Genomic DNA, 144,179 nt, shown 5'->3' with positions numbered 1-144,179 from the left:
GTTCAACAGCTGAGCAGATGAAATTGCTCGCAGAATCTTTATAAACCAGTTATCCAGACTGACTCACCCCTGGATAACTGACTGTCCACAAACCAAGTATCTTCACTCAGCACTTCACTTTTGAGCTCACACATTGTATCAACCAAAAACCTTCTAAGCTGAAAAGCTTAGGGGTTATGTTTACCCAGGGCCAGTCTCTGTTCTGCAGGAAGCAAGTTGAAGGACTTAAACAAGGAACTATCTGCTTGGGGTGACCTTTTCTCATCCTGCCTGAAGGGACCAGTATCTGACTCAAACACTCTTAAGACCAAGTTCTCAGCATAAAGATTTACTTGTCCCAGAGGGACAAATGGCAGGAAATAAGAGACAAAGACAGGAGACAGAGGATGAGGGAGAAGGGGAAGAGAACAAGGGAGAGAGGAAGAAGGGAGGAGGGAGAGGCTAGAAGGGGTATTTGTCCTGAAGGGACAAAGGATAGAGAGGAGACAGATAAGGCCCAGGCACAAGTGGCAGTCTATGAAGGTAAAAGGGGAACCGCCATGGAAGGATGAGGTGTTTATCTTTGATTGGAGAGGTTAATTAGGGTAGCCACAGGGAAAGGAGGTGGGGGTGTTGATTGCTAGACTTCAATACTTTGATAGCTGGACCTTAATAATCAGCCTCAGGAGGAGGAAGTGGTCAAATAAGGGAATAGACCTTGGTAGCTAACTTTAGGAATGTAATCTAATGGCTTTTAGCAAAGCAGATGGAATGGGGGGAGAAGGGCAAGGCCTGCCAGAGCCAAGCTCAAGCTGGCTAGAGCTTCTTCACTGTCTCTTTCTTCTCCTTTAAAACAACCATGTACACAGATGCCAGGCTGATCTCTCCACAGTCGCTTTTCTACATCTTACAGATTTAAATGATTATAGAGTCTCAAGAAGTTGCAAAAATAATTCAGAAATTTTTTTATGCACCATATTCCTTCTTCACATAATAACTATGCTATATGAGCAAAACCAGGCTCATTAGCTCATTACAATAAACTAGATTATAGATATTTTCAAAGTTCTACAGTGAGAGGTGTACCTGCCTAGAACACACAAAGCTCTTCAAACTATATACTTTCATCAGGTTCCCGCTGCCTTGTTTTCTTGTTTTTTTTTTTTTTTTTTTTTTTTTTTAATAATATGTATACTTCTTTTGGGGGAGAGGGTTTTCATCAATCTCTGCAACATTCATGCACTCTGTATCTTGAAGCCTTTTCTTCTTTTTTATTAAATTTACTTTTTAGTGATTCATTTTACATCCAGCTCACTGCCCCCTCCTGGTCACCCCCTCCCACAACTCTTCCCCTTCCCCCTCCTCCTCCCCTTCTCCTCTGAGCAGGTGGGGCTCCCCTGGGTATCCCCCCACCCTGGCTCTTCAAGTCTCTGTGAAGCTAGGCATATCCTCTCCCACTGAGGACAGACAAGGCAGCCCAGCTAGAAGAACATATTCCACATTCAGGCAACAGACTTTGGGATCACACCCCACTCCCCACTCCAGTTGTTGGGGACCCACATGAAGGCCAAGCTGCACATCTTCATCATATGCCCTGAGATGCCTAGGCCCAGCCTTTGGTTGGTGGTTCAGACTCTGAAAGCCCCAAGGGTCCAGATTAGTTGACTCTGTTGGTCTTCCTGTGGAGTTTCTATCCCCTTCAGGGCCTACAATCCTTCCTCCTATTCTTCCATAAGAGTCCCCAAGCCCCATCCATTGTTTGGCTGAGGACATCTCCATTCAGGCTGCCTTTTTAAAATTTTTAATGTTGCTTAAAGGCTAATACTGTCTGCACTGAGAATATAGTTGACTATTATGCCCAAAGCTCTGGCTTCAATCTCAGGCACCATAAGGAATCAAACAAAAACCCAAATACCCTAAATGTTTCTCAATTAGTCTTATTGAGAATTCATTATTTTGACTTCATTATGAATGAATTTACCTTAGGCTATGCTGAATAATTTACTACATGGGGATTTAAAAAAAAAATCCTTATATTTGCAAAATTGCTGTTAAAAAAAACAAAATTTACTGCTACTCTAATTCCTGTATCTATGAATTTGGCTATTATAATTTAATACTAGGTATAACATGGAAGTGAACAAATATGTATGTTTGTCTTTTTGTTGTATTATTTGAAAATTGTTTCAAAGCTTGTGCTACCTTATAACTAAACTGTTCAAAAGCTAGTGCTTCGTTTCATAAGATATAAACACATTCTTTTCCTTCACACAACCTAACAACTCTAGGTGATTAGTAGATAAATATTGTTATGACCTTGTCAGGAGACCAAGCGCCCTTGTTTTATTTTACAAACAACAAAGTCCCACAAGATTGCCTTGTAGCTATCTCTCAGATCTTTTGTTGTTGCTTGCCCAGATGGGGGCTAAAGCACATTCTAGGGGTTGGCTCTGCACCTGCTCAGATGTACTAGGTCTGTGCTACACGCTAATGACTTCTGTATGCTGCTAGAGCTGTTTCCCTTTTGATGCATCTTGCCAGGTGGACAACTGGGGTTTCTCTCTGTCTCTCTGTCTCTCTCTCTCTCTCTCTCTCTCTCTCTCTCTCTCTCTCTCTCTCTCTCTCTCCTCTCAGTATGTGTGTGCATACCTGCGCACGTGTGTGCTCCTTTACAGCACTGATGGCTATACGTCCATGTGTCCTCTCTAAAAACTCTTGAGCAATGTTGTCAAGATGCTCTGAGTTTGGTTGCTAAAGAAATGAAGGCTGATAAACCGTTGAAGATATGGAAGAGGTTGGCAGGTGCTCAGAGGTCAAACCAGAGCAGACAGGGCAAGATGGCTCAGCTCTTAGTGTCCCTGATGGGAGGAAGAAATAGAAGTAAGGGCCAGTATTAGTTACATTCTTGAGTAGAAGCCAGATTATTGCTCTAGGAACTTGATAAACTATCCCTAACTATGAAGCTCCTCAGCTTCATACCCACGCCCGGTGCATTCTAACACCGATCTGCATTTCTAGCCCTCTACGACTCCTATGAACAGCATTCTCATTTTGCAGATGAAGGAACTGAGGCATAGAAGGGCTAAGCAATGAACGAAGAAGAGTTCAGATATTTGAATTCTGACTCAAGAGTCCACAGTTCCAGCAGTATGTGATGAATCGATATTAAAACCCTGCGGATACAAACACCTTTAAGGTGGTTTAGTTGTGGTTAGAGGCCATGGCCAGGGAATGGGCATTGTGTATCAGTTAGCTCTGCTCCCTTTCAAAGAGGGCCCAGTCTCGGCTGGAAAATGGCTACTGTTGGCCACAAGAAGCCTAAGTGAGAGACTGAAGCTTTAATGTAGTCCCATGCCTGCTTCTGGCAAAACATCTCCAGCTCTGCCAGATATCATATCTCCTCCTGCTCTTGGATGATTGATGTCATATTCACATCAAACACAGTAAGGACAGCGTGTTTTGATACTAAGCAATGGTAAAGGCCAAGGGCATGGTTTACCAGGCAAAGTCACTGGCTGCCAAGCCTGGCAAACTGAATTTGAGCCAGGAAGCCTACAAGGTAGAAGAAGAGAACCAACTTCCACCATTTTCCCTTTCGACCCCCACAAGTTACTGTGGCATGTATACCCCTTCACACACACAAACAATGAGCAAGTCAATGTAATAAATTTTTTAAAAGCATAATGAGCTTGTTAGAAGATAACATCTATATAGAGTCTGGGTTTTACAGTTGTTATTCAAGGTGGATCCTATGAAAAGGCCCTTGTTTTTAAAGGGCCCCCTGCTACCACCCTAGAGGGCTTATTTATTTTGCTGTAGGAAATGAATAATGTTCACAGATTTCTTAACTCAACTGTGAGGTTCTAGTGCAGTAGTACCTTGGGCACCCAGCCCAATTTATGTATACAGGAAGAGGCTCCCAGGTGGCTGGCTCGGTTTTAGAACAATATATATCCTGCTGGAATGCTTCCTGCCACAGAACTTCACTGAGCTCCTGAAGTAATAGAGAAAACAGCTTTGGTTCAAGTGAGGAAAAAAAAAATCAGATGAAGCAACAAGGGTGAGTATTTGGCCTAACAGAAAGGCCTTCTGAGGTTTTATGCTAGGGCTGGGAGATCAGAACAAGAAAGAAAAGCCAGCAGGGGATGGGGGATGGGAGGTGGGGGTTAGGGGATGGGGGTGGGGAAGTGTCCCGCAGAGGCACAGGTCTTTAATCCCAGCGCTCACTCCTGCACTCACTGGAGAGGCAGAGACAAGTGCTTCTCTGAGTTCCAGGCTAGCCTGGCCTACAGAGTGAGTTCCAGGGCTACACAGAGAAAATAAAAATAAAATCTTGTGTTCCCTCCACCATTGTACCAAGACTCCTGTCAGTTCCCCGCGGCATCCCGCGGCATCCCGCGGCATCCCGCGGCATCCCCCCCTCCCCCCGTTACCCTTAATTATTACAAAAATAATCCTCATTCAGTTAGGAGCTTTTTTTAAAAAAAAATCCATCTTGACTTTCTTACTTTGGTAAGCTGAGTTGGCCAGTGAAGATATTTTACACTGTCTTTATCCTTCCTTTTAGCCTCAGACTTGGAGTAGACTGAGAACTGGGCAACCATCTCTCTCTGCCTCCTTTCCCCTCAGCTTGCCATTGCTTAGCTTAGTTCTCTTACATGGAATTTGCCACTGGCATAGACGCTGAGTTAGGAAAACAGAGAAAGCACTCTGTTGGTGGTTCTCGTCTCAGAAAGCTCAAGGAGACTCAAGGAGAGGTCTTTTGCTCCTCTTATCTATCGTAACCATGATTTTTATCAGAAAGCCCTCAATGACGTTTAGAATGGGGTACAGAGTGGTGCTTTCCAGCCATCCTCCAACCTGCTCTTTCCTCTGCTTAAGTTGCTACCTTTAAAAGCAAGGCTTCTGGCTAACGTCAAGTACTGTAGTTCCCTTTGAAGTAGATGAGTTTGCAGCTAGATCCCTCAGGCCAGGAAATGAATAGACGTTAGGAACATCCTGCCTGAACTTTGGTGTTTTTGATTCTCCAGATTATCCCCAAAGCTCTAGCTAAGGCATCTAGGGCACGTACAAGGGACATTTTAACCCACTCAGAGCCTCCCATGATCGTCTGAACCTTTGATGCAGCCAGGGAAGGTGTCATGGCAATTTCAAGCTAAGTTGACCCCAAAGCCAGGCTACTAAAATAATCAAAACAAGTCCCCCCTGAAATTCAAGGAATCTCCAGCTATGTCCAGCTACATTACCCATTCATACTTTATGAATAAACTTCCAACAAACTGAGCATGGTGAAGCAGCAACATAGGATAGCATAAGCTCTGCAAATGCAGCCCTAGGGTTTGTCCCAGAAAAAGTACAGTCCTTACCACTCTCTTAATGCCGTGGGACATTTGAGCAATGTGAAGTCCTCCTCTTCCTTCTCAGGCCCTCATTCTTTTTTTTTTTAATTTTTTATTGGATATTTTATTTACATTTCAGATGTAATCCCTTTCCCCATTCCCCCCCCCACCCAGGAACCCCCTATCTCATCCCCCCTCCTCCTGCTTCTATGAGGATGTGCCCCCACCCACCCTCCCACTCTCACCTCTCCACCCATAATTTCCCCCACACTGTGGCATCCAGCCTTCACTAGACCAAGGATCTCCTCACCCACCTATGCCTGACAATGTCATCCTCCCCTATACAGCTGGGGCCATGGGTCCCTCCCTATGTGCTCCCAGGCTTGTGGTTTAGACCCTGGGAGCTCTGGTTGGTTGGTATTGTTGCTCTCCCCATGGGGCCACAAACCCTTTTAGTCTTCTCTCTCACTCCTCCATTGGGAACCCCAATCAGCTCAATGGTTAGCTGTGAGCATCCGCCTCTGTACATTTCAGGCTCTGGCAGACCTCTAAGAAGACAGCTGTATCAGGCTCCTGTCAGCATGCACTTCCTGTCTACCTTTGGTGACTGCACATGGGATGGATACCCAGGTGGAGCAGTCTCTGGACAGCCCCTCCTTCAGTTTCTGCCCCACACTTTGTCTCCATATTTGTACCCATGAGTATTTTGTTACCCCTTCCAAGAAGGGCCAAAGCACCCACACTTTGGTCTTCCTTGTTCATGAGCTTCAGGTGGTCTGTGAGTTGTATCTTGGATATTGCAAGCTTTTGGGCTAATATCCAATTATCAATTAGTGCATACAATGTGTGTTCTTTTATGATTGGGTTACCTCACTCAGGATGACATTTTCTAGTTCCATCCATTTACCTAAGAATTTCTCAAATTAATTATTTTTAACAGCTGAGTAATACTCCATTGTGTAAATGTACCATATTTTCTGTATCCATTCCTTTGTTGAAGGACATCGGGGTTCTTTCCAGCTTCTGCCTATTATAAATAAGGCTGCTATGAACATAGTGGAGCATATGTCCTTGTTATATGTTGGACCATCTTCTGGGTATATGCCCAGGAGTGGTATAGCTGGGTCCTCAGGTAATGCTATTTCCAATTTTCTGAGGAACCATCAGGCCCTCATTGTTGATCCTCAAGCAATGTACTGATGATGTCACCTCCCCCATCCCTACCTCTAAGAATCTTGTTAGCACAATCCAAAAAGAGGTATCATGTTCCCTTTTAAGTGTGCATTTCTATTTGTATGACTTTTACAATACATAATACACAGTGCCAGCTCTTCCATGAAACCTAATGCTTTGTGTGAAGCTAATGATGTATAATTTTGTTTGCTGGCTTCTTATATGCTAAAGGTACCATTCTGTTTCCTTGTTATTAATTAACCTGCTTACTCATCCACAAGTCTATAGAAACTGAGGCCTAGGAGAGATAGGTGGCCTGTTCAGAGGAATGCATGTAGTGAGTGGCAAAGCTGAGTTTTGGAACTAGGCATGACTGTGGAGTCTGCACACTGGTCAGCGCAAAAATGAAACCCAATCATTGAAACAGCCTACACTCTAACATACAATTTTCCAGTCAAGAAAACAGTGCCCTTAAGATCAAATATACATTCTACTACTGGTTTATCTAGACTTTTAGTGCCATTTACCAACCATAAACCACACACCTTTCCTAATAGTGTTAGAGAAAGGGGATAGACAAAATAATAGCTTTTTGTTTATTTGTTTGTATTTTCTAATAAACTTCAAATTTGACTAGGAAAGAAATTGACCATCAAGAATACAATTGTGATATTACTATTAAATATTGGGAAATTTGCCACTTGTATACTAATCCTCTCTCCAAATAGCATTCAAAGTACTTCCTTCTCCATCCAAATGTAGATGGTTGTACAACTGAGGGCAAGAACTCTAGTTTTCTTTCACTTCTCTTTAATATCTTAAAAGCCCCCCCCCCCTTCCCATACAGAGTGTCTGAAATGTGGTTTTATCATCCTCTGCTTCCTGCCTCCCTATCTCGGCCTCGGAAACACTGGTGTAGGCATCACTTCCAGTGAAGATGGAAGCCTCGGGTCCCTCTTGTGAGAAGAGATGCCCATGGTAACAATCAGCTTGAGTAGCCAAATCTAAAATGCTGTATTCCCAGTCATCTCCATCCTGACCTCTTTGGGCTTTCTCTGCATTTCCCCAGCTTTGATAGGGTTCCAGGTCAAGTGCCTTACTGCCCTGTAGTTGTTCCTCTCCAGTATCTCCAGGAATCTTAGCTTCAGTTGTCTTGGATTGCCCTGCTTTTCACAGCAGAAACACCCTTTAGTGAGATCTGCAAGGGAGCTATTGCTGAGAAGGACCCCTCTTCTGTGCCCTCAGACCAAGGAACAAAACACTTGCTTTTTTCACTCTCCAGTGGAGGCCAGCATTCCCACTGTAGAGACATGTCCTCTCTTAGAGTCTGGACTGGGTCTTCAGCTGCTGCTGCTGCTTGAAATGGTACCCACGCCTGTATCTCCAGAGGCCAGGTATGATCCAGGGCATTGTCCTTATTTCCTTCCCATTCTTTATGTTTTTTCTTCTTCTTTATTTTTCTCTTAGCATTGGCATCAAATGCCATCTCCTCCCAGGAAGCCTGCACTAGAGGTACAGGTGAACCTAGGATGTTAACCTGTGTACCCTTAGACAAAGTAAGAACAGACACATCATCCTTGATCCCATCATTGGCAACTGGCAAAGATTCTGCAAAACCAGTCTGTACTGGATCTGGGTTTACAAAAGAAACCCATGCCTGAACTGTCACAGGCCAAGGACTAGACTCAATCCTTTGGTTCTTCTTGGCTCTCTTTTTACAGTGATGTCTCTTCTGTGCATTTCTTTCCTTTTTGGCTGCCACAGAGATCCCTTCTAGAGAAGGCTGAACTGGACTTGCTTCAGGCAGCAAAGTGCCTACTGATTTCTGCCAGAACTGAGCAAGAAGCACTGCCTTCTCCTTCTCCTCCTTCTCCTTCTCCTTCTTCTTTCTTCTTTGCTCCTTGTTAGAGAAAAAAGCCCCCATACCAGAAGCCTGACAAGGAAAAAGGTTTGTAGATGATGCTTGGATCTGCAGAGTCACAGGTGAAGAAAGAAACACCTTACATTTCTTTCTATTCCTCCTTTTACGGCTGATTTGTTTCTCTCCATCACCCCCACCATTGGTACTGGATGAAGCTTCTGTAGCCACATCTGTCCATGGGCGTGGGACTTCTGCACTCCAACAAGAACTAAAATGGAACATTTCCCTTGTCTCCTCAGTCTTTTTCTTATGTACACTTTTCTGTCCCACTTTTACCTCATGGTATGCAGTATACAGAGCATCTCCAAGAGGGGGTGTGTGGCTGGGAAGTGCCACTCCTGCCGAGGCTGCAGCTACAGGATCTGGATCTGTGTCATTTGGCTGGGTGGTCAGAGCCTCCATGAGAGTTAAAATGTCTTTGTCCATAGTTCTCCACGGGTCAACTTTGCTGTCACTTCTGCAGTAAGTGAATCGTTTACTTGGAATAGAAAAGCTAGAAGGCAATCAAAGAGGGAAAGATGAGTAGAGCTCCAGGTTGTCTAAAATGGTATTAGGCACAGGTCTCATGAGTAAACTCCAGATTAAGTCCCCCATGGCTACCTGAAATGAATTAGGAAAAGGAAAACAAGGCAGACTAAGGAGGCTGTAAACTGGGTACGAGCTGCGGTCAGCCTCTTCAGTCAAAGTGCTCTGCTTCAGCTGCCTTGAGTCAACTGGAGACTGTGGATGCCCCCCAGAGTTGAGTGTCCCGAAGAGCTGCACAATTTCAGTTTTTCATCAGCATGTAATATCAATGCTATCTTCCTTGAAAGAAGCTGGCAATGCTGAAAGAAAAAACAAACCATAAAAATGTTAGAAAAAGATTCCACTTTTACATTAGGGATGCACAACTTAATGGTCAGGAGAAAGGCTGGAGTACCAAAAGGTACTGCTGGTACCTTTTGGTGCTTCAGAGTTCTACCTGCAGAGACTATTTTGTAGGGAGGAAGACTGTGGTTAAATCTACACAAATCAGAGGGAAAAACAAACAACAGCAACATCAACAACAAAAAAACATGTCAGTGAGCCTCAAGGGCCATCAAGTTGACTCAGCCACCAAGCTTAATGCTCTGTTTCCTGGATCTCTCATAGTGGGAGGAGAGAACTGAGTCCCTTAAATTGATCCTGACTTCAGTGCTTTTGATGTGGCCCTTGAAAACACACACACAGACACACACACACACACACACAGAGAGAGAGAGAGAGAGAGCGAGAGAGAGAGAGAGAGAGAGAGAGAGAAAGCGAGCGCAATAAGCCTCAGTAGGTATTGTATTCCTAGTTAGCAATCTGAATGGTCTCCAATATGAGTTACCATAGAAATGTGCTGTCTGTTTTCTCAAGTTCTCTCTGCTCACTGGTGTGTGTCTGGTGACTGAGAATCTGCCTGTTAGCATTTAGATCTTCTTCATTGATGTTTAATTCCTCTAAAGCTGAGATGCTCCATTTAGATGAGGGGGGCCATCTATTCACAATATGCTCTGCATAAGAAGACCTAATGAAACACGTCCTATGTCTTTCTAATGCTTCCTTTCTTACATACAACCAGTAGACTTTTTTTTTTGGTTTTTCAAGCCAGGGTTTCTCTGTGTAGCCCTGGAACTCATTCTCTCATTCTGTAGACCAGGCTGACCTCAAACTCAGAAATCTGCCTGTCTCTGCCTCCTAAGTGCTGGGATTAAAGATGTGCACCACCACCGCCCGGCATCAGTAGACTTTTTGAATGGGCCTTTTACATGTATCTTTTCTTCTGAGCATATAGTTTTGTTGACCTTTGGACAAAAAAAAAAAAAAAAAAAAAAAAAAAAAAAAAAAAAAAAAAAAAAAAAAAAAAAACCCAAAACAAAAGAGAAATGAATAAAGAAATGAATCAAGAAGGTTTCGGGCCTGGAGAGATGGCTTAGCAGTTAAGAGCACTGACTGCTCTTCCAGAGGTCCTGAGTTCAATTCCTAGCCTCTACATGGTGGTTTACAAGCATCTATTTGTAATGGGATCCTATTCTCTCTTCTGGTGTGTCTGAAGACAGCAACAGTATACTCACATACATAAGATAAATAAGTAAATCTTTAAAAAAAGAGAAGGGATCGAACTCCCTTTGTCTAGACATGACTGACACATAATGTTCAATGAGGCTACTGTGTTTTCCTGGGCCTGGTGTTAATCTAGTTAGGAAAAAAGGAAAGTTGCTGTGTCTTATTTACCTGGAACCTGTTACTTTTTAAATCTAGAGCAAGAGTTGTAGCCATATCTCTATGAATGTTATAACCTCAATGGACATAGCGGAAGGCCCCATGCACACCTCCTGTCCCGACACCACAAATGGCCTATGGCAACTTCTGTGTAGCTAATAGTCCTCTTTCTAGTCAGCCAATCTTCTTTCTAGTACTTCCAATGTAAGACTGTAAAAAGAAAACTTACATAGCAAAAATCAAACATTTTATACTTATCACCAAAAAGCTGGAAATGAATGTGTGATGTCATAATACTAGAGGGTAGTATGGAAGTTAAGGACTCTCCTCTTTCAACCTAAAAGCCAGAGAGGTTGATCACCAGTACCAGGTGGTACCAAACAGCACAGTATTGCACCAATTATTTAGCATGATTTGTACTTTTCAAACATCTTCTCTGATGCTACGTATGTTCTTTCACTGGCTTTATGAGTATATTCAAGAAGACAAACTGCTAAACTCCTTACTCTGCATGGTCTCACAAAGGCAGATTGCTAACTGCAGGAGGCCACAAAAGGCCAGATTTACCCTGTTCCGTGCAGTGGAATCCAACTTCTTACCCTCATACTGAGAATTTGTCTTATCACTCAGTGATAAATTCATATCAACCAACCATACAAAAGCAAGTCTCAGTCCAGGTCTCTTCCTATTGCCTTCCACATCTGTTTGAAATCGTGTGTGTGTGTATCTTCATGAGGTACTTTTCCCCTTGCATAGATTTTCCTCCTGATTCCCCATTTGTTCGTACAGATTCATTCATTTGTTCAACAAACGCTTATCAATGCTGCCATATGCCAAGCATGAGATTAGTTCAGGCATCTGCTCTAGTAATGAAAAGATGAGCCGGGCGTTGGTGGCGCACGCCTTTAATCCCAGCACTTGGGAGGCAGAGGCAGGCGGATTTCTGAGTTCGAGGCCAGCCTGGTCTACAGAGTGAGTTCCAGGACAGCCAGGGCTACACAGAGAAACCCTGTCTCGAAAAAACAAAAGAAAAAACACACAAAAAAAACCAAAAAAAAAAAAAAAAAAAACCAAAGTACTTCAACAGGAGCTGTGACAGCACTTCTAGGCTGGTTTTAATTGTCATGCTCTTATTAGAAATACCTGGCATAGTTAAAGATAGTTGATATATCTAGGTTGGGTATTAGGTTACACTTCTGATTGATATTGAAATTAAATTGATATAATTGATATAAATTGATATTAAATTTATAGAGCCATTGGTTAACATTAAAAAAAATTGTATAAAAGCAAAAAGGAGAAGGGGGTATGGGATAGGGGTTTTCTAGGGAGGGGAAATGGGAAAAGGGGATGGCATCTGAAATGTAAATAAAGTATCCAATAAAAAAAGTGGCAAAAAAAGAAATACCTGGCATTTTTCTGTCCTACAATGTCCTATCAAGCAGCAGAATTCACTTCCTTTGTGGAACAACTGATCTTCCCTAAATTAAGGTTTTTTTTATTAATTGGCCTATCATAGGCCGTGTGTTTATCACTGAACCAATTATAATCTTGTGGAAAGATAGATGGAGTAGACAACACTGGGTCTCTTCAAACCCACTAGGAAATCTGGAAAACAAGATTGAAAGTACACAATGAGAAATTTTTGAGAGGGATGGAGAGGCAAAGTAGGAAGACTATATAGAAGTAACAAAAGACCCAGAGTGATTTCTGCAAGGAAATGGAGGCATTAAAATAATGGTAATTATACTGAAATGTCATTTGCATAATGTAATGTTGACTCATTGAAATATTGTTGATGTGGGTGTACGCACATACGTGTGTGTGTGTGTGTGTGTGTGTGTGTGTGTGTGTGTGTGTGTTATTTTTGCTTGTATTTTGAAATAGGATCTCATTGTGTATCCCAGACTGGCCTCAAACTAATGATGCTCTGGCCCTAAGTACCCAAACCCTGGGAGTTACAGTCATTCACCCTCACACCTGTCTCCAAATGTTTTTTGATTGTTTTTTTAAGTATACTTAGATTTGTACATCAATCACCACTACCCAATTCCCACATATATTTGTCATCTAAAAGAAACCCTATCTCTGTAAGCATTCACTCCCCTCCATCCATCCCCTATTAACTACTAGTCTAATTTCTATTGGCATAAACTTGCCCATTCTGAGCATTTCATATTAGAGTCATAGATGACATTTTTTTACCTGGCTTATTTGCCAGACATGCTGGCTTCAAGGCTCACTCATGCTGTGGAATATTACATTACTTCGTTCCCCTTTATTATAGCCATTAAGTATTGCACTGGGTATGGGCAGATATATCACAGTGTTGACCATTCACCAGTTAATAGAGATCTTAATTGCTCTGCTTTTTTTTTTTTTTTTTTTTTTTTTGGCTATTATGAGTGATGACGGCACCCACATTTGTGAACAGGTTTTAGGATAATTCTCTGACATATAGCACCTAAGAAAGGCACTGCTGGATTATATAGTAATTTGATGTTAAACAATTTGAGTACTACCTATGCAGTATTCTTCAAGTGCAGAACTGTGTTATATTCCTATCAGTAATACACAAGGGTTCTTTATACTTCTATCAGTACCCCTTACTACCTGTCTTTTTAATTAATGTCTTCTTAGTGGGTGTGAAGTGGTATCTCATTGTAGTTTTCTTTGTTTATTTGGGGTGTGAGAAGTATTAAACCTAGGTCCTTGGACCTGGCGGGTAGGTGACTTACTGCTGAGTTTGAACACCAGCTCTCTCTCTCTCTCTCTCTCTCTCTCTCTCTCTCTCTCTATCTATCTATCTATCTATCTATCTCTCTGTATAATTGAAGTTTGAGACAGAGTCTCACTAAATTGTACACAATGGCCTTGAGCTTGCTCTATAGTTCAGGTGTACTTTGACTTTGCTTAATTCCTGCCTCAGCCTTCTAAATAACTAGGGCTATAGGTCTGCACCTAAAGGTCTAACTTCTTGTCATAGTTGTGATTTACATTTCCTTGCCTAATGATGTGGAGTATCTTTTCATGTGTTTATTAACTACATCTGTTTCTTCTTAGAAAAAAAAGTGCATTCAAATCCCCTTTTCAAATGCTGGGAATTAAATATGTCATATGTACATGCTAGGCTCTACCAATATGCTGTTTTCCAGCTTTCTATTTGGCTATTTTAAAGTTAAAAAATTAAATAGTGATACCTATAAAGTCATGTTATTGCATTCATTCCCAAGAGTCATTTGAGGTGTAGCACAGGCATAAGGAGACGCCAAACAATCAAGGTGATTATAACTATGTTACTATTGAGCTGGCCTTCTTTGTTTTTGGCAAAATACCTCAGGAGTTCTATCATTGGGGTGCCATATCAAGAGGTATGATGTAACAGATTGTACCACTATTGAGAGTCCTCAGGAACACAGGAAATACTGTATTTCTGAACTACATGATATCTTAGACCAAGACAAAACAGATAAAACAAAAACCAAACAAAACAAGAAGAAGAAGAAGAAGAAGAAGAAGAAGAAGAAGAAGAAGAAGAAGAAGAAGAAGAAGAAGAAGAAGAAGAAGAAGAAGAAGAAGAAACCTCTTCTGGCCTTGTGGCTTAGGGATCCTAGCTTGTTTCCTGAACTACTGGCTGATCATAAGGCCCTTAAGATGGGTGACAAAATTTAACTTTATGTCCTTTCTTAAAGCCACCTTTACTTTTCACCATGTTGCATCCCTAGAAACCGTATCAAAGCAGGATCACTACGAGAACCTTTATAATTGGATGATATGGTCCTGATTAAGCTTTAAGTAAACCATATCTATAGTGATCGAAGCAAATACTCAGTGTAATCATGAGTTCAAGATCAGCCTGGGCTGCACAAAAAGACCCTGTCTCTAGAAGTCAAAAGAATAACAAAAATGTAAAAAGTAATATAAATGGAATCCTCCAGTATGTAATCCTGGGGGAGGTTAAATTTTTTATTCAGAATAGTTCTCTGGAGATTCATTCCATGTCTTTTTTCTTTTTTTTGTATGAATGGCCCTTTTGCCTGAGTAGTATTGCATGGTATGAATGTGCCACAGAGTGTTTAAACATTCACACACCAAGCATTATTTCCAGCGGGGTGCTTTTGTGAATAGGGTTGCTAGAAACATTCATCTTCATGTTTTTCTGTAAATGTAAGACTTCATTTTTCTGAAATAAATGCCTAGGTATGGAATTGTTCAATCACATGATAGCTGTAATTTTCCTTTATAAGAAACTGCTACACTGCTTCCCTGAATGTCAACATTTTACATTTCCACTAGTAATGTACCAGTGACCCATTTCACCACCTTCTTGTCAACATTTGATCCTATTTTTAAAAATTTAACAATCCTGATAGCCGCAATATCTCACTGTGGCTTAATTTGCATTTCTGTGACGGCTAATGGGTATTACACACCTTTCTTGGCTTTATTTATTATCTGCATACTATTCAATGAAGCATCTGTTCACGTATTTGGCCATGTAAAAATTTTATATCCCATCATTTTATGTGCATGTGTGTTTTACCTGCATGCATGTCTGAGCACTATGTGTGTGCCTAGTGCCATCAGAGGCAAGAAGGAGAGAATTGGGTGACCCAAAACTGGCATTACAGACTGTTGTGAGGCACTATGTGGGTACTGGCAATCGAATCTGGATACTCTGAAAGAGAAGTAGCCAGTGCTCTTAATGTATTTCTTCAGACCCCCTTTTTACACTTGCATTTTTAGAGTTCTTCATACAATTTACATACTAGTCATTGTCAACTATATAGTTCACAACTAGTTTCCCTCTTACATAACTTAATGTTTTATCCTCTACAAGGAATTTATTGTTTTTAAAAAAGCTTGGGCTGCCCTGGAATTCACCACCTAGATGGTCTTGAATTTACAGAGAGACACTTACATCTGCCTCCTGAGTGTTAAGATTAAAAACATGTGCCACCATGCCTGGCTGAAACGCTTTTCACACACACCCCCCCCCTCCCCTGAGCAGATATTTTTAGTTTTGTTGAAGCTTTCTTAATTTTTCATTTTACGAAGCATGCTTTGATAGCAAGTTTAAGAGAGCCTTGCTTAATTTTGAGTCCCAATGATCTTCCACTAGTTTTCTAAAAGCTTTATAGATTTACACTTTCAGTTTAATCTTATTGTCTACTTTTATTTATTTTATATAAGGTGTTGGGGTTCAACTGGGATTTCTTTTCAATATCTATTACTCTGATATCATTTATTGGAAAACAAAATAAAATAGTACCTTTCCTTCATTGAATTGCTGCTATTCTATAGCCAAGTTAAGTTGGGCATATTTTGGGAGGGGGTGGGTGCTTTGCTCTGTTCTGTTGATCTTTGTATCCATTTTTTTTTTTTTACCAATACCATATATTCTCTGAGCTTTTTGTTTGTTTTCTTTCTTTGTGTTGAGATAGTCTCACAGTGGACAATAGACTAGCCAGGAAATCTCAACCTTATTTCTTTAGCTTCTCAAGTGTTGGGATTATACACGAATATCATCATATCTGGCAAGTCTTATATATTAATTTTAATTATTTATTTTATGTGTATGGGTATTTTGCCTGCATGTATGCCTGTGCGTGGTGCCCATGGAGGTTACAACAAAGTGTCACATCCCATGACAGTAGAGTTGCAGTTGCTTGTGACCCAACATATGGGTGTTAGGATTCAAACCAGGCTCTTCTGAGAGAGCAGCAAGTGCTCTTAGCTGCAATACTATCTCTCCAGCACCAAATCCTATGCATGCTTGAAAACTTTAATATGACAGGCTGAAAAATGATGCTTCATAGATGTTTATACCATTACTTGGGAATATGTTACTTAACATGGTAAAGAAGACTTGGCAAGTTTGAATAAGCTAAGTACCCTGAGATAGGATGATATTTCTGGATTAGCCAAGAGGTGTGACATTCAGTCAGAAAGAAGACAATAATTCCATGATGCAATTGGAGATGAGAGAGACAATACTGTGAGCACAAGCCAAGGAACACAGCTGGCTGAACAAAAAAAAAGGAACTTCCCCAAGAGCCTCCAAAGCAAATACAGCCTTGCTAACACCTTTACTCCAGTGACATTGGTTTAAGACTTCTGGCCTTCTGAACTGTACATAACACACATGGTTGTTGTCTAAAATCATTAATTATGGTAATTTGTTCCAGAACTTTCCAATTAGACAGAGTTCTTTTTTTTTCAAAATTATTCTACAATTCCAAGTCTTTTTTAAATTTTAACCATGTTTATGTTGTTTATATATGTTCTACAAAAATGCCTTGTTTGATTAAAAGAAAAACCAGTGTCTTACATATTCAAATATGTCTGTTAGGCTACCCCCTACACTCCTCGTTTGTTATTGATAAAGCTACAATTTATGTCTTTTCTTCATCTTCTGGACAAGCACCTCAAATAATATATTGGTTTTGTGTAAATCAGAAACCTACCAACCTTAGAGCCACACCAGGGAGAGCCAGAATCACTGGAGCACAGCAGGTGATCTGGGAAGTTTCCAGAACTTTCAGTTCAATAGGTTTTTGTGATTCAAAGAGAGGACATTTTGACCAGTGGGTAGCACATTCATAAAGCATAACAAATGCAACAGATAAATATAATAGGTATTAGAATGATGTTGTTGGGCCTAGCAGCTCTGGCTAGTTCACTCATAGAAGTATTGGGCTATAACCAAAGCACTTGTCAGGGTTTGTGTATTATGTAGCAAATAAAAGAGATTGAAATTTAAGTAGACACAATATAGAGAGAAGGTAGAAATTAGGGATCAACTCTTCCAATTCTACTGTAACAGGAAAGAATATGTTAACTGTGACAATTGATGGAGTTTTAAAACTTTAAGAACTTTAGAGAAAAAAAATAAATGCCATAGAACATTACTTTTTTACTTTTATAGGCTCCTTTTGATCTTAAGAGTGTTGTAATATTTCTCTAAATTATAAGAACTCAGCAAACTATCAGCTTGAGCTCTTTTCTTCCTTTATGTAGTTGAACATTTCAGAATACAATTGTGCTAAATGTGAATGGGTGTATTTCTTTGATATAAAAATGACATTGTTAAGTCCATGCAGTGATAGATATGAACTTGATATAGCCTTTCTACATGTGTTGTAGCTGAATTGAAATAGAAAAAGAAATGTTTTCTAAGAGGGAATATTATAAATAAACAAAATTATCTTCACACTCATTAAAGAAAATAATAGTTTAAAGAGGACTCAGGGAAAGTTTGCCTGATCAGAGGTTTTGACTTTTGAACCATTAATACCGTGCAGGAAGCATTGACTTACCTGCATGTTTCACAAACTCAAAGGAACATTAGCTATCCCTCAGCCAGAGAAGGTTTTTAGCTAAGAACTGACCAACACTTCTACTAGCTCATAGGATAATCAGAGAAACAAAACAAAATTTATTCTAATTAATGTAGAAAAGTCAATGCCTCAGGGCCAAGATATTGTTAAAATACTGCTCCAGGATTCACAAAATTAATGCCTTTAAAAATATACATCTGGGCCGGGCGGTGGTGGCGCACGCCTTTAATCCCAGCACTTGGGAGGCAGAGGCAGGCAGATTTTTGAGTTCGAGGCCAGCCTGGTCTACAGAGTGAGTTCCAGGACAGCCAGGACTACACAGAGAAACCCTGTCTCGAAAAACCAAATATATATATATATATATATATATATATATATATATATATATATTCCAAAAAGAGACTCAAAATACCTATATTCAGAAGAAAACAAAAGAGACAAGCCACACGCATTTGGAGACAGTGAGAAGGCTGAGGTAAAACAGGAAGCAAGCAAACAGAAAGCAGACAGCAGTTAAAAAGAGGAAATGAGATGATGTAAGAGAATAGTCTTCTTGTCCCTGGAATCTTTATGTAATTCCTCAAAAGAACAAATTCAGTGTTTGAAATAAGATATAGCATAGGAAACATATGGATATAAAAAAGGAAATAGGGGTTGGAGAGATGGCTCAGTGGTTAAGAGCACTGACTGCTCTTCCAGAAGTCCCGAGTTCAATTCCCAGCAACCACATGGTGGCTCACAACCATCTGTAATGGGGTCTGATGCCCTCTTCTGGTGTGTCTGGAGACAGCTACAGTGTACTCATATACATAAAATAAATAAATGAGCTTTTAAAAAGGGAAAATAGATGAATACTTTTTTATTCCAGTTTATAATACCAGTTAATAATTATAATTATTTACTTAATAATTATAATTATTTAGATATACCCTGCCATGGTCTCTGAATATCCCTCCATACTTTTAATGAATGCAAAGCCTTCGCTTATCTTTAGCTGAGACTTTTCTCAGAGATTTGTTAGGAGGCATACTGTCAGGGCTGGAGAGGTGGCTTGGAGGTTAATTAGCACTTGTTGCTCTTGCAAAGGACTCAGGTTTGGCTTTGTCCTAGTTGGGGTTTCTATTGCTATGACCAAAATGCAAGTTGGAGAGGAAAGAGTTTATGCAGCTTACATTTCCACATCACAAAAAGAAGCCAGGACAGGAACTCAAACAGGACAGAATCCTGGAGGCAGGAGTTGACGCAGAGCACATGGAGGGGTGCTGCTTACTGGCTTGCTGCTCATGGCTTGCTCAGCCTGCCTTCTTATGGAACCCAGGACCACCATCCCAGAGATGGCATCATCCACCATGGGCTGGGCCCTCCCACATTGGTCACTAATTTAACAAATGCCTTCTATGCTGGATCTCCTGGAGGCATTTTTTTCAATTGTGGCTCTTTCCTCTCTGTTGCCTCTAGGTTGTGTCAAGTTGATGTACAACTAACCAGTACAGGTTCCAAGCACCCACATGGCAGCACACAACCATCCATAAACTCCAGTTTCAGGGAATTCAATCTATACAATATAAATAAATAAATAAATAAATAAATAAATAAATCTTTAAAAATCATGTAAACTTGAAAGAGTAGGCAACATGTCTTTCTAGACAAATAAGTAGATTGTTCACTACTTACTATGTAGGCTATACATTTCTCAAAGCCCTGTGTTCCTTGATATGGTTGTAAATTCACTGTATGCTCAGCATCTATTTGGCTTCCCACATATCCTTTGTATGCCACTGGAGGACAAGGGAACCAAAACAAAATGCTTTTCTTCCTTCCTTCCTTCCTTCCTTCCTTCCTTCCTTCCTTCCTTCCTTCCTTCCTTCCCTCCCTCCCTCCCTCTCCCCTTTTTTTCCTTTATGGCTTCCTGCCTTTCTGCCTTCCTTCTTATTTATTTATTTATTTATTTATTTATTTATTTATTTATTGACAGGGTCAAACTGTCATTCTAACTGGGCTGGAACTCACTATGTAGACCAGGCTGGACTTAAACGCACAAAGATCCATGTGCTTCTGTCTGCTGAGTGCTGACATTAAAAGTGTGTGCCATGCAGGGCGGTGGTGGCACATGCCTTTAATCCCAGCACTTGGGAGGCAGAGGCAGGCGGATCTCTGAGTTTGAGGCCAGCCTGGTCTACAGAGTGAGTTCCAGGACAGCCAGGGCTACACAGGGAAACCCTGTCTCGAAAAACAAAAACAAAAACAAAAACAAAAAAGTGTGTGCCACAAGACCCACAAACTTCTTTTTTTTTTGTTTTTTTTTTTTTTTTTTTTTTCTTTTTTTTTTATTAGATATTTTATTTACACTTCAGATGCCATCCCCTTTCCCCATTCCCCCCCCCTTAGAAAACCCCTATCCCATGCCCCCTTTTCCTTTTTGCATTTATACATTTTTTTTAAACAATGTTAATCATAGGCTTTATAAGTTTGGAATTGTTCAATCAGAGGTGTAACCCACTGACCAACCTAGATATAACAACTATCTTTGACTGGTGGAGATACATGAATATCTGCCTCCCTGTCTCCCCCCCCCATCTCTCTTTCATCACCTAGCTTCTCCTCTCCTTCTTCTTCTCCTCTTCTTACTCCTTTTCTTCCTCTCAATACTCCTCCCACCTTAGCTCCTCCTACCTATCACCCTTCCTGTTAAAATAAAACTTTTCTCTCAAAATACAATTAGAGCATAATTATGCCAATTTGTACCAGTGAGGTACAAGATAGTCCTAATACCCAGTCCATCATTTTGTTGACTAACCAGCACCTCTGTCATCTATCCTAACTAAAACATTTAGTTCTGAACCTGGCTTTAGGATGAATGTCAGCTGACGACCATCCACTCAAATCTTTTCTCTCAAGGTAAATAGCTATAAGTTTTCAACCCCGTCAGAAATCCAGAATGACTGAGTTAACTATAATTGGACCCACAAACTTCTAAGAAACTAAATGGGTTTCCAAAGGTCACATACTCTCAAGGTGACCATTATCATGACAGTCACTGTTTGATTACTGAGAAGAAACACTATAACCATAGCAACTTTTACAAGAGAAGGTGTTTAATTGTGGGCTTGCTTACAGTTTTAGAGGCTTAGCCTATTATCATTGTGGCAGGGAGCCTGGCTGCATGGCCATGGTACTAGAGAAGTAGTTGAGAGCTACATCCTGATCTGTAGAAAGGGAAGGAGGGAGGGAGGGGAGGAAAGACACACACACACACACAGAGAGAGAGAGAGAGAGAGAGAGAGAGAGAGAGAGAGAGAGAGAGAGAGAGAGAGAGGAGAGACTGGGTCTGGCATGCGGTTTTTAACCCTCAAAGCACCCCCCCTCCTCAGTGACACACCTCCTAAACCTTCTAATGCTATCAAAGAGTTTCATTGCCTGGTGACTAAGCATTCAAATACGTTAGTATTCCACCTCCTGCCCCCATGGGCTTGTAGCTATATCATAATGTAAAAATGTCTTCAGTACAACCTCAAAAGTCCCCATAGTCAGTGTATCACTATCTCAATACTGTTTAAAAGTCCAAGTCCAAAGTTTCTTCTGAGATTTGTGGCAATCTCTTAATAGCAAGCCGCGTAAAATATACAAAAGCAGATCACATATTTCCAACACACAATGGCACAAAATATACCATTCTAAAAGGATGGTAAAAGAACATAGTGAAGAAATACTGGACTAAAGCAACTCCGAAATTCATCAGGGTATCTCCATGTCTGATGTCAGTCCTCTTCAGATCTCTAATTCCTTTAAACTTTGTTGACTGCAATCTCTCTCTCTCTCTCTCTCTCTCTCTCTCTCTCTCTCTCTCTCTCTCTCCTTCCCTCCCTCCCTCCCTCTCCCTCTCCTTCCCTTCCACCCCCCTCTCTGTCAGGCTGATTCTAGACCTGGTCACCATCTTTCCTAGGTATGGATCCCATGACTCTGACATCTCCAAAATCTTGAGGTTTCCAAGGAAATCCATGCTTTACCTTTACAGCTTCACGCAATGGGTTCTCTGGGTCTCTTTGCAGGGACAGCCTGCAAATATCACAAGAATGATCTGCAAGAGCCCCATTATCTATCTATCTATCTATCTATCTACCTATCTTTTTAATATTTATTTTATTTATATGAGTACACTATAGCTGTCTTCAGACACACCAGAAGAGAGCATTGGATCCCATTACAGATGGTTGTGAGCCACCATGTGGTTGCTGGGAATTGAACTCAGGACCTCTGGAAGAGCAGTCAGTGCTCTTAACTGCTGCACCATCTCTCCAGCCCTATCTTTTTATTAGGCAAGTTACTAATATTCTTCCCTGTGAAACATCTTGAGCTGGGCCTCTACAGTTCAAATCACCCTCAGTACTGTCTTCCATGCTTCTACTAGGATGGCCCCGTAAGCTCTGCGTAAAGTGTCCAACTGTTTTTCTAGTCCAAAGTCCTAAAGTCTTCCATATTCCTCCAACAAACAGCATGATCAGGCCTGTCATGGCAATCCCCCAGTCATTGACACCAACTTCTGTCTTAGTCAACTTCTGTCTTCTGTTGCTGTGAAGAGACACATGACCACAGCTACTCTTATAAAAGAAAGCATTTAATTGGGGGCTGGCTTACAGTTTCCATTACAATTATCATTATGGCAAGGAGCATGGCAAGAAGAGAAACTGGGCCAGAATGGGCTCTAGAAACTTCAATGAGCAACCTCAGAGACATGCCTCCTTCGACAAGGCTACACCTCCAAAGCCTTCTCAAGTAGTGATGACTAAGCATTCAAATATATGGGCCTATGGGGGCCATCTTATTCAAATCACCGCAATTACTATTCCTTCTTCCTTGACAAATCCTCCATTAGGCTTTACTTATACCTTCTTAATGTCATTCCTTATTCTTACCATAAAAAAGACCACTATTTTAAAGATGTGAAACAAAAATAGAAAAAAAAAAAAGAAAGAAAATGACAACTGTAAAACCTACCTGACACTCACGTCACATTTTCCCTTTCAGCATAAGTAGTTAATAGCCCAAACTCTAGAGCCAGCTTTCAGTCGCTAGCTGAGTAATCTAAGGAAAAATTATTTAATTGTCTCAATTTATATTTTTGTACAATGAGCTTTAATAATAACAAGGACCTCCTAGAATTGTTATGAGGCTCAAGTGAGTTAATAAAATATACAGAATTTACAACAGTGCCAAACATACAGTAATAGTCCAATAAGAATTAACTATTAATCTCATGTTTCTGAAAGCAGAATAATCCTGAAACTAGGCTTCCTGTCATATACTTTCCCATTTGATGATGATTTGCTAACCACCCTCAATCTCATTATCATCTTCAATTAAATATATATTATTCAAAAGTAGATACTGTGCTTATAACAGAAGAATATTTCATTTCAGTTGAAGAATCTACCCTATTAGAATCCTACCTTTGGTAGGTGTAACAAGGAATCCAAAGAAAGTTTAAGCACTGCTCAGACCAGTAAAAAACATCACCATTGGAATAAATAAATAAATAAATAAATGAAAATGTTATAGATGGAATTAATGAATAAAGCATTAAATAACTTCTTTATTTTTTTCAACCCACTTTTAATAACCTGGAAAGAAGAATTCATGAAAACTATACTTTGAACTAACCACAAGGTTAGCTTATGTCATCCAACAATTCCAGCTAAGACTAAACAAACTTAACTGGCAAATTTAGCTCATTGAAATCTCTTTTCCGCCGGGCGTTGGTGGCGCACACCTTTAATCCCAGCACTTGGGAGGCAGAGGCAGGCGGATTTCTGGTTCGAGGCCAGCCTGGTCTACCTGGTCTACCGAGTGAGTTCCAGGACAGCCAGGGCTACACAGAGAAACCCTGTCTCGAAAAACCAAAAAAAAAAAAAAAAAAATCTCTTTCCCTTCCACCATCCTGTGCCCCTGAGTAGAGACCAACATCACCATGAATTAAATGCACATCTTGATATGATGGACTCTACTTCAAGATCACAGCTACTATTGCCTGTGAAACACAGTTTGGCAAAGCATAGTTTTTTTTCCCACTATAGTTTTGCATCAACTCTGTGCTTAGGAAACTCCACTCCTCTTTAAGTAGATTACATATCAGCAAAAGTTGTCTGTTTATTCCCAACATTGTTTTAAAATAAGTAAACCTCATGGGCTGAGGGTAAGGAAATGAAGGTCTTTCTATAGACCACAAGTTCTTATCAGTATAGTGTCAGTTCAGAGAAGGGTGGGAGTTGTGGAACTATTGAAGCAACATTTTATATAGTAGAAGTAAGAGTCAGGTCTTAAAGCATAGGCAACATTTTCTTAGGAAGAGGAAGAAAGCTTGAAAACTATAATTACTTAACACTTTCTACTTTCTACAATTCCTTTTCATTGACTGGTTTTGTTTTATGGCAAGCCTTTGAGACACACAAAATTTCTTATTATCTTATCCCATAGGTGAATACTGAGAGAGTGGTTCTAGAGCCAGTGGCAGAAGCTATTAACTACTCAAAACCCCTAAAAATTCTCTCCCTGAAAGAAGCTTATACATGGTAATCATAATTTACATGCAAGCATATAAAATAAATAGGTGTTTAAATTTACTTTTAGGGGCTAAGGATATACAGGTGGGTGATAGAGAACTTACCTCACATGTGCGAGACTCTGAATTCAATGCCCAGTAATGCAAACAAGAAAGAAGATATTTACTTCTTTTTAAATGAGAGAACCAGTAAAATGTCACAGCCATTTCATATGAGTAGTAACAATGCGTATGTATATATGGAGTACAGGAAGGTTAAAATGAATTTATAAATGAGAAAAAAAGTGTCTTTCTCCATGGCGGAGGAGGGAAAAGTCCCAGAAGACTGTTTTCTTTCAACTTCAAGAGTGGTAAAGTTGTTCAAGTTAAATGAAAGACTGGAATTAGATAGACCGGAAGTGTCTACTCTGATCAGCTCTTGTTTATTCTTTGGCACAGTCTCTTTCACCAAATTATGCCCTTCGCTACATTATGATGCTGCAAGGACTTCCCCTTCCCCTGCCCCACTGCCCCGTGTGGCCCTTTGATCTTCAACTTCCCATTCTCCACAGCCGTTGGTCAAATAAATGCCCCTTTGTTTGTAATTTACCCAGAATGCTTTCCTGTGGTATTTTGTAACAGCATCATAATATAAATGAGAAGCATTATGCCCTGAGCTACAGACAGAACCACATACAAGGTGACACAACAAACAGTACAAGGCCATAGCTTTGACGGTGGGGTTAGACATAGCTGGCAGCATCCTCTGCAGTTGACACACTACTCTAGAGCTCCTCAAGATCAGTTTTATGTAATAAAGTCATTCAGGGAAGGCTGTTCTAAGCCAGGGTAATTTTGTGTTTAAGAGGGATCAAATGTCGGGGTTTGGAAGTTGTTAAGTATTAGATGGTGGTAAGCACATTTCAGCCTGAGCAATTTCATGAGGCACAAACCCAGAGATTTCAGTCATTATTTGTTTACACTTATACCTAACACAGACTTTAAAATCAAACAGGAACTAGTAATTAATCTTTCTGAGATCAACATGAATACTGTTTTTTTTTTTTTACTCCCAGAAACTAGGGGTCCTGTGTGAACAGACACGACATATTATTGAGGTCCTGACGGAGGGATTTGTGCAGTCATGCATTTATGAGTGCCACATGTACATCCAAATATAGAAATATGTGGCTTGGCCTTTAAACTGTAATTACTTACACGACGTGATACTCATATTAATACATAGAATAGGCCCCCCACAGATGCAGCCACCTACACAATATGGTCTGAGAAGAGATCTAAAGCTTTCCTGCTTCCAGATGCCCCCGGTGTGCTCTATTCTTTGTGACACCCCCATCATTATACTGCTGCTCTTGGGAAAGAACTCCAGAATATTCTCAAAATGCAGCAGACTCTTTGAAAGAGGACTAACAAAAGCAGTATAGAAGGTCTAGAATGCAGAGATAACAGACTCAAGAAGGATGCCCTATAGGCAGTTCTCGAAAGCTCTGGAAATGCCATGGGAGCTAAAGCCACTGGACAGGAGGATTAGGAACAAGAAGGGCAGGGAAGTAAGTTTAGAAGCATAAGAAGAAAACGTTGACTATTGCACAAATGTGTGCTGACTTTATGGCAGTATGCAATGATACAATTACATTAAGAATTACCCAGAGCAGATGGTTGCAGTACACACCCGTAGTCCATGTTACTTGGAAGGGCTGAGGCAGGAGGATAACTTGAGTCCAGAAGTTAAAGGCAAGTCAAGGTAAAAGACCAAGAGACTATGTCAGGAAAACAAAAACAAAAACAAAGAAAAAAAAACATACATACTCTGTAGAAGAACTGAGGCTCAAAACGTCAAGTCCCATATTGTATAATCTTGGTATCTGGTAGAAGAGTATTTGGTTGAGAATTGATACTCTGAAACCAGAGCTACAAATCAGGTGTTAGCTGTGGAAAACCCAGTTAACCATCCAAGATTGAAAACGTAAATGCAAATAACCAAGAAAGTCATCCATAATGCCAATTGAATCTTCTTCATCATTGGGGTCAAGGTCGTCATCAAATACCTCTTGGTGCACTGGGTGGAGCAAACGAGCAGGCTTTGCCCACATGCCATTTATAATGTCAAGGTGGAAGTAGAGAAGGCAGAGCTAGAAAAATGGATAACTTATGCTAATTCAGTAAGTTACATTTTTTTCATTGAGTACAAACAAGAAGATAAGTGCATTTACCAGAGTTGAGGGAAGAATCTAGAATGTGTAGTCATTGCCCCTTTTCAGGCCGTATCTGGGGGGGGGGGGATGGGTGACAGACATCGTACAACTATGTAAGTGATGGGGATGAGTTGATAGTATCAACTTTTAACAGAATATTCACAGGTGGGATTTAAGTGAATGGAAAGGTTATTCATCTTAGGCAAATCTTTATTCCAAGTGTACCCACCCAGATCCAGAAATTCCGATCATGGGTTAGTTAAGCATAATAAACATATCCAGCATAACTTAAAAAAAAGAACCAGAAACTCATAATTAATTTTATTTACTGGCAGAAACTTGAGCCACTAGAAGAGCAGAAGAGATATTTTATTAAAGTCTTAATGAAGGGTTTGTACTGACATGTACTTCTGAAAGTTCCACTTATATTCAAATGTGCGAATACGTGGGTCATCCTTTAAAATATAATTATATACGTACGGGAGGTCATACAAATAATAACGCACAGACCTGGCCTTCCATGTAAGCAGCCACCTACACATTGTCCCTCCTATTTCCTTGAGGACGCATACTCTGAAGCATAAACTAAAGATACACTGTATCTCTGTGGCCTTGCCCCTCGTTCATTGCCTAATCAAGTCAAGGGAGACATCTGAATAATGGATTTGAGAGGAAGAGAGAGCGCTCTGCTCTCGCCTGCAGTTTGCAGGTGTTGTTCCTAAGGTCTTTATTGTGGTCTGCTCTTTGCTTGTGGGGCAGGCTTAAGCTTGTTCCTTAGGTGGGTGAGACTTCTGGTGCGGCCAGGTATCGAGAGAGAGAGAGAGAGAGAGAGAGAGAGAGAGAGAGAGAGAGAGAGAGAGAGAGAGAGAGAGAGAGAGAGAGAGAGGCAGTCATAACTCTGAGCCGTGTCCTCCAGTCCTGATTTGTTAATTGATGGTTTCCACTGCCTTATGTGACTGTGGAATCCACGTCTCAGGTGCTTTTCAGATTAGAAAGAGGAAAAGAAATGTTGCTGATTGTTTTCTTAAAACTCAGTAGAGTAATGAGAAGGCTTATCAGAAGTGGAGAGGGCTGAGAATAGGGACAGGCAGAAAATTCCCACAAACCTCACTGCTCCATTTGCTTACTATAGTGTTTATATCACTAGGATATGCTACTTTGCCCATGGCTTCTCAAACTATTATGAAGGAACAGCAAAGCTACTATGAAGTGATACTTTTTTTTTCCACCAACAGTGTGAATCTTTTTATTTCTGGAGATTGTTACAACTGTGAAAATATTGTAGTAGTCAGGAAACCATAGAATAATAAATATAAGAATGGTCCAAGGTGTTTAAAGGAAGAGCAAAAGGAACTTTCTAGATCACTTACCACAGGGTAATACACAAAAAATGTTTATATTTACTCACCATTTGCCATATTTAGACATTTGGCTTAGTAGAAACTACTCTTCTTTAAATCTTCCTGATGATAAGACTCTGTTTATTAACATTTATAAGGTCCTTGAGCACAACTAATAATAAGATTATCGTTTTTTCCTCTGATTGTCCGTGTCAATTTCAGAGAGGTCAGCTATTTAGATGTTCCTTAGTAGGACAAAACCTTTCTTTTCTTTTTTTGTTGTTGGTTTTATTTTTATTTTGTTTTTATTAGATCTTTTATTTACACTTCAGATGCCATCTCCTTTCCCCATTCCCCCCCTTAGAAAAACCCTATCCCATGCCCCCTTTTCCTTTTTGCATTTATACATTTTTTAAAAAATGTTAATCATAAGCGTTATAAGTTTTCATAGGCTTTATAAGTTTGGTATTGTTCAATCAGAGGTGTAACCCACTGACCAACCTAGATATAACAACTATCTTTGACTGGTGGAGATACATGAACATCTGCCTCCCTGTCTCCCCCCTCTTTCTCTCTTTCATCACCTAGCTTCTCCTCTCCTTCTTCTTCTCCTCTTCTTACTCCTTTTCTTCCTCTCAGTACTCCTCCTACCTTAGCTCCTCCTACACATCACCCTTCTTGTTAAAATGAAACTTTTCTCTCAAAATACAATTAGAGTATAATTATGCCAATTTGTACCAGTGAGGTACAAGATAGTCCTAATACCCAGTCCATCCTTTTGTTGACTAACCAGCACCTCTGTCATCTATCCTAACTAAAACATTTAGTTCTGGACATGGCTTTAGGATGAATGTCAGCTGACGACCATCCACTCAAATCTTTTCTCTCAAGGTAAATAGCTATAAGTTTTCAACCCCATCAGAAATCCAGAATGACTGAGTTAACTGTAATTGTGGGAAGCACAAAGCATGGCTTCTAAAACTTAGCCAATTTATAGAGACCTCTGAACACCTGGACACTCGCTCTACTTCAAAACGTTGGAGCATCTGTTCTTCTGCCTTCTGGCCCAGGATCATCTGACAGACCTTAGAGCTGCAGAATTATTAAGGGCTGATTACTCTGTCTAGGCAGATATAATCAGTTGACTATTCTGCAAGTGTGTCCTTTTCTGGACAGTAATTTGTCTGTAGAAGGAAAGAGGCAATTCTTGCCTAGTGGCTGTCTCACCGCAACTGGAGTAACTCCAAGGATGCTCAATTTCTTCTTAGAATTCAATATAGGAAGCTGTCCGGAGCATGAAGAAGAAAGAACAAGTGAGGATGCCTAGGTCTTTCTTAGAAGGAGTAACTAAATACCCAAGGGAGCAAATATGGAGACAAAGTATGGGACAGAATCTGAAGGGGGGGTTGTATGGAGACCATTCCACCTGGGTATTCATTCCATGGGCAGTCACCAAAAATAGACACTGATATGGATGTCAGGAGGGGAAAGCTGACAGCAGCCTGATAAGGCTGTCTCATTAGGGGTCCCCCAGAGTCTGACATACCCAGAGACAGATACTCACAGCTATCCATTAATCTGATCAAAGGTTCCCAATGGAGGAGTTAGAGAGTAAACTGAAGGAGCCTTAAGGGCTGGTGGCCCCATGAGGAGAGCAAGAATACTAACCAGCCAGAGCTCCCCAGGGTCTAAACCACCAGCCTAGGAGCACCTATGGAGAAACACATGACTCCAGCTGTATATGTAGGGGAGGATGGCCTGGTTGGGCATAGGTGGGAGATAAGGTCATTGGTACCTTGAAGGCTGAGCACTGGGGGGGGGGGGGGGGTAATCTGAGGGTGGGGAGGGAGGCTGGGGGTAGGTGGGTAAACACCCTCATAGAAGCAGGAAGAGGGGGGATGGGATACGGGGTTCCTGGGTGGTGGGGGAAATGCGGTAAGGGGATAAAATTTGAAATGTAAATATTATATCCAATAAAAGAGGGGAAAAAAGAAAAGCGGTTAGAACCAACATTCTTAATAAAATGTCAGCCCTCTTAAAAAAAAAAGCTATCTTGATACTAAAATTTGTTTTGAGAATTGTATATTGCAGAATGATCAGCCTTGGTGTATCTACTCATCAAGCAAGCTGGGCAGACCTGCTCAAACCTCTGAGGTCCAGGAATTCCATCTGGAGGCAGCGAAGACACAGCATCAGAGGATTGTCAATTTGCTCTTCCCCCCCCCCCCCCCACTCCTCTTCTAATATCTCAACGCCCATAATCAGCTCGAGGAAGCTAATGAAGTGATACTTTTAAAAATATTTATATTTACTGGGGTTCACTCTGACATTTCAAACATAGCCACACTGTAGTTTTGTCATACTCACCCTCCCTTTGACCTCTCCGTAGCATCCTGCCTCTCATTCCTCCTCCTGTATCTTTACTCTTCCCTAGCACTTCCTCTATTAATTTCATGTCACTCTTTATTTTTCATTCTACTTCCCACACCTGAAAGAAAACATGGAATACCCTTTCTATCTCTGGTTTGTTTTAACACAACTTTCCATCCAATTTCTTGCAAAACAAACAGAGAAACAAACAAAACAAGACAAAACAATGATTTCCTCATTTTGTTCAGAGATACCATGATATTCGTCCCCGTGATTGGATTTGGCCACTGTAAACAGTGCAGCAATAAACTCAAATGTGATGGTCAATTTTGATTGTCAACTGTTAAGATTTACAGAGATCTATGGATTGTGTTCGTGAGGGCATTCTCAGAGAACATTTTTTTTTGGCCTAAATTTGATTTTATTTTTTTTATTGATTTATTTATTCACTCCACTTAGGCATCCCTCTTCCTATTCCTCCTTATATCCTTCCTTTCCTTGCTCCCCCTCCACTCCTCTGAGAATGGGGAGCCCCCACCATCACCACCTAACTCTGGCATATCAAATCACTGCAGGACCAGGTGCACCCTCCTGCAGAGACCTTTAACTGAGGAGGAAAGACCCATCCTGAATATGAATAGTACTATTACACGGATTAGGGTCCAGGACTTAATTAAAAGGAATACAAACTTCTCCCTGTTCTGACTGCAGGTGCAATGTGACCAGGCATCTATCCCACTGCTAAGCCTTCCAAGCCATGATGGGACTACAGCTTATCAGTGAGTCAAGAAATCTTTCCTTCTGTAACTCGCTTTTTGGTCAGGTATTTTAGCACAACAAAACCAAGACATAATTACTACAGAGAAATTGGTACCAGTGAGTAGGCATATTGGTGTGACTACCAGACCCTATGATTTGTAGCCTTTGGAACTGGTTTGTAGAAAGAATTTGCAATTGTTTAGATGGGAAACTCTAGAGCTTCATAAGCAAAGTCTCATGGCTCATTTGAGTGGCATTGTGGAACAGCAGGATGCTGATAGAAAGACAGTCACTAAAGACTGCTTACAGGGTTTCCAAGGAGAACCAGGACTCTATTAGGAATTGAACTAGAGGCCTTAAAAAAAAACAAAACAAACAAACAAAAAGACCCCAAACATTTTGACTGCCTTCTGACCACATTCTGATAATTTGAGTGAGGCTGAATTCAAAGTAAAGCACCAAGCCATTGGTTGAAAGAAATTGCAAACCAGCACAACATTCAGGCTTTGATAGTTACGGATTGCTACTCTTATTAGCTTGACAAGGAGAGGGCTTAGGTTTGTAAGGCCCCCACGAATGGAGGACCTCACCCAAGCCTCGGGAATTCGAGGCCACCCATTTAACTTACAAGACACCGAATTTGATGCAATCAGCAAGAGGTATATTTTAATTAGTATACTGAGGTTAAGACCCATGACCCACGCAGGGGCAGTGGGGTCTGACCCCGGGGCTTTGGAGACAGAATTTAAAGCCCGAAATCATAACTGGGGGAGGGGACCACAACCTAGGGGGAGTAAAGGAGGGCTATTGGAGAGCACCTGTGGAAAGTCCTAGCCCATTATTTAGTTTGTGACAGGGTCCAAGTTACATTTTGTATAGGCTATTTTTTAAGAGCCTGTACGTAATCAGCCATCTATTTTGTGGTTAGCCAAGTTCCTGAAACACAGAGCTCACGACCAGGCTGACCTGCACTTTTGGTTCTGCTTGCCTGTTAGGAGTTTTTCAAAATTTTTAACCCTTTCAGGTTCAATTCCCAGCATCCACATGGCAACTCATAACATTCTGCAATTCCTAGGCTATGTTACATCCTCTTCTGGTCTCCTCATGATGCACATTTAGGCAAACATTCATTCATACACACACACACACACACACACACACACACACACACACACACACACACACACCAGAAAGGCAACTGATACATGTGATAAGCAATTTAACCTTCAAACCATTTCCCCAGCCCTCTTTTTTTATTCTGTTGTATTCTGATAAGACCCCAAAAATGACTATTTTTGCTTTTATCAAGTCTATTTATGGATTAAAATAAGATCTCTTTTGGAAACGATTCTATCCTTTTGCTGTCGGATGTGATATTCTTCAGCTGCTGGGTCTCTAGTCTTCGGTCTATGGTATAATTTAACTATGATAGCTCTTTAGTATTTTTGACCTGGATTATCTCCTTTGTGTTTTCATGATATACTCAGTATGGGACATACACAGCCATGCACACATATCTAGAGGCCAGAGATTGACATTGGATGTCTGCCTCTACTGTTTGTCACCTTTTGTTTGATTGGTTGTTTTTTCATGACAGGGTCTCACTATGTAGCCCTGGCTGTCCTGGAACTATATACATAGACTAGGGTGGCCTCAAACCCACAGAAATGTGTCTGCCTCCCAACGCTGGGATTACCAGCTTGCACTGCTACCCCTGACTCCACCTTGTTTTTTGAGACAAGGTCTTTCACTAAACCTTGAGCTTATTGATTTGCTGTATTAGCTGGCCAGTATACTCCTGTGATCCTTCTGCCTCTGCCTCCCAGTGCTCAGAATTGCAAGTATAAACCAGCATGCTTTGCTATTTACAAAGATGCTAGGGACCAATTTCAGGTCTGCATGGTTGTGTGGTAAGTACACTTTATTCACTGAGCTATTTCAGCCCAACTGATCTATCTCTTGATGAGTCAAGTTTTGAATATCTATGTATAATATCATCCAGTATTACCATATTAGTGTCTATATGTCCCTTTAGGTTATGTTTATTTTATAAAATTAGACTATAATATTCAGGGCACATACTGTACCTCTCTCTCTCATTCTCTCTTTCCTCCTTCCCCTCTCTCTAAATTATTATGTCTTCTTGATTTTTTTTTACCAATAAGTCAATAACTTCTCTTCTGGTTGATTTTTTTTTTTTTTTTTTTTTTTTTTTTTTTTTTTTTTTTTTTTTTTTTTTTTTGGCTAGAAATCTGATTTGTAACATCTCTGTTTAGTTAGCCTAGATTGTTTTTCGATTTTGGACATCATTTTCACACTTTCACTTTCAGTCTGGGAATGTCTCTGTGGGTGAGGTGACTTGTTTTTTCTTTTTTCGAATGCAGCAAATTATTGAGTGTTATTTTTTATCCAAATCTTCAGTCATCATTTTTTTGACATTTTAAAAATATTTATTTCAAGATTCCAAATAAATGCAATGCCAATAGTATATGTCCAGCAGTATTTTATGAAGCAAATAATATCTTTTCAGCGTCACTTTGCCTTTTTCTTCCCTCAATTATTAGAATCAAATATTCTCAAACTGATAAGTAATTTGAATAAGTCAGGCTGCATTATCTTCTAGTAATTGGAATAATTGAGTATTTGTGTTTTCTCTCATCCAGAGGCTGAAAGAGATCTATGGAAATAACTAAGGGCCTTGAAAACTTTGAATCTCCAGGTAACATTGAGTCATCCTTGAGAAACAGATGTGTAGGGCACACATGAGCTAAATAGCCATAGCGAAAGGTCTAGCCTTCATTAATTAATGGGCAGGTTTCTGTGAACATCTGCAATGTTCCTTTGTAAAAGAAGTCTTAGAATTCATTCAAAGTCCTAGATTGACTTGGAGTTGAGAAGGTAGGGGAAAGTAGGGGATGCCCTGGAGCTAAGAGTGTACTGAAGACTGGGAAGTAAAGCAAGCCAGATGGTCTTGCAACAGGGTTAAGCAAAGATTTCTAATTGTCAGGGAAATAGCTAACTATTCCAGTTTCTGCCCCTCTTGGCATTCCTTATTGTGTAATGTTCTGCTTCCAGCTAAATCCATGTCTTTTAATTATAAAAAGAAAAGGTCATATTAAAATGATTGAGCAGTTCCTGAATGACATAGAACTTTAACTAATTGTTCCCCAGTGTCTAGTTAACCTGTTTCTCAGCAAGGCAAAGTTAATAAAAATTTTGTTGTCTCTTTTCTGGCCTGTTCCATTTTTAGGATCAAAATGGAGGCAGTTTGGATCATAGGGGCAGTTTACCCTTTGCCTCTGGACTCACTGAGGCATGAGACCTCCATTCTGTTGTGAAACTATTAGTATTTCCAGCTTGGTCTGCTAAAACTCCAAGATTCATGTTCCATATTTACTTGAAGATATTACCAAGTCAGTGCTAGTTATCTCTGGACATGGAGGAACTAAAATTCCTCAAATATGAAACTGGTTTCATTTCTAGTAAACGGTTAAGTTGATCCTTTTGAAAATGCAATATAATTATATCACTTTCCCCCTTTAAGCCTTCCCTGCTCTCTCTCTCACTTATGACCTCGATTTCTTAATTGCTGTTTACGTATATAAATATGTATTTACCTAAATATATACATATAACTTGCTTAGTTTGTTTAGCATTTCTTGTAGGTATTATTTCAAAGCTGACCACTGGTATTGGATAAACAAGGGATTTCCTGTGGAAGACTATGTCTCCTGCTTTCAGTATTTCTTAGTTACCTATAATTTTACATTGTTTCTGGGGGGGGTGGTCTTTATTTTTTGGACAGGATCTCACTTTGTAGACCAGGCAGGCCAACAACCTACAGAGATCTCCTGCCTCTGTCTCCCCAGTGCTGTGATTAACAGCATGCCACCACACCTGACTAAAATTAGCTTTTTATTAGGGAGTGGGCTTAGTGGCATTTAGGGGAAGAGGAGGGTGTCAATACATAGTCTATTTTGTTCACTTGCAATTTTAATAATTATGAGACACCATGGTTTTTCATCAATGGTGAATGGAGGGGACAGAAAATGGGGCATAAGAAATAAGAAGACGAGATTTATTACATTGTTATATTAAAGCTGAGTGATGAATAAGGTATTTCCCACCAAACCCAAGGCCATCTGGCAGGTCCTTGGCAGAACTGAGCATGAAACAAAGAATATTAAGTATAAAGTTCTCCTTCTACATTAAAAATCATTTTTGTTCTTCAGTGATGAATAAAATTCATAGCTACTTACCTAGTATAAGCCGATTGTCCTTGAGTGTTCTGAAATGAGTGGAGAGGGTTTTTATTTTAACAATTGAAATAAAATGATTTTCTTGCTATTATCAGTCTCTTGCTGTGTGCCTTATTCTGCATTTGCATGCAAATGATCCATTTCCCAGTAGGGAGCCTCACCTGGAAACTCTGGCTTTCCCTAGCCACATATTCAAATATAACTCCAGAGATGGGAAATGGTAGAACAGTCATTCAAGGGGAAGTTGGCCTTTTCATAAGATGGTAGTAAAGGGTTTCTATTCTATCTGGAGGCATCATGTTGCCTTGTTCAGTTTCTAAAGTGTACAGCCTTAATTCTGCTTCAGCAGAGCCCTTCCACAGCTTTGGCCACAGTGAGAATGTGTGGGCAAAATAGCTTTGAAACCCAGAGCCACCATGCATACCCTAGAAGCAGCTGACGCTCTTGGGGTATTTATTCCCTACCTACATCCCTAATACCATATGCTACAGATGAATAATTTGACTTTCTTATTTGAGCCTTTTTCCCTCTGGGTATTGGATGTGTGTGAAGAGTTTGGTCACATATGCGTTCTACCTAGGGCAGTGTACTAGTTACTCATCATGTCATTGTGACCAAATACATAACTTAAAAGACAAAAGAGTTACCGTGTCCAGGGTTTCAGAGTTTTCATACTGTTGTGAAGAGAAGTGTGGGTTGAGTGACAAGAAGCAGAGAAAAGAGAAGACCAATGCAATATTTGGCCTGGAAGGACTTGCCCTCACTGGCTTATTAATTCAAATTAGCTCCCACCCCATCTTACTGTTTAGCACCTCCCAATAATGTCACCATATTTGGAAGCTATAAAGGGATTGTCCATCATTAGTTCAGAGCCCTCATGACCTAATCAGTTCTGGAAAGCCCTTCACAATCCTATCCAGAGTTTTGCTTTTCTAATAGTCAAATCATTTCACAAGCCAGCTGAATTAGCCATTGCAGAACATTTGGTTGTGTGGGAGTCCTTTTTGCTTAATATGTGGTAACTGCCTGAAGCCTTGCTAGCTTTTGCTCTAGTCTAGGAGAAGTCTGTGACTTACAAAAATCAATCAAATCTCTCTCTCTTTCTCTCTCTCCCTCCCTCCCTCTCTCTCTTCCTCCTCTTCTTCCCCCTCCTTCTCTTCCTCTTCCTTTTCTTTCCTTCCTCCCCATCTCTTTCACCTCTTTCAGCCTGGACATTTTCAGTTTCTCTAAGTCTAATCCCACACAGCCAAACAGGTCTTTAGAATACACACTGCTTTCCTGTATGCTCAAGTTTCTTCAGTTAGCTCTATTGAAGGGTGAATTCTCTAGATAGAAAAGCCATGGTAGAAAAGCTCCCTTAACTTCGTCAGATTTCTAGAGGAAATTTAACGTTGTCTCAAGTGATTCTTGCATCCAAGGATTTGGGATGGGAGCATTAAATTCAAGGCAATAGAGGCAATCTAGCTTGTTATTTGGGTATAGAAAGAAAATATTGATTGTATTCAATACTTTATAATATATAATACCTTGTGAATTGCCTCTTTCCATCTACAGACAAATGTCCAGAAAAGGACACACTTGCAGAATAGTCAACTGATTATATCTGCCAAGACAGAGTAATCAGCCCTTAATAATTCTGCATCACTAGGTCTGTCAGATGATCCTGGGCCAGAAGGCTGAAGATCGGATGCTCCAACGTTCTGTAGTATAGGGACTGTCCAGGTGTTCAGAGGTCTCTATAAATTGGCTATGATTTAGAAGCTATGCTTTGTGCTTCCCATAATTTCAGTTAACTCAGTCATTCTGGATTTCTGATGGGGTTGAAAACTTATAGTCTCATAACCAATCCTTGCTATTTATTTTGAGAGAAAAGATTTGAGAGGATGGTTTTCAGCTGACATTAATTCTATTTTTTTTTTTTTTGGTTTTTTTTGTTTGTTTTTGTTTGTTTGTTTGTTTGTTTTGTTTTTTTGAGACAGGGTTTCTCTGTGTAGCCCTGGCTGTCCTGGAACTCACTCTGTAGACCAGGCTGGCCTCGAACTCAGAAATCCGCCTGCCTCTGCCTCCCAAGGGCTGGGATTAAAGGGGTGCGCCACCACCGCCCTGCGACATTCATTCTAAAGCCAAGAAAAAAAAAAAGAAAAAGCCAGGTTCAGAACTAAGTCTTTTATTTAGGAGAGATGACAGAGGTTCTGCTTAGTCAACAAAATGATGAACTGGGTATTAGGTCTATCTTGCACCTTACTGACATAAATTGGTATAGTTATGCTCTAACTGTATTTTGAGAGAAAAGTTTTAACAGGAAGGGTGATATGTAGGAGGAGCTAAGGTGGGAGGAGTAAGGAGAGGAGGAGGAGAAGGAGAGGAGGAGCTAGGTGATGAGAGAGAAAGAGAGAGGGGGCCAGACATGGAGGCAGATGTTCTCATGTCTCTGCCAGTCAAAGATAGTTGATATATCTAGGTTGGGTATTAGGTTACACTTCTGATTGATATTGAGCATTACCAAATTTATAAAGCCATTGGTTAACATTAAAAAAATTGTATAAAAGCAAAAAGGAGAAGGGGGTATGGGATAGGGGTTTTCTAGGGAGGGGAAATGGGGAAAGGGGATGGCATCTGAAATGTAAATAAAATATCCAATAAGAAAAAATTCGATTTGTTAAAAATAAAAAAAAATAGCTTGTGTGTTGCAGTGTATGGCTTTCAATTTTTATTAGCATATATTAATTATACATAGTGATGAATTTCATTGTGACATTTTAATACATGTACATAATGTATTTTGACTTCATTTCCCACCCTCTTTACCCTCTTGAGCCCCTCTTGCTCCTGCTGTTTGCCTTACTCGTCCCAACTAGTTCCATTCCAACTTTCCTGTGTATGTGTGTCTATGTGTGTGAATGTGTGTGAGTGTGTTATGTGCATTAGTGTATATGTGCGAGTGTATGTTTGAACACATGTGTGTGAGTGTATGTGTGCAAGTGTGTGGTATGAGTGTATTTGTGTGTGAAATGTGTGTGAGTGTATATAAGTGTGTGTGTGTGTGTGTGTGTGTGTGTGTGTGTGTGACTGACTTTAATTAGGGTTGCTTGCCTGAGTGTGGGTGAAGGGCTATTTACAGAAGCATAGACAAATTTTCAGTGATCACATCACTGAAGAAAATGTCTTTCCTCACCCAGTAACCTCTAAGTCCCTTAGAGCCTCAGGGAGGGGTATCCATTTATAGCTGAGTATTTAGGTCTCTTAGTTTTTGCATTTTTACCAGTTATGAGTCTCCCACCATTGCCCATTACAAAAAGAAGCTTCTCTGATGATAGGATTGTTCTGTAAGCATCCATGCGTTTTAACTTATCATACTAAATCTTCCTAACCTGGGAGGTGAGGGGGTTATTAATATTGGCATGAGGAAACAAAAATCAAAAGAATAAACAATTTCCTTAGCATACTGTCCCAAACTTTCCCAACTGGAAGGGTAACTTTAGTTCAAAGGAGGTTTTACTGTTCATGTAACTGAGTGGTTCCTGGCAGAATGGAGAGAAATAATTTCTAGGTACTACAGCCTTAGAATACAGACTAGATATTGTCAGGATTTTCTTTATACCCAGTTATTTTTATCTCTTGTTGATGTTTCTCTTATGTGTTCTGTAGACAAGCTCTCTCTGGAATGGAGAATGCCCCCACTCCTATGTTGTTACAGTTCATGATCAAAGTGAAGGCTGTCTTTACTTAAGACACTTTGGTAAGGGCTCCAAGATGCTTAGCTTTAAGCCAGGTGTGATATTCTTTGGGCTGATATGCTTTTCTTAGAAAATGCAACATTTTGGTTGGAACACAGGATTCTCTGCTCTCACCTTTGTAGCCAGTTGGGATGGTACAACCTAATTCTCAGCTTACCAAGAAGACAAGGAAGCAATAAAAAGCAGGGATAATGTTAATAAAATAACACTAGGAATATGGTGGGGGTGTAGAAAAATATCCATTACATGCTACTAGACAAAAAAAATGTGAAAACTTCAGTTTGTTATTTCAAAACATCATACTAAGAAAACATGAGGAGAAACAAACTGGTTGATCATACAGAGATATTTTAGTATTTTTAAGATTTATGTATTTTATTTGTATGTGTATTTGTGTTTTGCCTACATATACTTCCTGGTACTCGTGGATGCTAGAAAAGCATGTCAGATCCCCTGGAACTAGAGTTATAAACAGTTTTACACAAAAACAGTAAATTCTCTTAAATGCTGAGCCATCTCTCCAGCCCCTACTTTAAGAAATTTTAGAAGTATTTAGAGGAATTTAAAAATTCTTAGCTATTTTAGAAACCACAAAAAAAGATATAGAACTGGAAAAATAAAACGTTGCGTATAACGCATGATTTTGAAATGTAAAATTGTTTTGATAAGAGTGATATTGAAGAAGCTAAGAGAGCAGCATTTCTCAGCCACTGTGTTCTGATGAATACTTTACACCCCTACAAATGATTTTGCTATGTGAGTTATACATAGTCATGAAGACGAGAGTTAACACTAAGATGCAAACATTTTGTGGTTTACTTAAAGATGAAAATAACCCACTGGGGTATTTAAATAACACTTTTTTGGGGGGAGGTGTAGATGTATGCGAACATATGTGTGTAAGGGTGAGCACAGTTGTATACATGCATATGTAATCCAGAAAGGGATGTTGGGTATCTTCTCTCACCCCAAATCTCTCAATGAACCCATATGTATGTATGTTTATACACACACACACACACACACACACACACACACAGGCCTCCATCTTGCTTTGGTGATATCTTACCAACTTTTCTCAATCTCTCTCCACCTGGACCTCTTTCTCCTCTCCCTAATGCCTTTACTCTTCTGTAATTATACATTTTATGTTTCTAAGTCTGCATTGTTGTTGTTTTTAAGTTCCCACATGAGAGAAAAAGATTAAGAAAGAGATGCAAAGTTTGTGTTTTCCAATTTTGGTTATTTGGCTTAGCATGATGACCTTCAGTTTTATACAAATGATACAGTGTTTACCTTTTATTTTTTTCTGTATCACTGAATAAAACTCCACTTTGTGTGCATATGTGTTTGTGTGTGTAACATTTTATTTTTTTAATTTATTTTTTGATGGGCATATAGGCTAGTTCTGTATTTTATCTAGTGAATAGTGTGATACAAAAAAAAATGGGGGTACAGGTATCTTTGTGGACTTAGAACAAAATCAGGCCTGGGTTTCAATTAAAGATTTGCATCTGTTTGTACGATTATTTGACCAATGTTTGTTCCTATCATCACCTGATGGGATTGCAGATTACATGAGGGAAACTAGATCTGTTTTCAGTGGACATTACAGATCATAGCCCAGCACCTGACCGGAAGTGTGTTCTAATTATGTGTTAAAGGAAGAAGAGACTAAATGGTCTTCTTGTAATATTCTCTCTTGTTATTGCAAGGATATGACTCACTTATCCTTACATTTCTTACATTCTTCTCACTCCCCATATATCCTCTGCAATTCATTTATTCTCTGTGATATAAACCATTAGATCCCTGACAGGCTAGAATAATTATTTAAAACATGATTAAACTGATTAAACTCCTGTACCCGTTTCCAGTTTGTTTTTGCAAAGAAAGTTTTACTGGAAGAAGCTCTTCTGAGAAAATGTTTGCTAATCCCTTCTTTCCGCAAACAAACATATTTGTTAGGACAGCATGTTGTGTATTGCGTGCCTGTCTTGAACTCACGAGGCAGCCAAGGTGACCTGGAGCTATTGTTTCTCCTTCTTCTACCTCTCAAATTCTTACCGGAAATGCATTTTTAAAGCCCTAGATTTTTGTTCATCTTCCCACATATTCCTGGTCTTTCTAGTTAGTTAAGCAAATAAAATGGTCATTGTGTCTGAGAGCTTGACACAAGAGTGATGTTAGACAACTGACAATCTTTCCATGCCATGTTCACAAAAGTCTCTGGTTTGTACTCAGACCCTACCCATACACAGCTGATTTTTTAATCTTTTGCACAATAACAGCTAACCAAACTTTTTTTTCATGCTTTCTTTCTTTTTATTCTTTCTCTCTCTTTCACTCTGTCTTCTCCTCTCCCCTTTCTCTTCCTTTCCTTTCACTTCTTTTTCCTCTTCTTTCCTTGTTTTTTTTTTTTTAAACAGTACTTGACGGTACTCCTCCTTCATACATGTGGGGCATGCATTCTGTCAGTGAGCTTTGGCATCTACTCAGCATTTCTTAGCACCTTGCACAGATTATGTCATTTATTCCTCACAACTTTGTATTGTACAGAACATTCTTGTTATTATTATTATTATTTTGCTTAAACAGATTAAGATAGAAAGACACAAAGTTGTGCTATAATACTGTTGTCACCTTGGTTATTGGGAAGGAATTTGACCTGAGATCTTGCTCAAGACAAAAACTCTATGCCCTTAACCACTGTGCATTCTAATCTACCTGATGCTTTTTCTCTAAAAGAGCCATCTTATTCATGATTTCTAAGTTAAAAGACACTTAACCATGGTATAGTTTTAAAACAGGATCACTCAATTTGAGGCTAGGATAAAGAAGGGTTTTCAAATCTAATGCTCTGTAGAGTGTCCCACGTATACCATTCAGTTAATGAATGTCTTTATTATTGTTGGAAGTAAAATGACAATGAGGAAGAAGAGGAAGAAGACAAAGAAATCTTTACCAAGAGTGTGATTTCATCCCCGCCCATTGTCAGAGCAAGGAACTGCTTCTGGGTATTGGTTTCAGTCTGGGGATCTGGTTACCTCTTTCCAATTAAGCAAAAGTATAAATATATTGAAACTTTTATCATTGCTTCTTTAAAACAGAATGGAAGCAAACAGTAATAAAGTAATGCTAAACATAAGTCAATAAGCCATTTCTATATATCTTAAAACCAAAAAAAAAAAAAAAAAAAAAAAAAAAAAAAAACCACATTTCATTGAATTAAGAATGACTACGGCTTCCAACCTGTTTTATTCAGTTTTCTGATAGGATTTAACAGATCTTTTCAAAACAGCTCTGTCACGACTTTATCCAAAACTAATGGTTGCCTTCTTTCTACATTTTAACCACAGTTATTATGGGCTTTAGATAGTTCAATGGTATATTTTGACAGATCGTCTCTTCTTCTGATAAACTATTCCTATGAGCTGAAGATACAGGAACAGAAGCAAAAACAACCTAATTATCTAAACTTTAACAAAAGCAAGATCTCCTCTCCTAACAGATGAGCTATCTTATTTTATGGTCAAACATAGTTCCCATTCGATTTTCTGTGATAATAACTGTACCGTTTGGAGTCGGCACTGACACCACTGAGTCCCCATGTTCTTTGTACTCTGCTTTGTGTTTCAATGGACACACTTTGTTTTTATACTTGTAGTTCATCATGAGACTTGGTTCTTGGAAAATCTATTCTAATGATACTGGTAATGGTACTTACCAAATACTCGATTTGGTAAGGTTATTGGTTTAAGGAACATACAGATGATTTGTCCATAAACAGCCTCATGTTGTTTTAATAACAGAGAAACTTGTAAAACTACAGCAATTTTCAACATAGCTGGATTAACTCAAGAGTTCCATTGCTCTTTTGTATTGATGGGTTTTGCTATAGAAAATATATAAAAACTCCAGTGTTACTCTCCATAATTTTGCAAATTATTACACATTAGAGACATACCTTATTTAGGGACCATTCTGTTACATGCTTATTTAATTTATCGTGTATGTGTACTTTATGAGGTCATTTGTTTCCTTCTACAATATCTTGGATATCAAACTCAGGTCAGTCTTGGGGGTAGGTGCCTTTATGTACTGACCTGTCTTGCTAACTCCTTAATGGCCTATTTGAATTATCTTTGATTCCTGGTAATCAGGTATTGTATAAAGTGGGACCTTTTTGTTTCAGGCAAAGAAACAGTAAAAATAGGATTTATTCACTCAACAACTGTTTATGTTGTTGAATTTAATTTAATTGATATAAGCATGGCTACTGTGTGCCAGCCTGTGGTGTATGTACTAAGTACAATATAGTGGAACAATTAAGTGGGGGAAGCTCTGCTCTCGTGAAGCTTACAGTCTTTTGTTTTTTTCAATAGTTTCTTAATTCACTTTACATCCAGATCAAAGCCCCACCTCCACCCCTGTCCTGTCCTTATAAATCCCTCCCCAGGAGCTTTCATGTTTGTTAGGGGGACTACAGAAAAATAAAGGGCATACTCAGTAGTAGAATGTGTCGAGAAGACACAGGCTACAGATACACACACACACACACACACACACACACACACACACATACAGAAGACAGACAAGCTTTATATTTAGCATTGCAAAACAGCAACAACAACAAAATGTTAGCTATAAGGAGGGTATCTAGGGATTGCCTCATGATAGTGTATAGCGTATAGCATTTGCTGAGATTAGTGAAGAGAGAGATGTCAGGGAATTGAATTCAAAGCAAACAGCAGCAGTCAAAACCGAGGTTTTGAAGGAAAAGCTCAGAAGCTGAAAGGGATGAAGCAGACTGAAGGAAGAGGTGACTGAGATGAGACTAAGAGACAGCTGACAACTAGAAACACTGTGCGACCCTCCAGCTGGGTCAAAGTTTTTGAGTTTATAACATGATAAATATTACTCTCTGTTTTATACGTTTTGTTGTTGAGTTTCCCTTTGTGCACTGGATGATAAATTAGGAATGTTTTATTTCGATATCCTGATATATAATTGTGGTGCTTGAAACAGCTTGCATGTATCTGCATAGCTCAGAAGTCTTCACTTTCACAGCAGATATGATTCAGAAATTAAAAAAATGAACAGGAATGGATGTGTGGATCAGTTGATCATTGCAACAGGCTAGCTCGCAGAAGATGGCTTGGTCTTTGGCATGATAATGTCTGACATTTAAACAACTGTCAGATCTCTGATCTCACTGAACTCTAATAACAACCCCCAAGACATGGGAGGACAGGTTGCATGCTGATATGTAAATAGAGGGAATTTGTATAGTTTGCCCTGCAATCATTCAGCAAGGCCCAGACTCCTGACTCTAAATACACTCATTTTTCCCCCAAATCATTGAGTAATATTTGGATTCAGAGGGCAACATTCTGAATCAACCAATTATTAATTTGTTTCTCTTACATCCGAAGTGCATAAACATGTGAGCTAACAAAGAAGGAGGAGCCCCTGTTTTTTCCCCTGTTTAGATTGGTTTTCCCCTCAGAGCAGAGTCATAGACAGGATGCCTGAATAACACTCTAAAGCATGGCTCTATTCTCAAAGAAGAGCTGGCTGGGTAGGACACTAACCAACTTGAAAAAAATCACAAGAGTTGGCTCTTCACGCCTAGCAAACACCACTCTGAAAAATGGCAGCAGCTCAGCTCACTTTGAATCCTAGTTTGGTTTGTTTGCTTTGCTCAATATTTTGACAACCTTAATCTCCAAATGTTAGCATTTTTCCTAGATAGTTGATAAAAAGTGAACGTATCCATACTGGCACAGTCCCCTTCCACAAATGAAATGCTGATTTGCACAGGAGACAGTTGTTTTTTGGACATTGCCAAAAATTTTGACTAACCAAGGAGAACAAAGAATTCCAGATTTCTAGGCTCCATAAATGGAGAAATACTGCATGAGTCAGGAAACTTCTTTAATGACAAAGCCTGAGGTCTGATTCTCAGTTATTTTCAATTTCATCTACATTTTCTCCTATTATCTACAGCTGAATTACATGGTTTACTAATGTGTGCTCTCCAGCCTCTATTTCCAAATCAAACGTCTCAGCTGCTCTTAAGAATACTATATCCGGTTACACTCTTGACCTCTGCTGTGGGATGTCACCAAGCACTCTCAGACTCAAATGGCTTCCTTCTCAGAGGAAGCATTCTGTACAGTTGTACTTAGGGATCCTTGCATATCTACCTCTTCTTCTCCCTAGCCCCAAACTGTGGTTTGTTAAAGCCTTTTACTTCCTAAAAATACTTAGAAACCATTTCTTTCTTTCTTTCTGTCTCCATAGATGACACTGGGCCATCACTTGTCACCTAGACTACTGCAACATTCCATAATCCTCTCACATCTTCGTCCACTCCCTTTCAATCTCTTCTCACTCTGATGGATGCTAGAGCACCCTCGTGTTAAAACTGTCATAGCTTTTTTTTAACCATGCTCTGACCATAGACCCAAAACTTTTGAATGTGGCTTACCAGGCCCTGCATGATCTGACATCTTTGTTTTGTGGCCTCATCTTGAGCTTGATCCTTCTATCACCACACAATCTTTAATTAAGAACAAACCAAAACTTGAGTTGCATTACATACACCAAGCCTGCCTCACAGTTACAGCATCCCTCCTCAGTCTTCAGAGATGACAGGTATGGGTCACCATAGCCACTTGATCTTTTCAGTCATAGCCATTTTGCTCCCTTTGGATGTAGAGCTTTTGTGTAATTTGATGTCTCTATTAGAATTGAATGCTTATTTTATGTCCCAGCTCTCTCTTAATTATCTTCCAGATTCAAGTTTAAGAAACTTAAATAAGATAGTTAAGATAGCTTCCCTTGGTTCCATGACTAAGCCAACTGACCTGTTATAAGGTGTCACAGCACTGTGTGGTATGGCTACTTGATAACTTTTTTATTATTATTCAACAGGATTTATAATCTCAGTGGTGGTGCACACATCTTTAATCCCAGCATTTAGGAGGCAGAGGCAGAGGCAGAGGCAGAGGCAGAGGGATCCCTGTGAGGTTGAGGCCAGGCTGGTCTACGGAGTATGGTTCAGGACAGCCAGGGCTATACAGAGAAACCGTGCCTCTGGAAAACAACAATAATAGCAACAACAAAAACAAAACAAAACAAAACAAAAGAATACATGGATCACTATTGGGGAGTGGCAGTCAGCTGAAAAGAGCAGTAGTCCTTGCCTTCCTTGTCAAAGGCAACATCACTAACCCTTTAGCAACCTTTTTCCAATCTCTTTCATCCACTCTCTACTTCAATTTCTTTTCTTCTCTTTCCTTCCATTTACCTTCCATGTTTTCTATTATGCCGTTGTAGTTTCTGAAACAATTATGCTATGTACTGCAGGCTGGGCTGGAATTCACTACATAGTCGAGGCTGGCCTTAACCTCGAGATCTTCCTGCCTTTACCTTCCAGGAGCTGAGATGACAATCACACCCCAGCCCCAGCCCTTCTTTCTATGAGACTTTGTGGATCTTGCCTCTAAAAACAGCCAAACCACTTCCTGCTCTGTCAAGTCACACAGTAATGGGGTCTGTCTGTCTAAAAATTGCCCTTCCAAATTGCCTACAAACTAAGGGGCCTCAACTTTGGACAGCCTTCCTTCAGGCAGAAGTAGATGACCCTGCAGGCTGGTGTTCTGGGTCTTCATACTTTACTATATGACTGCACTCACTGGATGCAAGTTCCTTGAGGTCAAGATTTTACCATTGGTTCTCAGTACTTACCACAAAGCACACAGCATTACTGGATATGTTCCAGTAAAATGGGCTAGTGCTTTTCCCCCAGAGTACTAAGTAATGGATGTTTTAAGCTTTTAATCCTTCCATAAGCCATTCAGACTGAATTGCATATCCATGCTCAAGTTCAGATAGCTTCCCAGGTTTTATAATGGTATCTCCTATGATTGAAACTGAATGTTCCTGCCAATTTAAATACCAGTGTAATGAGATGAATAAACACAATTGTGTAACTGGAATTTCTAATATAAATCATTGAAAATATTGTCATCTAATTGTGCCATTGGACTAATTAACTTTTTCATTGTGCTTTCCTTTTTTATAGATAAATAGTAGACATTCAACAAACAGAACATACTGAGTTCTTATATGCACCCTGACCCTGAACATGCACAGTCTCCCACCACGAACACCATGCTCCAAACTAGCTTCATGACAACTGCTGAATCTACACTGATGCATCATTATAGCCCAAAGCCAACAGTTGACTTTCGGGTTCACTCATATTGTTAACAGTCTCCTTACACAAAGGATACTGCAAGTGTTTATTGCAAATGGGGTCATATTTACTGAATTACTTTCTCAGTACCCATTGATGACTGATATGATTAACTCATTTTCCTCTCTTTTTAAGCTTCTTGCGGGAATGTATTACATTCATTGATTTTTCTAATATTGAACAAGGCGTATAGTTCTAGTATAGATACACTGGCTATGGTGTATAATTTTTGATACTATTTGCTAACAATTTATTGAAGAGTTTTATATCTGTCCATATGAGATATTGGTCTGTAGTGTTATTTTCACTTGATGTTTGTCTGATTTGGATATTGGGATAAAGCTAGCCTATGAAGGAGAGTATAGAAATTTATTTTAATTATTTCCTTAATTAGTTGGTACAGTCTATCAATGAAACCATTTGACCCTGCTGCTATCTTGGAAAAGTGTTGATTACTTATTCAATTTTAGTAGGTTTTAAAAATTGTCCGTTTCTCTTTGTGTGCTGGTTTTACATCTTTCTTTATACTTTCACTTTATACTTTCACTTTATACTTTCACTTTATATTGATAGTAGGCTTCATAAATATGACATATGTATGTAATCTCATATATATATATATATATTTCAAGACAGGATTTCTCTGTGTAGCCTGGACTGCCTAGACCTAGCTCTGTAGACCAGACTAGCCTTGATCTCTGAGATTCACCTGCCTTTGCCTCCCAAGTGCTAGCATTAAAGGTGTGTGCCACCATGCCTAGCCCCCTTTATGTTTTTTAAATTAATTGTTAAAGTTAGCATGCATAGTAGCAGATTTCATTATGATAGCTTCATATATACCAAGGTATATGTGTAACTTAGGCTAAATTTGAACTGGTTCTTTGTCAACTCAAATGCTGGGATTATAGGAAGCCACCACTACCACCTTGGCTCAAGCCACTTTCGAATAATCCTCCACTGTTTCATATATAGAATACATACTTTGTATCTTTTTTTATTACTGTTATGTGTTATACATAGATATTACCATATATTATATATACCGATATAATTTAATGCATTGTCACTATTTTTTTTGAATAAGTGTTTTTGAATAAGTGTTGTATCTAGTAGATCAATTAAAATTAAGAACAGTTTTTATTTAGTTTCACTTATTCCTTTTTTCAAAATAATATTTTTATTGATTCGTTGGGAATTTCACATAATGCATCCCGATTACACTCACTTTCTAGTCCTTCCATGTCTGCCATCCCCACCCTTGTGACCTCCCTTCCGCCAACAAAATAAAAAGAAAACAAAACAAAAAACGAGTCCAATTTATGTTGTCTATATTCTCACTGGAGCGTGGTCAAACGCCCATTGACCCACCCCATAAAGAAAACTGAGTGTTTCTCCACCTGCACCACCACCAGAAGCCAATAATTGTAGGAGCTACACTTCAGCATCCTTATCACAATTTTTAAGAGTTCTCTTTGATGGCTTCCTTTCTAGGTTGTTACTTTGGGAGAAGTGGGCTAGGGAGATAGGAGTTGTCACCGAAGCCTTGCATGTTCCTCTTTCTCAGCTGTGTACTTGCAGTCATCAATATTACTGCCAAAGCAGCTTCCTTGCTCTTGACAGTCAACAGGAGCATGGATCACAGGCTTCTACATAGTTTCTGTTGACCACCCCTGCTGTGAACATGGCCCCCAGTTGTAGTAGGACTATGGTGCCAGACAAGGCTCTTAGAGGCAGCCGGGACCATGGACATCACTATAACCTCAGATCACTCACATCAATTTGGCTCCTAGCATCATTATGGCACACGGATATCGATATGGATTCAGGTTGCAGCATAGACCATAGACATCTGCATGGACTTCTGTGCTTAATATGGGCCATGGACATCAACCTGGACCCCAGCTGCATCAGGACTACTGATCCAGATATGACCCTTGGTGGCAGCATGGACCACTGTAATCCTTCGAGGAGGTCCAATCCAAAAAGTGAACCATTCCTCATTTTGAGTCTCCATAATGTTGATAGGGAGATCCTGCAGCAGGGTGTAGTGTTTGGGGACTGAGTATGCATCTGTGGAAGCTCCAGGCTGCTACATACCACCCCGAGGACCCCATTGAGCATTGACTTGATCCACTGTCAAACTCAGCTCTCTCTAACACCTGTCACTGCTGTCTTGTCTTTAGTTCTGCCTCCCTCCACATAGCACACACTGCTCTTCCATCTTTCTCACCCCTCCATCACACATTTGTTTGCTATTGTGGAGATACTTGCTTGAGAGTTGGGGCAGAGAGTTGTCTGCAGGGATGGACATCACTTATACCTTTTTAATGTTATTTATTTTTAATGCAGATCAAATATTATATATATTATTCCTATCTATATATAACTTTCATGTATGTATAATCTTCTTTCCTTCTAAAGAACTTATTTTAATTTTATTTGTTTATTTATTTGTTTGTTTATTTATTTAGTGTATTAGTGTTTTTTCCTGAATGTATGTCTGTATACCATATGTACATGTAGTATCTAAGGACGCCAGAATAGGCATTGGGTCAACAAGACCCAATTGTAGATGGTTATGAGTTTCCATGTGGGAGATGGGAATCAAACCTGGGTCTTCTGCAAAAGTAGTCAGTCGTCTTAGCAACAAAATCATCTTTTCATCCACCCGAAGAGCTTAACTTAGCATTTTTTTCTTTGCAAAGCATGTCACTTTTAACAAACTTCCTTAATGTTTTATGTCCTGAGAAGCTATAAAGTTACCTTTTGATTTGATAGAAATTTTCACATGGTAAATAATTCTAGGTTGCTGTTTTTATTTTCTTGCAACGTTTGCAACATTTAAATATTTTTGTGCTCACTTCTTATTGACACAATATCTTAGACAATCAAATGCAATTCTAATCTCTATATAATATATATATATATATATTTTTTGCTGAAAGTGGCAGTAGACAGCCAAATCCTAGGACTTGGGAGGATGAAAGAGGAGGCTCATGACTTTGAGGCCAGCCTGAGCTGCTGGGTGAGTCTCAGGATAGCTGGGTTGGTTATGTAGAACTTCTTTTTCTCTTTTCTCTTGTATTCTTTCAGATATTTCTTTCTTCCTTTGATTTTTGTAATATCTTACACATAGATGCAGTGGTTTTGATTGTTTATTTGATATTCATTCTCCCTGAGGTTTGCTAAACTTTCTGAGTGTATGGTTTGATGTCTCACACTAATCTTGTTTTTTTTTAAGTCATTTTGAGATAACTTCATTCTCCTTCAACTTGAGACCCTGCTACTTCAGCACACTAAGAGTTAAGATCACTGGGAAATACCACACACACTTGACACTATTTAATTCTTTACTGTTCTGTTCTCTTTCATACCGTTATGTTATGTCCTTTATAGTTAACTCAAAGTTCTTAAACATTGTGTTTTATGTTTTCTGTGGGGTATTTTTCACTTCATGTTTCAGTTTTGGGATGTGTCTGTTGACTTATCTTTAAGCACAGCGATTCTTGCCATAGCTGTGTCCAGTCTACTAAGAACACTGTGATGGCTAATCTTGATTATTAATTTGACTATATCTGGAATTAACTAATACACCAAAATGGAGGGGTACACCTCTGAGGGATTTTTGCTTAACTTGAAGTGGGAAGATCCACTTCTAATCTGAATCTTTGAGATGAGAAAACATACCTTTAATCTGAATCTTCAAGTTTGGGAAGACACACCTTTAACTCAGATCTTTTGAAGCAGAAAGACCTACCTATAACCTGGGCCACACTTTCAGTTGGAAGCCTATATAAGAACATGGGAGAAGGAAGTTTTTCCTCTTTGCCTGCTTTTTCTCACTTTGCTGTCAAGTCCATTACTTCATTGGCATTAGAGCCTACTTCTGTGGTGTACACTGAAGATCAACTGAAACATCCAGTCTTGTAGACTGAACAACTACTGGATTCTTATACAACCATTGACGGATTAGCTGGATCACAGCCTATAAATTGTTCTAATAAACCCCTTTGTGTGTGTGTGTGTGTGTGTGTGTGTGTGCACTCTATAAATTCTGTTACTCTAGGGAACCTTTATCTCTTTCTTGTATTGTCCATCTATTCGAGTTTTTGTTTAGTCATTTGTCTTGGTTCCAGAGATAGGACCTTGCTTCCCACATGACATCTATGCTTATTACCAATGAGCATTTCCAGCCCTGCTCATTTGTTTTTACTTTTGTGGTGGTTTAAATGAGAATGGCCCGATGGGATCATTTGAATGCTTATTCATCAGGGAGCAGAACTGTTTAAGAAGAATTCAGAGACAGGGCTATATTAGAGTAAGTGAGTCCTTCATGGTGGAGGTGTGTTGTAGGCATAAATTTTTCAACAAAAGTTCAGCCTCCCCTCTAGCCCACTGCTCACCAGAGGTAGTGGAAAAGAAAGGATATTAGGATACAGGGAAAGTGGTCCAGTTTAGAAATAGTTCTTCGGGGAGATTCCAATCTTTGTTGATCTCAGTTCAGTCCACTAGCAAACACCAAACACAAATAAGCAGCTGCAGTCCAGTCCACTTGGCAGACACCACACACAAACCAGCAGCTGTAGTCTAACTCACTCAACATATACCTCACAGGAATCATCAAGGGTAGTTCAATCCAGAAGAAACTGTAAGGCTTTCCAACTGGCCTGAGTTCGAGGAATCGGCAAGAAGCTGCAGTTCTTTGATGCAATTCTCTTTATGAAGTTACCACAAATGAAGCTCAGCAATGCAAAGTAAGGCAAACCAATACAGTCACCTGGTCAGCAAAGACTAGAGAGGCAGAGCAAAGCAAACCAATGATTGCACTCCCACTGTTTGTGAGGTCATATTTATGTTTGTTCTAAACATCACACATCATTTCACCTGTATGCTTTAGCAAAACATCCTTTCACCTGTGTGCCCCAGAAAAACATCATTTGACATAACTGACTTTCCAAAGTGTGTCAATAGGAGTCAATAGGAGTGTCAATAGGAGTGGGCTTTGAGGTTTCAAAAGTCCAAGACAGGCTCAGTGTTTATCTTCTCTCATTGCCTTCTGCCTGCAGATCAGGATGTAAAGCTCTCAGTTACTGCTCCAGCACCATGCCTGTCAGCTAACCATGACAATAATCATGAACCAATGCTCTAAAACTGTAAGCATGCCCTCAATTAAATGCTTTCTTTAATAAGAGTTGCGTTCATCATGGTGTCCTTTCACAACAATAGAGCAGTAACTATGACACTGGTTATGTACTCTTTCTTCTAGATTCATTAACTTATGAATCATAGTTACTTTAAATTAACAGAGGTGGGGAGGTAGGGGGCATCTTGAGGAAGAGATAAAGACCTGGGACAAGGGAGGTAGCCAAGAATCAATGGGGGTGACCTCAGCTGTGACTCACAGCACTGGAGATATGGAACCTGAAGAGGCCACGTCCTGTAGCCAGTCAGGAACCCCAATGGAACAATAGGAATACCAACCCACCCACAAAACTTCTGACCCAAAATTTATACTGTCCACAAGAAATTCAGGCACAGGGGATAGAGCAGAGATGGAGAGAATGGCCAACCAATAACTGGCCCAACTTAAGACCCATTCCATGGGCCTTAACACTATTAATAATATTCTGTTATGCCTACAGACAGGAGCTTGTTGTACTCTGAGAGGCTCCACCCAGCAGCTGACTAAGACAGGTATAGGCACCCACAGCCAAATAGTGGATGGAGCCTGGGGGCACTTATGGAAGAACAGGATGAAGGATTGTGGCCTATACTAACGCCACAGGAAGACCAACAGAGTCAACTAACCTGGACCTTTGGAGCTGTCAGAGACTGAACCACCCACCAACCAAAGAACATACACAGGCTGGAACTAGGTCACCATGCACACATGAGGCAGATGTACAGCTTGGTCTTTATGTGAGTCCCAAACAACTGGAGAAGGGGCTATCTGAAAAGCTGTTGCCTGTATATGGGATATGTTCTTCTACCTAGTCTGGGCTCAGGAGGAGAGGAAGTGTTTAGCCTTGCAGAGACTTGAAGTGCAAGGGTGGGGGGATACCCAGTGGGCCACACACACTCAGAGGAGAAGGGAGGTGGGGAAAGGATTGTTGGAGGGGATGACTGGGAGGGGGCAGTGAGCAGAATATAAAGTGAATAGTAAAATAAATAATAAATATATAATTTGAGTGCTTGGTTTTCTGCATTAGGTAAACAAGCCAAAAAAATGAGATGCAAAGATATTGTTATCTAAAAGTAGCAAACGTCTGGGTTCTCAGATATCAACCCTCACAAAAGAAATACTATGAACTGAGAGACGAGACTGAGCTCTCTGCACAATGTGTGTTTGTAGAAGGATACTCAGCTTATGAAGAGGGACAAAGGAAATATAAGATAGAGGACTTTTCTGAAGTCATAATATCCCTATTGACTTGGGAGACTATGTGGCAAACACTAATGGAGGGGTATTTACAGAGGATCAGAGTGATAGCCAGTTATGCTGTTAGACAAGATAGTGTGAAGGCCCTTTAGAGAGGGTAATGGCTCAGGAGTCACATGATATTTCTTTCCTTTTTTCCCTCCTCTTCCTCCTCCTCTTCTTCCTCCTCCCCCTTTTCCACCTTCTTTTCCTTCTTTCAAAGGAAGGGTCTCACTATATAACTTTGGCTGGCCTAGAATTATGTAGACTGGACTGGCCTCAAACTTATAGGGATCCACCTTTGTCTCTCAAGTGCTAGGATTATAAATGTGCACTACCATGCCTGACCAGTATTTTTCTAAGATCAAGCCAGATTGTAGAATTCTCTGTTGTTTTTAAGATTGCAGTCTAGAAAATAAGACTCCTATGACCCAAATATCCTAGATTTTTCTAGATGGCGAAATGGGATCATATGAAACCCAGATTATATCAGTTGCAAATTTCCATCTATTCACAAGAGAAGTAGAGCCCCATCCAAACAGACTCCAGTTGTAATTTTTTTTTTCTGGATCTCTTTAGCTGGATGGTTTAACATGTGTTGCAACAGGCTTGCTTAGATATTCACATTAGAGTTTGCTAGCTGTCACTGATGCCTCTTGTGTAAACAGTATTGTCTGTGTCCAGGGCACAAATTCCACACAGTTTCTAGCTCCTGAGGTACTGGAATCTGGGGCTCATCCAACTGTGTCATAATTTTTTTCTATTATGAACATGATTATTAGATGCCAGCGTCATGGAAAGTTCCTCATAAAAATGGTTTGTAGTGAGAATTCTGGAATTTTGGTTTCTTTTTAAAAACTCAGAAATATTATAAGAAGCTGCACAGTGATGGCACATGCCTTTAATACTAGCACTTAGGAGGCAGAGGCAAGCGGATTTCTGAGTTCAAGGCCAGCCTGGTCTACAGAATAAGTTCCAGGACAGCCAGACCTATACAGAGAAACCCTGTCTCAAAAAACAAAAACAAAAACAAACAAACAAAAAAAAAAACAAAACAAAAAAGGAAATATAAGAATATGTTTTCTTTTCATTCCCTGGTGTGGGTATATGATGCTGCTTCAGACTGTCCATAGCAGGTAACTATGGTTTGCCTTATGTTCTAGCAGAGGTGTGATTTTGCCAACTGTAGATAGTTTGTGTGATCATTTGGAATTCTGAGAACTTTTCAGAAAGTTAGGGCCCCAAGAGATAGGGTGGGTGGTTGTTGGTCATTGGTGATGTTGGTGGGATGGTTTCGGTTTGTTAGTAGTTGTGCTCAAAGAACTGAGAACAATTAGATTCATAGATCTCTATCTCTCTCCCCTTTATTCTTCTTCCTTTCCTATCTAGTGACAAGGTGAAACTGTGAGGATAAAGGGTAAGGAAAACGAGGAACTCACAAAGAAGAAAGACCAGCTACAATGGTCCCCTTAGCATTTGGCTATATGAAGTTCTTTTGGGGACTCAAGATCAAAGAATCAGCCAAAAATGCCAACCTCTTGCTCTCCCCAGTTTTCTTTCTAATTTTCTTTCTCTCATTCTGCATAGTCAGCAAAGAGAAACACTAAGCAAAATCCCTCTTATCAGTCTTTCTCTAGGCTAGGCCCCAAAGTCTTGTTTTACAGTCTTATAAGTAAAGAAAGGCATAAAAGAAGTGTCACTGATTTAAGACAAGCTTTCAGCACTGACTTCAGCTTAACAGATACTGTACTACACAGAAGAATGAATAGGCTGTTTGTACTGGGGGAAGAGGAAGAACAAATGCAAGAGGGAACTATAATATAAAAGGAAAAGTCACTCCACAAAGATCATCAAGCCTTGAGTTAAGTTAAACCTTAACTACTAGTTAAGATGGCTTTCTCTGCCCAAATACTATAGAAATGGACTGAAAATTGCTGGGTTTGGCAGACATCACTGATTTGAAAGAATCCTATTTCATTCCTGTAGTTGAAGCATTATTATCCATAAATGAGTGAACTGTCTTTCTGCAACAAAGAAGCATTAACAGAAAAACAGCATCATTCTTAAATTGCACTTACGGCAATGTCAATGGAAGATAGAAAGTTCTTTGTAGTTAGTCATATAAGTATGCAGATTCCCCAAATGAAAAAAAAGTTGAACTATTAATTTACACCTTAAGGTAAAGCAATTTAGAGACTTGTTTTTGTTAGATAGTGTTCTGGTTAGTTTTTGTTAAGCTGACACAAACTAGAGTCACCTGGGAAGAAGTAGCATCAATTGAAGAATTGTCCCTATCAGATTGATCTGTGGGGCCTGTCCGAGGGACATTTTAGTGTTTCCTGATTGATAATGGAGTACCCAGCTCACTGTAGGTAGAATCATTCCTGGCCAGGTTGGCCTGGCCTATATAAGAATGGTAGCCATGCAAGCCATTGAGAACAAGTGTTCCCCTATGGTCTCTGCTTCAGTTCTTGACTCCAAGTTCCTGCCAGGAGTTTCTGGTTTAGATTCCCTGATGATGGGCTGTAACTTGTACGGCTTTCCTCCTCACGCTGCAACAGAGAGTGAACTAAGACAGATAATATTACCCAGGATGGAAATAACATCCAATCACTGGCTTTAATTATTATGAAGGGCTAGACAAAATTGAAAACTGAGAATTATCTTGAAGCTGTTAGTGAAAGAGTCACAGAGGGTTGGAAGAATAATTCTTAAACATTGAACATCAAAGAGGTTTTTTTGACAAAAGGGAAAAGTTGAAGTTAGTAAAAATAATATTAAGGTTACTATAATAAAAAAGATAATGATGTAATATAGTGAGTCTAAACAGAGGGAGATTTTTTTTTCACCCCCAGGGACATGTGGCATTATTTGAAATGTTTTTATACTCTCTGTCTCTGTCTCTGTCTCTGTTTCTGCCTCTCTCTCTCTCTCTCTCTCTCTCTCTCTCTCTCTCTCTCTCTGTGTGTGTGTGTTGGGGGGGTGTTTGTATTGTCAAAGGGCAGGGCAACTTGCAGAACTCAGTTCTCTCCTTTCATCATGTAAGTCCTAGGGGATCAATGGAACTCACGTCATCAGGCTTGCTGGAAATTGAAACAAAAGATTTGTAAATAAATTTGATTAGCTTTTAAAAATAAATTATAGAGGTAAATAATTTAAGAGCATGACATGTAATGTGCAATTTATGTTACATCACAAAATGGTTGTGTTTGATATTATATATGAATTAAGAACTCACTGAAGTGTTTATAAATGCAGTGTCGTGGGGCTGCAGGGATGGATCAGTGTAACCACAAGGCTGCTTGCTGCCCCCACTGTTCCCTGTCTCCACTTGCTGCAGCTATGAACCCCATCATGTTCTTCAACATCACTACTGATGGTGACCCCTTGGGCAGAGTCCACTATGAGCTGTTTGCAGAAAAAATTCCAAAGACAGCAGAAAACTTTCGTACTCTGAGCACTGGGGAGAAAGGATTTGGTTATAAAAGTTCCTCCTTTCACACCATTATTCCAGAATTCATGCACTAGGGTAGCAATGTCACATACCATAATGGCATTGGCAGCAGATCCATCTACAGAGAGAAATTTGAGGCTGAGGACTTCATTCTGTTTTATACTGGTCCTGGCATCTTGTCCACAGCAAATGCTGAACCATTCCATGATTTTGTTTTGTTTTTGGTTTGCTGTTGTTATTGTTGCTGTTGTTTTCCAAATCTGCACTGTGAAGTAGATGGATGGCAAACACGTAGACACTGGGAAGGTGAATAAAGGCATGAGCATTCTGGAAGCATTTTAGGTTTAGGAATGGCAAGACCAGTAAGAAGATCACCATTTTCACCTGTGGACAGCTCCAATTCTTTTGATTAGCCGGTATCTTACCCACCAGATCATTCCTTCTGTAGCTCAGAAGAGCTCCCCCAACCCATCTGCTCCTAATACTCTGTAATCTCTGTTCACACTGATCTTCTTTAGGTTCCACATTTTCCTCATTCCTCTCCAAGTCTAGTTGGATTGCAGAGTTAAGTTATAATTATAAATAAAAACAAAATAAGAAGTGATACACATATACACACACATGCATACATATACATATGAAAATATAAATGACATACAAGCCAGATAATCATTCTAAATCTTGTTGAAGATAATTTCATCCCAAGAAAGTTGCTCTTCTACGTTTTGTTTTCTGAAGGATTATTATCCACAATGTCTTCATGGATATCTTTCAGTAACTATTTGTTTTTTGAGACAAGGGTTTCACTTTGTAGACAGCACTGGCTTGGAACATTTTTTTTTTTTTTCAAGACAGGGTTTCTCTGTGTAGCCCTGGCTGTCCTGGAACTCACTCTGTAGACCAGGCTGGCCTTGAACTCAGAAATCTGCCTGCCTCTGCCTCCCAAGTGCTGGGATTAAAGGCGTGCGCCACCACCGCCCGGCCAAATCCCCCCCCCCCCCCCGCCCCCAAGAGACTCGGGTAGAGTCACAAGGAGAAATCAGGGATTCGAACGGGGGGGGGGGGGGGAGGGGGCAAGGGCTTGCTCTCTGCAGGCCGCTGCCTAAGCTGCTGCTGGCTTTGAACTTTCTATGTAATCAGGCTGGCCTTAAGCTCACAGCAATGCTCCTGCCTGAGCCTCTTATATGCTGGGATTATAGGCCATGTGCCACATATTCACGTTTTTGAGAGCTTTTGGAAAATAAAAGTTATAAATCTTTGGCTTCAAGATTCCAATGCAGATTCTTTTCAAAACTCATACACATACAGGTGAAGTTCAAATAATATAAAATTAAGTATTTTTTTAGAGTTAAACAGTATCAGGACTTTGTAAGTCACCAAACCTCTCATTCTACAACCTTCCCCAAGGCCCAAAGAAAAAATCCTTGCCTATTACGCCTAGCATCTACCATTTTCCATTCTGTGATTATGAATGTATTTTAGATGTTCTACAAATGGAATCATACTACGTGACCTTTTGTTCCTGGCTTCTTCCACTTAGTTTAATACTTTCAAGGCTCATCTATTTCATAGCATAGATCAGTATTTCATTTTATTTCATTTCTATGGATGAAAATATTCCACTGAATAAGTACAACACATCTGGTTGTTCAGTTACCTGTTGATAGATATTTGAGTTCAAAAATACTTGATTTGGTTTCACATTTTTGCCTTTGTAAATAGTGTTGCATGTGTACGTTTGTTTTCATATTCATTTTCAGTTATTTTGGGTAAACATTTGGAAATGAGATTGTTGGGTTATTCAGTAATTCTAGGTTTAACTTTTTGAGGAACGGATGAACTACTTTCCCAAGCAGCTGTATCATTTTGCTTTTCTGGCAGCAATGTAGGAAGATTCCATTTTAAAAATATCCTTGCCAATCCTTGTTGTTTTTTCAGGTAATACTTTTCAATTTTTTTTAGCATCCATGTGTATATGAAATGATATCTTCCCCTGTTATCTTCTTGATGTATTTTTTTCTGATGACTAATGATGTAGAATATCCTTTTTGGCATGATTTCTTTCTTTTTTTTTTTTTTTCATTTCAATGTAGATAACTTCCTATTTTGGAATGTTTTTGAAATTTCACAAGTTCTTTTATATAGTTCAGAAGATGAAAAGATGAATAGCGAATAAGAATGAGAAAGCTTGTGCTGGGAGATTATATTTACAGAAGCACAAATGTCTTCCTGTCCCTAACTCCCAAAAAGTCTATTTTTTAATCAACATTTAAAAAGTTCCCACTTGATATTAAGCATAAAGGCTTGGACTATTTGCTGGCACAGCTAAACTAACACCAAGAATAAAATGGCACATATGACATAATAGAAGCAATAGCATCTGGGACAAACTGACTATGACTATGAAGCAGATAAGTCCATTGCGTATAAAGGATTTTGAAACATAGAATGAAACTTTGTTGAGCATATGCAGATAAAAGATGAATAAACTGGGAAATTGCAGGAGATTCCTAAAATTATATCAAGGAGAAAAAAAAATTTATGTTTACTTGATTTCAGGTGGGTATGGTGGCCCAAGCCTTTAATCTCAGCACTCTGGAGGCAGAGGTAGTTAGATCATTGTGAGTTCAAGGCTGGTTTGGTCTACATAGGGAGTTCTAAGGAAAACTAAGGTTACAAAATAAAGAGATCCCGTGTCAAAACAAACAAACATACAATCAACAACAAAAAAACCCAAAATTTTATTTGCTTCTTTAGACACATTTCACATAAAGTGAAAAGATTGTATTTTCCTTAGTTATTACCGATATCTTAAAATCTAAACAAGCTTAATATAACAAATGATCTTGTAAGAAATTTTGCTCATTGTTAAATTGTGAACCCTCTGGGACACTAGTAGGAGGTAGGCAATGTCGTCCAGTATGTTGAACGTTGGGCCTAGAGTGCAGAGATGAGTGTTTCTCCTTCCTGTTCTGAAATATGTTCGTACATTACATACTTTTGTGAAGTCTCTTTGTAAAGAAATAAAGAATTTGGACTGTAGACAATCTTTAAAAGTATTTTTCAGCCCTAAAATTCCACTTGAGAGGTTTACTGTTAGTGACTTCACATTTCAAAGGCAAATGAGTATTGCTTCTTATACGTAATTGTAGTAAGTGAAAACTTGTTTCAGTCAAACCTGTATCAACAAAGCACAAGCCTAGAAATCCAGACTTTGAAGTACCAAGAGCTTCTTTTGTTTTGTATACTAGCAGAGTGACTTGATATAATTGTATCAGTGATGATCTGCCCTTTGCCTTGAGGTTCTTAATCTGTGTTTTGCAATATGTGTCATATATGTTTGTTTATCAAACATAGGGCAACCAGTTCTGACAGGACATATTTCTATATTCTAGTCAGTGGATAAAATATTTTGCCCTGTCTAGAACTTTCCCAGTCTTTTAATTCTATAACTTCTATGACATAAAGTGATGTCACTTTTACTTTCATATGATCTGATGGTGTGGTTTTTTTTTTTTTTTTTTTTTTTTTTTTTTTTTTTTTTTTTTTTTTTTTTTACGGGGAGGTACTGGGTTTTTAAATGCTTTCCTCCCATCCCTTCTTGCTTGTAGGAAAAATCATAAAGATGCTATTATGATTCCCCCTACACACCAAGGACCACCACCAGTGAGGTCTCTCTCCAGACTTTCTAATGTAAGTCTCACAGATTGTGGTCAACTCATTACCATTAACTCTTTGTTACAATGCCAAGACTATAGAGAAGCTTTTGCTCTGCTGTACCTAAATGTAATACAATCCTTCCTACATAGATCACATCTTCTGGACTGCCTGCTCAATAGAGGCTCAAGTTGCCAATGGAAAAGATCCATCTCAGTTGAGTGTAATTGACATGGTCGTCACATTAGGTAGGGTGGATTCCCAGTTTTTAAGGTTTCTGTATTTTTGTTTTGAAATTAAAAATATTTTTCATACACTATATTTTGATCATGTTATTTCCCCTACCCCAACTCCCACTGTATCAGATAAAGGAGCTATTAAAGCCACAATCAGGTAAGTGTATGGGGGAATTGATTTCATTTACATCATTTGCAGACTGTATCAGTTCTCAATATTTTTATTACTTCTTGGCTATTCTTCCATGTTCATTTCCAGACATACTTTCTAACAGCACGTTTCTTGTGTTTCTGCAAAGTCTTTTCTTCAGCTTTTGGTTGGTCTGCTTATGCCCCCAAACAGTAGAAGCTCTGAAGGATGAAAATCAGGGTGTAGGAGAGGAAAGCAAAATTGTAGCTGACCTATCATTTAAGGACAGTGATTTCTGTTTAACTATGATCTCTCTCCTCACAGTTTCCCTAATATAATGTTAAACTATATTGTACCCCTAGGAGGGAAGGAACTACCTCCCAAACTCAGATTTAAACAAGAATACTTCTCTTTGCTCTGAAACAAATAGTATTTTTGGCTGCTGATTGTTTTTTTTTTTTTTTTTGAGACAAGGTTTCTCTATGCAGCCCTGGTTGTCCTGGAACTTGCTATGGTAGACCAAGCTAGCTTTGAATTGATAGAGATCTGCCTGCCTCTGCCTCCCAAGTGCTGAGATCAAAGGCATGCACCACCAGGCTGGCTGATGGAGGTTTTTTGTTTGTTTGTTCTTGTTTTTATTCTTTAATCTTTTTTTTACAGTCCAGACTTCATCCCTTTCCAGGTCTGCACCCCTGGGGCCTCAAGTCTCTAGAGGGTTAGGCGTGTCTACTCTCTCTGAGGCCAGACCAGGCAGTCCCCTGCTGTATTGTTGGGGGCCTCATATCAACTGGTGTGTGCTGCCTGGTTGGTGGTTCAGTCAGTGTCTGAGGGATCTCTGGGGTCCAGGTCAGTTGACACTGCTGGTCTTCCTATGGGCTGATGGAATTTTTAAAAATTGCACATGAGACTTTAAAGCATCAGCTTGTAAATTTTTCTTATTGGCCATTTACTTATTAAGATTGAAGAGTATTGGCTCAGGATCCCCTAGACCAATTTCTCAGCAAAATGGAGATTTATTTGCCCCAGATGGGACAAAGGGCATGGAATAAGAGACAAAGTTAGGAGTTAGAAGTGGAGGGAGAAGGAGAAAGGGACAAGGGAGAGGGGTGAAAAGGGTAAAGGAGAGGGTCAGGGCTATTTGTCCCAGAGTGAGACAAAAGATTGCCTTTGGATAGAGAGGAGACAAGCGTGGCACCTACGAAAATGGTGGTTTATAAAGGTACAAGGTTAACCCTGTGTTAAGATGAGATGTTTGATTTTAGTTGGGCATGTTAATTAGGTGATACAAAAGGGATTTTTGATTGCTGGGCTGCAATACTTTGATAATTGAATCTTCGTAGTTAGCCTCAGGAAGAGGAAATGGCCAAATATGGCACCAGACCTTGGGGGCTAGCTTCAGGAATGTAATCTAATATTTTTTAAGCAAGGCAGAGGGAATGTTGGAGAAGGGCAAGGCCTGCCAGAGCCACGCTTGCCACCTCAAGCTAGCCAGAGTCCCTTCAAAAAACAATTACAAATTCTTTTTCAATTTCTTTAGAAAATTAGAGGAAGAGGGCTAGAGAAATGGCTCAGTGGTTAAGAGCACTGACTGCCCTTCCAGGGGTCCTGAGTTCAATTCCCAGCAACCACATGGTGGCTCACAAACATCTGTAATAGGAGTCTAATGCCCTCTTTCTGGTGTGTCTGAAGGCAGTTACAGTGTGCTCAAATACATAAAATAATTTTAAAAAAAAAAAAGAAAATTAGAGGAAGAGTTTTTATTTTTGTTGTTGTGGTGGTTTTTTTTAAGTCGGGATTCACTGTGAAGCTTTGGCTGTCCTGGAACTCTTGTAGATGAGGCTTACCTCTGCCTCCAGAGTGCTGAGATTAAAGGCAGGCACCATTGAATCCAGACAGGTGTTCTGATAAAATGTATCAATTACCTTAAATGCTTTTATTTCATTCCGTGAGTTGTTTTTTTTTTTTTGTTTGTTTGTTTGTTTTTTGTTTTTCGAGACAGGGTTTCTCTGTATAGCCTTGGCTGACCTGGAACTCACTCGGTAGACCAGGCTGGCCTCAAACTCAGAAATCCACCTGCCTCTGCCTCCCAAGTGCTGGGATTAAAGGCGTGCGCCACCACCGCCCGGCTCATTCCGTGAGTTTTAAATGTTCCAAAAGTGAAGAGAATCACAAGCTTATGAACAAAGATAGTCACGATTTATAGTTTATAAGTTATGGAAAATTTTAAAGACAAACTCAAATATCCCACAAAGTGGTATGGGAATAAACAGATTATGTGGGACATGCGTGTTGGAGAATTATGAGATACTAATGTTACATAAGAAGAAAATTTCAGCACTATTTGAAGAACACCTTAAGCTTAGTTTAGTGGCACATGCCTTTAATCCCAGCACTTGGGAAGCAGAGGCAGGCAGACCTCTATGAGTTTGCATCCTCTATGAGCTTGGTCTACATACTGCGTTCCAGAGTTGGGAAAAAGCAAAAGAAACTTATTCTTAGTACTACCATTTGTTTTCAGACTCCATTTAATCATAAGGAGAAACTAAATTCAAGGTCCCAGGCCCTAGGGCTCCTGGGGATTTCCCTAGAGCTGAACAGCTTCTGTTGTAAGAGTTGTCTGAGTCCCACCGTCTCAAGGATGTCTCCATCTTGCTGGCAGGGTCAAACAAGTTCATGTTCTCAGGCCTAGAAAAGAACACCTATCCCATTTCTCCAAATGTTTTCTTGATTGTCTGTTAACTGGCAAAGAATATAGAAATTGCTGTTAGCTAATCCAAGGTGCATAAGTTATAAAAATATATAACCAAGTGCCTGCTATGCCCTAATTAACTACTTGTAGCTGACCCGCTCTTTTGTTTCCTTATCACGCTGAGCTACTACCCCTTATCACTCTAAGCTCCGGACTTAAAGTCTGGGAGAATGAATTGTGGACCTTGAAGCCAGGTCTCCAACTGGTACTCCCTTGGATAACTTTGTAGCTCACGGAAATTCTCCCATCTCTTTTTGTTACCAACTTTAAAAAATGTTGCACAATCTCCTTTCTGGGACTAGGTTCAGTTCCGGGGCCGGCCGCCTCCCTGAGCACTCAGAAAATAAAGCTTTCATTTTTAAGCTTCTGTATCTAAAGTGAGTGTTTTTCTGGGTCATTTTGACTTCTACCCAGAACTCAACACCAGGATAGCCAGAGCTACACAGTGGGACTATGTCTTGAAACAAAAAAACAAACAAAATAAACAAACATGACAATTATTTGCAGAGTGGTGGTGCCCCATCCCTTTTCTTTTGCATGCCTTTAATCCCAGCACTTGGGAGGCAGAGGCAGGTGGTTCTCTGAGCTCAAGGCCAGCCTGGGCCTTCAGAACAGCCAGGGCTACACAAAGAAACCCTGTCTTGAAAAATCAAAAAAGAAAAGAAAAATCCTTCTTCCTCTGCCTCCAGACTTCTAGTATAGGCATGTGAAAGCTTATTAGACAAGAAGGAACATTCTTCTATCAGATGAGCAAATCTTTCTGATAGATATCTTTCAATTTTGTAAAGGATATGAAGAAACTGGCAGTCACACACTCTGGCTAAGGCTCTTTCTCCAGACAGTTTGACAAGATCTTTAAATGTAGCATGCATTTCCTCTCTGACATCATTTCCACTTACTGAGGTCTCCTTACAGAGAGGTTTTGTTTTCTGACTTTGCAGTGGCGATGATTAAATCTTGGGGTATTGTGCAGGCTGGACAAGCATTACCATTAAGCTATATCCAAAGCATACATAAAGAAGCTTAGCCAGATACCAAAAAGATACATGTGCAAGGATATTATTTCTAAGAGTGAAAAACTAAGCAAAAATATTTTTATTGGATTTTTTAATTTATTTTTTTAATTTTTGGGTGACTATTTTGTCTGCATGTATATGTGTACCACATGCATACTTAGTGTCTGTACAGGTAAGAAGGCAGCATCAGACCTCCCAGAACTGAAGTTATGGATGGTTAAATCTGGGTTCTCTGCAAGACCAATGCATTATTATAAATGACTGAACTATGTTTTCAGGCCTCAGGCAAAAGTCTTAATATTTTTTTAATTAAAATGAGCTCTCAGGTTGAAGTTATCCACAGAGTCTGAAGCTACCTGCCTAGACAGCCTGGATTAGAAATGATTCTACAATGTATAGGTTCACCTTTAAAAGACTTGTTTTAAATGTCTCCTCATGAAAAAGATCTAATAGAGATGTAGGATGTTCGGGGCTGGAGAGATGTCTTAGCTATTAAGATTGCTTCTGCTCCTGCAGATGACCTAGGCTCAGTTCCTGGAAGCAGGCTGTTTGAAAAGAGGTCTTCCTTCTCTTTTAGGTGGGTTTATGTGATAGTGATCTTTTAAAACATACTTAATCATTCACATTCATGTTTTCTTAAATTGATGAGTATCCAAGATTTTTGGCCAATTTTTTACTTTTAGAAATAAATGTGTCCTTCTTTGCTTTCTGCTGCTATGACAAAACATTGAAGGCAGCTTAGGGGATGCAAGGGTTCCTTTCAGCTCACATCGTAAAGGGAAGCCAAGGAGTTCACCTGGAGACAGGCGCTGAAGTAGAGGCCATAGAGGAATATTATGTGTTGGCTTATTTCCCATGGCTTACTCAGCCTGCTTTCTTATACCACCCAGAACCACCTGCACATCGGTGGCACCATCCAAAGTGAGCTGGGCCCTCCCAAACCAATCATTAATCATGAGGATGGGGGTGAAGAGATAGCTCTGTGGGTAGAGGCTATCAAGTCTGACAACCTGAATTTAAACCCCGGGTCCACATGATGGAAGGTTGTCCTTTGACTTGTATACCCATACATGTAAATAAATGAATGAATGAATGAATACATAAATAAATATTGTTCCACAGACTTGCCTACAAGCTTTGCATGGAGGTATTTCCTCAGTTAAGGTTCCCTCTTCTCAGATAACCCTAGCTTGTGTCAAGTTTACAACAACGACAAGCCATAAAGCAATCTAACCAGTAGAATACTATCTACCTTATAGACCTGTGTGTTATAGGAACTACTGTGTGTAATGTGTTTGCTTCTGTGACTGGCACATAGTAAACATTCAATAAATGGAAGTGTTTATGATTTAAACATATTGCTAAATGTTTTCTATCTGAATAATGGACACTTTCATTATGTCATGTGTCTTACAGGGCCAAAGTGAAGAAGACAGGTTTTTTTAAATCATAGTGTTTTAATTTGAAGGATTGCACACTGACAGTTTAGACATATTTTATTTTATATAATTCATAAACTAAGGGAATATTTGGAAATTGTAGGGTACAGGGGGCTTCATGGTCAGAAAAATTTTGTGAAGAAAGTAGCTCAAGGATTTTAGACTTCAGATTTAAGAAAAGGCCAGCTGGTAATTAAGAGCCTGAAGAATGACTGATGTTGGTGTAGCATCTTTCATTTGTTTCTCTTTAAATTCCCCTGTGTAAATGAGGCAGTTGCCCCTGATAATTGTCTTGGACTTTTTCTCACTGTGAAAAAGTACCTGACAAACAAGTTGAGAGAAAGGATTTGTTTTTGTTCATGGTTTCCGTTTATAGTCCTAGGCTTTTGTTGATTCTATGCGGAGAGATAGAACGTCACTGAGGTGAGAGCATGTGGGATCATCTCACAGCTGCCAGAAATCAGAGAAAGAAAGAAAAAGCTCAAGGACCTGGAGGACCAATGGCAAACCCTCTAGCTAGATCCTGTGGCCTAAAGTTCCTACTGCTTCCCTAAATAATGGCATCAGCAAGAGACATAGTTGGACACTTGACCCGGATGGTACATTTCATATTAAAATCACACAAGTAATCCATAGCTGCCATTTCTACACAAATGCTACAAGTAGATATTTTCTGAGTACATTTTCATTTCATTTTCCTTCCGATAGATCTTCTTATCACCTCCACTTTGTAGGTGAAGAGGCTGAGATTGTGAAACGGGTCACATGACTTTCTGTAGGATGGTTGGCCCAAGTCCACATCCCAGGTGCTTTCCCTCCTACTCCATTGCCTCTGTCATTGATCTACCAGCTATAACAGTGGGTGATTCTGAGGAAAACACAATTAAAGGTGTTATTTTGCTAGCCATTTAAGAATATGACTTACTGGGATCTTTTTGTATGTTAGAGGGAAAGGATAGTGGGTTTGAGTGAGTTACAAGATTGGTCATCTTTTTATCTAATATGGTCAGACTAGAAGCACAAAGTAACTTTCTTACAGATTTGATGATTTCTAGCATCTCTCTGTCTCTGTCCCTCTCCCTCCCTCCCTCCCTCCACTCTTCTCTTCCTCCTTCCCTTCTTCCCTCCCTTCCTCTCTCCCTTCTTTCCTCTCTTCTCTTTTCTCTCCTCCCTCCCTCCCTCCCTCCCTCCCTCCCTCCCTCCCTCCCTCCCCCTCCCTCCTGGCTTTATGAACAATATATTTTTTTCCTTCTTTGGAAAGTTGCTAAAGCATTTTTTTCCAAGGAACACTGCCAATATTTATTTAGGGAACTTAGGAGTTAGCTTTTAAAAGGACATTGAAGGAGTCTTAAAGAGAAACTGAAATGAAGTTTCATTAAAACTTTGGGGCCAGGAGCTCTGGGTGCCTGTACAAGTTCCAGCTAGTCAATGTGGCCTTGGGGTTGGTGGGGTAGGGTGTTGAGAATTGATAGATTCTGGAGAAAAGAGAGCTAGTTGTTTGTAAGGATTTGGCCTCTAGTTAACTGATCAAGTCCCAGGGCGTGGTCCCACCACATCCACGAGTGGCACCAATAGGAATTGGTGGGTTATAAAAACAAGAGATAAAGTTGGGAGAAAGGACAGGGAGTAGATCCAGGAGGGGTTATGGGGAAGTGTGTGTGTGTGTGTGTGTGTGTGTGTGTACGTGGTGGGTGAATATGATCAAACTCTCCATGTGTTTGAAATGCTCCAGAAATTAGTTACAATATTATATTTTTAAAAACCTAGTGTCTTTATAAATTAACTTGGGAATACCCAAGTCATTGTACAAATTAACATCATTAAAATTCCTATTTTAAGGCATTAGATGTCTTTTCTTTTGCTTAGGTTTGTTCAATGAGTCTGAAGACCAATGAAATACATAGGGATAGCTGGGCAGTGGTGGTGCACACCTTTAATCCCAGTACTTGGGAGGCAGAGGCAGGCAGATTTCTGAGTTCGAGGCCAGCCTGGTCTACAGAGTGAGTTCCAGGACAGCCAGGACTACACAGAGAAACCCTGTCTTGAAAAACAAAAACAAAAAAAACAAAAAACAAAAAACAAAACAAAAAAAACAAAAAAAAAAAAAAACAAAGAAAGAAAAGGAAAAGAAATATATCAGGATAAAAATAAATGACTGTAAGAAAAGATAAAACAATGTTCAAAATAATACTTGTATTTAACCAGTATACCTGTGACCATTTTGTGGTTTTCATTTGATAGAGGGGACCAAACCCAGTGACTTAGACCTACTACTCAACTGCAGTATCACTGGACTGTGCCTTCAGCCTTGATTTTGAGCACTATTGAAAAGTCACTTAGTTTATTATTTCGTTCACAGTGAGATCATCTCCTGAGGTCTCTGGTTTCACTAGTTGCTTCATACACACCGCTAAAGAAAACATTTTGCCTGGTTATCAGGTCTGTAAAAATAAAGTTTGTTAATGGCAAACTCTAACATAATTTGTATATTCAAATATTATTACAAAGTCCTGCTGCTTGTATTTGGGCTCCAGGAGGAAATTATTATTCTAGTAACTCAAGAAGTAAGTTTAAGATGCAGACTTGTTACATAGTCAGTGAAGAACAGTTGTTTTCTGTCCTTCCATAAATAACTAATGCCAAGAGCAGCCTGGCTATCTATTTCAGCTTCTTATTACAGGAGAGCAAAGCTAGCAGGCACTAAATATCCATGTCTGCTAACAGAGAGGCCTTGTTCAATTCCATTTAGCTTCTAGAAGCTTTATTTTCCTATACTTTTTAAAAAAGGGCTTTGAAATGAATTTTTAACATTAGCATACTTAGAAGTAGGTTTCATTATGACTTTTTATACATATTTGAATATGTATAAAAATGTGTATGCACTTATTTGTCCATCTGTCCTACTGCTCTCATTCCTTCTCACTGGTGTCCCCCCAGTACCTCTTCTGTTTTTTTTTTTTAATCATATGTATGCCTTTTTTGTGCTGTATTTTAAATCTTGACATTTGCATCTTATATTTTCCTAACTCTTCCTTCCTCTCTAACTTGATTTTGGTGGGATATCACTGAGTGTACTTCACAGCAAGCCCCTGCGGGTGGTAGGAATTCCAAGCTCTATTACTAGTTAGCTTTGTGACTGGACACATGTTTCATTTTCATCTGTTTCTTCATCTTTCAATGACAGTAATAGTCCATCCTCAAAAGGTATAAAAAAGTTGTAACCGTTCTAAAATGTCAGACAGCTGCTTGGGGAGGGAGAAATGTTTTCCTTCAGGGTCATAGGTCTTAGATGTCTTTTCTTGCTTTCCTCCCTTCCCTCCCTCCCTCCCTCCAGTCTTTCCTTCCTTCCTTTCAATATATATAGTGATCCTGATATATATATCTCGTGTGATCCTGAGATACGCTTTCCTTTTGTAGTTCAGGCTGGCCTCAAACTGCCTTAGTCTAGAGAGCTGGGATCACAGGCTTGTGCCACTACTCCCTGCTCTTGAAAAAAAAGAAAGCAGATCTAGAACTACTATGGAAATGTGGGGTGGTGGGCCATGAGAAGAAACTGGGTGCTTGGTTGAGCATAAGCCTGGAATCCTGGAGCCTTATTGGACTGCAGGAGTTCGGCTCTGCTCCCAGGTCCTGGTTCTTTTCATTTAGCTTCAGCCCTCCACAGCCTCTCCTACAGAGAGGTCTATGACCATCAGTCACGAGGAACAGGCCTCAGGCCCTAGGGAGATTTACATACCAATGTAATACCTGAAGGCCAGAGGGTGGAGCCAATTAAGCATTCTTCCCTAGTCCCTCCCCCCTCTCTCCCTCCTTATTTAACTCAGGTCTGCCCTGGGTTTTATGGGGGTGCACATCCAGATCCAATCACCATCAGCCATGATATTAAAGCCTGTGAAAACCCATGGACTTTCTTGTGTCATTGGGGCCGAGCTGTGAGGAACCGTGGAGAAGGCCTTTAATGAGTGCCTAATTTTCTGCCTGGAGGAACCCTAAGCATTCCCAGCCATGCTACCCACATGGAAATACTTGTCTTCAATTTGAGATTTGTTTTTTCCATTTGTTTATTTTTTCATTTTTTGACAGCGTCTCCCTTCCCCTCTTCTCTCTTTGATTTTTTTTTTTTTTTGTTGTTGTTGTTTTTTGTTTTTCCAGACAGGGTTTCTCTGTGTAGTCCTGGCTGTCCTGGAACTCACTCTGTAGACCAGGCTGGCCTGGAACTCAGAAATCTGTCTACCTCTGCCTCCCAAGTGCTGGGATTAAAGGTGTGTGACACCACTGCCTGTCTTCTCCTTTATTTATGTCTTCTAAATTTTGAGGGACTTCTGTAAGCTGAGGACTACTGAATTCAGAAGAGTTAATTAAAAATGTCTGGGCTACGTGATTAATGATGAAGGAAACTAGAAAAAGTATTTAAATTACAAGTTCTTTTTCTGCTTGGGTTAACAGGTTGATTTATATAGAACACCGGGTCTGTGTGGTACTTTGGTTTTAATTCCATAACTAAACTGTAAGTTTGTTGGAGTGTATGGTTTGTTCCTTCATTTTTTTGGTATTAACTCTAGGATAAATGACAGGTCTCTGTACACTGTAGGTACCTAGTGGAATATATAGCCATCTAATAATTATGTTTCTGCCACTACAAGAATTTCTCATAAAAATAAAGATGACAATTAAGTTTGTTGTTTGAAGTCCTGAACTTTCTAGGTCAATCTTGAGAAAGGAAAAGTACATGAGTGCCTAAACAATGTTTATATGCACATTATATACAACTTGGTGAGTCTGTTGGAAATAAAATGAGCACTACAGCTTTAGAATAACATTCAAACAAGCTGAAAGTCTCTGCCAGGCACACTAACAGTGTGTCATTTGGGGGGGGGGTGCTTCTTAAAAAAATCCAAAATTAAAGAATTTCACCAAATGAAAATCCACATCAAAACATCTGAGGATTATTTCTCTAGACATCCACACTGGAACAAACAGCCCAGATGATCATGATACACACAGGCTAAAATGGACTACTACTAAAGTACTACTACTGAGGCAAGCAATTGTATGTGTGTGCATCACACACAGTCATTCTACAAGGAAAATGAAAAGTAGCTAGTAAAACACCCATAATAGGCAGGGAAAAAAAAGCAGCCAGTCTACTCTTATGCATCACAGAACTGGAAGAATAGTTTACATTTCTTTGGGCAACTTATTCTTGGCAGTTTGTGGCTTATTATTCGCAATTACAGTCTTGGCTTGAAGTCTTGAGATAGCCTCTAGAATTTGTTGAGAACAATAATTTCTCAGCTCTTGGGGGGCGGGGGGGGGTAAAAGGTCTTTATCAGGAAGTCTCAGAAGTAATAGAATCTAATAGTACTGCCCTGACTTTTTCTTATCAGTTGTGGGCTCTTTTGCCTAGACTAAGTGACGCGCAAAACCCTGCCTTCAGGAGACATTTCATAAGCCTGAGAGTAGGGATCTTAATACCGCTCAAGGCAAGAGATAAAAGGATGGAAGGCTTTGGCTTTCAGGAGCTAGAAGCCAGCTGACTGGGTTAAGATCTCTCCTATAGGAAGCACGAGGCAGTCCAAAGATTGGTATCTAACTAAGGGCAGCTGGAAGATGACCCCGGGGGAACTTTCATCCTGGGTGGAGTCCCGGCTAACCCGCTAGGGCGTGGGCCGATTCTGCAGCTCTTGGCTACTGGGCGCCAAACCCACTCGGGCTGTTCTGCCCAGCACTGCGGGAGCGGCATGGTGGCTGTGGGCTCAAGGGAGCCTTTAGCGACCTGCGACCCCTCGGAAGCAGCCCTCCTCCTTTGCAGCAGCTGCAAGCCCCGTCGGGCTCCGCCTCTTTGGCGGTGACGTCCTTAGCGAGCGGAGGCGGGCGTGTGGGTGGGCCGAGCCGGCGGCCGCCTGCGATTCGGCGGGCTCAGCCACACCACCGTTCTCCCCCGCTCCGCCCGCCCCTCCGGGCTCGTCTTTTCCGGGCTCGCGCTGGGCCCCGCCTCCGCTGGCTGTCCCGGGCTGCGCGCGCGTCGCTGCGGCTCTCTCTTTTTTTTTTTTTTCCACTGGCCTCCGCGGCTCGCCCCTCCTTGCCAGGCAGCTCCAGAGCTAGCGGGCACGCGAGCTCTTCTCCGGGAGCTTCCTTCCCCGTAAGGCCAGGACCCAGTGGCAGACTCGTGGCGAGCGAGGCAGCAACCTTCGGTGAGTGATCCTAGGCTGGGGAGGATGTGGCTGCTGCGCCCTTGCCCCGGAGAGCCCCCAATTCCTGCCGGGCTCCGCGATCCTCACCTGAGCTGGCTGGAGGTCGGGGGGGTGGGGGGGGGAGGAACTCAGCTTTTCCGGCCGCGGCCGCTGGCTCATGGAGAGAGCCACTGTCACTATCTCCTCCTTTGATGCTCTCTGGGATCCTCCAGAACCCCACCTGGCTCTTCCCTGTAGCCCGCTGTACCCTGAGAGCCACGCGAACTCTTCCTCCGGGGATACCGGGCTTTGCCACGACTCAGTTGACTTGAGCACACCAAGTGCCTGCTAGACCTCCAAACGACCTTTGGGTCGCCCCTAGACCTCAGCTCCATTTTGTCCCCTCCCAGTCACTCTGTAACAGGGTCGAGGCGCCCGCGGGTGGTGGTGGTGGCAGCGGCGGCGGCGGTGGTGGTGTCTTTGGCTCTAGAAACATCTGCCCTCTCTAATTTGAGGAGGGTGCCTTCGCTTTCGATAGATACCCTCTCAGCATCCATACCTTTACGTATGTTAGCAAACAGCTGGATCGTAGCTGAAACGTGTACCCTGTGTGCTTCCCGTCTTTATCTCCGCGATCAGTAGGTGCTGTATATTTAATATTAGGTTTATTCACTTCCCCTTCCTCTCATTCGAGTACCGAAAAGAACTGTGGCCGATGTCTATAGACAGAAAAACCTAGGAGAATGTGATTCATTGCCTAACCGGTTACATATTTGAAATCAGACGTCATTTCTCCTTTTTACTCTAGCATCTCCTTCGAAGACATTTTCCCCCATCCTCTTGAAATTAATTTGCTCATTTGTACTTTTCGTTTTTTTTTCTTTTAAGTCAATCCTCACTCAACAGAAACAACTGTAAGGATGGGAGTAAGGGGAAATGAACCTTGTTGAAGAAGTAAGCAGTTTGCTTTACTGGTTCAGGGTTTAATCAACCACTCAGTTTCCTCTTCTGTGGAAATGCCCAGCTGTCGTGCAGTTGGATTCAAGCATAACCGCGGTTCCTTCTCATGTTTTGCCTCTTGAAGCTGTAAATTCATGGTTAGTAACATGTTGTTATAGATGTTTAACCCAAGAAAGCCGTTTGCTGCACTTACTTGTAACTTTAGGTTTTCTTTTTGTACTTGCAGCAAGCAAGGTTTCCAAATATTCTTAATGTATAAACAACCAGCAAGTGGAGATCAGTTACAGTGCTGTTACTGGGCAGATCAAGCAACATTCAAAGTGTAAGATCTCTTCTCTTAAATTGCAAACATAGCTCATCTTTTCAGCCACGTCTGCAAAAGTGCAAAATATGGTAGACTCCTGTTCGAATTTACACTCTCTGCTATTTCCAGGGAGGAACCAGTAGTATATTGTCAATATATGTGCAAATTTCGGTAAAGGACCTTGATATCAATCAGATATAAAGATTTTTACTGTATTGGGTAGAGATGCAATGGGTAGAGGAAGAAGAAAATCTTACTCATTTTAGGTGGCAATCGACCTGAATCTGAACTCTGGAGATGTTCCAGCACCAGCAGCCTCTCGGCTATATACTAGCTGTAGACACCTTGAACAGGGGCACTTTTCTTAGCTTTTCACATATAGAAATTAAGTGAGTTTATGGTTGGCAGGATGATTCATCCATAACCCCTCCCTCATTTTGGCTTCCGTTTTTTAAAAACCTGAGCTTTTTTATGAATATATATGTATTTTAGCACACTTTATGTTAAGGCTGTGGCTGAATCTTGTTTATATCAGTTTAGAACATCTCAAAGTTTGCATAGGCTAGCTTTACTCAATAGAGTTCTTAGATAGGGTAGTGGCCCAGGACTTTAATCCCAGCACTTGGGAAGCATAGGTGGAGGCGGAGAGGGAGGAGGCGGAAGCCTATGCGGATCTTGGGAGCAGAGGCAGGCAAATCTCTTGAGTTTGAGGCCGATATCTAAATTCATGAGTTCCAGGAGAGCCAAGCCTACACAGAGAACTATTGTCTCAAAAACAAAACGAAAGCCAAAACAAGATGATTAATTCTTAAATTCATCCTGACTGTTCAAGTGCATAAATTCAGAAGTAGTTTTACAAATGTTAGGTTAATTTCCACTTGCAAATGAAAGCTATGGGTACCACACTGAGTTGTTAGATACTCATGACCATTAGAAACTTGTAAGGATATGTACATACTGCCTTAAAACTGTAATTAGCTAGTAACATTGAAAGTGTAGACAGAGGGCCTGGAGTGATGGCTTAGTGGTTTAGAGCAATGGCTGCTCTTCAGAGGAACCAGGTTCAAGTCTCACCACTCACATGGTGGCTCACTTCCTCCTGTAACTCTCAGTCTCAAGGGATCCTGCACCCTCTTCTGGCCTCTGTGAGCACCAGACATGCCTGTGATCCACAGACAAACATGTAGACAAAACACCTATATACATAAAATAAAAATATTTAACTGGTCATGGTGGTACATGCCTTTAAGCCTAGCACTTTTGGGAGGCAGAAGCAGGTAGATTTGTGCTGTAAAGCCAGCCCAGTTTATGTAGAAAGTTCCAGAATAGCCAGGACAATATAGTCCCTCTCTCTAACAACAATAATAAAAATATACTTTAAAAACATATGGATAGCCAGGCAGTGGTGGTGCACACCTTTAATCCCAGCACTTGGGAGGCAGAGGTAGGTGGATTTCTGAGTTCAAGGCCAGCCTGGTTTACAGAGTGAGTTCCAGTATAGCCAGGGCTAAACAGAGAAACCCTATTTCAAAAAACAAAACAAAACAAAACAAAACAACATATGCAGAAGTCTCACTCATTCTATTTATAATTCATTCCACTCTCCTGTTCTTAGTGGCTCACATATTTTGTGGAAGATCTTCAGGATGTGATGGTTAAGAGGACAGCACTTATTCTATTGAATTATAGCCTGGGAGGATGGTGTGGTTTTAGTAAGACACATGGACATTTAGTTTATTTTATTAAAATAGTAAGATTCGAGTTGGGATGAACAAAATGTCCTCAAAGTTAAGCCCCAATAGGGGTGCAAGATATACTCATGTTTTATTATGGACTGTTTGTTTGGTTTCTTTGCAACAGCCTTGGCTGCCCAGTAGATCCACCTACCTCTGCTTCCTGAGTGCTGGGATTAAAGGTTGTACCACCACACCTGGGCTCTGCTTTTGGTTCTTTGTGGTGTTTTCTGTTCTCCTTGCCTCCTTGACTTTCTTTAGGAAAATTAATAAGCTTCCCCCCCTCCTGCTACTGGCTGATATATATAAAAGATATATATATATATTACACACACACATTTTTCTTTTTCGATTGTGGATTCTGGTATTGTTGTAGGTTGAGTAATACCTCAAATCTGATTTCAACCAATGTTATCATAAATAATTAGTATATAATAGGATGACTAAGAAGTTGCAGTAAATACAGTGTGCCCATATTCACATTCTACCATTTTTTCTTTTCTTTTTTCTTTTTGAGTTATATGCTTGTGTGTATGCCACATGTGTGCAGATACCTGCCTAAGCCAGAAGAGGGCTAGACACCTTGAGAGCAGGAGTCAGGCATTGTGAGCTGCCCAACACAGGTACAAGGAACTAACTTCTCTACAAGAGCAGCAAGCTCTCTTAACTGCTAAGCCATCTATTTCAGCACTTTTAGCATGCACTTTGTGTGTTTGGTTCTGCACACTAGTAGCATGGATAGCTTTCTGTGATTAATGTAGGCAAGTCACAGAACAAGTCTATTCCACAAGGGGTACTTAGGTTGCCCTTTTATATTTACAGCCGTCTCCCATCTCTCACTTCTCATGTCTCATGTCATTTCAAGAACACTAAGTAAATGGGGACACAGACTGTAATCATTTTAGACTGCCTCCCACCACTAGCATAATTTTTGGAGAGTCCTTAGATTTATATCCTTAATTAATAATCACTTTCTTTTCATTAGTGAGTAGTATGGCATGTCATAGATGCATGTTTAACCAGGCAGCTATCAAAGAACCTCTGGTGCTTTCCATGTATGGGGCATAACTTTTCATGGCTAACAATACAATTGTCAGGTTATATAGTAGTTGCATGTTTAGATTTCAAAGTAACTGATTTCCCCAGGGGCTACCATTTTACATTCCCATTAGCAACTATTTTTCCCCTTCGCTACCTAGCTCTTTTCATAGCTTTAATTTACAATACCTTAATCATTCACGATCTTTTTTTTGTTTATGGTATTTATGCTTTTTTCTCCCCGAGTGCTGGAATTAAAGGCATCATGGTCTGCCTGGTTTAAGGTTGTACTTTTTTTTTTTTTTAATTTAAATGAATACACTGTAGCTGTCCTCAGACACACCAGAAGAGGGCATCAGATCCCATTACAGATGGTTGTGAGCCACCATGTGGTTGCTGGGAATTGAACTCAGGACCTCTGAAAGAGCAGTCAGTGCTCCTAACTACGGAACCATCTCTCCAGCCCCAAAGTTGTACTTTTAATTGCAGTGTTTCTCCCTTTCCTTTTCTCTAAATCTTCTCATCTACCCATCCTTTAAAAAATGTGGCCTCTTTTACCCATGTTGTTGTATATGTCTGTGTTTGTGCGTACACACACATTTAATCATAATCTGTTGCGTCTACATAATATTACTTTGTGCTTATGTTTCCTATTCCAATGGATATATACAAAACACTCCCCAACCCAAATCTCAGAGAGGATCACCAGAGGAGGGCAGAAAGTTTGTATGAGCCAGAGGATCAGGGAGTTTGCTAAGTGATTGTGTCTCCTAGCAACATTAGAAGCTCTATCCCTAAAGTCTCATCAACATGACCACCCAAATGTGAGCTGAATAAGAAGGACACTAATGAAAATACCAGTGTGGGCAGGGACTAGGCCTCAGCCCTGCTCATAACTACAGGTCACTGGGTAAAGCTGGGAGCAGGAAAATAGTCCAGTCTTCTCTGGGGAAGAACATACCAACTGGTTCTCCAGTACTTCATGGTCAGGCCTGAGAATACACTACTAAGTCTTTTAAAGTATAGCTACCCCATTTCCCCACTCCCTCCTGCCCCTCTATCACATCACGCACCATATAGCCCTACCACTTTTGTGTCCTCACCCCTTTTTTAAAAATAATCCATTGAGTGCTATGAATGCATGGGTGTGGTGCCATCCACTGGTGCTTAGACAACCTATCAGGCTGCTGCTAGGTCTTGAGTATAATATCAGTTATCCTTTTGCCTGCTTTCGTGTTGGATTCTTTGAAATTGTCGAATATTAAAAGTTCCTGGTATATTTCAGATACTGCTTTTTTTTTTTTTTTTTTTTTTTTTTTGGTATATGGCTTGTAACTATACTCTTTCACTTTGTGGCTCGAGTTTCGAATCTCCTGACAGGGAGTTTGCAGGACTTTATTTTGGACTGCTGAAGCAGGAAAAATTTGTAATTTTTTAATACATGGCCTGTGCTTCTGGTGTCAAGGAGTCTTATATACCTGTGTTATTTACTTGTAGTCCTTTGTGTTCTGCCTTGTATCCGTTATTTATTTATTTATCTTTACTGTAAGCAATGTAGTCACTGCTTCAGTTCTGGAGCTCAGATGTGTCCTGTGGCAAAGTGGCTTTGAGCTTAGCATATGAATCTGGTTATACAGAGTCCTGCCGTACTAAAATGGCTGCTATCCTTAAAATAGAGTGTCTCACAACCTTACCAGTTGTTAAATACAACATAGAATTAAACAGACACACAGTGGGTTTCACTTTCTAAATTAAAAATGTTTTGGCAAAACTATAGTTTTTCAGCAAAGTTTTTTTTTCTCTTTTAAACTATCCAAAGCATAGATATTTGTTCTCATTTAGACACAGTTTGAAAGTATATGCCTGCATTTTGAGTGGTGAGGTATATATCTCAAGTATATACTTAGTAGGTTTTTTTTTTTACTTAGTCATCTAGAGTAAAACATGATTAAATTTGTCTACACTATATAGTTTTCTTTTATAGTCACGACTTGTTATTTGACAGATAACTATTTTGTATGCTGCAGGGACAGGGCTTAGAGAATTATACATGCTGGGCAGGTGCTCTACCATTGAGCTAACAACCCCAACCCTTAACTATTTTTACAGTGACTATTAGTTTTCGGTGATGCTTGCACTAACTCCTTTTAGAAATTGTGTGTGCCTGTATTATGGTAAGAACTTGCTGGACTAGTGATTAATTTTAAGACTACTCATTTTTTTATGGCGGTACAGCAGTAATCATGTGTCTCTTTGCTGTTACCATATTTGCTCCAGTAAGTGTGCAACAGTTGGGGTATCACATTTCTACGAGAAAAAAGCAAACTGGTATAAGTCAAGGGACAGAAAAAAAAAAACCACTCCCTGTGGCCAAATCCTGCCCACCACCTGTTTCTGTAAGTAAACTTTTGTTGGAACACAGCCATATGGCTCTGTTTATGTATTGTCTGGCAATATTCACAGAGACCCCGTGGCCTTCCAAGTCTGTTTACTCTCTGGCCCATTAGAGAAACATTCTAATGAATTCCTAGATAAGGCAACCTCAACTAGGATCGGTTTTATAAAGGACATTTTATAGGCTTTGCTTGTATTTCGGTTCAGAAGACTATATTCAGTTTCTTTACCAAGCCTGGCAGTAGAATTAAGGCATAGTTAGAGAACTGGTAAGGTTGGTTTTTGTTTGTTGAGGTGTAGGTTATTTCAGCAGGAACAGCAACTTACAGGTATGGTTAACTGGTATGGTTCTAATAGAGGCTTATGCAGTTGGGTTATTCCAAGGCAGACTGGTAATGAGTGAGTTGGGCATGGCTGCAGGTTTGCACCAGAACCTTTGCCTTGTGATCTTTAAAGTACACAGTAGGAGGCTACCAATTTGAACTTCCACTGAGGTTTATTATTTTGCTTGCACAACTTCCTTCTTTTGTTAATTTGACACTTCTGTTCTTTCAAATGTCCTAAGTGTCAGACTGAAGATAGAAATGAAGTTGGGACACTCGGCCATACATTTAGAAGGAAGTGGATATCATCATAAGCAGAAGCATATTAGATATATTTTAAAGATAGAACTGCATATTTTTTAAAAAAGCTCTTGTGACAAAACATAAAAACATTTTAACAACGTCAGAAAGGAAAGTAGGAGATTTTGGCAGGGCCAGCTAAATATGCTGTAGAAACGTCAGTTTACTTGATTTCCTGTATTAGATGATGATCTTCATTTCTTTGGTAAAAGTCATGATTATAAACCGAACAATTGCTATTAGTTGAGTGTGCTTGTAAACCGAACAAGGTAATCAGTTAAAACTGGTGATGATCATAGTAGGTTCATTGTAGTGAATGACACTTGAGTTGGTTTTAGGAAGAATCAATGAATGAAAATTGCTAAAAAAATAATAACTAGGTTAATTAGGTATGGGTTAGACAGTATACATTTTATGTAAATACAGGAATTTGAAAATTGTCTATATGCTCATGGCTTTACAGGTATCTTCAGTTCCTTGACATTTTTATCCCAAGACTTCAGGTTAAATTTGTTTGCAGTCACGAGAAACATCTTGGCCTTTTGGCCCTATGTCAGGAGTTTGGCGAATGAGTGTACCTTGCACACTGATAAAATGGAAGGAAGATAACCTGACATGTTTGCCTTGTGACTCATTAAGAATAGTTTTTCAGTCGAATTGACCATTTATACTAACTGTTGTAATTCAAATTAGATAAAGGGATTTCTGCATAATAAGCATAATATGTAATGAGCCTATTGGTCCATGAGAAAGATGGAAGAAAATGTTTGTTTGTTTATCTATTTATTTTATGTATATTCATGCATACACTGTAGTTGTCTTCAGACACACCAGAAGAGGGCATCGGATCCCATTACATATGGTTGTGAGCCACCGTGTGGTTGCTGGGAATCGAACTCAGGACCTCTGGAAGAGCAGCCAGTGCTCTTAACTGCTGAGCCATCTCTCCAGCCTGAAATTTTTTTTTTAAATTATGGGTGTACATTTAAGAAAGCAGTGGAGGGCTGTGAATTGTGAATTGGAATTTTTCTGATAGATAAAAAAGTGATGAATGCAAAAAAATATCTTCAAGTTTATCTACTTAGGGGAATACAAACCATTTTGCAAAAGATACATTGCTAGAAATTAAATATAATACTTTCAGAAAATGGAAACTCATACACTATGTAACTTTTTGATAAACAATACCTGAATCTGCTCATTTAAAAATGTTTTTTTGCTAGGTATAGTGGCACATGCCTTTAATCTTAGCATTTGGCCGCAAGGTAGGCAGATCTCCATGAATTGAGTTGTAGGCTGACTACATAGGGAGCTCCAGGCCAGTCAAGGTTACAAAACCAATAAAGAATTTGTACAACTATTTTGCTGTGCTATAGAGTATCATAGAACAAAGAGAAAGAGAAGATTCCCATCAGAGAGACCTAGATGGACTGACAGGCGTTCTAGGAGTATGGTAAAGGAGTCATAGAGCATTTATGCATCATGATTCCACTTATCTAAAGGCAAATAAAGCTTATCATGTGTAGATAATAAAAAAGGTAAGATAACACGCTGAGGAACAGTTATCCCTAGAGGAAAAGGGAGTGGCGTTAGAGGAAACTTGTTTTTGCCTGTCAGACAGTGGCGGCGCACACACACCTTTAATCCCAGCACATGGCAGGCGGATTTCTGAGTTCTAGGCCAGCCTGGTCTACAGAGTGAGTTCCAGGACAGCCAGGGCTACACAGAGAAACCCGGTCTCAAAAAAAGAGAAGGAGAGGGAGAGGGGGAGGGGTAAGGGGAGGGAGAGGGGGAAGGGGGGAGAGGGAGGGGGAGAGGGAGAGGAGGGAGAGGGAGAGGGCAAGAGAGAGAGAGAGAGAGAGAGAGAGAGAGAGAGAGAGAGAGAGAGAGAGAGAGAACGAGAACATTTGCCCACTGGAGGACACTTTTTTTTCTCGAGTCAGGGTTTTGATTATTATATGGCAAATGTACTGAGTGAACATTTAAGTGATTTGATAAAACATAACTCCCATGGAGATCTTCTAAATTTTCTACTTGGAAAATATAAATACAAGAATAAATAATACCATGCTCAGATCTGTTGTTGATTTTCTAATGTAGATGCTTGCACATGCGTGTTTGCATGCATACAGACACTTGGCATTCATAGATACAAACATGTATGCTGTGTTTCTACAAAATTTCTTACTATACATACTGATTTATAACTTTCTTTTAATTTTACACAGTACTGTAGGCATCTTTGAGGATTGGTGACTATGTAATTGAAAAAGATATCCGATGAAAGGTTAAAAAAACCAGTGCTGTGTAAATACAGTATTTTTGTAAATATAGCTGGTTTCTTTGACAAATTGTCATCTTGGGACAAGTCATAGTCACCAAAAGTACCTGGCCAGTGAAGTTTTATGTTCTCAACTTCAAAGCAGTTCAAGTCATTTTGCATTAAATCCAAACAAGTGGCAGAAGCATGTCATTTCTTTTTTTTTGACATGTTCTAAGAAAGATGTTAGTTGGTTTCATCATTGTGTGAACATCACAGGTTGTATTTATGCAGAGCTAGGTAGTAGAGCCCATTGTATACATGGTCCACATAATTGCATTCTGTGGGTCAAGTATGACTGGAGCACAATGGGCTTCCTTAAACCATCCTCATCACAAATGTGACAACCTTTCTAGGCAATGGGAATTTGTGAAATTCTTTATAGTCTTATAGGACCACCCTCATATATACATTCTCTTCATGGTTTCTTTTTTGTTTGTTTGTTCCTCTAATCATTTTCTACAAATTCAGTAGGGCATTTTATTTAAAAAGATTCTTAGCCGGGCAGTGGTGGTGCACGCCTTTAATCCCAGCACTCAGGAGGCAGAGGCAGGTGGATTTCTGAGTTCGAGGCCAGCCTGGTCTACAGAGTGAGTTCCAGGACAGCCAGGGCTACACAGAGAAACCCTGTCTCAAAAAACAAAACAAAACAAAACAAAACAAAACAAAACAAAACAAAAACCAAAAACACAAATAAAAAGATTCTTGTGTGAACAAGGTTTTTCCTATGAATACTTTTGTCATAGCTACTCTTTTTTTTTTATGATTAAAATAACCCATTTTCCAAGGCTATCTCTTACTTAGACTTTTGGAGTTGGATTTCATATCAGGAGAATTTTCCACTCTTAGGTGCATATAAGGTCACAGACTTGGGAGAACAATAAGGTAACAGGTATAGGAGAATGAACTTAAAAGATTCTATACTTCTTATTTGACTAATGAGAAAAGGTGTTGAAAAGTTTCTGGCGAACTCTTGTTGTGGATGAGGCTAATGCAGGGTAGAGGCATATTAAACCACCTGCTTTCCTTTAGTTTTTCTGCCTATTTCCTTTAATGTATATTATCGTAGCGTTATGAAAAAGTAATGGCAGGCTTATGCAGGATCACTCATCTAAGAAAACCTGGAGAAGTGAGCAGAGCTGTTTCTGCGGAGAGGAGGGCAAGCGTTACTTTTGTTTAGGATGTGTTAGTCATTGCTGCTTCAAGGTTGAACAAAAAACTTAAACGATCTCTCAGACAGGAAACAGGAACTTGGTGAATGAGCTTAAAAACCAGTTATAGCTTAGAAGACAAGAAAGAAGGCACAGTAATGTAGCACTGGGAAGAATCCAAATAAAAGATACTGCATTCTTCATGGCCACAGAAGCTTTGACATCAAGAAGTAAGTTAAACCAGTAGTTGAAAAACCAACGCTTTGCTGAAGGATAGACCTGAACAGTAGTTACGGTACTTGCCAGCTACATATGTTTGAGAAAAGTAGAATAGAGAAAAGTAGGCTAGGCATAATGATAGTCTTAGAGTTGGAACCAGAGGCTTTCAAATTTGGTTAATTGAAAGTTTAGTCTAGGATGGTTTTAAAGTCTTTGGAATATTTGGGGTACAGAGAGTATCAGGTATCAAAACAAGACCCAAAGGTTTTTGGAAAGTAGTTGGATTCTCTATGCCCAGACAACTTTTTACAAAATGTATTCATTGCTTTTCTGTTGCTATGATAAAGTACCATGATCAAAAGCAACTTACTGAAACAGTTTCACTTGGATGAGAATTCTAGAGGGGGAGGATCCTATCATGGAAGTGAGTAGGGAAGCAGACAAGGCAGCAGGAGCAGGGGACTCAGGGATTCTTACCTCATGTTCAACCTTGAACATAAAGCAAAAAGAGTGACTTGCCTCCCAGAGTCTACCCCATTGATATGTTTCCAGTAGGGCTGTATCACTTTCCCAAACCAACTAGGGGTGGGGGGAATGTTCAAATTCCTGACCCTGGCAGGGATATTCAAACCATCACACAAAGGTAGGTTAGAATTCCTTGGAAGCAAGTTGTTTCCAGAATTGGAACCTAGAAAAGGCAAGGCTCAGGTGCACATTTTGTGAGTTATGCAACCCTTAATTGGGAAGCCATGTGGTGTTTATTTCCACAAATAGAAATGTTGACATTAGCATCTTCATTTAAACACAATTATACATTCTACACCTTTTAAAAAAGTAAACGACTGATCTTCTAAGGATGTTACAGTTTTTGTTTTCAGTGTCAAATATATAAGGCCAGGATTTTCATAAGCAACTAACTTTTAAAAATTATATATATGTGTGTACATATATACAATGCATATATGCATTGCTTTTTAACATTTTGTTGATGACCAAGAGATTAACTATTAATTTTTTTATACAGAGTATTTCTCTTTTCCAAAGAATTCCTTTTACCTGCAGTTTCACTTTTGAGTTTCAGTTGCCCACATTCAGTCTGAAAATATTAAATGGAAACTTCCAGAAATGAACAATTCATGAGTTTGAAATACATTTTACCACAGTATCTTGTTATAATTATCTTATTGGTCCCTATTGCTGTTAATCTTTCTCTGCCAAAATTCCAGGTTAAACTTTATTAAAGAGATGTGTATACAAGGAAACACTAGCATGGGTAAGTTATGGTGCCATCCGAAACTTTAGGCATGTAAGGAATGTCTTCTATTTTCCTCCCTGGATAGAAGAGGTGGGCACTATACTTCCTTATAGTTGGGAACCCCTTACCGCACAGGCTGTTTTAGAAGAATGATTGCCAAACAGAAACCTTTGCAATGACTTTCCTACATATACCTTTTTAAATTCTTGACTTATTCATTTATGTTTTGAGATTGGATCTCAATATGTACCTGAAGTTATCCTGGAATGCTCTGCTTACTACTCGTGTGCACGTGCCTTTGTACACATGGAGGCCTAGTTCTTGAGAACAAGCTCTCTGCTGCAGCCTTGTGGCCTCTGGGGACCAGGCCTACACACGGTACCTCTACAGACTGAACCCTCCTGCTGGCCCTGTTCCTGTTTGTAAGCAACATGACTTTTACAGCGTAGCCATCTCTTTTGGGATTTGCCTAGGTAGAACTGAATAACTGGTAATTGTCAGGCCCTGATAGTATGGGTTTAGTATTGGGGCAGAAATAGACAAAAGGGTCCACAAACGGTGCTGGAGTATTTGTGAGAAAAATACTTTGGTTGCAGGATGGCTGCCCACTTCCTGTCTTCTTTTTGTGTCACCCTACATTTCTACCATGTACTTTGGCTCTATGAAGTCTTTCTCTTTAGTGGGTGGCCTAGTGCTGGAATGATAACATTTAGTAGAATGGGGGATTGTTCTCATAAGTAACAAGTTTCGGATAGCTGGTACTTTTCTCAAAAACGACTTTAACTGTAAGGACCATATTATCTTTGTTTTATCCTTAGAAGGAGAAACTTTCCAGCTATCTGTCTTGACCATGGGGAGGCTTGTGATAGTGCCTTGTCTTTAATTGAAGGACCACATCGCTCAAGACACTCCCTGCAGGTAGGAGGAGGAGAAGGAGGAGGAGGAGGAGGATGCACAAGGCTATTAGCACAGATAAGGAGGAAGTGACAGTGACGGTCTGAACTCTGGGTGTACTTTGTATTGTGAAAAACAGACATTTGCAATTCTGTTTGTTCTACGATATTTAAAGAACAAGTTGAGTCAACCTGACACAAGCTGGAGTCATCTGGGAAAAAGGAAGTTCAATTGAGAAAATGCCTCAGTTTGCCCACTGGCAAGTCAGTTGGGTATTGTTTTGACTAATGATTTATGTTGGAGGGTCCAGCCCACTTTGGGCATAGCCACTAATTGGTAGGTGGTCGTGGTTTGAAAGCAGACTGAGCAAGCCACGAGGAACGAGCCAATGAACCACTCCTTTATTATTATTCTGCTTCAGTTCCTTAAGCTCCTGCTCTGACTTCCTTGGGTAATGGACAAACTATTAGCTGCAGATGAAATAAACTCTTTCCCCCTCAAGTTGCTTTTGGTCACGGTATTTATCACAGCAATTGGAAGCAAAGTAGGGCAGCTTCCTTAAGTTAACTAGAATGTGAGGCTCTGCCGTGTTAAACTTGGTGAACAGTCTCCAGTAAATATTTACTAAATATAAAATGAGTATTGTGTAATATTCATAATGGAACTGTGGTGACTTTAATAGGCAGCAAGTAACTAATTTGGAAGGAGTGACTGTGATTACCATTTTTTTTCAGCTGACTGTTTTTCAGCTGACGTTTATTTCTCTAGTTTTGCATCATTCTTAGCTAAGAAAACAAACCATTTAAAATATTTTCTGGATGATGTAACATCTTATTACAAAATCATGGAAAATATTTCTTTTGTTTAGAAGGAGTGACTAAATTTAAGATGGAAAATTGTTAGGCTTATCAGCTGATTTAAAAAAAAAAAAAAACAAATAGTCAAGCTTCTGGTCCCTTTACATCATACTCCTAAGTACTAGGATTGGCTTATGCCTCTCGGTTAAAGAAAAGAAATGGGGAGAAGGGGTTGGAGAGATAGTTCAGCAGTTAAGATCACTGGGCAGCTCTTCCGGAGGAGGACCTGGGTTCAATTTCCAGCACCTACATGGCAGCTCACAAGTGTCTGTAACTGCAGTTCCAGGGGTATCTGACACCCTCACAGATAAACAGGCAGGCAAAACACATAAAAATAAACAAATCTTAAAAAAAAAGAAAAAGGGTAGTTCAAAAAAAAAAAGGGGCAGTTCAAAGTTTCGCTGTATGTATAGTATATGTGCCACCCCCACCCCCATGGTGTGCCACCCCTCACCACCACCTTAGGACTGTGCAACAAGATGTTGTCATTGACAGAGTTTATGTTGGAGAACTGCACAATTGGGAGTTGCAATAACAAATTATAAAATCAGTTCATAATGTGTATGGTTTTATATTGGGCTCCATCCCTAACTCTTCTTGTTCACATCAGCCCAGAGGCTGCAGGTTGTAACTCCAAGCAGAGTTTAGTTCTCAGCCAGGTCTGAGTGTGCTCCTTCCCCGTGGTTTCACTTGCATTGCCCCAGTGCTGGTGAAAGACCTGAATGTTTCCTGGACTAGGCTCCTGGCTCTCAACCTCAGTTCTACTTTCAGGTACGTTTGTCTTGGAAACTGTGAGATAATGGCATCAAAGGGGACCTTTCTCCTTTTAAAATATCTTCAGTCTGGAGAGAGTCTTAGTAGTTAGGAGCACTTGTTGCTCTTGCATGGGACCCCTGTTTAGTTACCAGAGTCCACATGGAAGCTCGCAGTCCTTTGGAACTCCACTTCCTGGGCTCCAGTGCCCTCTTCTGGCCTTCATGGGTACCAGGCATGCAAATGGTTTACATGCTATACATGCAGGCAAACCACTCACAAACATAATAAAAAATGTAAATCTAAAAAAATAAAAGAAATAACCTTAACTGCAAGTCACTTTTGCAGAGTGACAGAGACAGCAGAGCTCAAGGGGATGGGAGGTAAGGGAGAACATGTCACAACATCCTATCGTGCTGCTGACCTTGGCCTTGCTTTTGAAGAAGGGTAAGCAGAAGATTGCCCCATACACATGAAAAGGCAAACTACTTTCTTTTACTGCTGTTGACATTGGTTACAGATGCTGCAAAGAGGATTGGATTATTGCCTACTTTAATACTTTAAATATGACATTTGACATTAAATGATTATAGATGTAAATGTAGAGGGGGTGTCTTTTTAAAGAATGATGTTATTTTTATTTGTATTTTTTCTTTCTTTTTATTTTTTAAGAATATATATATATATATATATATATATATATATATATATATATACACTGTAGCTGTCTTCAGACACACCAGAGGAGGGCATCAGATCTCATTATAGATGGTTGTGAGCTACCATGTGGTTGCTGGGAATTGAACTCAGGACCTCTGAAAGAGCAGTCAGTGCTCTTAACCACTGAGCCATCTCACCAGCCCTAGAGGGGGTGTCTTAAAGACACTTTTCATCTCTGATCCAACAGAAGCTAAATGTATTTGCATTTATGGGCAATATTCATCAGCACTAAATACCAATACTTTTAAATCTGGCAGGTTTGTTTCTTAGCTTTAGTTTATTTCTTAGAATATATAGATCCCCTTCCTTAAAAAGTATTTCATTGAGATGGAAGAAGCCTTTGCCTCTGCTTGGTATCTTCTACTACTCTGACACTTCATTTCTAATTGGTTCTTATTTATTTTTTACTTTATTTTTCAGTGCCTGAGAGCATGCTATGTAAATGCTATACCACTGAGTTTTGTACCCTAAGCCTTAATTTTGGCAGTCTGGATATGTGTCTTATAGTAAAGCATTTTAAATACCTAAAAAAAAGACTCCCCTGGCTATGTTCACTATGGATCTAAACTCTTCCAGATTTTACCTTTTCTAAAATAATATAACCAGGTGGGGGTGTTGTTTGTAATAGCTGGGCTGGTCAATATACAAGATTGGTTAGGACCTTTAAGCTTGTTTATGCTTCTTTTTAAATATTTACTTTATGTGTATGAGTACAGTCACTGTCTTCAGACACACCAGAAGAGGGCATCTGATCCCATTACAGATGGTTGTGAGCCACCCTGTGGTTGCTGGGAATTGAACTCAGGACCTTTGAAAGAGCAGTCTGTGCTCTTAACCACTGAGCCATCTCTCCAGCCCCTTATTTGTGCTTTTTGGCATAGCAGTTTTTATTCCTCTGTGCTCTTTTAGAACCTCATATACGATCATTCTTTTTGTGCATGTCTTTTCATGGCCTGACATTTAAATGAACTTTTAAAATAAAAATTGATTTTAAGTAAGCAAGTCAGATAATGCCTTCTTTTTTTGCAGTAGCAGGTGTAACTGGATACTCAGTAGCTATTATTAGTAACTCTTGAAAAGTCTGTAATCATCTAGTTGGATGATAGGATTGCTTCCTCTGTGACCTTCTCATGGTGTACCTCTTTATCTGTATTAGGCTACTGTCTACTAAAAATGTAGTTTATTGAACACCAAGTTCCACTAGAGTAGATTACAGTTTATAGAATATTTCTTGAACAAATGCTTGCACATGCCTTTTTAACTACTAAGGATTTGGGAAACTAGATTTTTTTTTAATGTGAAAGAAAAGGGTTGTTACTGATTGTATTTTTAACTTTTAATCCCTTTCCTACTCAACTTTCTATGTTATGGTGATTACAAAACCAATCAGGAAATGCTTAAGGATTTATTTCCTGCTTCAGTAAACTTGGTCCAGCAGACTCCTATCATTTGTCAATGACATAATTGCCTCTACAATTTTGTGTTGTAATGTTAGAAGGTGTGATGCCTTACTGACCAAGAGTTTAGTTTATGTATTCTTATGCAGCCTTAGGTATGGCTTAATCAAATGAGTTCTTATAAATTTAAACAGTTGGTACATACTCTGTATTTTTAAATGTGACATTAATACTGATCGCACTGCTTTTAAATGAACATTTTTTATTTGGAACAATATTAAGGTCATAGTAAATATATGAGAGACGGGGCTGCAGTCCATGTATAATTAGTACTGCTTCCCCTAACATTGTATATTATATAAAAGTGGCAAAGCAATTAAACTAGCATTCACTTTGTATTACCTAGGTATTGATTTCAGTCACAGCATTCAAAAGTATTCTATATATTTATTTTAGAATATATAGAAAATTCCAAAAAACATGTCTGGGTAATCCTTTTACTAAGAGGCAGCTGATATTTTTTAAACATTTTAAATAGACATCTTTGTCTATTTTTCTATGGAGAATACAAGCCCATTTCATAAAACACTGAATTTCCCTAAAAGAGAGGCTGTCAAACATATTTTAATTTTTTTTTTTTTTTTTTTTTTTTTTTGGTTTTTCGAGACAAGGTTTCTCTGTGTAGCCTTGGCTGTCCTGGAACTCACTCTGTAGACCAGGCTGGCCTCAAACTCAGAAATCTGCCTGTCTCTGCCTCCCAAGGGCTGGGATTAAAGGCATGTGCCACCACTGCCCAGCAAATATTTTAAAAATTTGTGTTTTTCCACTTAAATTTGACATTTATATCTTTTCTTTAATAAACTTTTTCTCATGTCTGTTGTTTTCTTATATAACTTATTCTTTCACCTTAAATACTTTGTTGTATCTCTGTTCAGTTCATTCCTTATTACTTGAAGAAAAAGGCCAACTATGTATGTTTCCAGTGCTTTTCCTTCTTTCAGCAGCACTACTGGATTAATACATGTGTATGCCAAATTGAACTATTTAAATTTGTGGGTTTTAAAAAAAATTGTATGTAGTGATTTTTTGACTTGCATCATTGTATGTGGTTCACCCCGAATTTTGCAAATGCGTTCCAGGTTTTTCTGATCCCTCTTTTTCTACTGAAAATCTCCACATTTAGAATACTGTGCTGACATAAATCTTTAGACCAGAGTGTTAACTAAACTTATGTTCCACAAGTCTCTGATAAACATTACATACTTAAGACCTATGACTAGAGAACTTTGAATGTATCGCCTATCCATATAGAAATTGACTGGAGCTTTCAGCTTAGGCTCTGTAAAACAGCCCATAGATCTGTCTCCAGGGTTCATTTCTGTGTTGTGTATTTAGTGACACTGCTGCCACCCAGTGGCAATTTATAGAAAGGCTGCTATTACTGCTTCAATATTTTCCACCATTTCAAATACTTTTTTTGTTGTTTGTTCTGTGTTCATGGTTTCACCTTCTGTTTTTTTTTTCTCCACTCATGTCACTAATACTTGAGGGTTTCAGCTGATATTCAGGGAGATGAACGCTAGTGGTATAATGTGGTTCTGATAGTCTAGTTAAATAAAGACTTTGGAACATGGGACACGGTATTAATAATAAATGTAAACATACCAAGTAGATTTTTGTTTGCTCTGCTTTATGACGTTATGGTTCTTTGCACAAAAAGGACACATACCTTGTATTTGGTAAGAATATGACACTTCCTCTTGGTGTTTAATGGAAAGCTTCTCATTGTATAAGAAGAAACACTCCTATAAATGTGTGAAGATGCTCATACTTCAGTGTAGCACGAAAGCTGTAGCTTAGAAATTCTTCCCCAATTTCCTCTTGCCATTGTCTGACTGGTCGTTTCATTCAGTATTCATTCAAGGACTGCTTACTATGACTATGTATCTACTCAGAGCCTACCCTGTACCCATGTGATGCTCCCCACTGTTATAGTGGGTCATCCAGACAAACATGGCTTCCATCTTCAATGAGAGAACCAAAGCAGGAGAACACACGCAGAAGCTTAAGTGTGGAGCTCAAGGGTGCTTTGAGGGCCAGTGTCAAATGCATGTGACATAGTCAGTCAGAGAAGACTTTCTACCAGTTCTGCCCAAATGAAGATGTAAAGGAAGCCAGAAAAGGGAAGAATAGAATCTTCATGGCAGAAGAAAAAAATATGTGCTAGGAAAGGAAGTGAAAGGCCAAAAGTTAATGCTTTTGAGAAACTGTAAGTTCATCATGGCAAAAACTGTGGACACTAGCCATGTTCTCCCCATTTTATAGTTGTGGTAACTGGAGCTAAGAGGTCACCAACCTCCAGTAAGTGGCCCAGCCAGCAGTTGAAGATAGGCTGTCTAGTTGTGGCATCTTGACCCCTTTTTGCTGTGCAGGCTGCCTTTCAGCTGGCCTGCGGTGTTATATTGGAGCCTTAAGCATGGATGATGCACTGTGCCTGTGATCTGGTGTTCTTTGCCCTCATTTCTTAGCATGCTGTTAGGCTGCATTGGAGACCCAGATTATTAATATTCCAGCAGCTGGCATTTATAGGGTCTGCATTAGTTTACAAACATTCAGATTTGCTTTAATCTTTTGTCATCGGCTGGTAGTCAAACAAGCATGATTTGATATGCATTGCTAAGGTTTCCAGAAAATTATAGATGGGAAATTATAGCTGGTTATGTAATTTTTACCAACCACCACACAAGATGCTCATTATTTGCAAAGGTAGAAATTTTGTTCGATTTCTGAAGTTAACTTGGCAACATTTTTTGATTGTTTTTCAAGTTAAATTGGAACTCAATTTCAATATTTGGACCATTGTCTTTTAAACTTGTACAGATGTAAAAATAAAAACTAGCTGGAGATATTTCTTCCAGTGTATCAGTTTTGTTTCATCTTAAAATATAAACTTTGAAGATGAAGAATTTAATTTGGAATCAACAAGGCTTTATTCTAGATTTCTTCTAGATTTTAGCTGGATTGTAAATGTTCAGTTGTGCATAAACTAAAATTGTAGATTTTGAAAGACTATAGCATCTGTGCACACATTTGGAGGAGAAAGAAGTAGTGATGAGAGACACAGAAGAGACAGTGAGCTTAATGCTATGTACCTAGTGCTCTCATTCCATACATATTACACAAGACTGAATTCAAAGAGGAGCTTGAACCTGCAGCTATTGTTCTATAGTGAAGGCTAGCTTTGGCTACTGTGGCCATACATCCGTCCGTATTTCCTGAATGTGGGATAACTTAAAACAAATTAAGACTATGTTTCTAAAAGAGGAGGAGTTTGATTGTCCTCTAGGATGACAGACAGGTCTGCAGCTCAGTTACGGTCCTTGGGAGAAGTGATCACACTGATTCTAAATCATGTTTTTGAATCTAGCTTCTCAAGTATTGCTTCTGTGCAATACTTCTAAGCAGTTCGGCAGTTTCTTTTAACATGGACATGCAACATTATTTTGAGTAAATCTCTGTTGTGTATTGCAATAAAATTGTGTGCGTAGCACTTGTATTCCTTTCCTAATGGTCAGTATTGTGAACTTCCTGCAGCTAGGCCCTGTTGAGGTTATTGCAGGACACTTTCATAGGCGCGTTGACCGTACAGGAAGTGGGATTACTTAATGATACTTTATGACTGCCTGAAACATTTTGAAATAAAAACTTTGAGGGAGAGAAATGATTCAGCCTTTTCTGTGTCCTACTTTGTGAAGTCAGCCAGGACACATTTGTAAGGTATTATATTTCCTTGCAATGTCTAAAGCAAGACTGCGTTTGGTGAAGTGATAGTCTCCAAAGTTTTGAATGTTTGTTTCCAGAGGCCAGATATTAAACAAGAGGTACTAATAAAGGGTTCACTACTGAAATCCCTTCAAATATCCTCTGATTGCCACCAGTGTAGAAAGCAATACTCTGTATTCTACATACAGACATTAAAAGAGTTATTAGGTATCACGTAGTTGTCTTCTGTTACTTGTATTCTTGTTTGTTTTAATAGGAATGGTAAATAGAGCTGCAGAATCCACAGACATTATTAACACTTTCATTTGTGTGTGGGACGCTTCATAGTTGTTGGCTTTTTAATGCCGTCTATTTATTTAGTGGTAGTTGAAATATTTCTGTGATGATTCATGTGGGACCACAATAGTGATATATTTTTTGCTAGTATTTGTTTATGTGTGCTGAGGGATGAAAATAAGGCACTTAGCCTACATGTAAGTACTCTTCCACTGACCTGCAGGAACACCATGCCTTTGTTAGACTCATTTTAACATAGGGAATGGCAAGAATGCTTAGTCTTAGCAAACAGTATTAAAAAATGTGGTTATTTGATTTTGAATCTGGTTTAAAAATGGAAATATCAAATGGCGGTAGTGCGCAGTTTTAATCCCAGCACTCAGGAGGCAGAGGCAGCCAGATCTCTTGAGTTCGAGGCCAACCTGGTCTACAGAGTGCCCAGGACAGTCAGAGCTACAGAAAGATACTCTTACTTACTCTTGAACCCCTTATCCCCCCCACCCTAAAAAATAGAAAATGAAAAAAGGAAGTGTTCAATCTACTTGTATTTGTACATTTGAAATCAGATTTTGGCTTTAAAGTATCCCTTATTCTCCTGAGTTGGTTCAGACACCTTTGGGGACATATTGATTGTCACTTACCAACACAGAGAAATCTATCAGCATAAATTAGAAATAACTGAAGTCTTCCTTATTATTAATTAAATATGGAATATATTCTCTGTGGAAGCTTTAAAAAATCTAGGAGAAACTTAAGGATAAAATTTTAAAAGCCACCTATAATTCTACAATCTGGACGTTTGCATTTTGAGGTGTTGCTTAGATGAGTTTCAGAAAGTTGCTCTTGTCCGTGATTTTCTATCTATAAACACCATTCTTTTAACTGTGGTGCATTTGATGATTGCATAGTATTTGATACCATGAACACATCATTATTTTACCAATCTCCATTTGAAGTCTTTCCTAATTTTCCTGCTATCTCTACCATAGTGGCTGTATTTCACTTTATTTTTTATGTGTGTATGTCTGCATCTTTATTTCTAAAGACATTCTTAGGGTAAGGTCATAAAATAAGTTAATAACAATGTGTGGTAAGGCTTCTTGATACACATTGCCAAATTTTTGAAACAAACATGTTTGAGTTTATACCTTACTTTTTTTTTTTTTGAGACAAGGTTTCTCTGTAACCCTGGTTGTCCTGGAAGTCACTATGCAAACCAGGCTAGCCTCGAATGTTGAGATCTGCCTCTTTGAGTGCTGGGATTAAAGCAGATACCATCACACCTGGCCAATTTCTATCTGCTTTAACATCATATTTTAAAAAAGCTCTTTTTATCTGACTTTGATGGCATCAATTTCCTTTAGTTGGCTTTATATTTGATGAAGCTATAATGTAGTCTTACCTGTTTTATCGAATAAAAACTGTTCAAGCAGAACTGGAAGTAGATGCAAAGTAATGTAAATACGAGACTGTAAAGAGCTGGTGACACTTTCAGGAATAAATAGGCTGTATTTTAAGCTATAAGACCTTGTTTCTAAAGATGAATTTTTATTAGTTTACAGAGGAAGTTGCAAAGACTTAACTAAAATTCTAACCACTTATTGCTCATTATATTACTCATTTCTGTGACCATAGCTATTTAAGACATGTTTTATGTGACGTTTTATAATTTCTGGATAAAAAAATAAATCTTACAAATTTTGTGGGAAGACATGACTGTAGTATTTTTGCACCAAGTAACAAGCACTTTCTTGAAGTATTACTCAGATTTTTAATATTAAGTGAAAGCTTGGGAAATCTAGACTCATCCATGGGGGGGGTTAGCACACTTCTTGAATCACCTTGCCAGGCAGCAACTTAGTTCAGTGCCTGTCGTTGTGCCCTTTATTGTGTAGGATATTTGAGTCGGTGTGATGTAATGGCAGTGTTCATCTATGAAAAGCTTCTCCCACCCAGTGGTTGTTTCAAAACAGCCAAGCAGGATCTGCCACTGGTAGCAGAACAAGTCAAACTCTTTCAAGTAAACTATCTTAAGAAATGTGTGCTCGAAAGCCTTCTGATGGAGAAATGGGTAGACTTGTTTTGCATGCTCATTGCTGCACATGCTCATTTGGATTCATTGTAAGTTGGAGAGCCATCATAGCCACACACACAATTGTTCTACAAATAGACAAGAATTGATATCCTATCTTTTAATGTTTCTGAGCCATGATTGACATATATAAAAGTTGGGGGGGGGGTGAGAGAGAGCGCGAGTGAGAATGTGTGTGTGTGTGTGTGTGTGTTTTGTTTTGTTTTATTTTGTTTCTTTGTGTAGTCTTGTCCATCCTAGAACTAGTTCTGTAGATCAGGCTGGCCTCAAACTCCCAGAGGTTCACCTGCCTTTGCCTCCCTTGCTGGGATCAAAGGCACGAGCCACCACTGCCCAACAAAAGTTAAATAGAGTTAATATATACAGCTTGCAAGTTTACAGATGAATGTACACCGCAAAATCATCACCACAGTCTGTACAACAAACTAATTCATCACCCTCTGAAATTTTCCTCTCATCTTATTATTTGCATATAGCCGACAAGAATACTTCTCAGGAAGTTCTCTCTGAAAAATTTTAAATGTACAAGACAGTAGTGCTATCTCTAGTCACCATATTGCAGAATAGATCTTTAGGAATTGTCTTGCATAACTGAAACTTGAGATTCTTTGATAGCTGCAACCTTATTTTTCCCTCCGATCTGGTAAACTACTGTTCTATCCTGGTTCTATTATTAATTTGGCTCTTTTTGATTCTGCGGTACTTCTATGCCTGGCTTTTTTCCCTTAGCATAATGCCCCACTGGTGTACCTCTGAGAAGTGTTCCCTTTTTAACTTGGTTCACTTCTTTCTGGTCCAGTATTTTTTCAGGTGTTTTGTGGCCTGTAATCTGAGCACTGAGGAGGCTGAGGCATTAGGATTGCCAAATCTGAGGCCAACCTGGGCTACACAGAAAGGTCATACCAAAAATAACTGCTTATTTGGTTTCTGAATTCCCCAACATTGTTAATAAGGAGTGGAATTTGTCCACAATTTGTGTCAGTTGAGGTCTCGAACTCACTTTGTAGGTTAGACACTTAATAAAGCTGTAGCTTGCTGTGTACTAATTACCTGGGGGAGAAGTTATGTAAAATAATAAGTAATAATAGACTTTATAGCTGGGATGAGTTTCTTTTGGCATTAAAACTAGACTGTCAGTAGAGCTTAGATAAAGATACTGTTTTAGTATATAAGTAAATATGACTTCAAAGTTGATAAATATAAATTTCATTAGTATACTGCAGATTTAACCACAGAAATATTTACTGTTGTCATGCAATCCATATATAGCTTTAGCATGAAAAATAAAATTTGTGAGTCAAAACTAAAAATCTAAAGATTTTGTTTAGCTTAAAATGTATTCTCATATTTCTACAATACAGCAATAAGCTTTTGTCTTAAGTATGTTTTCAAAATGACTGTTTTTTTTTTCCCTTTGGTTTTTCGAGACAGGGTTTCTCTGTGTAGTCCTGGCTGTCCTGGAACTCACTTTGTAGACCAGGCTGGCCTCGAACTCAGAAATCCGCCTGCCTCTGCCTCCCAAGTGCTGGGATTAAAGGCGTGCGCCACCACCGCCCGGCAAAATGACTGTTGAAAAGAATGCAAAGAGCATCCTACCTAAAAAAAATAGTTTAAAACAAATGAAAGATGATGTGAACTCCGAAGAAAAAAGTAATGGCTTGTACCAGGAGTTAGTTTCTATTATCCATCCTATGAAATATTTGATGCTATGTACAAGACTGTGGGGTACAGAAGCAATAGGACCTGGCTCTTGCTCTTTAGATCATAACACGGGATCATATCATTCAACTTAGGGACTATTTGGATAGCTTTAGGAGTTCAAAGAGGAGTAGGCATTTTAACCTGTGTCAGTGAAGGTATTCCCAAAAGGCAGCTTTGGGACACAGTTCTGGGTAGGGCATGAATTAAAGTCTCTAAAACAAGAGCACTTTCAAGAACCAGATTTTTAATGGTTTTTCAGGTAGTTAATGTTTTCTTTGAGGCATAATACAAGTAGCTAATTTTGCTTGTTAACAAAATTATTACATGTATATATTATTGTTTTGTTTGAGACATGGTCTCACTATGTAGCCCTGGCTGATTTGGAACTTGCCATGTAGAATTGGCTTGTCTTGTACCTGCCACCCCCTCCTTAAGGTGTATGCCATCATACCTGGCTATTGTTTTTCTATTTGTAATAAATATTAATATATTTTATCAATACGTATTTAAGTAGATACTTTGAGACCATCAATATCCAGTTTCAACTTTCAGATTTTTTTTCCTGTTGGTTCTGAAATTCCCCAATTTGTGGGTATGGACAGTGTCCATGAAGTCTAGAACTGGACATTGCCCCTACAACTGTAGTTACAGGTAGTTGTAAGCCAGCCAATATGGTGCTGGGAACTGAACTCAGGTCCTCTGAAAGAGCAGTAAGAACTTTTAGCCACCAGTGGGTCTTCTCTCCAGCTCCCAAGTATATATTTCTTATTTTATGGAAAATTGCATGAAATTATGAAAAGCATACAAATATTAAAACAGCTAGACTTAATATTTTGGCACAAATATTGTGAATATGTAAAACTCAAACATGAGTGTATAATGGGACCAAAGTTGTTTTAGACATCAATATTTTAAAGTTTTAAGCTGTATTTCATGATAGGAGATTTTTTAGTTCACAAGCATTTATCAATAGAGGATTATCTATTTCCTTAATAAAATGTATAAAACTGCACTATTGCTTTGGAAATTGTTTTGAATTGGTCTGGCTTGTGTTTACTTTCAGGTTTGAATGCAATGTACTGATTTCCCTGATATTTTTCCACTTGTCTCTGAAACATCTTATTTTCAACCTAACATTGATGTGTGAGATATTAAATATGGGAGCCCAGCTCATACCTGGACCATGTCCAATAGATGCTATCACATGTTTAGTATTTACTTGACTTTTCAAAGAATGTTTTTAAATTATTGGTTAACAGAGTGATTTACTTACAGAGAGAGGCCAAACCAATACTGTAATGGTTTGTTTTTTAAGTCTGTTCCCAACTATGAGGTTATATGAAGTTTAACAGCACTGTTATATATTAGTAATACTTTGGGATCGTATTTGGAAAAATTTGTTAACTCTCTCATTAGCTTTATGGATGTGTTTTTTTCCTTGTATTTGGTGAATTAGAATTTCTCAGTTCTTTTTCTTGCATAATTGTAAACATTTGACACTGTATTTTTCCATATTACCAGGCTATTATTATATGCTTTCAGTGTGTGAAAATTTTGCTAAGCTAAGCTATTTCAACTTCCTTATTAAAAACACTTGTATATTCAGGAAAAATTCTGAGTAAGGTTTGCTTTTTAATTTTAGCAGAATCATCTGTGTTTCTCATCATCTCTCAATTGACCGGCCTGCAATAACCTATTTAGGTTTCCTGTGCTAAATAACTTCTCAATTTATTTGATTCAGAGGGTGCTGTTTTGTAAGGGGACTCTGGGAGAGTTCTGGATTAAGTCTCTTTTGTGGGAAACTCTGGTTGGCTAGATGAGAAAATGTGATTTGGTTTCCTTTTCCCTGCTGGGTAGCTATTACATTCTTTATTTTCCTATTTGGTGCTAGGTGTTGCTGCTCTACTTGTCCTGCTCTAGTTGGGTAAACCTGGGATAGTAGGGTTTAAAAATGAGGGAGACTAAGTCTAATGAACTAGCTAAGTTTATTCAGAGCATCAGACAATTTTTACTTTGAGACTTAAGATTCACATGAGTAAGGCCTTCAATCACAAGGACAATTAAGATTCACATGAGTAAGGCCTTCAATCACAAGGACAAACCGTGGCAAAACCGTGTTTTTCCATAGAGGCTCGTGAATAACAACAGCTGTCGTCGGCTCACTTCTATCAGTTACACCTAGAAGGATCACACAGTTTTCAATCGCAGTTATACCTTTTGGAAGAAACAAGTCACAAACCATGTCTTCTTTGCTTGGCCTGTTCTCATAAGCGTTCAGAATCCCCCCTGCTTGAACTTCTGTTATATTACTACTTTGAATCAGGCACTCATATTAGTAGTTTATTATTTTGCCCTTGGTAACTGGCTCATCCTGAGCTAAGGGGCACAGAAAATGTGAGCTATCACCTGATTTTCTTTTGCAAAGATTCATGTCCCATGTCACTGTACTAATAAATGTTGTCTCTCACTGCAGAGTCAGATCACGGGAGAAACACCTGTTCTTAAAAGTGAAAGAAGAAATCTGTAAGTATGTGTCCTTTGGGACTTAAAATATATAATTGTATCTACATTTTGAGGCTATTAAGGGAAGAACTTAGCAATATCTACAATGGTAAAAAGGCAATATTGGGGAAAGTAAAATGGGAAAATATATTTACTTTATGTACTTTGTAGAGTTTCACCCATATGTCACTCAAGGGGAACAGTAGAAGGGGAAGAGTAATTCAATTCTTTCTTTGAGTCATATTTCAAAATGGAGTTACACATCAGAGTTTAAATTTTGAGTACTGGGGCTGGAGAGATGATAGCTCGGGGGTTAAGAACATTGACTGCTCTTCCAGAGGTCTTGAGTTCAAATCCCAGCAACCATATGGTGGCTCACAACCATCGGTAATGGAATCTGATGCTGTCTTCTGGTGTATCTGAAGACAGCTACAGTGTACTCATATACATAAAATAAAATTTTGAGTACCGAGGTGGCCAAGCTATTTTTGACAGCCTGGATGGCCTTCTTGTCTGTAAAATGGGCTGGATAGAAAGCACACAATTGCTCATTGATTGTACATCTCAGAAATTAAAGCTTATCGTACCTTAGTGGTCATTTGTCAAATGGATGTAAATATCTATCTGATGTACATACATTTAAATATCAGCATTGTCTTTTTCGAAGGTACTTGCTTATTTCTGGACCATGATGCAGACAGAGTCAGATGCAACAGAGCACTTGAAGTCATACTGTTTGAGACTTTGTACTTGAAAATTCCCTAGTTCAGTGGTTCCCGAATGTAGATTTTTAGGCTAGTGTTACCCAGTAGAGAAGTTTTTACTAGCCCACTCCGAAGCAGGGCAAAAAGGAACAGTAGGTAAAGGCTATACTGGTCTCAGTTTGAAGGGGTAAGCATTTACTTTTATAAAATGATGGTGATAGTAAGTGGTAGGGGTATTTTTTTAACACCTGCACCTGGCAACAGAAGAGCTCTGTGTCTGTCATTCATTACCTTTATCTTTAAAAGCAAAACTAGACTTTGATGTGTTGAAATCTGAATCCAACTTTCTAATTTTATAGATGAGAAATGACAGGCTCATTTGTTTCTGACTTGACAGCTCAGCAGCTCTGACATTGCCTGTCTGGTATTTCTGGTCTTTTGAGAATTGGTTTCATTGTTCCTAAGTTATGAACTTGAAACAGAAGGTGAAGTAGTTTTTCCATGCTAATGACTGATTTCCAAGCCTGAAGAAATTCAGATGATTGAATGTTCTTACATGTATAAATTAACGGCCACTCATTAGTTTGTCTTAAAAGAATCTTAAACATGGCCGCAGAGGAGGCCAGAATTAGCTATTTGTTTCCTAAGGTTCTGTGCTGATGCTTGGTTGACAAAGTAGGTAGCATATCAGTAAGCTTAGTATTTTCTTCAGAAAAGAGATTGCTGCCATTGGCGGTGGCGGTGGGGGACCGGGGTGGAGGGTGTATCAAGCCTCTGTAGTGATCTCTCCAGAAAGGACTACCTTCTTTTTCATGTTGTACCCCTATCTACGCACACAGGTACATATTTATAGCAAGTGACACACAGCACTGGATCTAGGCTTGGGTAGAAATACTCCCAAGTTGGAGAGTAGGAATTTGTCAGTAAGTTGTCAGAACTCCTGACCAGTTATGTTCAAACGTTTTCAGACACTGACCTGTAGCATTTTGGAGGCTGTCCATCGTTTGTCATAACTTTGCTCCAGCTATCTCAGAATAGGTTTCAAAATAAAAATAATTTCCTTGTTGCCTTTGCCTCACTCACCTTGGTGAGATACGGGCTAGGTAAGCAACGTGAACGAATGTAAGACGCAAGAACCGAGCGGAATACAGTCCTGACCCGAATGTGGACATGCTAACTTTAAGAGTAGTTTCCCATTTTTTTGTATGTGACTTTTTTGTGATTTCTTTTTTTTTTTCAGTCAAGAATTCAGTATTTTTTTTAATGTCCAAAGCACTTGTAATGAATTGTGAAAGTAAAAGTGGCCTTGGGAGATTATCTCTTATACCCTTTTCTGCTTTTCTCCTTTACTCTCGCTGACTAGCCATGATGTTTTTCTGGTTTAATGAACTTGGATTGTAATATCATGCTTCGCCAGCAGGTGCCACCTTCTAGTGTATTTCTCCTCCATGTTCCTTATATGTCTTAAATGACACAGTCAATTACCAACTGAAGAAAATGTATATTTAAACATCAGTTGTGTCTCATCCCTTGAAATGAGTACGAGACATATACAGTATAGATGTGAAATGCGTAGGCAGTAACATTGGCTCCTAAATCTCCACGTTTCAACATACAGCGATAGGATCCCAATTATACCAACCTATGACCTAGATGAAATATCTGATGCCTGCTGGGGATCTTTTTAAGGCATTATGGGAGGGAGGGAGCTCATACTGGAGCATGAGCGAGCATCTTCACCATGGCTGCTGGGGTGCTTTCTTTCCTGGGAAAAGCTGGAAAGAGACTGGCAGGATGGCGACTTCAGGAGCTAGCGCTTCCCCAGGTGATGAAGTAAATATGTTGGGCTAATCTTGAGAATCAGTTGTACTTTAAAGCAAAACAATAACTAGTTATCTGTACATGTTGGTGAAGGGTAGTGTGTATGCTGGTGCACGTGCGCGCGCGCGCGCACACACACACACACACACACACACACACTCCAAGGTTTTAATTTGTTGTGTTTTCTTTTGTTTTAATAACAGAGTTTCAAATTTGATAAAAATTATTTTGTATTGATTAAAATGATTATTGTGTTCAGGGTAACAATTTGAGTTTGGTGAGACTGACCCACGAGTCTGAGATAGGTAAATAGAGCGATAAATAGATGATATAGATAGATAAATTATCTTCTTAAAATCTTATTTGCCAAATGTAGGTAGATATTCATTCTGTAACGTAGTATGTGGACATTCTCATGTTTCAAAGTCAGAATGTAATAGTGTGTGAAATATTTTTTATAAAGCACTCCACCCTTTTATTAAAATCTTGGTGATGCAACATCTATTTAGAAATATGATCTTTTAAAGTATAGCAGCTAGTCTTATCTGTTTAATCTGTGTTTAATGTTCAGTCTATTTAGCATGATTTATTGTTTGATAGGTGCAACTGTGGGCAAGGTTTCTTTAGTTGATGTTTAATTTACTCAAATAATGTGTGGCTTGAAAATGCGAGTAAAAATAATATGTGTACAGGGGACTGTTGATTTTCAAATTGACTTATTAAAAACCTTAGTGCAGCAGTTCTCAACCTTCCTAATGCTGGGACACCTCAGTTGCTACTTCATAACTGTAATTTCATTACTGTTATGAATCAAAATATAAACATCTGTGTTTTCTGATGGTCTTAGGCAACCCCTGTGAAAAGGTTGTTCAACCCCTCAAGGTAGTTTTGACCCCCAGGTTGAGAACCGTTGCTTTAGCATAAATGATCCAAGATGCTAGGGTGTTTTTTTCCCCCCTATGGTGGCAGATGCATTGATCCTTGCTTGGTTGCTTGGTTTGTTTCATTTTCTAAAACTTTTTTTTTAAAGTATCTTGACATTAATCATTGTAAGTTGGTATTGTGTGACATGCTTCTGGTGGAGAAATTTCTTCTTTTAAATTCAGACTTTAATCAGTATGGAGCGTTTACTTTGGGCCCTGTAGCTGAATGTATGTCTAATGCTTTTTGCGTTTAACCTATCTTGGAGTTTTTAAAGTAACTGGAATGAAATAACTGACATCAGAACAAAAGTAAATAAAAGTGTATTTGATTCTTTCTTAAACCTTCTGGGATTTGCTAGATATCTAAAGGGTTTTTTTTTGTTGTTGTTTTTTTGTTTTTTGCCTCATACAATGTCTTTGGATGAAGGACAAATCAGTGATTTGTTGCTAGTATTTCTTCCTATATAAGGTTTGTCACTTTTTAGCAGTATGAGCAGATATTAGAGATACAGCATACAGACTTGCACCTAATAAACCTAGAGTCTAATCATTGCTCAGCTGTGCCTTGGCAAACTCTGTCCTTACAGTCTCTGAGTTTCTTATATCTATAAAGAAAATACCTTAAAGAACTTCTCAATAACTGTTTATGAAGAGGATTCCCACCTCAAATACTAATACAACTTTAAACGCACAATTACCTGTCTCATACCATAAGTGGATGCTATCCTAAAGCAGAAGTCCATTCATTACCTGACTTCAAGGAAATACAACTCAGTTTGCACCCCAGTCATATATGGGTGCAGTATAACTTCTCTTATAGGAAAGGGCAGCATCCTTTTCTAAGAGTCATTTTAATTACCAGGGCTTTTAAGAGCACTGTGTTTCCTAGAACTTTGACACAATATTTTTTCTTAAAAGTTAAGTATATTCCGATTATTTTGTTTGTGCACACTTTCAGTTTCTAATTCTAATTTCAAAGTTCTAGGAAACACATGCTTTTCTTCAGTACAATTATTAAATAGCCGACACATAGAGGTGCTGTTCTAGTTGGTGAGATTTCACCAACAAACATCCTCGTGAAGCTTCTATTCTAATGGAGACACAGAAAATAAACATGAAAAAATATGACCCAATAGTTTATTAGCGAAAGGTGGTAAAGAGAAAAAGGCAGTATTGTAAGAGGAGTTTTAAAATAGCTGGCTAGAGAAGGTCTGGCTGGAAGCTGTTACTTGTTTAAAGGTGAAGAATAGATAGGCAAAGGTTATATTTCTGTATACATGTAGGGAGAATAATTCAGGCAGAAAGATTAAGTGTGAAAGTCTTGAGTCACAGTATGGTATATCCCCAGGATAGTAATGAACATGTGGGAGTACTGCAGTGTGCCAGAGGATGATGGGAACTCAGAAATTCAAGGAGCAGGGCATATACCCAAAGAGGCAAGGCTGGGTAAACTACAGTTGCAGAAAGATCAGTGGCTATGCTTTCAGCATCCTAAACTTGAGATATTTAATTGGCTTCTACATATAACCATCGAGGAAGCCATTTGATTATACAAATTTCAAGTTTCAGGGAGACTTTCAGGCTTATTGGGGAATCATCATTGTATGATATATTTCAATCTGTGAGATGACATGAGATCAGCACAGGTGTGAGTGGAACTAGGGAAGCACTTAGAGGATTGGACACCACAGTATTGAGGGATCAGGGACACGGAGACCAAGAAGGAAGACTGATAGTGCCAGAGGATAGGAAGACAGTTGCAATCTGGTGTCTTGGGAGTGAAGAGAGAAACCAGCTGTATTAAAGGAAGATGACTACAGAGCTTTAACTGACTTTGCAGTCTGACAGTGTGGATGTCACTGGGGGCACTGATCAGAGCACTTTAGATGTGTGGTGGGGGACAAAGACATGAGTATAGCGAAGGACCTGAGCAAACAAGGTGTGGGAACTGGGTGACAGATTATACAGAGGGCTCTTTTTAAAGATTTCTAATGAGAAGATGAAATGAGGTAAATGCTGACAGTTTTTTAGCTATAAGAGAAGGAATGGTTTTTGTTTGTTTTGTTTTGTTTTGGGGGTTTATTTTGTTTGATTTTTTTTTTTGAAGCTGGGTTTCTCTGTGCAGCTCTGGCTGTCCTGGAACTTACTCTGTAGACCAGGCTGGCCTCAAACTCAGAGATCCACCTGCCTCTGCCTCCCAGGTGCCAGAATTAAAGGTGTGTGCCTTTAGTTCTGGAATAAAGGAATGACTTATAAGATGAAATGAATGCTAGACTGTTAGAGAAATACGGATGGGAATGACTCAGTAGGACAGCATACTATCAAGAAAGGCTAGACCAGTTCCAGCATACAAAGCTATGATGTCCAGACAAAGAGAGATGAACATTAATAGTTCATCTAGTCACAGAAGTGAGCATATGGCCATAGATATATGAAGGTGAGTCCATGGGGTCCTATGGAGGCCGATTCCAGATTATTCTTGCTTTATCTACAATATAATAAGTCAGGACAGCAGCCAAGAGTAAGCATGTAGAAGAGTGATGGGGGTCTGAAGATAAGGCAGGAAACTTAGAAGAGTAATGTAGCGGGTACACTAGTTAAATAAGATTTCTGTGTACCATCTATCTAGTAAGACATTCAGCACAATGATACGTTCTTGCACATGAAGGTGTGTGGGCACAGGTGAAGATTAGGTAGAGACTTGGCTTGAGATCAGATTAAATCAGCAGGTCTTAATTTTCTTTAAGAAATCATCCTTTGAAAATCCAGTGAAATGTATGAACTCTACTCTGAGATTTATGAGTTGATATACACGATTTTAAGATATTTCCGAAACCATCTCAAGAAACCAAATGGATGACATCAATCTTTACCTACAAATTTTAGGTCTACGTGATTTATTTGGGATTTTCCAAGTTTAAATTTTAATTTACACTAAACTGAGTAATTGCCTTCTTGGGACAAGTCTGTCTAGTCACTCACTTCTTTAAGTTTTTAAGGGTCTGTTGCAAAGCTCAGCCTTCAAACACCCAAGATCAGTCTTCCACCAGAAGTTTCTTAACTGCCTGATACAATAATCTTTCCTGTCCTTTATCTGCTTTCCTACATTACTAAAGATATTTACCCTTTACTCTGCTACTTGGTTACATCTTCATTTCCACACATTTAGGCAGCTAACTTTAAAGCACAGAGCAATAGTTCTAAAGCAACATATTTTTTTTTTTTTTTTTTTTTGAGGAACAGTCTATTTATGTAGTCCTGGCTAACCTAGAACTCACTACATAGACCAGGCTGGCCTTAAACTCAGAGATCTATGCCTCTAGTTCCCAATTGTTAGGACTATTAGGTATGTGTCACCAGCCTTCTTCCAGCATTTCTTTCTTGTAACAAAGATGCTTTGTTACTGTTTTATAAGCCTTAAAAGACAGTCACAGGCAAGCTATCCATATTCATAATTCTCAAAAATACATTCTTAATGTGTGGAAGTTTGAAAAAATGGCCCCTATAGGGTCATAGAGAGTAGCACTATTAGGAGGTGGGGGTCTTGTTTGAGTGGGCGTGGTCTGTTTGGAGGAAGTGTGTCAATGGGGGAAGGCTTTTAGGTTTCAGATGCTCAAGTCAGGTTCAGGGTAGCATTCTCTTTCTGCTACCTGCCAATCTGGATTTAGAACTTTCAGATACCTCTTCAGCACCATGTCTGCCTGTGTCCTGCAATACTTCCCACCGTGATGGCAATGGACTAAACCCGTGATCTGTAAGACAGCTCTAATTAAATTCTTTCCTTTATAAGAGTTGTTGTGGTTATGGTGTTTCTTCACAGCAATGGACACTCTAAAGACATAATGGACGTATTTAAAAAAGTACAATTTGAAAAGAGAGATTTTGAAAAAAAAGTCCTTGAATATGAACATTCCCAGGGACAATAGTTGAAGACAAAGTATGTCTTCAAATTTATACAATGTCCTTAAAGAACTGTACCACCCCATTTTAAAATGACAAATTGTCGAACTTAGGGTAGCAAATACAAAAAAGTAGAAAGTGACCACTGACAGTCTTTGGCTATAAGTTGATTGTAAGCTTTTAATCATTTATGATATATGGATATAGATATGGATATAGATATGGATATAGATATAGATATAATAGACCAAGGCTAGGACTTAATACTGTTTCAGATCTGCACTCCTCCCAGGCAACTGGTACATTTTTAAGCACATACAGTCACTAAGAAATTACTAACTATATTGTTCCCATTTAGAGAAGATGGTGATCAGTATTATTTTAGAAATTTATCTTAACAAGTAAGGATAATATCGCTTGGGTGTTCTTTGTATCCTCATACATTGATGAGAGCACGAAATGGCTATTACAGGCCTTCAGAGAAGAATACAGAGCACTTTTATAACTCTACCCAGAAAAAAAATGAAATTCAGAAGTTCTTGCACTAAAAAGTATTGATTGTCAATAATGACTAAACTTGAAAATGTTAGCGTTTCATGCCAGTTACTTCATCTTTCCATATTGAATCAATTATAGAAACTAATAAAAGGTCTGAGTATTTTAATTAATTGTGCTATCAACTTGCTAATATTCTTTTGTTTTTTTTTTTTCCTATTCTCTGCCTGGTTCATTGTCTTTATTTACAGGTGTACTTTATTGTCGGCTTCCAAAGATTACTAACTTTTATCTTATCACTAAAATTGAATTACCTTGGCTATACTGCTACTCTTCCTGCTGCTTCCATTATTGCCTTCTCCAGAAACCTAAGGCTTTAAGAAGCCAAAGAATATCAGCAAATAAGCGCCATTTTAGAAGCCTTTCCACTATGAAACTTAAGCTAAATGTGCTTACCATTATATTGCTGCCTGTCCACTTGTTAATAACAATATACAGTGCCCTTATATTTATTCCATGGTATTTTCTTACCAATGCCAAGAAGAAAAACGCTATGGCAAAGAGAATAAAAGCTAAGCCCACTTCAGACAAACCCGGAAGTCCATATCGCTCTGTCACGCACTTCGACTCACTAGCTGTCATAGACATCCCTGGAGCAGATACTCTGGATAAATTATTTGACCATGCTGTAGCCAAGTTTGGGAAGAAGGACAGCCTTGGGACCCGGGAGATCCTGAGTGAAGAAAATGAAATGCAGCCAAATGGAAAGGTTTTTAAGAAGGTAAAGCATTTGTGTCTTTTTTTATTTATTTTAGTGACAGAGGTGCAGTTTACTTTAAATCAAGTGCATTTTAAGAATGCTTGCTGGCACTGTATCCTGGTGCTTGGTAATGGAATCTCAGAAGCCTCATAGCTTCTGAGCGTTCACATCATGGGATTTTTGAGAGTTCCAGGTTTGGAATAGTATTTTAATTGCTTATTTGAATAAATATTCTGATAGTGGAAAACGTCTCACTCTTAACAGTTAATTCTCGGGAATTATAAATGGATAAACTATCTTGAAGTGAACTGCAGAGTGAATAACTTTGGAAGTGGCCTCACTGCATTGGGATTGAAACCAAAGAACACCATTGCCATTTTCTGTGAGACCAGGGCGGAGTGGATGATTGCAGCACAGACCTGTTTTAAGTACAACTTTCCGCGTAAGTACCTTGTGCCTTTTGCAGGGGAGAGGGAGTGTTTTGCTGACATGCAGCGTGTCTTCTGAGATGCTTCTGTCAAAAAGTGAGCTGATTTCAAAAAGTAAAGCATCTTCATAGCTTGCTTGAGATCGAGATCATGGATTTGTTCCTCAGCACTGAACACACACACACACACACACACACACACACACACACACACACACACACCTTAGGTATTTTCCTTTACGATTATATCCATAAAACATGGCTAGAATCTAGGAAGATGGCTTGGTGGGTAAAGGATGTGCTGTGCAAGTACAACCTGAGTTCAAATCCCTAAGACACACAGAAAGTTGGATGTGGTAGCATACATCTGTACTCCCAGCTCTCCTAAGGTAAGGTGGGAATGGAGACATGAGAATTCTTGGAAGCTCATGGGCCAGCTCTCCTGCTTACACAGCAACAAAAGCCACTAAGAGACCCTGACTGAAAGGTGGAAAGTGAAGTCCAATACCCAACATTGTCTATGGATTTCTAAATACACAAACAGACCACGGGCAAATATGTGCTGACGATCTCTCTCTCTCTCTCCTCTCTCTCTCTCTCTCTCACACACACACATTATATACACATAAAGATAAATAAATTAGGAATACAGCTAATAGCTCCTATTAAGTAAGAACAGCAACATCTAAGAGTTGGTTTAGGAGCTGAGAAATTACTAGGTATAATTCAGAGTTTTATTTTTTTTTAATTAGAAATATTTGAGGTGGAAGGTATGGTTTCTGGAGACTGTAGAACAAAAGGAATTGCTTACAAAATTGTTCATTTTTGAACTTCGAACTGTCCTGTTGAAATATGAAATATGAAATATGAAATAAGCATGCGCCAGCTATAACTGGCGCTAGAGGCACAGGAGTAAAGCTGGGTATGCATGTTTCTGGTTGGCAAGCATTTGTTTTTTTGCCATTGTACAGAAATAATTTATGTAAGATTTTTTTTTAATTTTAATTTTGGTGTATATGAGTCTATGCCTGCATTTATGTAAATGCACTACATGTATGCTTGGTGAGCAGAAGCCGGGAACTGGAATTACTGATGGATGTAAGTAGCCATGTGGATGCTGGGATCTGGCTTTTCTGCAAAAGCCACAAGACTCTTAGCCACTGAGCCTCTACAACCTAAGAACTAATTTTTAATGATTGAGCAGAAAAGAATGCCTTGTTGTACTCTAAGTACTTGGTTGGTTGTTTCAGGAAATAAGAGTACTGCAGGTTAAGTGTAGGGATCAACTTTTATTTCAAACTAAGATAGATGTTACAAAAATGTTCCTATTTGTCCTCATCACCCACCTTTGCTAAGCAGTAAGAAAAGTGCCTATTTCTGATGTGTGGGCTATTTCTAGTTACCACCTTAGAACAGATGAATCACCACATCTGTTCTAAGTTCTAGCAGATGTTCCTCAATTCCAGCTGATTTTACTATTAGTGTATGCTGTTGTCTGGAACACTCCCAGCCTTGCTAGGTACGGTATGGGGATCATCAATGGCATTAGAAATTGAACCCACTGAAATCATTTTGGAAGAGGTAAGGACATTATTTGTGGCTGATCTTCTGACTTGAGATCTTGAAATTTTTGAAAACTGGCTTACCTCTTTGGGACACTAACCGATACTAGTTTGTGCCACAGGCAAGTTGTTGCTGAACGACGCTCTGGCACAACTTTTCCCGGTTTGATTCCTGGGAATTTGTATGGCCACCATTAAATCAACTCAAATCATAAAGTGCTTTTGTGTCTGTAAGGCCTGCCTTGAGTAACATATCCTCAAAAGTGTTAAGTATACAATTTTCATGTTTACTTTTTGTTCCGTAGTTGTGACTTTATATGCCACACTTGGCAGAGAAGCTGTAGTTCATGGATTGAATGAATCTGAGGCTTCCTATCTGATTACTAGTGTTGAACTTCTGGAAAGCAAACTGAAGGTAAATATGAAACTTAATTATTTTAAATGTATATTTAATTTTCAACCAATTTCTAAAAATGTATGTGGATATACATGATATCATGTGCTATTTCAGTGTATGTTTATACTGTGTTATGTTCAAGTCAGCTTAAAACATGTTTCCATAAACATTTGTATTTCTGTATGATGAAAACCTTGAGTATACTCACTTCTAGTTTTTTGAAATAAATATTTGGTATATTATCAGTATAGCCCTCTTCCTGTGCAGTAACACCATATCTTCTTGCTCCATATCCAGCTATAACTTAGAATCCATGAATCAGTTTCCCTGTCCTCCCACTTTTCCTGCTTTACCTAGTCTCTGGTAGCTACAGCTCTACCCTCAACTTCAATTTGCTAAGGTTTTCTTATATTTCATGTGAATGAGAGTATGTGCTACTTATCTTTCTGTGCCTGGCTTGTTTCACATACAGTAATGACCTTCAGTTGCAGCCAAACTGTTGAAAATAGTAGGCTCTCCTATTTATGGTTGAATAGTAGTCCAATGCATATATATGACACATCTTCTCTTCATAGCCTGTATCCATTCATTGGCTATTGTGAAATAGTACAGTATTGAAATGAGAGTATGAATATCATTGACATAATGATTTCATACCTACAGGATTTCCAATATTAAGATTTCTATGGTCATATAGTAATTCTCTTTTAAAGTTGTTCAGGAGTGTTTTTTGTATAACTATGTTGATGAAGATTTTCATAAACAGTGTGGTGCAAACATTCCCCCTGTTCTATAGACTTACTAGTGCCTTTTGCTGTTTGATTATAGTCATGCTCTTGGGAATTAGGTGAAATTTCATGTGGTTTTGACTTATAGTTCCCTGATGATTAGTGAGCGATGCTGAGATTTTTTTTCATTTATCTGTTGATTATTTCTGTCTCCCTTTGAGAGACAGAATCTCTCATGTATATCTATTGCCCATTTTCATTTGGGTTCTTTGACTTTTTCTTCCTGAGTCTCTGGATATGTATCATTTCACAGGTAGGCTTTGCAGTATTTTTATCCTGTCTTGTAGGTTCTTCCTGTTCTGATGATTGTAACCTTTACTGTTAAGAAACTTTTTAGTTTCCCATAATGCCACTTGTCTGCCTTTGCTTCTGTTTTCTATGCTTTTGGCATTTATCCAAGAACAAAACAAAAACAGTTGAGAAAACCTGTTCCACTTCAGTGCTCTGAAACATTTTCCCAGACTGGGCCTTCTCCCCAGGCCCTGTTTATCTGAAGAACCAGTTCTTCTTGGTCTCCTTTATCTTTTGTATTGAGGTCTGTTTCACTAGCTCTGTTCTTTGTTATTTTCTTTCTTCAGCTTTAGTTTTTGGTTTGATTTGTTGTTGATTTTCTAGGTTTTTGAGATACAATGATTGTTGATTGAATTCTGCTTTTTAAAAAAAATGTACACTTTGAATACTATAAATCTCAGATTTGATATTACTTTTGTAGTTTCCTGTATATTTTTAATAACTTGTGTCTCCATTTTTATTTGTTTCAAGACAGTTTTTTAAATTTCTTTTTGGTTTCATCTTTGATCCATTGTTTGGGTCGTTTAACTTTCATATATTTGTGTAGTTTATTAAGCTCATTATTTTCTAGTTTGATTGTACTATCGTCAGAATAGCTAATTGACACGATTTTAACTTTAAAATGTATTGGAACTTGTTCATATCCTATTCAGTTGTCTATGTTGGTAAGAAGTGGGAAAGGTTGGTAGTGTCTGGGGGAGATACAGGGAAGAGAACCACAAAACCACATTTTGTTCAAAATGTCATAATAGTATGAAACATTTTAACGCTGATTTAAAATATTTTAAGAAGAAAGCTGTTTATTTGGTAGCTGTTTGAAGTTTTGTAGGTACCTATTAGGTCATTTGTTTTAGGGTACAATTTAAATTCTGGATTTTTTTCTTCTTACTGACTTGTTCCCGTTGTTCAAAGTGGGGTTTTAGGGTTTTAGGCTGTCAGTATATTGAAATCCATCACTGTCTTTCTAAATACTTGTTTTATAAAGTATTTGGGTACTCAGATATTTGGTGCATATATATTTAGATATTTTTCTTTTTGTACAGCTTACCCCTTTAGTTTGTTTGTTTGTTGGGGTGGGACACACGCCCACATGCCACCATGTAAATATAGAAGTCAGAGAACAATTTGAGGGAGTTGGTTCTTCCCTTCCATGTAGGATCCTACATGGATCTCAGGTCACCAGGCTTGGAGGGAAGCGCCATTACCCACAGAGCCATTTTGCTGACCCCTGTCCTGTCTTCATCATATAATGAGTGGCCTTCCTTTTACTGCTTTTGATTTCAAGTCTATTTTACCTGATACTTAGCATAGGTATGCCTTTAGAAATGTAGTACATTGATTGTATGCACCATATAGGTAGGCAATCTTAATCCATTCAGTCATTCTGTCTTTTCCTTTTAATCTATGTATCTTCCAGTTAACTATTGGAATGTACGGCCTTACTGCAATTTTGCAGTTTTGTGGCTTGTTTTCTAGTTTTGTTGACATCTTATTTACCTCACTTATAGTTTCATGGATGATTAAGTGGTTTGCTGTAATGACAGATTTTGATCTGTTGCTTTTTACTTTTGTTTGCCTGTCATTGGGTTTTGCTTTGTGGTTATTAAGAGACTTCAAAATACATTTTTGTGTTAAGCAACATTAAGACATTAAGAGATAGGCTTATGATTAGAATGATGAGAAACAGAAAGAGAAAATATACTAGTAAGACACATATACCTGTTTTCCTTCCCTGCTCCATTTAAAATATTATCTAGTTTTACATATCTATCTCTTAGCATCTTATTATGGTTGCTATTATTTTTAATTGTCTTGGTTTTAGTAGTTTTTAATCTTAAAGTTATGGATGGTTTATTTAATATTTATATTTACAATACTAGAGTACCCTGAATTTGTCTAATTATCATTGACAGTGAAATTTACTTAGTAAACATTTTCCAGTCCTTTCAGTTAATACTAATTTTTATCGTGTGACAAATTGAGTAGCTGGCTTTTATTTCTGTTCAACAGGCGGCATTATTAGATATCAATTGTGTTAAACATATCATTTATGTGGATAATAAGACTATCAATAGAGCGGAGTACCCTGAGGGACTTGAGATTCACAGCATGCAATCAGTGGAGGAGCTGGGATCCAAGCCAGAAAACTGTAAGTAAAGCAGTTGAAATTAATTTCCTTGTGAATTCATATTTGTTATTTTAGCAGATTAATAAAAAAAATGACATGAGTAAAATTGCTGGAGCTGTTTGATTTAAAAGTAATCAAGACTGCATTTGCCAGAACATTTCTTTCTTTTTTCTAAAGAAAGCAATTCTGCCTGAATTTCTTGAAGACAGCAAGCAGACTTTAGGTTAGAGATGAGGCAGATTTTTTTCTTCAAAACAATGGTCAGAACTGAAGTGAGAATCTTGTTTTTTTTAACACAGATACACACACACACACACACACACACACACACACACACATATGTATATGTGTGTGTGTGTGTGTGTGTATATATATATATATATATATATATATATATATATATATATATATGAATGTGTTTTCATTTTAAACCAGGTGTGGGGTATGAGGCTGCTTGAGATTGTGCACAGCAGCTGACTGTGATTTGCCTCGTGCTCTAGCAGGTTTGTGTTTTTGCCAGCTGCTAATAGTTTCTGAGAGTGTGTGCCATTTGGAATTCTGGAGACTCTTTAGATGATATATAAATGCTAGGGCCCTGAGAGGTGTTGTTGTTGAGTTGTGGGGTGTTGGTTGGTTGCTGTTGGTTGTGGATTGTAAGTAGTTCTGTGCAAAGAAGAAACAACAACAAGAAAAATTAAATACCCTGATGGGGAAGTTCAAACTTGCCCCAAGGAACTCAGTTGCCCTAATCATCAGGAAGTAGTTTAGCAATAATGACACCCCTTTCCCAGTTTTTCTTTTTTCTTCCCTGTCTAGTGTTAGTGGGTTGAAAGGGTGGAAGAGAAAAGAACTCACAAAATAGCCAAAACTCTGGCTACAACAGAGTATCATGTTAGCATTTGTACCATAAAAAGGAAGCCCCAAGGCCAAATATTTTATTCTTTTTACTGTTCTGGGCAGTAAGCATGCCTCTTATTTCAGTTAGAGAGCATAACACCTTACTGTACATCCTTTGAAATGACAATCCAGAGCAAATCAGTATCTCTTGGATTGATGCACAGAAATATAAGAGACCCATGGAGAATTGCCTGTTAATCACCAGGTTGATATTGTGAGATTGGGGCATGCTTGTCTGGGAAATTGGGATCCACAGGCTCTATTACTGCCAGTTCTGATGATTCACCAAAACGTTTGACACAAAATCTTAGAAAATATTTCAGTCTTCACAATTTTTATTGACTACTGGCACGAATCACTGACATCTATTTGTTTCCAGGATAAACAGGATCCATATATTTTTGTTATACTACTTTACCTGAGTAAAGAGTCATTATCATGTGTCATAATAACAGATATTATATGTAGAGCTATGATACATGAGTAAAGAGTCATTATCATGTGTCATAATAACAGATATTATATGTAGAGTTGTATGTTGTACATGTTGTAGTGATAGTTTATCCTAGTAGGTAAATATGAGGACACATTTTTCTTTTTTTTTTAAAAAATAGGCAAAGATGAGAAATGTCATTGTTTTGGTCTGCTTGTTCAGTTGATCCTCAGGTGAATCCTTTTCCTTCTTTGATCCTACCAATGACTATGAACATACTGAAGGAGCATTTGATATAGCCTGTTTAAGTATGCAACTTTGAATTTGGTCATTTCAGTGATATGCCTTGCTCTCCCCTGCCCTCAGACAGGGTTTCTCTGTGTAGCCCTGGCTGTCCTGGAACTCACTCTGTAGACCATGCTAGCCTCGAACTCAGAAATCCACTTTCCTCTGCCTCCCAAATGCTGGGATTAAAGGTACGTGCTGCCATGCCTGACTGGAATCATTATTTATTGCTAAGAATCTACACAGGATCGTACTCTTTCCAGTTTTCAAAGCTTTAGAAATCCTTCCCCATTCTGTACATAACACCGTGAAGAGGCTTAGTCAGATGGGGCTGAAAATAGGCTGGATTGAGTTTGAAATCTTTATTTCAATCAACTAGAATTTGATAACCATTTGTACCGATTGTTAAACCAGAATGGTTTTGAGATTTTGTATAATTATGTAAAATGAAAATAATCTTCTTGTCAAGTAATTCAATGTGGAACTGAAGAAGATGTGCTCTTTTCATTTATTTAGTGAGTATTCCTCCAAGTAGACCAACTCCTTCAGACATGGCCATTGTCATGTACACCAGTGGTTCTACTGGCCGCCCCAAGGGAGTGATGATGCATCATAGCAATTTGATTGCTGGAATGACAGGCCAGTGCGAACGTATACCTGGACTAGGGTAAGAGATGCTCGTTCAACTTTTATTAGAACCACGGAGTTCATTATTAAGTTCTTTGTTTGAAATGCCTTTGCAAGGGTGGTTCACATGTGTTTTTTTATTTTGATTTAGACCAAAGGACACATATATTGGCTACTTACCTTTGGCTCATGTGCTGGAACTTACAGCAGAGATATCTTGCTTTACCTACGGCTGTAGGATTGGATATTCTTCACCACTTACACTGTCTGACCAGGTGACAATTTTATCTCGGCTCACGATTGTTTATTCAGTAAAAAGTTATCTGTGGATTCCAACATAGCTTTCCATTAATAATATGGTATTAGCATTGATTTAGGCCCATATTTTAAAGTTATTTTGAAATAACTACTTTTTTTTTTATTTTGGAGAGTAATACTAGAAGTATAGTCACTGAACCTTTGACATACTGTTCTGGACCTGTTGGTCCCATGGACAAGGTATAGGTTTTTAAGGCTTCCTTGTTTTTCTGAATTTTTTTCTGGACCCGTGTCACTAGCTGTATCTTTAAATAGAAATTGATGAAAAGAAATAGTTTTATTTATTTATTTATTTATTTATTTATTTTCAAGACAGGATCTCTCTGTGTAGCCCTGACTATCCTGGAACTTACTCTGTAGATCAGGCTAGCCTTGAATTATGAGACCCATCTACCTTTGTCTCCTGAGTTCTGGGATAAAAGAGTGTGCCACCACCACCCTTGGTTTCTTGTTTTATATGGCCACATTTCAGGCCACATTACAGGGTTCCCATACCTATGTGACCAATTGCTCTTGTGCTGGACAGCACAGATAATCAGCTATTTACACCTTTGTGGAAACTTCTGTTGGGTTAGCAGTTTGCGTCATCTCCAAGCACAGCCTTCAGCTTTACACCGAACCAGGCTTCTCCCTTTTCTCTGCTGTCCATAGCAGAAAGCCCAACAACAGTCAGCACTAACTAACTCACAGTTTAAGCACATTTGAAGTTACACAAAGAAAAGTGATTTAAGAAAAGGAAAAGAGTGCCGGGCGGTGGTGGCGCACGCCTTTAATCCCAGCACTTGGGAGGCAGAGGCAGGCGGATTTCTGAGTTCGAGGTCTACAGAGTTAGTTCCAAGAAAGCCAGGGCTACACAGAGAAACCCTGTCTCGAAAAACCAAAAAAAAAAAAAAAAAGAAATAAAATGAATGCAACTTAGTCATTAAAAACACCTTTAAAAAAAAAAAAAGAAAAGGAAAAGAAAAAAAAAGTTGAGTTCTTAGGGATCTCACTGCTTCTTGAGCTACTTGTCTTTCCTGTTAACACAAGTCTTCTAAATTTATAAATCCCTTTATAGGAGATTCTTATTTTTATCTTTTTGTGTCCAGCAAATGACCTTATCAGTCTTCTACCTGCGATTAATCTAACATTTGAAATCCAAAATGTTTTATTCATGCAAAAAATTGTACACATTGATGTGTATATATGCATATTGCCACTTGGCCACTGACATGGTTTTTGTGATGCTACCAACCAGAATATTGTCAAAATTATTTCTGTGTGATACCAATTAATGTTTAAAGAGGTCATTTTGACATATATCTTTGCCTATTGATTAGTCAAAGTTAAAAAATAACCTTCAATTTTGTTTTAATGATAAGTATGCTTTAATGGGGCTTTGTAAAAAATGGACACTTTCTTGAAAGTGCTGTCTGTTATATTTGGTGGTACATTATTAATACAGATCTTCAGTACACTGAAATGTCCAATTTTCTTGTTATCCTGGATCAGTTTCTCTGCTAAGACTGAGATGTGCTAGATGTCCTGTTTTAACCAACAGGATAAAACAACAGGATAAAAACAAGACATGTACTCTTTGGACTTGCAAGAGATGGAGTAATAGAAGTTTAAATCCCATATGCAAATTCTGTCTTCATTATCAGGATTTGAGTTAGACCTGCCCCATTTTGGTTGACATCTTCCTTAATGATTTTTGTTTTTTTTTTCATTAATGCAGTCCAGCAAAATCAAGAAGGGAAGCAAGGGTGACTGTACTGTACTGAAACCCACGCTTATGGCTGCTGTTCCTGTGAGTACGGAATCCTCATACAAATGGCAAAGGGTCACTTGTACAAGCTCTTGCTCACACTTCTATTTTTTAAAAATGTAATACTTTTAGGTATATGTGTCCACTTAAGAATAATTATACTTTGAAATGTCAGCATAGACGATCCTTAAAAAAAATCATAGAAATACTAAAGTTGAAATGTATTTGCTGGTGCTTGAAAATTCAAGATGAAAATGACCTTCACAGTACCTAAAGTGAGGCGTAGTCCTAATATCTTAAGGTAGCAATGTACTCTACAGGTTGTTTTGTTAAATCTGATTATTCAAAACAATTAAGGATGTCCTACATCATCTTACAGAATGGAGGCAGCATCTCCAATGTTATGGGACAAGTTGGTGACAGATCTGAGTCTAAAGGGCAACACTTCTCTCTCACCACACCACACAGAGGTGTAGCATGTGACCTATCATCTCCCTGAAGTTCTTCCTAAAGAAATGTATTCACTAGTGATTAAAGCATCAATTAGATCAGAGCCCTCCTGACCATGTGAGCTCTAGACATAAACACAGAGAAACATTTAGACTATTTAGGCATCTTGCAATCCCCGTCGTTGGTGTTTGGAGGTGGACAACTGAAGACCCTTTTCAAAGATTGCTTTTTTTTTTTTTTCCAGTTCAAGTCCTGCTGGTGCTATGAGTTCAGCACCTGTCCAGGACTTGCTGGCCAGTCTTTCCCATTGGTTGAACCAGGTCTTTTCCATGGTCACTCTCCTTATACATTTGTGCTGAGTCTTTTTAAAATTAAATTTTATTTTAGATTGTGTATGTTTATTGGCCATGGTATGCTAATTAATATGTATTATCTTTAGTTTCCTAGAAGTAGTGAATAAGTCAGTAAAATTAGTTGTGTAATAAAGAAAATTAATATATCCTGGAGTCTTCTACCTCAGACAGTGGTTCTCAGTGTGGGTTGTGACAGGTTGTGATATGTGCAGGCCTCACATATCAGATCTCCTGTATATCAGGTATTTACATTATGCTTCATAACAGTAGGAAAATTACAGTTATGATGTAGGAACTAAATAATTTTATATTTGGGGGAGTCACCACAACATGAGGAACCATATTAAAGGGTCACAGCATGAGGAAGGTTGAGAACCACTGATCTAAGAGGTTGTATAAAGGTATTGTCAACTTGAGACTGTCTTTAGTGTTGTTGTAATTCTTTTCAGCTTATTTAGTATTTTGTTTGTCTTACAGGAAATCATGGATAGAATTTACAAGAATGTTATGAGCAAGGTTCAAGAGATGAATTATATTCAGAAAACTCTATTCAAAATTGGGTACGATTACAAATTAGAGCAAATCAAGAAAGGATATGACGCCCCTCTTTGTAATCTGTAAGTACATTTCAGAGGCCCTATATTTTGAACCTGTATTGTGTTATGTCTGGTATTGTGTGGTATAGTATCCAAATTTTGATGCTTTCCAGTCAGGCTTTAAACTTTTGAACCCAAGCAACCCTCTTGCCTCAGCTTTTCAAAGTCTGGCCCCATGATCATATGTCAATGTGCCTGTGAATTTTTGTGTTTTTAAATCTGAAAGAAGACCAAACAAATGGAAAATTCATCTAGTTTCAATATTATCACCATGATTAAAACCTCCATCTATTCTTTATTCTATACCCTATTGTTCATACAAGAATAAAAAGATAGTGGACTCTGAATTTGATAATTTCACTAATTTTAATGATGAAGTTAAATATGTATTAATTGGGTCTTTTGAAGAAAACCCAGAATACAGTTTTGAATATAAACATTAATGCTTACATTTTTGAATATAAACATGAAAGGTTAGAACTGACATAATAAATAACATTTCAATATATACACTCACACAGAAAAGAGATTTTTAAGATACATATTCTCCATGTGGTTCTCTGTTTTATTGTGTTCATAAAGTGAGCCAATGAGTATAGCAGTTAAAGTGGAACAATGGAATTTGTCATTAGAAGCTTCATAAGTTGATCTCATGCTCCATAGAAAGCTTACACTTTTCCCTTTGTCGCCATTTTCTTGTTTAGCATGTGTCAGAGCACAGTCCCAATATTACACATTTGGGTTTGGGGAAAGGCTTAAGTGCTTTTCTGGCATAGTTTGAAGGTGTTATTTGCTGTTTTTCTCACCTTCCCATTACCATCATGATTTGGTAATATCTGTGTTTGGTCACAGTTTATGGAATTTCATCACCGTTTATCATTTCCCCTGTCTTTTCAAGGATACTATTTAAGAAGGTGAAGGCTCTGCTGGGAGGGAATGTCCGCATGATGCTGTCTGGTGGCGCCCCACTGTCTCCTCAGACACACCGATTCATGAATGTCTGCTTCTGCTGCCCCATTGGTCAGGGCTATGGGTTGACAGAATCATGTGGTGCTGGAACAGTTACTGAAGGTAAGCAGTGGTCATGTAGTAGCATCACGGGCTTGAGGGGTGAGGGGGAAGCATGGTTATTTTGGAACTCTTTGCTTAAAATTTTTCGAGATTATAATAGTTATATCATCATTTCCCCTATCTCTTTGTTTCTTTCAAACCCTGCCATGTACCTCTCCTTGCTCTCTTTCAAATTCATGTTATTTTAAAATTGTTGTAACATGCATATAGTTATATACATAAATATTCCCAATTATAACCTGCTCATTCTGTATAGTGTTACACCTATGAATGTTTTCAGGGTTGACCATTTTGTTTTTTTGAGACAGGGGTTTCTCTGTGTAGCCCTGGCTGTGCTGGAACTCACTTTGTGTACCAGGCTGGCCTTGAACTCAGAGATCTGCCTCCCTTTACCTCCTCAGTGCTGGAATTAAAGGTGTATACACTGCAACCTGGCAGGGCTGACTATTTGGTATTGGATATCCAACTGGTGCGCTTTCCTCGTGGAAGACCTCTCTCCATCCCAGCATTGCCTTGGTCCTCTGTTGTGTAGGGTTGAGGCCTCATTGTCTTTCCCCATCCATTTTGGCATGCCTATTTTTGTCATTGTTCAGTCATATTGGTGAGATTTTACGGATGTATCTTCTGACATTACCAGGAGATGCAGTCACACAGCAAATTCCCTCCTTGATCCTCTGGCTCCCCTCCCAGCCCCTTCTGAATGTTAAGTGCAGAAATTGGTTTGGAAATGTGTCCATTTGGACTGGGTTCTACAATTTTGATGGGTTGTAGTTTTTATACAATGATTTCCAGCTGTTGCAAAGAGAAGTTTCTTTGATGAAGCGTGAAAACTATAGTTACTTGTGGATATTTAGAATGTGGTTAGGGATTATGCTGTTTAGTACATAATGGTTGTGGATTGTCTTCCAAGATCCATGACTTCGAACCCTGGGTAGTTGGTTAGGCTTCCAGAACTAGGTATGGGTTCTCTTTTGTTGAGCAGGTCTTATATCCAATTAGAGAGCTATTGGTTACTACCAAGACATTCATGCCACTGCTGCACCCGTAGAGTTATCTTGTCATGTTGGTTCATAAGCATCATAGCCAGCTGGGTAGGACTATTGGTTTCTTCATTCCTTAGGAAGCTAGCATGGCAGCTTCTGGTACCAGGAGAGCTAGTCCTCAGGGAGAGAGGCATTCAGGTTAGTTCCAGCTTAGTGGTCTTTGAGCCCTGTATCTGAAATGCAGTATCTTCAGCAATAGCGACATATCTTATAATTGCATAAGCAAAAAAGGGTTTGTTATAAGCCTACCCTGTATTAGTTTTATAAACACTTAGTTGAAAGTATCATATGTACCCTTTAGTTTTAAGCCTCAGAATTCTGTCATGATGGTTCAATTTTCTTTGATCAATTTTTAAAATACTATTTTTATTCTTTCAGCATTTTGTAATTAATGCAACAGATTTTGGCCATATCCATACAGCATTTCATCTCTCCAACTTCCCCCAGGGCCCTTAATTCTTCTTCCTTCCATTTTTTTTTTTTTTTTTTGGTATGCTAACCCTAAATCCAGTTACTGCTGCCCATATGCACATGATATGGAGTTGTCTCCTGTGAGGTAGGCAACCTACTGCTGGCTGTGTTCCCAAAGGATGATTTCCTATCTCAGAAGTTAACTCCTTTGCCAAGGTGGGGTCTTGGGGACCTGTTGGGATTTTCAATGTTTCAATGGCATAGTCCTGTGCAGATTATGTATAGGAAGCATAGTGCTGTGTGTTGGATGTACAACAGCCATGTTGTGTTCAGATGTTACCATTTGACACACATTCCCATCCTCTGGCTCTTACTGTCTTACCACTCCTTCTTTTGAGCTGTTCTCTGTGCATTAGATGAAAGAAAGTTCTACATCAGTGGTTCTCTACCTTCCTGATGCTGTGACCCTCTAATACAGTCCCTCGTGGTGTGCTGATCCTCCAAATCATAAAGATTATTTTTGTTGCTACTTCATAACTATAATTTTGCTGCTGTTATGAATTGTAATATAGTTTTAGAGAGAGAAGTTTACCAAAGCTTGAAAATCAGTGTTGTAGTTGATTCATCTATAGCTGAGCACTCTCACCTACTTATACTAGGCACTCTAAACAGTTATGGTTCTCTGCATTAACCATTAATTTTTCTAGCCAAAGTTACGTTTCTAGCAACATAAATCTATGGATATGCACACAGGGACAGTTTGGTGATAGCCTGACCTCAATAATCACTTTGGTCAATTTCACTCTTGGAGCAAGTATCCCTCTTAAATCCCTCCTTTTTTGTCTTCTCTTACCTTCAATTCCTAAAGGCAGACTGTCTCAGCCTTGGCCCTTTTCATATTCTGAACCACATAATTCTTTGGTTTTACATCTCTTTCATGTACTGAGTGGTATTAATAGTCACATTACTAATAGTAACTTGCTCACCCACACTGTATAAATGAAACATATCTCCAAATATTGCCACATATCTCCTGAGTGCATGAAAATCCTGCCAGGTTGAGAAACACTAGGGTTATATAGGAATCCTTTTTTTTTTTTTGAAGGTTGTTTTTCTGGTTTGAACTAGTGTAGGTCTTATGTATGCTGTTCTAGTCTCCGAGTTCATATGTGTATCAGCCCAATTGATACCAACTGGTAAAGTGAAAATATGTTTTCTTCAATGGAGTATTATACTCAAGGACAAGACCCATCCCAAGAGTAGTTGGTCAACACAAAGTAGACATTTTGTGTTTGTGTGTGTGTGTGCTTTTTTTTTTTTTTTGCAGGGGTTTGTCTTACTGGTTTTCTTTTGTTTGTTTTGATTTTCTTTTTTTAAGTTGGGTTGATAGGGAGGTGAAGAGGAGTTGGGAGGGGAAAGAGATTTATCAAAATATTGCATGACAAAATTTTAAATAAAAAGTGACATTTAAATCACATGTGTGCACGCACACATGCACACATATTAGTGCAGACATCCACAGAGTCCAGAAGAGTGTGTTAGATCTCCTGTGGGTAGGCCTATAGGTAATTGGATATAAGCCACCTGAAATCAGCGCTGGCAAATCTCATCCTCTGCAAGAAACAGCATGGGCTCTTAACCTCTGAACTGTCTCTGCAGCCTAGGAACTTTGGTGAATCAGATTACTATCACTTCACACTGACTATGTCCAAAAGTAATATCCATATTCCAAACTGTCCACCTATTGCTAAATTATTTGTTGTGTCAGCGTTATCACATCTTTGAAACCATTCCAGGAATTAATCAACTTTGAAGTTCTCAGACTGTTTTCTATTGGATCTCCCCATTCTCTCACTAGGCTGCCCTTTCCCTCTGGGCCAAAGTTGTCATCCCGCCTTATATTACTTGAGCTGTTCTGAAATGACGGCCTTTTAGTCCCTCTTCTCTAGCTCACCTACTGTTTGACGAATGTGTGAAGTCTGAACATGCCTTTACCTAGTTTTTTTTGAAGATACCTTTGATCTAGCGCGATTGTACCTGTCTATCATCTTATATACCTATCTTTTCTCCCTAGGCAAGCCATCTCTCTCTTGACAGAGATGTGGGGCTTAACCTTACTGTCATTTCTCTTTTTTTCTTTTGGAATACCCTTTCTGTTGACTGGTCATTGCCCAACTTTTATAAGGCTACTTTGTTTTACATGGATTCTTCTGATATCCAGAACACTATGGTACTTGTAGAAGTCTCCAGGTGAAAGGCACAGGGAGTAAGGAAAGCAATGCAAGTACTCCACATACAGATTGGAGTGTGTGGCCCTAAAGGGGGAGGAGTAACCCAAGTCCTTGTGACTTAGAACTGAGGTGAATAGCATACACATGGGGGTAAGATGAACGTCCTCCTATATGTCATTGTAGAGTGGATTTCTTTCTCTTTTTTTGAGATTGTAATTTAATTAAAATCATCTAATCACATCTTCATAGATGACTTATTTTGAACTCAGCACTATAGTAAACATTGCCAGCTAACATACAAAGGATGATGTGAGCATGGGAAAATGCCCTGGTACCTTAGTGTTTAATGCAGTGGGTACAACCTATCATGTATGGCAAAGGACATTCTCATTATTGTGGGACTGTGAAGGATAGCTTGGTTCCTGGTCAAGCACAGGCCTCAAACCCTGGACCCTAATGGACGACACGGTAGGTGTTCAGCCTCACTCCCAGACCCCAGGCTCCTGACACATGGTCTAAGACCTCCATTGATCTGCAGCTTTCAGTCACATAGGACAGCACCTCTACCAGCCCCTCCACAGCTAGAAGGGTGTGACTACAGGCCTCAGCCTCAAGAGATTTCCATATTAATGAATTACTTGAAGGCCATAGGGCATAGCCAATTAAGCATTCTTTCCCAGACTCTCCTCCTTCCTTCCTCCCTATTTAACTTAAGTCTGCCCTGAGTTTGGGGGGGGGGGGAGGGGAGCAGCCAGATTCATCTACTTTCCACCATGACTATAAACCCTTTTAAATCCTTGTGCCTTTGGAACCTGCTGTGGTTGGGGCCTTAGAACTACAGAGCCACCGCCATTATAATCTCCTGCTTGAGGACTTCTCTACAGCTAGCAGAGCCTTGATCCAGCCAAGCAAGAGCCTTACCAAGAGTCTCAACCCACGGGGGGGGGGGGTTCTCTCACCCTCGTTCCTCTCGGCTGCAGGCCAGCTCCATATGCCCCTGGTCTCTGTTCTTCCGTGGCTCTCCAGAGATGACCACTTAGGAGTCCTGTCCCTGCAGGACCTCAGACTGAGTGAGATCTCCCTGCACCCGGGCAGAGTTCCATGGCATCTATGGGGTAAACTCAGTCAAATTCCCATGCTTCTGCTCCCTGGAGCTGCGGGATCCACAACTTCACCCAACAGGACCCACATGAGTGAGCTAACAACCCCACACATTATGATGATACACAGTGTATAAGACTCAGCTTCAGTTTTCTTATCTTGCATTTCTTGGTTATCTCATATCTAATTCCTTTTTGAGAGTACTCAAGGTCCAATTGTTGACTTCATAACTCTCTGGGATAAGACAACTGGTAATCTTTCCATTTGAAGCTGTTTTGTAAAGGCTGCAGCTAGGTTTTTGTAATATGCTTTCTGTACGACTGACACCCTTGTCCTAGCTCCTCAGCTCATTTCTGTCATCACTTGTTCATACAGATGAGGATTTAAGTGTTCTCTATGTTTTTTTTCCTTGGGGTCGTCAGTTGGTAAGGCCTTTGAGGGCTGGGTCATGTCATCCTTAGCTCGCAATGTCTACTATAGTGCTGGGCTCATAGTAAGTCATCTGTGAAGATGTGATTATTGCTAAGAGTAGTCACAGATTGCTAAGGAAGGGCTGATGACATGATGATGATGATGATGATGATGATGATGATACCACCACCTGAGAACAGTGGACATTTTATTTGTGACAGGTGGCAGCAAGCACTGCTTCATCATCACATTTGGTACATCACACTGAATGTACATCTATGAAGGTTGGTGTGTTTATAGGTGAAGAAATGGAGGCCAAAGACAAGTAATTTGATAATACAGTGAGTAGACAGAGCAGGGATTTTTTGTCACATTCTGTTTTAGCAGAATCCTAGGTTAGATAATAGTAGACCTCCTGTCCTTCGCTTGTACCAGGGTTTAAAAGATGTAATTATCTAAAATCTAGCCCTGAGAAGCAAAACTGTACTGTGAAAACTGGAGTAGAAATGATGGAAAATGAAGAGTTGACACTTACTCCCTGTAAGGACTCTTCTGTCATCTTTTAGACATGGGATTTCTAGTGGCTTGGTGTGCACATCGGAACTACTATATACTAATGGTTGTGTTGCCTTTTCTCCTGTAGTTACTGACTACACTACTGGAAGAGTTGGAGCTCCTCTTATTTGCTGTGAAATTAAACTGAAAGACTGGCAGGAAGGTAAGGGTTTCACACAGGCTTCTGTGACTCTAGACACACGGACAACCACCAGGAACCCTGAGACTTGGTTGCACTGAAGCCAGAAGCTGCCTGTCATAACAAGTGGTTCTTTGGTTTTGCCTATTCCTATGATTTCCTTATGCTCAGTGGGGAAAATGTCTAGATTTTAACTACTGTCATTTTCAATTTAAGAAATACTCGATGGCAAGGTGGGGAAAAGTTTCTAATTGGAGCTTCTCCTGCGTGAGGTACCTTTTGAAGCTCACCTCTGCTAGTGAAGACATTGGGGTTGTGAAGGAGAAACCCTGGATTTTCAGGTGCAGGGAGACAGTACACACATTTATACAACAAGGTCTTGACACTAGCAGATTCCAAGTCAATATTCATCTATGTAGCTATTTTGTAATATATATGTTTTATATATATATATATATATATATATATATATATATATATATATATATGCAAAGCATTTAGAGGAAATCAGAACCATAAACACACATTTGATAATTCTTTTTACAAAGATCTGAAGTCAGGTGTAAACCAGTTTTCTCCTAAGATGGATATGATAAAGGATAATAAAATATACATTACAGTATGGCGGATTGTTAAATAAACAAATAATTAAACAGCCTTGCCATGCCAGAAAGAATTGATGATAACTACCAGACAGTAATCATCTGGCCACTGTTTAATTAAATCTATAAAATTTTCCCTCATTTCCCATGGCCTCCCCTTCTCTCTCGCTTAATGCTCTGGTCTTGCTTATTTAGTACTTCTTGAGTATTGTCTCTGCCTGAAATTTTCCTGAGCATAAAACCTGGGAAGTGTTGATAGCAACACATTGAAGACTTACTTAAATCAGGGGTGTTAAGAGTCCTGTGAACCCTAAGCTTTAATTATGTCCCCTGTGTGAAGTTTGTATCATGGGGAGGTTTGGGTAGGAAGGAGGAGGTTTGCAATGGTGGCTGTTTTCGTTGGTGTCCCTCAAATTATGCCCTCATTATACTCACATAACTGACAGTGTAAACTAAGGTTCTCCCATAAACACAATATAAAATTTAGAATAACAAAGAAACTTTAAGAATTAGTGAAGAGTCATTGAGATGACTCAGGAGCTAAATGAACTCGTTGCCAAGCTTGACAGCCTGAGTCTGTTTCTTGGGACCCACATAGTGGAAGAAAAGATCCAACTCTTGCAGGGTTTTCTCTGACGTATATGCACCATGGCATGTGGGTGTGTGTACATGTATGCACACACCTGCATGTACACATGTGTACACAAAAATTATAATATTTTATAAAAGAAAAATTTTGTTTTAGTATAATAACTGATTTTTAAAAAAATATTTATAGGTGGTTATACAGTTCATGATAAGCCAAACCCCAGAGGTGAAATCGTGATTGGTGGCCAGAATATCTCCATGGGATATTTTAAAAATGAAGAGAAAACAGCAGAAGATTATTCTGTGGATGAAAATGGACAAAGGTGGTTTTGCACTGGGGATATTGGAGAATTCCATCCTGATGGATGCTTACAGATTATAGGTCAGTGTGTTCTCTCTTCTATAGTTTCTTTCATTTTGTAATGTAACGACCGAGCTGTCCCACGTTGGGTATATGGCTTGAGATGGCTGCAAAGCTGATAGCCTAGCCGTTTTCTGCTAAAAGTCGGCCCCCAACATTGTAACTTCAGTGAGCCTGAAAAATAACATAGGTCGGGCCATCAGCAAGGTCCTTTACTTATGCCCTCGTGCCTAAACTCCATCTGTGAAATAGAAATACCACCAACCTCACAGAGCAGCTGCTAGTGTTACATGAGTTAATATAATTGAGGAAAGATCTCTTTTTCTTAACTCTACAGGACTCTGTATAACTACGATGACATGCATAGATGATTTTTGGCTTTCCTTCTTCCCAATTTCTCAGTGATCATCATGCTACCATGTTTTTCATGGTACCCCTTTGTATGGCTCTCTCTGTAAGAGTTAGAAAAAGATCATTTCAGTCTTCAGCACCCGTCTATTCTTTTGGAAATGTGTGTTGCTTTGGCATTTTTTTTTTTTTTTAAACTGAACTTATCGAAGAAGACGTTTACATTCAAAACATAACTTCAAAAGTGACTCTAAAAGAAATCCTGTGTTCACTTTAAATAGACAAAGGTTTAAACATTAATTAGCTGCAAGGTCTACTCTCCAGAGTCTATCCTGTCTTCTAGTGATACAGTCACTCGGTCATAGTTCTAGTGACGCATTTAATCTGTGGCTCTACTTCACAGTATCTGAGCGGAATGTAATCAGTGATTTCCTGGGAAGTTGTGTCTTCATCTTTAACGTTCATCTGCTGGTTCACTAAAAAGTTGTAAACTTTTTTCCCTATTCCCATCTATTGTGGAGCAAACTTAGGGCTTTATACATGCTAGAGGAGTACTATGTATCTATATCCTAAGCCCCCCTGTATTCTCTACCAGTACAACTTGTTTTTGAGATGTGGTTGTCTTAGATAACAAAATCTAGCTACAAACTTATGTAGCACAGCCTGGCCTTGAACTCCCAAGCTTTCTGCTTCATACCCCTATGACTAGGAATTATATCCATGTGTCACCATATCTGGCTTCTTTTCAGTTTGCATGTATGTATGGTGTTTGTACTTGGTGTGTGTCTGTGCACATAGATGTGTGGGGTAAACCTGGAGGGCAGAGGTCAAAGTGCTGGGTGTCTTTTTAATCACTTTCTGGCTTCTTTTGAGACAGTATCTCACTGAACCCGGAACCCATCAATTTGTCTAGGTTTCCTGGTCAATGAACTTCAGGAATCTACCTGTTTCGGCCCTTCATTCAACACTGAGCTTGAACATACATGCTGCTGGCCAGCTTTATGTGGGTGCTGGAGAGCTGAACTCAGGTCCTCATGCTTTCGTGTGAGGCACTTCGAAGACTATCTCTGCACCCCCCCCACCCCCTTGTGTATTAGAGGATTAGTTATTATCCCAATGCCTTCTATGGAACCTTACATTTGTGCATTCTAGAGAAAAACTAAACAATTGTGATCCAAATGTATCAATATTCTCAACACACGTGTACATATACAGTGCATGTGCACACTGTTGCTGCAGGTTTAAAATGGAAAAGGAAGCCGTTAGGGTTAGCAGAATGTCAGAGAGGATCTTTTGTCGAAAAGCATCTAACACAGTCTTTTTTAGAAAACCTATTTTTTCATCCACGAGCACAATGAGTTTTGATCACAACCCTCCTCCCCCGTCCTCCTACTCCTCTGTCTCCTTACTATTGCTGTTGGTAGGCAACACATCATTCATACAAAGGATTTTAAGCAGGCTAATAATTACTCAAGATGAGCCGTCCTACGACAGTGCTTTCTTATAGCACTGTCACTTTACAAAGAAAATGTCAAATAGGGAATGTGGGAATTGGCATTTATTGAGTGTGCTTTATATGGAATAGACTATGACATGCTTCTGTGGGGTAGGCACCATTATCACTCATATGAATGAGGTGGAGAGATGTTAGCTGAAGTGCCAAGCATCACAGCCTGTACCAGATGATGTTCCCATTCCTATTCTAATGCTCCAAAGTTCTGTTCCTTCCCTTAACGTCACTGGAATTCTGAGTATGATAAGATCATTGTAATATTTAGGAGTATGATAAGCCTTACAGTTGTGTAGTGTATAACCTTTAGCTAATACTTATTTAAGTACATTCTTTAACTTTTTTCAAACAGTATATTTTGATTATGTTTTAACCTCCTCCAGTCCTCCAGGATCTTATTTACCTTCCTACCTAAATTTTTGCCCTCTCAAACTTGCACACACACTCCTCTTAAAAGGAAAAGATAAAATGAAAGTCACAACAACCAAAAAATCAGTAAGACAAAAGAGAAGAAGCAAACAAATACTATGGAGTTGTGTGTGTGTGTGTGTGTGTGTGTGTGTGTGTGTGTGTGTGTGTTTGGCTAACTACTACTAGAAATGGGCCCTGCTCTGGTATGTGGTTGATACACCTGGTGACACTGCATTGGAGAAAACTGATTTGAGATAGACTTCTTGCATATACCTCAGACTGAACTTGAACCCACTAAGAGACCACACTGGCTTAGAACTTAGATACCCAAGTGCTGGATCTTTAATATTTGGCACATTTTTTAGCAGTATGCATGAGAATTTTATATGTATACACATATAATTTTATATATTAAAATATATTTATTTATTAAACTATATATTAAATTTTATATTAAAATTTATATATATATATATATACACACATATGTCAAGATTTTAGAGGAAATATCTTTATAAATAAAGATTAAGGTAATAAATTGAAATGAAATCAGATTTATATATGCCACAATGCAACGAACTATGGATTTTTTTTTTACTGAAAATAGATTCTTAACTCATACAATATATCCCAATCATAGTTTCCCCCCCTCCACTCCCCCTAGCTGCCTCCCACCTTTCTTCTTCCCCAGATCCACTCCCCCCCATCTCCATTCAGAGAAGAGCAGGCCTCCCAAGAGACAACCACCAATGTCTGATTTAATTTGAGAACCCATGTCTTTTATGATTCTAGATCGTAAGAAAGATCTTGTGAAGTTACAAGCAGGAGAATATGTATCTCTTGGGAAAGTCGAAGCTGCACTGAAGAATTGTCCACTGATCGACAACATCTGTGCTTTTGCCAAAAGGTAACTCTTTTATCTGTCTGTCTATCTGTGTATCATCTCTTTCATGTTTGTTGGGGGACACTTAATGTGGGACAACTTGTGCAGGTTCTCTCCTATTGCCATTTGGGCCTGGAGATCAAATTCAGGTCATCAGACTTGATTGCTATCTTGCTAGACAAAGAGTAGCTCTGTTTTGTGTTTCATATACTTACAGTAAAAGGAACATTATAAAATCAATTTGATTGTGTGTAAACATTCAGTACCATCAAACTTCTTTTAGAACTTTGATTGTGGTTAGTAAAGTGAACATGAAAGTTCTTGAATTTACTTAGCAGCATGAAGATGTTTTCCAGAAACTCATTTATTATAGTTCTTTATTAGACATCTACCATGTCTTCCTAAGTGTTTATTATCTAATTTAACCAATTCCACAATTTTTTTATATAGGATCCATAGCAATTGAGACTTAGCATGAATAATATCCCCAAAAGTTCAACATAGGTAGTACATGGTGAATTTTCAGTCCAAGTTTTTCTAAGTCAAAAGCCCGTGAGATTGAACTACTTTCTTTTTTTAAAAATTAATACCATATAATATGTATATTTAGCATTACTTCTACTGTACTGTTATATTGAATAACATGAATAATTTTGCTTACTTCTTAATATCTATAATTTTTCAGTGACCAGTCCTATGTGATCAGTTTTGTGGTTCCTAACCAGAAGAAGTTGACTCTTTTGGCACAACAGAAGGGGGTAGAAGGATCTTGGGTTGATATTTGTAATAATCCTGCCATGGAAGCTGAAATACTGAAAGAAATTCGAGAAGCTGCAAATGCCAGTAAGTAAGAAATTGCTAAGGTGTTGAATTCCATAAAAGTCACCTAATATTTTGTGCATTATATTAAAAAATTCAAACACATATACAATGCATCTTGATTGTATCCACTCCTTGCTACTTCCATCCAACTCCTTTTAAAACATTTCTCACCCAACTCTTTATATCCTTTTCTTTTCTAAAAATCTCAATGCGAGTGTTATGTGTGTGGATATAAAATTAACTTAGCAATTAAATATATACTCTTGTTCTTTAAGAACTCTTAAAGAATATATATGTGTGTGTGTGTGTGTGGAGAGAGAGAGAGAGAGAGAGAGAGAGAGAGAGAGAGAGAGAGAGTGTTTTAATCATAATCTATTTTCCTCCAACTTTCCTCAGACCTGATCCAACAATGGATCTTCCAATTTCATGTCCTCTTCTCTCTTTTAATAACCCACTAAGTCCCATTAGTGCTGCCTACATGTACATGAATATAGGGCACCGCAATCTGAAGGAAGAGGTATCAGCTGCCCCAATAACTCCTTGGCTAAGGGTGGGGCCTTGTGAGATGGTCTGCCATCATGTTGAAGTTTTGACTGGCCGCATTTCACAGCACTCCTTGCCATGGCCACCATCTTTCATCTTTTACATTCTTCCTAGTTCCTCTTCCACAGTGCTTCTTCAGCTAGGGTTTTGATAGTCATACTATTTAGGGCTAAATACTCACAGTCACTCATCCTCAATTCTTAGATAATTATGAGTCTGTATATTTATTGCTGCCTACTCCCCAAAGAAACTTCTGAGCAAGGTTGAGAGTAGTGAAGGTCTATGGATATAAACATACATATTTAGAAGGCAGTTGGTTTTCGTGCATGTTTTACCAAAACAAAGTAGCATACCCCTAGGGGTGTGGTATGCCTGGACATAGGTTTTGGAGCAGATTTACAATGCTGGGAATGAATTCTTTCTAATGAGCAGTCCTGAAATCCAATCAGAAGGCAGTTAAAGTTACCCCTATTGTTGCTGCTGCTCTGGGGATTCCTTTATAGTGTTTAGATATGTTCTTTCAATTTTGAGTTTCTGCAGGGGCTTTTAATATTAAGGAATGTTGGATTTTGTTTGTTTGGTTGGTTTGGCTTGTTGGTTTTTGAGACAGGGTTTCTCTGTGTAGCCCTGGGCATCCTGGACCTTATTCTACAGACCAGGCTGGCCTCAAACTCCACAGAGATCTACCTGCGTCTGTCTCCCAAGTGTTGGGATTAAAGGCCTACACCACCACACCTAGGTGGAATGTTAGATTTTTGCCAAGAGCCTTTCTGCAGCTGTCAGGAGAACCAGGTGATTTTTTGAGTAATTAAGTAGTTTATAACATTTATTGATGGACATTTGTTGAGCCATCTCTGGAATCAAGCCAATATGATCATAGTGAATGGTGTGAAGTGCTTTTGAATTTTGTTGATTGCATTTATGTTTATCGGGCTGGTCTATACTTTTCTATTTTGTTGAATCTTTGATTTTGATATTAGAGAGATAGCAGTTTCATAGAAAGAGGTTTTTTTTTTTGTTTTGTTTTGTTTTTTTTTTTTGCAACAGCATGTTCTCATTTTCTATTTTATGGAATAACTTAAGAAGCATTATTATTAGTTCTTGAAGGTCTAGTTGGGAGATTTTAGTTGCTGCTTCAATTTCATTAACTGTAGATCTGCTTTAATTGTTTATCATATCTTGAATTAATCTTTCAAGGCTATATACATCTAGAAATTCATTGATTTTGTTCAGACTTTCCAGTTTAGTAGGACATGTTTCAATGGTTTTTTTTCCCCTGTGTTGTTTACTCTCAGTGATTCTGTGAGCTCTCTAGAGTTTCTCTTTGTTCTTGATTTGTGGTCTATTTCTGTTATCAGATAGAATACAGGGGATTATTTTAGTTTCTGTATATTTTCTAAGACTTGCTTTGTGTTTTAATATATTTTGGCATTCCATGGACTTCTAAGAAAAAAAAATGTATTCTGCAGTGCTTAGAAGTACTGTTCCATAGATATCTACTAAAGGCTATTTGCTCTATGATGTCACTTAAGTCACATGTTCCTTTGCTTGTTGGAATGAACTGTCAGTTGGTGAGAGAGAGAGTCAGGTGTTGAAGTCACCTATTACTACTGTGCTGGGGTTAATAAGATTTTTTTATCCACTAGTATCTTATGAAATTGGGTACGTGTGTATTTGGGGCATGAATGTTTTAGAATTGTAATGTCCTCCTGCAGACTTATTTGCGTAGTCACTATAAAGTGTTTTTAAAATTCCCTTTTCCCTAGTTTGAATTTGAAGTCTTTTTTTTTAATTTCCCAAGAAGAATAGGGAATTGATTATACTGGAGAAAAAAAATCAATGGTCATGATCCTGCACCATTGATTTAAGTTGCCTCAGCTATATTCAAATGAGGTAACATTTTTTTAAATGAAGTTCTATTGTAACAGAGCACAAAAGGTCATGAATCAAAAACACTTTTCAAGTATATAATGAGTACATCAGGCAGATTCACAGCAAAGTAGGGAAATCTCTGCTATAGGCCTGATGAGCTTCTTATTCTTAGCCTTCAGTTTGGTAAAGGCTACAGGTCTTTATATGTTCCAAAGGATTTACCTGCTAGTTGTCAGGATGTCAGGTCACACAAAGAATTGGGCAATGAATGGCCATTAGGACAGCTACATCTGCTGGGTTCTGAGTTTCTGTTGATCCTTGTGTGTTCATCCATATTTTAAAAGGAACTGCTTAAAAACACTCAACTCTTCCTACACTTCACCGAAAAGTTATTCACATGTGCATCCTTTCCCCCTCTTGGACCACTCCATTCTCAAATGAAGCTTCTCTCATCGATTGCCTAGATGCTCTTAGTTTGACTGCCAGTATTCTGATAGCCAAGGAGAACAAGGTATTGCCGGGGAGATGGGGTGAGTAAAACTTCACCAAATCCTTTTTTTGGCAGCCTTAATCCCTAGCTCTGCTTTGCTTCGTGTGCTGTAGTCCAAAAAAACCAACTATCTAGCAGGCTGGTGATGGAGGGGCAGCACAGAGTGAGAGAGGACTTGAGGATTGATTCCATTGCTCCAACCTTCCACCTTGTTTTCAGAGGCATACTGTGCTCAGGGCTCCTTGCCCTAGACCTTCTGTTGAGAATGCTTGGCATCCTTTCTGGTTGGCAGTTATTTTCGCCTTCTCTGAGTCAGTTAGCAGTGGTTCTTTTGTTTTTCTTCTCTAGACTTAATTGAACCTTCCCATTCAGTGCCTTTTCCTCATTTCATTTACTTCATTATAGTTAATGAGTTTTTCATTAAAAAATATTGAGACAGTATCTCTTTATGTATTCTCGACTAGCCTAGAGCTTACCAATTAAATCAGGATATCCTGAAACTTGGAGTGATCCTTTTACCTCTGCCTCCCAAGAAAAGTTATTTTAGGCTATTTATTTCCTAGGAGCAGTAGAGAGGAACTTTGTACTCCCTATGTCAACTTTCAAGCTGTTTACCTGTTTTTAAATCTATCGTTTTATTTTAATGATGAAAGTAATAATTTTCTTAATTACTAGTTAGCTGTAATCATGAAATATTGGACAATACAGAAAGTTAAAAGGAAGTGTGTACAAGTCCCCTGGGTGGAGTTACCTTTTCTGCATCAGCTTCACTTGTCAATATCATCAGCAGTGTCTAAGTCAGTAGCTACATAATTTCATCATCATCTTTAATTCCCAAGTGTTTTTCTTTGAGAAAACAAATGTTTAATCTGTTCTATTTTTAGGTAAGTAGTACTTTCCCTCACTTACAGAAACATCTTTTCTACAATATTTTCTTGAGTGACAGTTTTGGTTTGGGTGGATGTCTGCATGTTCAGGTGAGTGCAGTGGTTATGCCTGTGGAAGATAGCTCATTCCTTGGGGACCATCTACTTTGTTTTCTTTGAGAAAGGATCTCTCAACGAGACCCTTTGCAACTGAGCCATCTTGTCAGCCTGTGTGTGATTGTCTTCTTGGTATAAATACTTAGATGTGGAATTTTGGGATCAAAAGAAAAAGAGATTACAGAAGTTTTTTCCCTCTTTGTCAGAGTGGTTCTAATTTCATTAGGAATGCTCCACTGGCTTTTATTTCTGTCACAGACATTTCCTTAGCAGTGATGCCAAATGCCTTTTTTATTTCTAAAGGCAATGTATTTTTCACTTAGGTTTTAAAATATAGTTTATAATACCTTTTTTCAACCTCAATATCTTATTTCCCCAAGAACTTTCTGAATCCTGAGCACTCTAAATATTTTAAATTTCAGAGTTCATTTTTCTATTAATCACATTGTAAAGTTGCTTAAGTATGTAATGCTTTCTTCAGGGTAATTTTATTATTTATAAATAAGTCTTATGTTACTGTCCCCAGGCTCCCAGAACCTTCCTTGATACATATTCTGATTTTTCTTTGAATATGCTATCTCATAAACTACTTCAGCCAATAACCTGCCCACTGGAGGCATCTCTCCAGTTATCCTTAGTTATTGAGATGCTAATAAAGTAGAAGGTTACTTGAATACTTATCACTCTGTATTTAACTGTATGAGGATAACTGGGGAATTCAAGCTGCATTGTAATTGCATATAGAAAAATCCTAGGACTCACTAGGTTCCCATAACATTCCTGTTCTTGGAGTGAGATATGTAATTAAAATATATATTATTTGGATACTGAATGATAATCATGATTATGGAGCTCCAGATCCAGGAAATCTAGCTCCTTCCTTCCTCTGTGGTACACACACACACACACACACACACACACACACACACACACAGGAAATGGCTCCGCTCTCACCATTACAAGGTGGTGCTTGGCATAGGCATTGCTTGAGAGAAAAGACAACTCCATATATGGAGTTGTATGCACTGAGAGGTGTGGTTACCCGATCACCCCACCTTGCATCATAGAGAGTGGCCAATCACAAGTGACTTCGTGGCAGCTGCTGATAGGATCAAGGCAATGCTTATAAGGGGCTGCGGGCACTGGGAAGGAGAGAGGGGGGGGGAGAGGAAGGAAGGAAGGAAGGAAGGAAGGAAGGAAGGAAGGAAGGAAGGAAGGAAGGAGAGAAAAGGAGAGAGAAGAAGCTCTCTGTACAGGAATAGCTGAATAAACCGCTTGAAGAAGAACACGGTTGCTGTTGCCTTATTCCGCTGGTCGGACGTGGGTAGGGAGACACACACACACACACACACACACACACACACACACACACTTACTTTAAAAACAGCAACAGCAAAAACATTAATATGCTGCCACCTGCAGGATCGCCTTTATAATGTTCAGGTTTATTCAGAGAAAATGCACATGGAAAACTACTGGTTCTTCAGTCCTCGTCTTTCTCATTTGTTGGAGATTACTTCATTCTTGTAAGAAACTTCGATGGTCCGTTTCTCTCCTGAATATGAACTAATGATGGGGAGTTCTCAGAATGACACCACCCCAAGCATCCCTTTTTGTTAAACATTCTATCATTAACTTGTGTACAACTGAAATGGTGTACCAATTTTGTAGTGTTTCTGCAATTAGACCTTTTTAAGTAGGGAAAGTAAAGGAAATGAAAGTTGTTTTTCTTCCCCTTCCCTTCTTCTCTTGCTCTGCCCCTGCTCTTTCCGGGCTCTGCTTGCTCCATGCCCAGGAAATGAAAGTTTTTGGAACCAGATCTGAGGTTGAGATTTCCCTTGATCCAGGGGGCAGATATCTCAGGTTCCTTTCTATAACTGAACCATAATATGAGAGAAGAGTAGATATTAACTCAGGCAAGTTTTATGTTTTTTTCTCTACCTGTTTAGGGATTACTTGAGGCAACATGATACTATATAATACGTGAGAGATTATTCTTTTCACATTCAGCATCATATTTTCTCAAAGCATTTTCTAATGTCACCAAGGCTGGTGGGTAGTAGCTTTGGAAGTATGCACAAGTTTTATTTTAAGTTATTATTTTTATTATTTATTTTAGAAAAAATCAAGCTCACATGTAGAGTATCATGTCTGGCCTTCAGAATTTTTATAATGAGTTTATGTTAATACATACCTTGGGGCATTGTAAGAAATAGGCTAATGTGATTGATACTTTTATTTTTATGTCAGAGTCTCACTGTGTAGTCTTGGCTAGACTGGAACTCACATAAATCCACCTGTTTCTGCCTCCTGAGTGCTGGGATTACAGGTATATGCTACCTCCAGCTACTTCTATGTTCTTAATTTCTTATTTCTCCTGACATACTGAATTTTGTAACTCCCACACAATATGTACTATATCTGCCCATACACTATTTAAACACTATTATACCAAATAAATACCATGTTGGTTCACATTTGATCATATAATACAGCTTTTAAGAAATATTTTTCTAGAGGCTTAATTTTTTTATGGAATGACTTAATAGATTTGTATGAATTTATTGAGGACTTTTGGTCTAGTCTAATGAACTCAGCAAAACAAAAACCTTTCATGGAGCTTGCATTGTAGTGGTTAAGATAAACATATAATATGTTTGGAGGGAAATACAAGCATTGAATGAAGTTTAGTCATAAAATATGAGGATATACATATATACATGTGTGTGTGTGTGTGTGTGTGTGTATGTGTATGTGTATGTGTATGTGTATGTGTAATGACAGAAAACTCTAGTCTTTTTTGTTACAAATAGAGGAGTTCTGGATATTAGTAGACACATCTGGAAAACCACTTCAGGCAGAGGAATAGTGGTATGAAGGCTCTAAGAGGAAAATGGAGTGTGTCTTTGTGAGCAAAGCTTCCTCTGCAGACCTTGAGAAAGGTTGTCATATGGTTAATTGACATGCCAATAAATAAATAAATTTTATTTATTGCATCATCTAGGCCATGAATTCTGAAAATTCGATGTTGGATTCATTGTGTTTTTTTTCCCTTCTCTTTCTCCTCCTTTCTACTTTTCCCTGCCTCTCTACTACCCTTCTCTCCCTTTTTTATTTCAGTGAAATTGGAGCGATTTGAAATTCCAATCAAGGTTCGATTAAGCCCAGAGCCATGGACCCCTGAAACTGGTTTGGTAACAGATGCCTTCAAGCTGAAAAGGAAGGAATTGAAGAACCATTATCTCAAAGACATTGAGCGAATGTATGGAGGCAAATAAAATGCAGCCCTCTTATTTACACTTGCACAGGAGGTGGCCTGATGGTTTTTTAGTTCTAGAGTTTAAACCTTTGTTGATCTTTGTAGAATGTAAGGTGTATCTTCTAAAGATATGAAACAAAAACAACCCAAAGTGATTAAAATAGTTGAGTCTACTTTAAATTGCATAGTCCTAGTGAAGCTGAAATTGAAAAGACATTTCCCTTTTAGCTTCGTTATTAAGTTAGAGCAGAAATTCTGTTTTTAAAAATTAGCCTTAGATACACTTGTTTTTATAAAGAAAAGATACTCCATGCTAAAGTAAATAAATTGGATTTGGGATAGATGTAGTTGAAGAAATTTACAGCTTCCAGTGTCTATGTCTTCCTAGTTCAGAAGTTTCTGTAATAATCATGACAAAATTATGTATTAACACTACTCAAAGCAGAAGTGCCACCAGGCTTTGAAATCCTCTTCCAAACATTTATCTCGAAGGGGGAAAAAAGCAGCAGTAATATCTGGAATCAGTATCTTAGAAGGTATTATTTTAAGATCATAATTGTCATGTAGGTTAGACATAGAATCATTGTAATATTGTGAATAATTACAGTGCCTGAAGTTAAGACTAAAACAACACACACATACCAAAAAAAAATCTTGTAATGTATTTGAAGGAAAGCTGAACTGATCCTTTGGATATCTGAGAACTAAAGTCAGCAACTGTAATTATTTAAATGTCTTAAGAGGAATGTCCACTTTGTAAAAGTGACCTTTCTGTGTGTGATCTATTCAAAGACTGAGACCAAGGGGAACGTGTTAGAAAGTCAATCAGAATTCAACAAGATACATTGTTTTTCTGTTAGAAAACTGATGGAATCCTAAGCACTCAGAATTAGGATCCTTGCATAGCACTGAACCTGGGAAAGAGATTTAGACTCGGAATTTAACTTTGATAACAGGGCTTGGTTTTAAAATTGTGCTTGTATTAAATTACATTTGTAATTTATGGTCTGTTTGCTGTTGCTGATTGATTCTTGATCAGTAAGTACATTTCAGAGAGCCTTTCATTTTGCTTTAATTTCAGCAAAGCGGGTTATGATAAATGACTTCCTCAAAATCTCGTTCAAACCTACGGGTGATTAAATGTCTTGGATGAGCCTGGGGAAGTTAAAGGGAAGAAAACACTGTTACCACTTTTCCTGTTTTGTGAAGAGTTTAGAAACTGGAAATGCTAGATTTGGGAGAAGGGCAGAGTTACTTGATTAAGGACTGTCTGTGCAGTAACTTGGAGTGTGAGTTTCTTTTTAAATCTTCAGCTAAAATCTGGAATTATATATTCTTGATAGATATTCTCACTTGAACCATAGTTACTGTAAAAAGCAAAAATTCTTAATACTGTTATTCTTTGCACTTTTTCATTATCATTTTATACACACCCACACACACATGTGTGTGTTTGTGTGTATATAATATATATATGTTGCTTACATTATGTTGTACAGACGTGGGCCACCACTACAACAAAATGAGTTCTTTGTGCTCTAAAATATTTATGAAGAAATTATTTAAATGTTATGTATATGGTGGTAATAACGGAAAAAAATCATCTGGTATTATAAGCAACAGCGAAGGTTTTTGTAAAAGTTTCTTTTCAGTGTTCTGCAAAATAAAATTTGAGGCAAGTTTTCCCTGAAGTTATATGTGAGTATTCTCATGCTTCCATCTTGCCTTTGAAGCGGGATGAGACATTATCAAGTAGACTACTATTCAGCTTCTACTTCCTCTGAGTGCACTGTTTATCCTTCAAGGGTGTTTTTTTATTTTTAAAGGCTTTTCCAGTATATGTACCCCATTTGGAATGGCGATTTTAAAACGTGAGTGCATGCATACTATCTTAAGATTACTTGCACCCCATCCACTCCCATCTCCCAAAGCTGGAACACTGCCAACTAGGTCCTTAAGAATCACGTAATTAATACAAGGTTGGGTGCTGCTAATTCTTCATGAAAATCCAAACACGTTAAGGGACCAGGGAGATGCCACTGCCCCCTGATTTTTCATCAGAAATACACATGTTTATGTAAACAGAACTATTTTCCATATTCATAGTGACTTTTTAAGTATTTGAGCCTAAAGATTTTGATCTCCATTTTTATACCTATTTAAATTGTTCACAATTATTACATGTCCGCCATCAAATAAAGCTGTGCTTCCTGTTGATTTTAAGTGTGTGCATTTCTATGTTGAACACTCATGATTTTTTGCTTTAATTATATGAAAGGGTCTTATTTCCTTGATATTTGTACTCTTTTTTATGTAGATTGAAGATATGATTGTATGATTTTTAAGAAATGAAATACAGATGAATGATTCACAGAGTCCAAAGTGAGGGAGAATCTTGTTTCTTTGTTCATAGAGACTGACTAGGAATCTTTGCCTATATTTTCTTGATAGCGTATGACAAATGTTTCTACAGCGACAAGCTGAGAACAGGTTAAAGATCGTGTGGCATTTGGGAACTGGAGAGATAAATTTTAATTTTGAATGTAGTTACAAATTTTATATTCATATTTGTACTTTCTGTTAAAAAATGCACGATTGTAGGATTGTTCCTTAGATTTTTGTCTTTACTCTTGAAAAGCTTTGTTCTTATTTTTAAGTTTGCACTTGAATCTTATAAAATAAATCCACCCATGTTATCAAGCCAATTTGTTTTTCTTATATGTCAATTTAAAAATTTATAAATTTACATGTTACCTAGGCTTTTTAAGTACTGTGTTTGAGTATATGGAATTAAGTGATTATCTTAGCTTTTATAAATCCTATTTGTTACATTTGTTTATTTGAACCCAGAACTATTGTTTTAATACAGTGAGTTGAATATCTTGAATATCTTGTAACATGGAAACTGTGGGACAATGCATAGTTAGGGTGTATGAATTATTGGCAAATTATAATAAAAATCATCAATTTTAGGTTAATGTTTACATAGGCATATATATGTATGTGTGTGTGTGTGTGTGTGTGTGTGTGTGTGTGTGTGTAAGGTGTGTGAGGATATACACAGACACATTATGTTACTTGCCTCTATTTGTAACTCTGCTTTGGTGGCTTCAGGAAGTACTCAAATGTAGCCTCTAAAATTTTATTCATATTTAATGCTAAAGATGGAAAATAGGGTCTATCTCCACTTTGGTGGGAGAGTTTGACCTCAAATTTAGTATTCTCTTTTAGCCTCTCATGTGCTAAACTTTTTTCCCTTCCAGATAGGGTTTCTCTGTGTAGCCCTGGCTGTTCTAGAACTCACTCTGTAGACCAGCCTCCTGAGTGCTACCTAGGATTAACCACTCTGGTCTCCTCCCACCCCAACCCATCAAACATTTTAAAGAGGAGTACAGCATAGCATAGCACTGGACTGCTTTAGGAAGCAAAACCATTTCCGTTTTGAAGTCTCACCAAGCTCCAAAAAGCTATTAGATTTTCTTTGTTTGAAATCACACCACTTAAGTATACCCAAGCATTGATCTAGTCCTGTTAGATGCTACAGGAGACAAAATGTCTTGTGCTCTTGTCACATGTAACAGACACTGCTTGTGTCTTAGAAGCAGTACTGTGAGCTGAGGACTCTGCCTGCCGGAACTTGAAAAAGACAAGGGGCCCTTGGTAGTTCAGTATCTGTGAACACTTCTTGGATAACTCCAGTATTAAACTGACTGAAAAGCGGCAAGAGGGAATCCTGTCAGATTTTGCTGGTGATAAGAAATACACATTCATTCCCAACAGCCTTGGAGGACTAACTACATGGAGTGAAATCATATCGAAGAAATCTCCCAAGAGATTCTATGTGTGCCTGAGATATTGCTACCTTCTGCCTTCAGAGTGGCCCAAACTCCTGGCAGTGTGCATTCTTACCCACTTTTCCCAGGGGATCAATGTTTATTATCACAGGGACTGAGCAGTTAAAACACTTGGAAAGCACTCTTAGATGAGCTCCTCTCAGCATGCCGATGCGTGGTCTGATGTTTTATTGTCTGCCGTCCCTGGCTCTTGGCAAATAGGCACTGTGCTCCGTTCATATACTGTTACATCTAACATATATGAGGAAGAGTAGACTTAAGGTGAGTTCAGTGTGGGTCCCCTAGCATGTCAAAGATTTGCAGGGGAGGGAGCCATCACATCTGCCCATGCTGTGTCCTGCCTGGGCAGTTTGGAAAGCAGCAGAGGCACCCAGAATTGTTCATGTTTTGAGGCAGTGAGAAATGATCAAGCCCCATCACACATTTAACATATTGTTGGGTGACTCCTGAGCCACGGAAGCATTACTAAGAACAAAGTCAAAATTCAAACCGATGGCAGTTGCCACAACCGGTCTTCCTTTTCTCTCAACATTGAGTTTCAAGACAGGCTCTGTCTACTCAATGTGGGAACGTCTTTCATGGTCTAGGGCCTGATTTCAATAATCCCTAAATGTACCTGGGTCATTTGCCAAGTCAAAAGCATTCAGCGATTCCTCCTACCCTGTCGTGGAGAGCATCCCTGCTGATGTATGAGTGAAGGGGAGTGAACTCATGTGTCAAGTGTTGGCATGTTCTCTTCAATCCTCTGTCCACTAAAAGACTACCTTTATAAACAGGACCCAGGAGGAGACAGGTGCTCCAGAATCAGCTAGATTACTCTGCTATATCCCAAGTAACTGACCAGCTTTTGGAAATTGGAGAGTTTTCATTAGCAAGCCCATTGGCTGGTCAGTTCAAGAGCCCATATCTCTTGCCTTTTGTCATCACCTGCTAAGACAAGCACAAGAGTACAACACATAGAGCTAGGCTATAATCCTACACTACCCAGGGAAACCTGTGGGCTGTCTTTTACTGGCTGGGTAATACCAGGAACGGTAACTAACTTCCTAAACTTCCAATTTGTAAGGCAGGTGTATTAACTAGTA

General features: G+C 39.0%; 1 protein-coding gene and 1 pseudogene across 4 annotated transcripts; both read left to right on the top strand.

Moving 5' to 3' along the window:
• The first annotated feature begins 57,154 nt into the window (after positions 1 to 57,154).
• On the top strand, positions 57,155 to 57,741 carry LOC117695067 (peptidyl-prolyl cis-trans isomerase A-like; annotated as a pseudogene).
• A 14,662-nt stretch (positions 57,742 to 72,403) lies between these two features.
• Acsl4 (acyl-CoA synthetase long chain family member 4) lies at positions 72,404 to 141,940 on the top strand. Of its 4 annotated transcripts, none has more exons than XM_034485186.1 (16): positions 72,404 to 72,753; positions 99,676 to 99,725; positions 107,799 to 108,328; positions 108,572 to 108,749; positions 110,602 to 110,711; positions 113,783 to 113,921; positions 116,032 to 116,182; positions 116,294 to 116,417; positions 118,178 to 118,249; positions 119,488 to 119,627; positions 120,505 to 120,677; positions 126,518 to 126,592; positions 127,949 to 128,140; positions 131,181 to 131,295; positions 131,957 to 132,114; positions 139,102 to 141,940. In XM_034485186.1, exons 3-16 carry the CDS (start codon positions 107,978 to 107,980, stop codon positions 139,257 to 139,259), a joined length of 2,136 nt encoding a protein of 711 aa, XP_034341077.1. In that variant the 5' UTR covers positions 72,404 to 72,753; positions 99,676 to 99,725; positions 107,799 to 107,977; the 3' UTR covers positions 139,260 to 141,940. The 4 variants fall into 4 exon arrangements, with proteins under 4 accessions (XP_034341077.1, XP_034341078.1, XP_034341079.1 ...); XM_034485187.2 differs by having other exon boundaries at positions 72,546 to 72,753; positions 108,089 to 108,328; XM_034485188.2 differs by having other exon boundaries at positions 72,608 to 72,753; positions 108,092 to 108,328.
• The last annotated feature ends 2,239 nt before the right edge of the window (positions 141,941 to 144,179 follow it).

This window comes from Arvicanthis niloticus, chromosome X (genome assembly GCF_011762505.2).
Source record: "Arvicanthis niloticus isolate mArvNil1 chromosome X, mArvNil1.pat.X, whole genome shotgun sequence".
Taxonomy (NCBI): domain Eukaryota; kingdom Metazoa; phylum Chordata; class Mammalia; order Rodentia; family Muridae; genus Arvicanthis; species Arvicanthis niloticus.
This window is presented reverse-complemented; position numbering and strand designations above follow the sequence as displayed.

What these genes read in the sequence shown, in the direction of transcription:
- Acsl4 (XM_034485186.1), top strand. Translation starts at nt 107,978, where the DNA reads ATGAAACTTAAGCTAAATGTGCTTACCATTATATTGCTGCCTGTCCAC. An exon ending in TTTTAAGTACAACTTTCCGC is followed by an intron (nt 108,750 to 110,601) that starts GTAAGTACCTTG and finishes TTTGTTCCGTAG; the next exon opens with TTGTGACTTTATATGCCACA. An exon ending in GAACGTATACCTGGACTAGG is followed by an intron (nt 116,183 to 116,293) that starts GTAAGAGATGCT and finishes ATTTTGATTTAG; the next exon opens with ACCAAAGGACACATATATTG.